Genomic DNA, 144,179 nt, shown 5'->3' with positions numbered 1-144,179 from the left:
CCCCAACACATACCTCTGTCACCTGACCTATCTCATTCCCTAACAGGACATCCAACGCTGCCCCTTTTCTAGTTGGTACCTCGATGTACTGCTGCAAAAAACTATCTTGCACACATTTTACAAACTCCAATCCATCCAGCCCTTTTACAGAATGGGTTTCCCAGTCTATGTGTAGAAAATTAAAATCTCCTACAATCACAACCTTGTGCTTACTACAAATATCTGCTATCTCCTTACAAATTTGCTCCTCCAATTCTCTCTCCCCATTAGGTGGTCTATAATACACCCCTATAAGCGTTACAACACCTTTCCCATTTCTCAATTCCACCCAAATAGCCTCCCTAGACGAGTCCTCTAATCTATCCTGCCAGAGCACCGCTGTAATATTTTCTCTGAAAAACAATGCAACACCTCCCCCTCTTGCCCCTCCGATTCTATCACACCTGAAGCAACGAAATCCAGGAATATTTCGTTGTCAATCACACCCCTACTGCAACCATGTTTCACTAATAGCAACATTAAGAAGGAGATAATTCTCTTGGTGAAAAGTATTGTAAATATTTGCAATTCTAACGCTTATAGGGGTGTATTATAGAATAAACAGTCACTGGGTATGTGACAAACCGCTAAAGACACGTAGAGGGGATTATCCTGACTGATTGTCTCACAGCCTGGTACGGGAACACCAATGTCCATGATCAGAAAGGGTCAGAATTAGGTTTAATATCACCTGCACATTTCGTGAAATTTATTAACTTTGCAGCAGCAGTACAATGCAATACATGATAATACATGGGGGAAAACTGTGAAATACCATAAGTATATATATGTATATCGAATAGTTCAATTAAATAAGTAGTGCAAAAACAGAAACACAGAAGTAGTGATGTAGTGTTCATGGTTTCAATATCCATTCAGAAATTGGATGGCAGAGGGAAAGAAGCTGTTCCTGAATTGTTGAGTGTGTGCCTTTAGGCTTCTGTACCGCCTTCATAATGGTAACAATGAGAAGAGGGCATGTCCTGGGTGGTGGAGGTCCTTAATGATGGACACCACTTTTTTGAGGGACTGCTCCATGAATCAGAATCAGAATCCTTTATTATCGCCAAGTATGCGGACACTTACAGGGAATTTGATGCCGGTTTCCCTGAGCTCTCGCTGTACAGAATCAAAAAGCAAACAAACCAATAGTACAAATAATCATGAACTATATACAATGAGGTATACCTGTGTATGTACAGGTGGACTTGGTTTATAATAGACTAAAATTCAAGTGTTCATAAGACTGATGGCATATGGAAAGAAACTGTTCTTGTACCTATTTGTCCTGGCATACAGTGATCTAAAGCGCCTACCAGAAGGAAGGAGTTGGAACAGGTGATGTCCAGGGTGTGATGGGTCTACAATGATGCTGCTTGCTCGCTTCCTGACTCTAGATGCATATAAGTCCTGGATTGAGGGCAGCTTCACACCAATAATGCTTTCCGCAGCCCTGACGGTTCTTTGGAGTCTATTCTTGTCTTGTTTGGTAGCTGATCCAAACCAGATGGATGTCTTGGATACTACGGAAGCCAGTGTCCATGATGGAGATGACTAGTTTCACAACTCTCTGCAGCTTACTACACTACTATGCAGTAGCTCCCACCCCCACCCCCACCCTGCCGTACCAGATGGTGATGCAGTCAGTCAGAAAGCTCTCCACGGTACAATTGTAGAAATTTGCAAGTATTTTAGGTGACATTCTAAATCTCCTCAAACTCCTAAAGAGATATAGTCACTATCTTGCCTTCTTTATAGCTGCATCGATATGTTGGGACCAGGTTTGGTCCTCTGAGATATTAACACCGAGGAACTTGAAATTGTTCACTCTCTCCACTTCTGATCCTTAAGAATAGGTGTGTGTTCCCTCATCTTACCCTCTCTGAAGTCCACAATCAGCTCTTAAGTCTTACTGACCTTCATGCAAGGTTGTTGCTGCGATACCACTCAATTAGCTGGTATATCTATTTATTAGCAATCAATAAATAATGCTGAGAACATGAGTGATAGAGCCCTTAGAAGTGATCCATATGTTGGGGAATCCACTCAGAGTTGAGGTGAGTGATATTATCTACACTAATTCAGGGGCCTGATAGTTGAAGGTTAATAACTGTTCTTGAACTTGGTGGCAGGGGACCCAAGGCTCCTTTACCTCCTTCAAAATGGTAGCAGTGAGAAGAGAGCATGGCTTGAATGGTGGGGGTCTTTGATGATGGATGCTGCTTTCTTGTGGCTCCTTGTAGATGTGCTCAAAGGTGGGGAGGGCTTTGCCTGTGATGAACTGGACTGTATCCACCACTTTTTGTAGGAACTGCTGTTCATGCAACTGCCCCTCTGTTACTGGATCCATGACTTCCTGAGCAGAAGACCACAATCTGGTCGGATTGGTAATAACATTTTCACCTCGCTGACAATCAATACTGAGAGGTGTGCTTAGCCTACTGTTCTACTCTGTCTATACTCATGACTGTGTGGCTAGACACAGCTCGAATGCCATCTGTAGATTTGCTGATTGTTGGTAGAATCTCAGATGGTGATGAGATGGTGTACAGGAGCGAGATATACCAGCTTTCTTTTGCACATTGATTGTTTTTTGGATTTTGTTTGTGAAACACTCTGGTTCCACCGGCTACGTAAATCTAGGGAGGACAATCTCCAGCTCTGCCAATTGTGTGAGATTGAGGCGCGAGCCTACCTCAAAACTCCCCATTTGTGTGGATGCTGTGTGATTCGTTACCCTGTTACAAGTAAGCGCCATGGAATAACAGACAGTACACCACATACGATTAAAAGATTTAGCTTTATAACTCTTAATTTGACTAAAGGATTAGTAAAGAAAGAACAAAAAAAGAAAAGAGCCCATTTTAGTCAAATAGTCTAATGTACACAAGTTGGAACTCATGGTTTCCCCTTTGCCGATCCTCCTTCGATCTCACCCTGGGCTTCGTCAAATCATGGTCCCGCTCTGGGTCAAATCCTACAACCTCTTCTCTCCGGCGTCTTCTCTCTTCATACCCCCTCACAAAAGACCCAAGCCCAACCTTAGTGCCCCTCACCAGAGAAACCTCCCCTTAATCCGGCCATCCTCATTGGGTGGCACACAATTCTCCTATCTCTTATCTTCAACAGTGACCCAAACAAGCAGTTTGCAGAGAATCAAATACAGAACAGCATAACGGTAAAAAAATATGAACCAGGAACCAGGGCATTACATGTGTAATTATTCATTGATTCTGTTGTATTTCTTTGTTCTACTACAAATGCCTGCAAGAAAATGAATCTTGAGGCAGTTAATGGTGACATATATGTACTTTGATAATAAATTTATTTTGAACTTTTTGAAGTTTGTATTGAAGGCTGGGATCAATACATTTTCTGAAATATTAAGAATCTGATGATGCAGGAATCGGAGGCAATGTGGATGAGGCACTACACCAGCCATAATTTTACTGAACAGAGGAGCAGATTCAAGGAGCTACTGTGTCTTCTAGTTCCAATGTTGTACATCCAGTTCTTCGATCCTTATGTTTCTTTAAGAACATGGAGCTGAATTCATCTGCACATTATTTATCTGAGTCAGAGTTTAACCCTGTAGTGAAGATATGATACCATTAAATCTCTATCTACCTCCAGCATCTGTGGTGGGATGAATGAACACAATTATACTTGTTGGATATAACCCTTAGGGAAGTAAATTGACAAAAGATGGGCTCAAAGGAACGTTCTGCGAACTATGAGTAACAGTCTTTCCAGTTTAAGGGATCACCATCTGCCAGCCTGTTGGGGAGATATACTGTTTCTAATGCTTGAGGTTCAGCCTCCTCTACATGGTGAGACGCAACATAGATTAGGGGTCTGCTTGTCAAGCACCTTCACTCCATCCACTACAACAGGCGCCCAGAGGCCACCCATTTTAATTCTACTTCCTATTTCCACTCCTACATGTCGGTCCATGGCCTCCTCCACTGCCACAATGAGACCAGTCTCAGGCTGGAGGAGCCATGCCTCATATTCTGTCTGGATTGCCTCAAAGCTGATAGCGTAAATATCGATTTCTCTAACTTCCAGTAATTTCTCTCCCCTTCCCCTTCTCTCTTTTTCTGTTCCCTATTCTGACTCCCCTTTGACTCCTTCTCCTCACCTGCCCATCACCTCCCTCTAGTGACCCTGCTCCTTCCCTTCCTTACATGGTCCACTCTCCTCTCCTATCAGATTCCTTCTTCTTCAGCCCTTTACCTTTTCCACCTATCACCTTCCAGCTTCTCACTTCTTTCCCCACCCCCCCATCCCACCTACCCACCTATCCCCTCACCTGGATTCAATATTCACTTATCACCAGCTTGAGCTCCTTGCCGTCCTCCCTCACCTTCTGATTCTGCTTCTTCCCCCTTCCTTTCCCATGCTGATGAAAGTTCTCAACCTGAAATGTTGACTGTTTATTCCCCTCTATAGTTGCTGCCTGACCTGCTGAGTTCCTCCAGCATCTGCAGAATCTCTTGTGTTTATCTCATTCCGTTCCATTTTTTACCATCTCATCTTTTTTCCACAGTTGATCAACCTTTGCAGTAATATCCTTTTAATGCCTAATTAATTTCCACATCATCTCAAGGAAATTGAGAAATATAAAGGTCCTTGTCAAGACATAATCTCCAACATGCTGTGGTAAAGTTCAAAGACAATGTTGGTCAACATTTTATCATTTTTATTATAGACCTAATTTACCATTTTAAAGCAGTTTAATTTCAGAAAGGGTATTAACCCTGCTTCCTCCAATACCACAACTTCATTCTCACCCTTTCACTGGATCTCCTTATTGTATGCAAAATTTGCCTCTCTTTCCAAATTAAGAATTAGGAACAACGTCATCTCCTCAGCTTTCATTCAGTTTTTCAATCTGCATTGGAGGATTAAAGAAAAATGATTTTTTTTCATGTTGGAGAGGGACAGGCAAAAAGAGAGATCCAAATCTTAGAAAATATGGGCACAGAGAGTGAAGAGGCAGCACAAAAGTCCTGTTCAAATTAGCTGACCCATCAACAATTTGGCATTGTATTCTCCAGTCGACGTTGTTCCCATAGCAACGTTTAAACCACTTGTACTAAGTTCCTCTGTGCTTCTGCTTTGAATAAATGGGTTAACACCTATGCTAAAATTGCATGCAGATGAACTTAATATGAGAGCCTTAAGCATTCGTGTTGAAACAGAGCCAGCTAGAAAATGGACAGATGGTAAAATTGTTCTGGTGATTTTGTGGGGGTAATACTTTTTTCCTAATTATAACTGGACCTTCACTAGATGGTGTTCTCTAAATCTATACAGCCTGAAACCAGGTTGTGTTTGTTTCTGTAAGTTTAAAACCTATTATTTATCTTTAAATGTTATCATTCTTTACAAATTAACTATCCTTATTGTTTTGTGCTTCTTTGAAAGTACCAAGAGTCAAAAGAAAGCTTGTATAGCTCCTCTACTGTAAAGATGAAGCCACACTCAGGTTGGAGTAACAACACCTTATATTCCGTCTGGATAGCCTCCAACCTGATGGCATGCTCCTCTACTGTAAAGATGAAGCCACACTCAGGTTGGAGGAACAACACCTTATATTCCGTCTGGGTAGCCTCCAACCTGATGGCATGAACATCGACTTCTCTAACTTCCGCTAATGCCCCACCTCCCCCTCATACCCCATCTGTTACTTATCTTTATACACACATTCTTTCTCTCACTCTCCTTTTTCTCCCTCTGTCCCTCTGAATATACCCCTTGCCCATCCTCTGGGTCCCCCCCCCCCGCCTTGTCTTTCTTCCCAGACCTCCTGTCCCATGATCCTCTTGTATCCCCTTTGCCAATCACCTGTCCAGCTCTTGGCTCCATCCCTCCCCCTCCTGTCTTCTCCTATCATTTTGGATCTCCCCCTCCCCCTCCAACTTTCAAATCCCTTACTCACTCTTCCTTCAGTTAGTCCTGACGAAGGGTCTCGGCCTGAAACCTCGACTGTACCTCTTCCTAGAGATGCTGCCTGGCCTGCTGCGTTCACCAGCAACTTTGATGTGTGTTGCTTGAATTTCCAGCATCTGCAGAATTCCTGTTGTTTTTGTTCTTGTATAGTTTTCATAGTCACAGTTTTTAAGACTGGATGCTGGTAGAAGCAACAAATGTAGATATAACAAATAGTGCATGCTACTAAGTGTTATGGGAATAGAAAAAAGTAAAACAGAAATAGCATTTTAAAATATTAAATATGAAATGAGTTAAGTTAGGACACCTCTGGTGCTCCTCCCCTTTCTTTTCTCGCACAGTCCACTCTCCACTCCTGTCAGATTCCTTCTTCTTCAGCCCTTTACATTTTCCACCTATCATCTCCCAGTTTCTCACTTCATCCCACCTCCCCTGCCACAACCCGACCACCTTCTCCCCCCTATCTGGCTTCACCTATCACCTTGTACTTCTTCACCTCTCTCACCATCTTATTTTGGCTTCGTTCCCCTTCCTTTCCAGTCCTGATGAAGGGTCTCAGCCTGAAAGGCCGACTCTTTATTCCTCTCCACGGAAGCTGCCTGACCTGAATGAGTTCCTCCAACACTTTAAAGTTCAAGTTCAAGCTTAATTATCATTCAACCATACACGAATACTCATGGAAACAGCCAAATGAACCAGTGCTCCTCTGGGGCCAAAGTGCAAAACACAGTACCAACACAGTACACAGCCCAAGGCACATATAGCACATATAAGTAAACATATATAGCCCATCCATGAGTGACATGTCCTGTAAATGTGTGCATGAGTGTTATCGGCAAAGACATGCAGTTCTTGGCAGTCCGCAGATAAACATACGCACGCATGCATGCAATCCATCTTCTCTTCCACCAGTCGAGCACCTATGGAAGGGGCCAGCCCCCAACACAGCATGGGTGCCGCATCTCCTCTCCTGGACTGCTGCAACAGGCAAGCTTGTGGTATGAGCCCTGTTCCTCACTACAACTGAGGCCTCACAGCTCCTCTGCAACTGTCTTGCCAACAAGCAAGGGAAACAGACTTGCAGTATTTTACATTACCAGCATCCAACAGATCTTGCAATTGAAAGAGAAACAGCCAAGACGATCACTTGCTGTTAGACTAGACACTGCCTTCGTGCACTGACTCCGATGCCTTTCTGTAGTGGGCAGTAATTTGGTCCGCACCAGGTCCAGCCCCTCCGCCAATAAGCAGCTCGCTGATGGGGTAGACCCACAGTACTGGAAGTTCTTAATGTCCAGCATTGTCTTGCAATCATGGAAAAGATGTTTAAAAAAGACAAAAACACCATCATCTTACTGGAAAGATACACTAACATTTTGTGTGTGTTACTCTGTATTCCAGCAGCTGCAGAATCTCTTGGACTTGGGAGAGGATAGGTAATTTATGGTTATTTTTCAGAAATTTTACAAGAACTTACATTTATATGGCACATTTAGACCTACTTAATGCATCCAATTTTTTTTCACAAAAGTTTAAATATATGGAACAAACTTCAGCTGAGATGAAACCCTTCCTGAAATTACATAACATTTGTAGTAAGCAACAGGTCATTCACCCCAACAATCTGTGCTAGTACGCCTCTACTTCCAAGAAGCTGTAATTTTTATGAATCAAGAGAAAGGGCTGATGCTGGAAATCTGAAATCAAAAAACAAACCTTCAACGTGCTACATGCCAATTCTACTTTCTTTTCCACGGATGCTGCCTGATAATTAAGTATTTTCACCTTTTCCTGCTTTAGCCATGACTGTGCCTCTACTTTCTTAAAAGTTGTGTAGATTCGGCATGTCATCTAAAACTTTGACAGACTTGTGTAGATGTGCAGTGGGGAATATCCTGGCTGGTTGTATCACAGCATGGTATGGAAACACCAATGCCCAGGAATGGAAAAATCTGCAAGAAGTTGGGGATACAGCCCAATCCACCATAGGAAAAGCCCTCCCCACTATTGAGCACATCAACATGGAGCACTGCTACAAAAAACAGCATCCATCATCAAGGACCCCATCATCTAAGCTATGTTGGCTTCTTGCGATTGCCATCAGGCAGGAGGTACAGGAGCCTTAGGTCCCACACCACCTAGTTCAGAAACGGTTATTACCTTTCAACCATCAGGCTTCTGAACCAGCGTGGATAACTTCACTCATAGAACTGACTCCACAACTCATAGATTCACTTTCAAAAACTCTACAGCTCATGTTCTCAATATTATTTATTTACTTTTTTATTATTTGCATGATTTGTCTTCTTTTGCCCACTGGTTGGTTGTCAGTCTTTATTTATGTATAGTTTTTCATGAATTCTTTTGTATTTCCTTAGTTTCCTGTAAATGGCTGCAAGAAAATTAATCTGTGTACTATATGTTGACATAGATATTTTGCTACACTCTGTCCGCCAGAGAAAGCAGGATCTCCCAGTGGCCACACATTTTAATTCTACGTCCCATTCCCATTCTGATATGTCTATTCACGGCCTCCTCTGCTGTCAAGATGAAGCCCCACTCAGGTTGGCAGAACAACACCTTATATTCCGTCTGGGTAGCCTCCACCTGATGGCATGAACATTGACTTCTGTAACTTCTGTTACTGCCTCTCCTCCCCTTCTTACCCCCATCTGTTATTTCTTTATTTGCCCCTTTTTTTCTTTCTTTTTTTTTCTCCCTCTGTCCCTCTCACTGTAACTCCCTGCCTGCTCTCCACCTTCCTCTGGGCTCCCCTCCCCCTTTCTTTCTCCCTAGGCTTCCCATCCCATGATCCTCTCTCTTCTCCAGCCTCATATCCCTTTTGCCAATCAACTTTCCAGCTCTTAGCTCCATCCCTCCCCCTCCTGTCTTCTCCCATCATTTCGGATCTCCCCCTCCCCCTCCCACTTTCAAATCTCTTACTATCTCTTCTTTCAGTTAGTCCTGACGAAGGGTCTCAGCCCGAAACATCAACTGTACCTCTTCCTATAGATGCTGCCTGGCCTGCTGCGTTCACCAGCATTTTGTGTGTGCTGGCTGAATTTCCAGCATCTGCAGGTGTTTGTGTATTTTGCTAATAAATTTACTTTGACTTTGAATGCTACAGTTTAGTGATTTCTAGAATTCTATTGGATGGATACATTTTGATGTACCAAATAGTTTTCTTCACGTATTAAAATCTTGTGACTTTCCAAATATCTATCCTATGCTCCAGTTAAGACAAAGGTATATGGGGAATTAAAGCCATTGTCAAATCTCTGTTCAATAAAGTATATGAAGGAAATGTAGCCAATTTAAAAATGATATGATTAGAACAAACATATGACTATTAGAAGGTGAGCAATTCATCTAAAGAGGGTTTTGGAAAACCTGTAAAATCACTGGCCCTGATATATTGGCAGTAGAATGGAGGCTATCAGTGATCTCCATTATTGAGAGGTAAGTCAGACTTCTGTGATACACACTTCACAGTTAAATGTAGTTAAATGTAGAAATTCCCAATCTGAATCGTCTTAGTCCTCTAAATGTCCCTTGTTCCAGTATCATGTTGCAATGAAATATAGTTTGAAGTTGCAATAACTTACATGCTCTATGGCCACTAAACTTATCGGGAAATGTCAGAATTTGTCCATTCTAGAGAACATTAATTTTTAATCCTTCCTTCTCACGAACTGAAAATTAGCTTTCAGAACTCAAACATTTTCTGTCTATTTTACATTACTTTCTTAATCTCTTCTCTCACTTTTCATATATATATATATATATATACTAAATATTCTAATTGATTCTCCTTGGCTTCTCTGCTTACTTCAGCAAAGTGTCTAAGCTTGATTGGTTACAAAGGTACCACTTTCTTTAAAAACGGCTCTACGCCAAGATACTATTCCAGTAAAAGTTGGTGTGATCTGTGCAAAAGTGTATTATGTACAGACACTTATGTAATGCTTTTCTGAATGCCATGCTTCAACACCTGCCAGTTATATAGCTGGGGCCAGCTGGTTGTCCAGGCCTTAGCTGAGAGCCCATTTGCAATCCTATTCATAAGGATTCGATGCTTATAAATGTTGAGGAAAGGGGTAAAGTTCTTACTCTTTGGCATCACGGACACAAGGGACTAGAGTGTCTATTTCCATCATTCTGGAAGCCATTACTGAAACTGCCTCAAAAGCCCTCAGTGTCAAACTTTGGCTGTTGACGTTGAAGCATTCAGATACGAAAAGGATGTCCACAGGCCTTAGAGCTACCTCAACATTCTACTTTCATCCAGATCACGGAGGGCCCAATTAAACTTCCCAACATAAGGGAAATTTGCATTGGCACCATCAAAGTAGTTGGTGATAAGATCTGGTAACTTACATCACAAAGGCTTTCCGCAATTTTGCTTCTTAAAGATCCCAAGTTTTTCAGTAAAAAAACAGAAAAGCTGAAAATACACAACGGGTGAGGCTGCATCTGTGAGAAAGGAAACTGAGTTAATATTTCATGTTGGAGATGCTTCATCAGAATAAAGGTTCTTCATCTTGGAAAGTTGGCTTTGTTATCTCCCACAGATGCAGCCTGACTTGCTAAGTATTTCCAGCATTTTCTGATTTTAGCATAGAACATTACAGCACAGTACAGGCTCTTCAGCCCACAATGTTGTGCTGACCTTTCAACCTGCTCTAAGAGCAATCTAACCCTTCTGTCCTACATAGAACTCCATTTTTCGATCATCCACGTGTTTATCTAAGAGTTTCTTAAATGCCCCTAATGCATTTTCCTCTCCCACCACCCCTGATAGAGCATTCCAAGCACCCACACTCTCTGTGTAAAGAACTTACCTCTGACATCCCCCCATGCCTTCTTCCAATCACCTTAAAATTATAAACAAAAGAGATTCTGCAGATGCTGAAAATCCAAAATGATGGCTGCATCTATGGAAAAATGTGGAATTGACATTTCAAGCTGAGACCCTTCTTCAGGACTAGAAAGGAAGAGGGAAGACACCAGAGTGAAAAGGTGGGTTGAGGGGAAGGAGGACTAGCTAGGATATGATAGGTGAAGCCAGGTGAGTGGGAAAGGTAAAGGGCTGGAGAAGAAGGAATCTGATAGGAGAGGAAAGTGAATCATGAGAGAAATGGAAGAAGAAGCCCTGCATTTTATGTGCATTACCTTAAAATGATCCCCCCTTGTATTAGCCACTTCTGTCCGGAGAAAATGACTCTGACTATCCACTCTATTTATGCCTCATCATCTTGTACACCTCTATCAAGTCACCTCTCAGCCTCCTTCACTCCAAAGAGAAAAGCTCTAGCTCACTCAACTTACATTCATAAGATATGCTCTCTAGTCTAGGCAGCCTGCTGGGAAATCTCCTCTGCATCATCTCTAAAGCTTCCACATCCTTCCTATAATGAGGTGACCAGAACTGAACACAATATTCCAAGCATGATCTAACCAGGATTTTATAGAGCTGCAACATTACCTCATGGCTCTTGAACTCATCCCCTGATTAATGGAGGCCAATGTGTCTCCTTAACAATAATATCAATTTACATGGCAACTTTGAGGGGCCTATTTACGTATAACGCAGGATTTCTCTGTTCCTCCACACTGCCTAGAACCCTTTCATTAAACCTACATTCTGCCTTCAAATTCATCCTTCCAGAATGAGTCACTTCACACTTTTCAGTGTTGAACTCCATCTGCCACTTCTCAGTCTAGTTCTGCAGCCTGCCAATGTCCCATTGCAACCTGCAACAACACTCCACACTATCCACAATTTCACCAACCTTTGTGTCATGTGCAAACTCGCTAACCCAACCGTCTACTTCTTCATCCAAGTCATTTATAAAAATCTCAAATAGCTAGGGTCCCAGAACAGGTCCCTGTGGAATACCACTGGTCACCAACCTCCATCTACAACCACTTTCTGTGACCACACAGCCAAGATTCCCCGGATCCCATGTCTCCTGACTTTCTGTATGAGCCTACCATGGAGAAGGAATCCTCAATGACTGGTGCTGCTGAAAGTGATTTGATTTGAAGGTGACATCATGGGAGAAGATTGCAGCTCTACCCTATCTAAGGAGCTAATATCCTCCAGCAGGGAATGGCCATGATGTGCCGCCAACTAACAGCTACTCCCCGAAATGGAGCTCAGATTCCATTCTTCCAGAAGCATAGTGAGCATGAGTCAAACAACACCTCCATGGAAGAATCAGGGTATAGCACTAGTGATTATCTATAGCCATTTTAGACCTTGTCAAAGCTGTTCACTTCAACAGTCTGGAGAGATTGAATCACCTTCATCAAATTCAGTATTCCACAGAACTCAGCCATTTTACACTTACTCCATGGCTGCATACAAGCCATGATATTATCCAAAGGACCTACAACAGAACTATTGCCATTGAAGACCTGAATCACACAAGGCTGCATCATTTCCACAATATGTTCTTCGATCTTTTTTGGTGCAATGTTGGAACTCACTTCTGACAAGTTCTCCATGAAAGTGGAACTAATCTTCCATCTAGCTGCTCACCATGGCAACTAGGTTCCTTAAGGTTGTCATAGCTGGGGGAGGTAGTGAGGATAAGCTCCCAGTATCTATTAAATGCTCCCAATGGTTTGCGCCTTAAATAGCCTCTGACAACCAAATCCATCTCTTGGCCTTCACATGTGGCTTAGCTATTAAACCTGGTAGAATCATTTCTATTGACAGGATGGAGGGGCAGAGGTGGGTTACTGGTGCCTTAAAACCAATTGCATCAGGCAGATGGGGCTCATCAGTTTTAGTTGGCAGCTCATCTAGGAGAAGGAAAACTGATCTCAAAACTCCACTGAATTGCGGCTATATCCACTCATAGGGAAGGCTTCGGGAGTAAACCCAGAGGAAAAATTCAGACCTGGAATCCCTAAGGCAGTCCTACGTTGAGTTCAATACTGACTGGCAGCTCCTGTGACCCAACTGGTGCCAAACTGCATCAGTCTCTGCCACTCTTTTGGATTCATCAGCTCCATGGAGAGGGGGAGCTTGCTGCATAGGCAACATCTAGATCTCTATATCATGCTGCCCTGGCTTGTATATCACATAGACAGCTAGGACACAATATCCTTGGTTGACCTTGACCAACAGAAGGTCTCAATATGGCAACTATATCCCAGATCTAAGATTACTCAAACTTCAGTGATTGATGTGCAGTGTGCAGATGACACACACACACTTAGAACCCTGGATAACACATTACGGGTCCTTTGGCCCTCAATGTTTAGCTGACCTTTTAATTTCCTCCATGATCAATCTAACCCTTCCTTCCTACATAGCCTATGACCTCCATTTTCCCTACATCAATGTGCCTATCTAAGATTCTTTTAAATGTCCCTGTCGTATCAGCCACCCTTGGCAGAGCATTTCAGGCACCCACCACTCTCATAATCTTATAAACCTCCATCAAGTCGCCTCTCATCCTCGGAAACTCCAAAGAGTTAATTGCAAATGGCGCAACTCACTGTATGTTTCGATGTACCTGTGATAGGTAAATCTGAGTTTGAGTCCAGTAAAATAAAACTCAGTCATGTTCAGAATGCTCTCCACGTACACGTGTAGAAATTGCTGGAGTCTTTGGTGATATGCCATATCTTCTCAAACTCCTCATGAAGTATCGTTGAGGGCCTGCCTTCTTCACGACTGCATCAATGTTTTGGCAATTTATTGGTCATATTAAAGAGCTTTAAGCATGAAACTTATGTGTATCCTTCACCTTGTTAAATGAGTATTTGTTAATCACACAACACACTACCAGTTTTCCAGTGATATCTAATTTAGCCATTACCTTTCCAAAAATTTGCTCCAACAACTATCTCCAGCAATGAGTTACACCTAAGTTGCTATACTAGAAAAAAAAATCATTTATTTAAATCTATGCTTTAAAGCTTCAAGGAGACTGAGTCCTCGAAGCCACTGGGAAATTTGGAACATGTATAATCAATCAAAGCATTGACAATAGTGCCGAGTTTTCCCCTGGAAATTTTCAAAGTGGAACTTATGCATTCAATGTCAATGTTGCTAAGATACTAGAGCCTTAATACAATCAGTGCTTTGATCATGCTGCTAATGCTATTTAAAAGAATCATATTTTAATTTACACCCTGTTAACAATGTACTATAAGAAGAGGACGTGGATTAATGTAGCACAGGTAACAACATCAATGCAATTTATTGTGTTTTGTTTAACACTTCTATCAGTATGGCTGACAATGTCACCTTGAAAGATCAGTGCAGAGATGACATTGTGGCTCAGTCATTTGGGAAAGATTTTCATGGATTTTTTTTCCCTTGGCTCTTCTGTGCTAACAACCATATGAACTGATAAATCTCTTTACAACCAAAGATATGATGCATGCCTTTGGAAAAGGACTAGTACACTTAGTACCCACTCTGTTAGGAACACCTGTACACTGGCTTATTAATGCAAGTATCTGAACAGCCAATAATGTGGCAACAACTCAATACATAAAAGCATGCAGACATGGTTAAGAGCGCTGTTCCCTCTAAGCCGCGCAGTCACGCTGTAACTGAAATGCTCCCATGCACATAGCCTTTATTGCCGCCCAGCTGCAAAAAAGACAGATGAGAAAAAGTCTTTGTTGTACTGTAATTCATTATACTCTTCAATTAATAAATAGAATCAGAAGTATGTGATTTTAAAATTTTCATTATAAATATTCATAGTATACATATTACAAAAAAATGTAAGTGACGTGTAGTTTTCAGGCCATTTAAAAACTTCCTGCTCAGACCAATGATTGGTCTGCAGAGCTAGGAAAAAAATGAGAGGGACTGTTAGTCAATAGGTTCAGTTGTTATTCAGACCAAACATCAGAATAGAAAGAAATATGATTTAGGTGACTTTGACAGTAGAATGATTGTTGCTGCCAGACAGGGTGGTTTGAGTATCTCAGAAACTGATGATCTCCTGGGATTTCCATGCGCACTCATCCCTAGAGTGAGAAAAAATTTTGAAAACAGCAACCGGTGAGCTGCAGTTCTGTGGGTGAAAAGGCCTCATTAATGAGAGAGTCGGAAGAGAATGGCCAGACTGGTTCAAGCTGACAGAAAAGTGACAGTAAGTCAAACGACCATGTGTTACAACAGTGGTGTACGAAAGAGCATCACTGAACACAGAGCACATCAAACCTTAAAGTGAGTGGGCTACAGCAGCAAAAGTCCACAGGAACTACTTAGTAAAGTGGTCACTGAGTATATGTTAGCTAATAATCTGTGGCAGAAGTGAGATCTTTGTGGGAAAGCATATTATGTACCTGACAAGAGTTGGATAAACTAAATGGAGGAACACTTGAATCTTATGAGAATTATTTTTAAAGCAAGATGGTAAAATAAAACTGAAATGGTCATGGATCGTGAGTTAACTCACACAGTGCAGATCTCACTGAGGCAGCTTTTGTTTCATTGTTGGATAGTGGAAATATTGAGACCGATATAAATGGTAGACAGATATTAAGATGTGAATACTTGGCAGCTCATTGAAAAGAAAGATACTGTAGATGCTATAAATCTGAGGCATAAAGTACTGGAAATGCTCAGGTAGCACCTTTGGAGAGAAGAAACAACTCCAATTTCCAAATGCATGTCCTGTACCAACTAGAGGGGAAGGACAGCAGAAGTGTGGGTGTACCATTGTCTGGAAGCTCCCTCTCAGTGAAACACAATCCTGACCTGGAAACATAATGCTATTCCTTCACCATTACCGGGCCAACATCTTGGAATTCTCTCCCTAACTGCACCAACACCTCAATGACTGCAGCAGTTCAAGAAGGCAGTTCCTACCACCTTCACATACACAACTCTGTATTGTATGACTATGATTCTCTCATAACTGTAAACCCCTTGAATGAATAAAACTGTTAACATTTCAGGCCAATGATCATTCAATCCTAGTATGTCTGGCACTTCTTGCTTTCACTTAATAGCCTACATTTGCCATGGTGTTGTCAGTAAAACTAAAGAGTCCCTCATCATTATTCCATGACAATGATAATTATTTCAGGACTTGCACACATATTGTCAGTACCTCCAGCTGAACTCTGTCTTTTTGTGTGTTTCCCCCTAGCTGTCAGTCTGTGGTTTTGTATTGCCATGTGCTCTTGACCCTGCTCCTGCTCTACTCTAGCCCCTGTATTACTGAGTACTCCATCTCTCACCTGTTTCTCATTATTACCTGTATTGCTGCCACTGTGTCTCATTGTGCTCCACCTATCATCTGCCTCTCTGTTTATTGCTCAGTGTGTTTCAGTCCTGTGTTTTCAGCTGTTTGTCGCCAGATTGTACCACTGAATTTTCCTGAGCCTTTCCAGCATTTGTATCTGTACTCTGTCTGTCTGAATATCGACTCTGCCTGTTTCCCGATTCTGGTTTTTGGAATTCTCCGGATGTTTTGATCTCTGCCTGAACTTTGATGCTGACTTTGTTTGCACCTCAGGATTTGTTACTCAATTAATATCACTGTGTGCACAGTACTGGTTGGATCCCTGCTCCAGCAACCTGACACATATATAATTTAATGTAGAAGTATCAGAATTGTCTCTGGTGATCGACAAAGTAGCAACAATGTGAAATATAAGCAAAATACTGTGGATTTTGAAAATCAAAAAGAAAGAAAAGTCACCTGAAAGAGTACAGTTCAGCAAAATTGGCAACACATTTGGAGAGAGGTGCGGAGTTAGCAGATCAAAACGATGATCTTTCAGCTGAATTTTTCTATTTACTTTGTGTTTTTTTCCATCATGTCTGCACAGCATCAGGGAGCAAGTTCCTGATGTGAACTGGCACCAGGAAAGGGTAACCTGTGCCACAGAGATCACGAGATTCTGAGCAACATACAAAAACTGCTGGAGGGAGTCAGCAGGTTAGCCAGCTTCTGTAGAGAGTAAGGAACGGTCAGCATTTCAGGCCTAGAGACCTTTCATCAGTCCTGATGAAGGGTCTTGGCTTAAATTGTCGACAGTTTATTCCCCTAGATGCTGCCTGACTTGCTGAGCTCCTCCAGCCGTTTGTGTGTGTTGCTTAAGGTTTCCAGTATCTGTAGACTGTCTTGTGTTGATCACTAGATCCTGATTGACGCCTGTTGGCAAAGACCATGATAAAACTGTCACTCATTGCAAAATCTAGGCCCATGTCTTCAGGTCATGTGCAATTCTGTTATTCATTTTTCTAACAAAGTACTAACCAAGATGCACAAAATGCTGAAGGTACTCAGCAGGTCAGGTAGAATCTATGGGAAGGAATAAACAGTCAACGTTTTGGGTCGAGACCCTTCTCCAGGACTGGAAAGGAAATGGGAAGTCACCAGAATAAAAAGGTGGGGGAAGGGGAAAGAGGCTAGCTAGAAGGTGATAGGTGAAGCCAGGTGGGTGGAAGGAATCTGATAGGAGAGAAGAGTGAACCATGGGAGAAAGTTAAGAAGAATGGGCATGAAAGGGAAGTGATAGGCAGGTGAAGAGGAGAGGTAAGAGGCCAGAGTGGGGAATAGAAGAAGGGATCACAAGACAAAGGAGCAGAAGTAGGCCATTCGGCCCATCGAGTCTGCTCCACCACTCCACCATGAGCTAAACTATTCTCCCATCTAGTTCCAATTTCCAGCTTTTTCCCCATATCCCTTGAAACCCTGACTAATTAGTTACCTATCAATCTCCTCCTTAAACACCCTCAGTGATCGGGCCTCCACAGCTGTATGTGGCAACGAATTCCATAAATCCATGTTCCTCTGGCTAAAAAAATTTCTCCTCATCTCTGTTTTAAATGGGTACCCTCTAATTCTAAGACAGTGGCCTCTTGTCCTGAACTCACCCACCAGGGGAAACAGCCTTTCCACATCTACTCTGTCCAACCCCTTCAACATTCAAAATGTTTTATGAGATCCCCTCTCATTCTTCTATACTCTAATGAATACAGTCCAAGAGCCGACAAACGCTCCCCATATGTTAGCGCCTGCATTCCAGGAATCGTAAATCTTCTCTGAACTCTCTCCAACATCAGAACATCCCTTCTAAGATAGGGGGCCCAAAGCGGGAAGGGGAAAAAAAATAACAAAGAGAAGTCAACGTTCATATCATCAGGTTGGTGGTTACCAGGACAGAATATGAGGTGTTGCTCCTCCATCCTGAAAGTGGCCTCATCATAACAAAAGAAGGTCATGAAACAAGATGTCAGAACGGGAATAGGAATAATAATTAAAATAGTTGGCCATCGGGAAATTCCGCTTTTGGCAGATGGAGCGGAGGTGCTCGTCAAAGCTGTGCCCTAAACTTAAGTCGGGTTTAATCAATGTAGAGGAGGCTACATCAGGAGCGCAGGGTACCCTAACAGATTCGTAGGTCAAGTGTTGTCTCACCTGGAAGGACTGTTTGGGCCCTGAATAGAAGCGAGAGAGGAGGTGAATGGGAAGGTGTAGGATTTCTGTTGCTCGCAGGGATATGTGCCAGGAGGGAGATTAGTGGGGAGGGGCAAATGGACAAGGGAACTTTGTGGAAAGCAGCTAGTGGAGGGTGAGGTAAAGATGTGTTTGGTGGTAGGATCCTGTTGAAGATGTTAGAAGTTTTGGAGAATGATGTGTTAGATGTGGAGGCTTATGGAGTGGTAGGTGAGGACAAGAGGAACTCTATCCCTGTAAAGGCAGCGGAAAGATGGAGGTGCCCAGATGTCCAGGAAATGGAGGAGATGCGGGTGAGGGCAGCATCAATGGTGGGGGAAGGAAAGCCCCATTCTTTGAAGAAGGATGATATCATTAATGTCCTGGTAATGGAAATCTTCATCCTGGGAAGAGTTGCAGTGGAGATGAAGGAACTGAGAAAAGAGGATAGCATTTTTACAGGGGACAGGGTGGGAAGAGGCATAGTCAACATAGCCATGAGAATTGGTAGGTTTATAAAATATGTCAGTCGACAGTTTGTCTCCAGAGATGGAGAGATTGAGAAAGGTGTTAGATATGGACCAAGTGAATTTAAGGGCAGTGTGGAAGTTAGAGGCAAAGTCGATGAAACTGAAGAGCTCAGAATGGGTGCATGAAGCAGCACCAATACAGTTGTTAATGTAGTGCAGGAGGAGTTGTGGAGCATTACAGGGGAAGGCTTGGAACACAGACTGTTCTACAAAGCCATTGAAAAGGCCGGCATAGCTGTGGCTCATGCAGGTGCCCATGGCTATCCCTTGTGGGAGAAGCTGAAGGAGAAATTGTTGACGGTGAGGCGGGGGGGGGTGGGGGAGATTGGTAAGGCTGCTATGAGTTTGCTGGCAGTGGATGGGAGTTCTCCAGAGTTGATGCAGTCAGAGACAATTTTCTGATGGTCCAGAGTGTTGAAGGAAATGCTAATATTCACGCAGTTTAACTTCTGGGACGACATCACAAGTGTAACTGTTTTCAGATTTGCTTATCTGGTATATAATTATAAATCATTTTCTTTACAGTTCAACTTTCTCCATTCTTTTGCATGGTGAATTTTCACCAGCTGAGAGAAATAATAAATGGCCAATGCCTGTTTTGAAGACTTTCTCATCTCTAGCTGGGGTACAGTAGCTATTATTGGATGAATCAGTTACCATTTTAGTGACAAATAAGTTGCTAGCTGTTGCAGACCCTGTTCTGTCTTGAAGCTTGGCACTGTAAATTAATTACTTGTGTATTTCAATGGAGATGACTCAATTTGCAAATTTTTCTTCTTCTTGCTTTACCAAGCTGCACCACCCACAAAACTCCACCTCACCTAAATTCCATTGTTCATATCCATAGTCATAGTCATAGTCATACTTTATTGATCCCAGGGGGAAATTGGTTTTCGTTACAGTTGCACCATAAATAATAATAGTAATAGAACCATAAATAGTTAAATAGTACTATGTAAATTATGCCAGTAAATTATGAAATGTCCAGGACCAGCTTATTGGCACGGGGTGTCTGACCCTCCAAGGGAGGAGTTGTAAAGTTTGATGGCCACAGGCAAGAATGACTTCCTATAACGCTCTGTGCTACATCTTAGAGGAATGAGTCTCTGGCTGAATGTACTCCTGTGCCCACCCAGTACATTATGTAGTGGATGGGAGACATTGACTAAGATGGCATGCAACTTCGACAGCATCCTCTTTTCAGCCACCACTGTCAGAGAGTCCAGTTCCATCCCCACGACATCACTGGCCTTACGAATAAGTTTGTTGATTCTGTTGGTGTCTGCTACCCTCAGCCTGCTGCCCCAGCACACAACAGCAAACATGATAGCACTGGCCACCACAGACTTGTAGAACATCCTCAGCATCGTCCGGCAGATGTTAAAGGACCTCAGTCTCCTCAGGAAATAGAGACGGCTCTGACCCTTCTTGTAGACAGCCTCAGTGTTCTTTGACCAGTCCAGTTTATTGTCAATACGTATCCCCAGGTATTTGTAATCCTCCACCATGTCCACACTGACTCCCTGGATGGAAACAGGGGTCACCGGTACCTTAGCTCTCCTCAGGTCTACCACCAGCTCCTTAGTCTTTTTCACATTAAGCTGCAGATAATTCTGCTCACACCATGTGACAGAGTTTCCTAGAGTAGCCCTGTACTCGACCTCATCTCCCTTCCTGTCCTGAATGCAACCTTGCTCACTTTTACATTAGTACTCAAATATTCCTCATATGCCCTGTCAAAATACCCAGCCCTCAAAAACAAATGATCATCATACTCTTTCTCTCTCCTTCACATCCTTCCTCTACTCTTTCTCACACCTGATCATGCTAACCTCTTCAAAGATCTCTCTTCTGCAACTGTATGTGGCTGCCCTTGCTTGCTTTCACCTTTACCCGTCCAACTTTTGTCAAGGGCTTCTCTCTCTCTGCTTCTGCATCTTTGATGTGCCTCATGAATTTACCTTTGGCCGCTTTAGAATTCTAGTCCACTTGTTCAATTAAATAACTTAAAGACCTGGAGTGAAACTCCATGTTTGTGACTCAGAACTGCTAGTATCATCTTGTTTGTTCTGCATACAGTCTTGGATAAGAATGTAGAACATAGATCATAGAACAGAAATTTACAGCACATTACAGGCTCTTCGGCCCACAATGTTGTGCTGACCATGTAACCTACTTTGGAGTCTTCTACAATACCCTGGCACAAATTCTATCTTTGCCCATAATTTGAATCTGCATCGATGACAAGTGTCCTATTTGACATAATATAAGTATTCAATTCATCTAACTGAATTGGCTTCAGTAATCAAGACCTACAGCATTAAAACCTAGAGGAACCTTCACAAACTCTCACAACCCCTGATGATCCTGTGATCTCAGCCTCTGAGGCTGACATGAGGGCATCCGGCCCTGAACCAGTACCCGGCTGAGAACGAGAGGCCTATGCTGATCAACTGGCTGGAATGTTCACTGATATCTTTAACCTCTCACTTCGGCAGTCTGATATACCCACCTGCTTCACCAGGTTTCAATTATACCGGTGCCTAGGAAAGATGTGGTAACCTGCCTCAATGACTATCATCCAGTAGCACTTACATCCTCAGTGATGAAGTGCTTTGAGAGGTTGGTGATGAAACATATCATCTCCTGCCTAAGAAGTAACTTACACCCACTCCTAATTGCCTAAAATGACAACAGATCCATAGCAGATGCCATTTCATTGGCTCCTCACTCAATCATGGAACATCTGGACAGCAAAGATGCGTACATCAGGATGCTTTTCATTGACTACAGCTTGGCATTCAATACTGTTATCACCTCAAAACTAATCAACAAACTTCAAGATCTAGGCCTCAATAACTCCTTGTGCAATTGGATCTTCAATATCCTCACAGACGCCAGTCAGTTTGGATTGACAACGATATCTCCTCCACAATCTTCCTCAGCACAGGTGCACCACAAAGCTGTGTTCTTAGCCCCCTGATCTACTCGCTTATACTCGCTTTAGTGAAACTAAGCATAGCTCCAATGCCATATTTAAGTTTGTTGACAACCCCACTGTCATTGGTCAAACCAAAGATGGTGATGAATCAGCATATAGGAGGCTGAAAATCTGGCTGAGTGGTGTCACAACAACATCTTCTCACTCAATGTCAGCAAGACCAAAAGAGCGGATTATTGAGTTCAGGTGGAAGAAAGTAGAGATCCATGAGTCAGTCTTCGTTGAGGGATCAGAGGTGGAGAGGGTCAGCAATTTTAAATTCTTCAGAGATATCACTCTTCACTTAAGTGCAATTACGAAGAAAACATGGTATTGCCTTGCTCAGGAGTTTGCAAAGATTTAGCGTGACATCTAAAACTTTGATAAACTTCTTTAGGTATGGAGGGGAGACTATATTGATTGGTTGCATCATGGCCTGGTATGGAAGCACCAGTGGCCTTGAACAGAAAATCCTACAAAATGTGGATATGGCCCAGTCCGTCACGTGTAAAGCCCTCCCCATCACTGAGCATATCTACATAGAGTGCTGACACAAGAAGCAACATCCATCATCAGAGACTCCTGCCACCCAGCCCAGGCTTTCTTCTCACTGCTGCCTTCAGGGAAATGGTACAGAAACCTTAGGACTCACACCATCAGGTTCAAGAACAGTTATTACCCCTCAATCATCAGGCTCGAACTAGAGAGGATAACTTCACTCTACTTCACTCACACCGTCACTGATCTGACCCCACAACCTATTGATTCACTTTCAAGGACTCTTCATCTCTTATTCTTGATATGTGTTGTTTATTTATTTATTAGTATCATTTTTTGTATTTGTGCAGTTTGTTGTCTTTTGCACACTGGTTGTTTGTCTGTCCTTTTGGTTACAGCCTTCCATTGATTCATTTGTGTTTCTTGGATTTACTGTTGATACTTGCAAGAAAACGAATCTCAGGGTTGTATACGGTGACATACAGTCTATGTACTTTGATAATAAATTAACTTTGAACTTTGAAGACTGGAGAAATTGTCAGCCTATTACTTTTTCAGTAAATAAATTTTGCTTTGCTCCCTACTGATTATCTAGTGCAGGACATGTTAGTGCCGGCAGGTAAGAAACATTTGAGGCAAAATGTGCGTCCATCATTTAAGACTGCAGCTCCCAAGATACATGTCACAAGTGTATGCAAGGACACTGTCAAAACATGTCCAGTGAAGGAAGTTTTTGGAGTACAACACTCTGTGTCAAAAAATCAGAATCTTCATGCTTCACCCAATTAAGAATAGTTATGTAACCCTAGCTTAGTCTAGTGGTATGATCGAGGGGTGATATCCCCTGCCCAGCCAAACCTCGTTTGGGTGAATGCTGTGCGATATGCCCCGTTTCAAATCAGTACCCCGTAATGACAAGCTGTACACAGGATGCGATTAAATAATTAAGATTTTATAACTCTTACTTGAACTATGGGGTTAATAGAGAACCAAAGTATAAAATAAAAAGGCGCCATTATATCTTTATTCAGTCTGTGCACAAGTAATTAGTTGGAGCTCACGCAATATCCACTTTCCACCATCCGATCTCCTCTGAACTCTGCCGGGTCCCGAGCCCCCGCTCGGGGTCCGCTCCGCTAGCCAGCTCACAGCATCTCTTCGTGTGCGTCTTCTCTCTTCATCCCCATGGCGTGTTCTGGCCAAATCCTGTGCAAACAACAGCTTTCGGATACACAAGAAAGAATAACATCTGTCCCAAGTGGTTAGTAAATGAATACTAGTCCCGTTGTCAGTAATTATAACCAAAACATGCTGCTACAGGGAACCCCTTACCTCAGCAGCTAACATTACAGAGAAGCCATTTTATTAGCCTTAGCAAGTAACATGAAAGAAGAATCCCTTACAGTTAAATGCCTCTATTGTTGCGATCACAGTCTCTGGTGTGAAATACTTTGGGGTTGACACACAGTAATAACAGGAGCTGGAGTGCCTGTAAGGAGTTTGTACGTTCTCCCAATGACCGCATGGGTTTCCTCTGGGTGCCCTGGTTTCTTCTCAAAGGCCAAAGATGTACTGGTTGGTAGGCTAATGAGTCAATGTATATTGTCCTGTGATTAGGCTAAGATTAAACTGGGAGATTGCTGGGCGGCGCGGGTCAGAGGGCCAGAAGGGCCTATTGCATGCTGAATCTCAATAAATTCTATCAATGTGCTTTTAAACTGTCTACCTTTCTTATACATAATAGTTGAAATTTATTAGAAAGTGCCTGGATGCGAATGGTGTGTTTTAGAAATTAAAAACTAATTTTAACCTATTTTTTTAAATTAATTCTTTTCAATTTATAATGTCTAAATTAATAATTGATTGCTTGTATTTGAAGGCAGCTCTAGGTGATTGCTTGTCTGGGGAGCCTGGCAACGAATAACAAAGAAATGCATACTTTGTTTTGTGTGGAGCGGCAGAAACAGAACTTGTTTCTGAATAACGTATGTTCGTGTGTGTGTGTGTGTGTGTGTGTGTGTGTGTGTGTGTGTGTGTGTGTGTGAGAGAGATTGCAAAACATCCTCCACCTGTTTTCTAGAAGCTTCTTGCCTTCAGTAGCTGGATCAACCAGTGACGATAAATCCTAATCCGGTCATTGGGATCAGGATTAAGAGAAGAGGCCGTCTTTCTCTGAGGTGTCGAGTGTAAATTGTTCCAGTGTAAGTGTGCGGAGTAAGATAAATTCAGTGGCAAACCAGGCGAGAAACAAGGAAGTTGTCCCGGATCCCGCTGGGTGAGCATCCCTTCTTTTGGATGACCGAAGATGGCCCTGGTGAAGAGTGGCCAGTTGTGGAGACAAAGTCAGTGCTTTTAACTCATTTCTGCATTTTCAAAAGGGAAGCCTTAAAAGAAGTTAAAATGGTTGTACTTATATTTCATTACATATCTATAACAAGTATTTAAATCAATTATGTTTCTAATTACTTTCATAGCTTTTAATTTTGAAAGAATTGTGAGGAAACCCCTATACGATATGAAACTGCCCCCTTTTTGACTTTTAAGAGGCAGGAGCTTTCTTTATTTGTCTTATTTGAAGCTTTATTTTAATTGAACTGTTTTAAAGTTCAATAGTAAACAAGGCCAGCTGATGAATATATGTTATGTGTGTCTGTAGGCTCAGTTCTTCGACGATGGAAGAGGAACTGGTTTGATTTATGGCTGGATGGTAGCCTTTATTATTATCAAGATGAAAATCGCAATCAACTGGAAGACAGAATCCATCTAAAAATAAATTGCTTAAGTGTAAAGGTGGGATATGAATGCACAGGTAAATATTTCCTGTCACTTTGTAAGTTTAATAACGATTTGTTTCAATCCCTGGCGAACAGCTTTCTGAACAAATTAGATCATTTTTCTCTTGAGAAAGAGAGGTTGTTGGAGGCGGCTGACCTAATGGAACTTTCTTTAATATTACAAGAAGTTTCAATAGAGTGGCTTAGAAAGAGAACATTGCTACTGAGGTGATCAGTATCAGGTTGTCACCAAGAAATTCTAGTAGGGAATTCTGAAGAAAGTTCTGGACTGAAAGACTGGTGAGAATATGGAATATGCTTCAACAGAGAATGGTGCAAATGACACATTCAAGCATAGACTGGACAAGCATGTAGAGCATAGAACGTAGAACATAGAATAGTATAGCACAGTACAGGCCCTTCAGCCCACAATGTTGTGCCGACCCTCAAACCCTGCCTCCCATATAAGCCCCCACCTTAAATCCCTCCATATACCTGTCTAGTAGTCACTTAAACTTCACGAGTGTATCTGCTTCCACCACCTCCACCACTGACTCAGGCAGTGCATTCCACGCACCAACCACTCTCTGAGTAAAAAACCTTACTCTAATATCCCCCTTGAACTTCCCACCCCTTACCTTAAAGCCATGTCCTCTTGTCTTGAGCAGTGGTACCCTGAGGAAGAGGCGCTGGCTATCCACTCTATCTATTCCTCTTATTATCTTGTACACCTCTATCATGTCTCCTCTCATCCTCCTTCTCTCCAAAGATTAAAGCCCTAGCTCCCTTAATCTCTGATCATAATGCATACTTTCTAAACCAGGCAGCATCCTGGTAAGTCTCCTCTGTACCCTTTCCAATGCTTCCACATCCAAAGTTATATAGAACTGGATAGAACTTTGCACTAATAGATAGAGAAAGACAAAAAGCTTGAAAATTGGATAAATGCTTAGATTGAGTGACCAGTTTCCAATCCATATGTCCCATGTGATCTTATATGACCCTGTAGTAGTTGATGGCATTGAGACATTGATTTGAATCCATTTCATACTGTTGGTAGGACATCTTGTTTATAATGGACCAAGGATCAACTTTATTTGCTATATACTTTTACATGCATTAGGAAATTGCCGTGGTGTGTTAGCGCTACATGCAACAAAAACTGACAACCTTCAATAATTATGCAGAATAAGGACATATATACAAATAAAGTTAGAAGTACAGACATGGAGTAAAATGTACATAAGTACAATGTAAACAGCATTATAAAAGTGATTTAAAGTGTTTACTGTGAAGTGCAGTGGAGGAGGCAATAGAAAGAGGGGAGTTTGGGGCTTTCCAAATTCATGTTGGGGTACAACACAAGGAACCATAATTCAACACAATTTGGCTATCTTGGGTTACGAGGATGGATGGCATGAGAAATGGTTCCGTAATGGTGGATTCTAAAGAAAGATTCCAGTAGACTGACACAGGTTCAGAATTTTCATTTGTATTTGGAAGGCTCGCCTTGCTTTTTTTTTGAGATGATGGCTCAGGAAGTTCATTGGAACTGAGTAGAACAGTAAAAGTGACCTATTTAAAAATTAGTTGATGTAATATTTCCTGAGGCCCCTCCCCCCACCCCACAATTGTTGCCTTCTTTTTTCCTTCACATGGTTGCATCTTGGCAACATAATACAGAAGCCAGAAGTCAGGAGAGCTAGAATGGAAAAGGCATGCTGTATGTTATGTTTTGTAACTCCAAACATAAAACTACTTGGAAGGAAAACATGGAGAGTTCAGACTACGAGTCCAACTTTGTTTTTTACTTTAAGGGAGGTGTAAACATATCACATGGTAGCATCACAATGTATGCAATTCACGTATTTTTACAAATAACCATAATGAATTATGTAAACAAATAAAGAATGCTTACTCAATCAATATATTTACAATTTTATTCAAATATTACTGAAATATTAAATACACAACACTCCTCCCTGTTAGCCATAAATGCCAACTCAATATAGAATGCATCTCAAGTCAAGTCAAGTTTATTGTCATTTCGACCATAAACTGCTGGTACAGTACACAGTAAAAATGAAACAACTTTCCTCCAGGACCCTGGTGCTACCTGAAACAACACAAAATTACACTAGACTATGTGAAACAACATAAAAACTGCACTAGACTACAGACCTACATGAAGTGCACAAAACAGTGCAGGGCAGTACATTAATTAATAAGACAATAGGCACAGTAGAGGACAAATTACAATATAATAATAAATGATGTAGATGTCAGTCTAGACTCTGAGTATTGAGGAGTCTGATGGCTTGGGGGAAGAAACTATTGCACAGTCTGGTCGTGAGAGCCTGAATGCTTCGGTACCTTTTGCCAGATGGCAGGAGGGAGAAGAGTTTGTGTGATAATATATACACAGTATATGATATAATAAAACAGCTACATAGACAACCAGCGCACAGTAAATTTTAAATTGTCCCATTCAGGTCTAAAGATTTAATTGTTGTGGAAGATTTCTTACTCTTGTGGGATAACGTCATTCCTGACAAGGGAGGTTGCGCTGCTCGGCAGGTGAGAACCGTGGCTGTAAAAATAATCTTAGATTCTGGGCCTCCTCCCTCTGAGACTGCAGGAAGTGGGTCTGGACAACTTGCTTCTCCTTTTCTCAGCTTGTCTCTCTGGATCTACTTCGATTCTTGCTTCTCTCCTGGTCTCGGTTTCTTTTTCTCTCTTTATCCTGCTCTTTTTCTTTTTTTTCCTTTCTAGAATGTACATCTTGATCTTATGAAGGTGCATTTAGTTCGCTGGAGTATTCTCTTATTAACCCTTTTTATTGCTCCCTTTATGATCTGCTCTCTCCTCTTACTTTCCTCATCCACAACATCATCTGACAAATCCTGTTTTTGTATCTCCATTGACACCTTTTTTTTGGCCTTCCATTCATCCAGCTGGGCTTTGGTCTTTCCATCTACTTTTACAAACAGCTTTTTGTCTCCCACTTGAAGTTCATGCAATAACATTAATGCATGCAAAGTAGATTCTTTGTACTCACAAAAACTGAATTCTTGCAACTTTCCTGAAATTCCTTGAGCTCTCTTCCAGTTTAAAACCAAGCCACATTTTGCAAGTAACTGCCTGATTAACATATCAGTAGCTTTCTCAGATACGTTGCCGACAAAAACTGTTGTATTCGGATGACTGCTTTCTGCATTTTCAAATTCCTTTGAGCAGCATGGTACTTCTTTGGTCCAATATGTTTTCTAACCAGAGGCACAGAGGTTGACACCAATACCTGTTTGCCCTCTGCCGGCCGCTGGTTCATGGTGTACAACATGGAGACAGATGCATGCAAATGGTGGATGGATCTTCAATCAAGTTCTAGATGTCACAGCCGATCACACTCCCATAATGCTGGCCCTCCAGTTTTTACCGCATAAAAGCCTGATGTGGCTTGTTGCTTGTTGTATGTCAGTGATACACATCTCATGCACACTGGAGTTATCTTCTCTCCAATATAAGTTGTTAGTTGGTTAACTGCAGGCTTCCGTTTAGTACCTTTGAAATGCCGATCAAACTCACTTTGTGGAATGACTGAAACAGCTGAGCCAGTGTCCAATTCCATTTTAATTCATTTGCTGTTCACTTCTGGTGTAAGTCATATTGCCTGTCTATTGTAAGTTTCCACTTTGTTAATCTCAAGGCAACACAGTCCTGCGTCACTTCCACCATTATCAGATATTTTCATCAACAGCATGAGATTAGCACTTTACTTGAAACTGCCACTTACCTTTTACGTTTTTCTCTTCCCTGTGCAGTCCATTTATTTTTAACTGCGTGACATGCTTTTTGTATGTGTCCTGCTTTGTTGCATTTTCTGCACATTTTGCCTTTAAATCTGCATTGGCCTGATATACGTGAGCCCCAGCTACAATGATAACACAATTTGTTTGGTCAGGCTGGTTTCTGTTTAAACGTTGTAATTTTGTTCATACTCACTTTCATTCCTGACTGTAACACAATTGCATTTCTGTCAGTGGTTTCCATTGAAATAGCGATTTCAAGTGCTCTGAACAATATATATTCTCTAGACGCTGGAAAAATGAGAGTGATCTTGTAGGTTTACGCAAATAACACGACTTGAAGCATTTTAAGTTTAAGAAAACTGTAACAATGCATTTATTGAACTCCAAAACTTGAACAAAAAAATGCGCAAAAAGTTCTTTACATAATATACACATTCTTTCTCTCACTCTCCTTTTTCTCCCTCTGTCCCTCTGACTATACCCCTTGCCCATCCTCTGGGTTTTCCCCCCCTCCCCCTCTTCCTTCTCCCTAGGCCTCCTGTCCCATGATCCTCTCATACTCCTTTTGCCAATCACCTGTCCAGCTCTTGGCTCCATCCCTCCCTCTCCTGTCTTCTCCTATCATTTTGGATCTCCCCCTCCCCCTCCCACTTTCAAATCTCTTACTAGCTCTTCCTTCAGTTAGTCCTGACAAAGGGTCTTGGCCCGAAACGTTGACTGTACCTCTTCCTAGAGATGCTGCCTGGCCCGCTGTGTTCACCAGCAACTTTGATATGTGTTGCTTGAATTTCCAGCATCTGCGGAATTCCTCGTGTTTACATAATTACCTCATTGTGTTAGACCAGCCTCTATTGGTGGTTGACGGTTATAAATTCAGTATGTTTCCACCAATTACATTCCCCTACACAGGCCTCCCCAGAATTCATTAAAACTGGCATTGTGAGCCTGTTCAGAGCACAGATGAGCTGCCCGGCTCAGGTCGTATGTTCCATGGGTGAACGAGTTCTCTGACTCATCCAGTGAGAGTTGGCACACTCATGGTCGTGTTGTGATGCCAGGGGCATGATTGTGGAATCCTCCAAATTCTGGTGGGCTGGTTTAAGGCGGTCTATTGAAACACATTCAGGCTTACCCCTCTTATCTGTGATAAAAATCTTTTCACTCCATTCAAAAATGCAGAATGGGCCATTGTAAGGGGGCCTAAGGGAATGCTGGTGTACATCATGGCAGACGAAAACAAACGGGGCAGAAAATAGGTCAACAGGAACCTAAGGGTGTTGTATGACATGATGGTTGGTAGGAATAGGTGAAAAGAGAATTGAATTTACTGAGGAAGGTGGAGTGCTGTTGAAAAGCCAACTAGGTCCTCTTTGGAGTCCCAACAGGACCCATGGAAGACAATCATGCCAGCACTCGGGGGGGCTCTCAGAGCAGCCTTTAAGGAGTGGTGAAACCACTTGCATGGGCCATTGGACTACGGGTGATACAGTTATGGAGTAATGTAGCTGGGCCATTGCAGCCTGGAGGTCTGATATGGATTGGGGACCATGGTTAGAGGAAATATCAGATATGTTGTCAAACTGAGCGACCCAGGTGCTGATGAACACCCAAGCCACATCTATGGCTGTCTTTGCTGCTAGAGGGACAACTTCTGACCACCTGGTGTTATGCTCTGTCATGATAATGTGCTTGAAACTGCAGGAGGGGGAAACAGGACCAACAAGGTCCACATTGACAACGTTAAACTGCTGCTCAGGGACCTCAAGAGTTGCCAATTATGCCTGGACATGGCAGTTAATTTTTGCCTGCTGGCACTCCACATAGGCTTCAGTCAAATCACACACGTCCTTTCTAAGGCTGTGCCACACAAACTTTAGTGCAACCAGTTTCTGTGAGGCCTTCTGACTCAGATGCAAGAGGCCATGCATGGAGTCAAAAACAGTCCACCGCATGTTTGCAGGCAATTTGGGATGAGGGTGACCAGTTGAGACATTGTACAGGAGAGAAACCCCAGCTTCTCTGAACTTAATATCAGCCAATTGCAGGCTGTCTGGTAAACCTGGACCTTTGGGTCAGTAGCTTGGCTGGCTGACATGCCAGTATAGTCAACCCCTATGTGTATGGCCTCAATGGCTGGCCGTGAGAGGCAATCAGCCATGACATTAATTTCCCCTTAATATGTTGTATATCAGTTGTGAACAAGTGCCATATAGGCAGCAACCAACATCGGACTTAGGGACCATATGGAGGGGCAAAGCCCAGAGGCTATTCAACTGGCGTACAACGCCAAGTTTTCCAAGTTTTCCAAGTTGGCAAACTCAGCCTTCATGGTCGCCAGGTTTTCTGGATCCGGTCTATACACACAGCCATGGACATAGGCCAGTTGTAAAAATGTGGTGCTCAACCCTGTGTTTTGTGGCTATTGAATGTGGGCTTGGTGCAGTCTGGAAATTTGCCCAGCAATCGAGTAAACTCACATGCAATGGTGCACGCGATTAACAGAGTCGTGGGGAATTTACTGGGAGAACAGGGTAACAACCCAAAGTCCTTGAAATCCACAAGCCGGCAGTTCTTAAGGTTAACTAATAGTCCTTGGGCACGCAGGAAATCTGTACTGAGCAGAGGTCTAGCCACTTTAGCCAGAATTAAGTCTCATGTGCAACATCGCCCAGTGAAGCAGAGTGTCACTTGTTGTGTCCCATAGGTCTGAATCCTGCTGAGGCTTCATCACTCGTTGCCTTCTCATCAATAGGCGATGCTGGCAGCACGGTAACTTGAGCACCGTTACCACACAGGAAGCATCGCCCTGAAAGAGTGTCCGCAATGAATAGTAGACATCTCTGGCAGCTGGAACCTACAGTGTTCACAGAGCTCTGATGTTCTGATGCACTGGCACTGTCGAAAATGCAAGGTGGTCAGCACTTCCTAGCGTTTGTACCAAAGTGAGCGTGGTAAAAACAGGCCTGACATCATCTGTTTCGCAGGCGCGGGTGTGCTTATGTTGGGGTCCTTACTGACCGGGCTTACTGAGGTAGAGAAAGGAGGAGAAATGATGCACTGCTGCCTAGCTGTGTGTAGACTATCAGCCATTTTAGCAAGCTCTCTGTAGTCATCACGGGTATACTTGTGAGGCCTGTGTGAACAACCAGGCATTTGCTGCATGAAGAGTTCTTTAAAAATAAAGCAAGGATGGTGATTTCCCAGGAGAAACAGCATGTGATTCATTATCTCCGAAGGCTTAGCATCACCGACGCCGGGCAAGGAGAGCAACTGTAAGGATAGCTCAGACTTCGATGGTCCAAAAGTCTGTAAAAGGTAAATTTTCAGCAATCGGTATTTATGGTGCTCAGGCGGGTGTTCCAGTAACTCACCAGACTCGCAGCTGTGGAGTTTCCGAGTGACGCTACCGCATAGTAGAACTCAGTGTCACTGGCTGTGATTTCTCACAGCACAAATAGGGCCTCAGCTTATACAAACCAAGCGACGGCATCTTGCTCCCAAAATTCCAGCAGTTTCAAAGCAACTTGGATTTGTCCAAGAGCATGGGGGTCACCAGTGTAGGTTTTCACAGATAACACAACGTGAGGCATTTTAAGTTTAAGAAAACTGTAATAAGACGTTTCTTGAACTCCAAAACCTGAACTCAAAATACGGTAAAAATCCTTTACGTAATTACCTCAACACGTCAGACCAGCCTCTTAAAGTGAACCCCAACCCAATGTCAGTGGTTGGAAATCTGTACGTTTCCACCAATTACATTATCTTACAATCTCATTAAATGAATGGTAAGAATGTAATGTTAGCATACATTTTGAAAGAATTAAAATAAAACAGCAAGGATGTAATGCTGAGGCTTTATAAGACTTTGGTCAGAACACACTTGGAGTATTTTGAGCAGATCTGGGCCCTTTACCTAAGAAAGGATGTGCTGGCATTGGAGAGGGTCCAGATGATGTTCACAAGAATTGCCCTGGAATTGAAAGGGATAATATATGAGGAGCATTTGATGGCTTTGGGCCTGTACTGGAGTAAGAAGAATGAAGAGGGATCTCATTGAAGCCTATAGAATATTGAAAAGCCTAGACAGAGTGGATGTTTCCTATAGTGAGGGAGTCTATGACTGGAAGGCACAGACACAGAATAGAAGGATGTCCCCTTAGAACAGTGATGAGGAGGAATTTCTTTAGCCAGAGAGTGGCGAATCTGTGGAATTCAGTGCCATAAGGGACTGTGGAGGCCAAGTCATTGGTTATACTTAAATCAGAGGTTGATAGGTTCTTGATTAACAAGAGTGTCAAAGGTTACGGGGAGAAGGCAGGAAAATGTTGAGAGGGACTGTAAATCAGCCATGATGGAACGGCAGAGCAGACATGGCAGGCTAATGGCCTAGTTCTGCTTCTATGTCTGATGGTCTTATTAAAAAAGTAATCCCCTTAAGTATTAAAATGATATCAGAATAAGAACTGCATGAACAATAAAACGAAAACTGTATGCCCGTTTGCAGAACGACAGGAAAAATACCTTTGCTCATGTGATGAGCTATGGAGGTGTTGCTGCCTGGAATTTCCCTAAATCTTGACTGTTAGAAGCTTCCTTCATTTTCATTGTTCATTATGACACAGGGAAATTACCAACAGAAATAAAGAACAAATACAAGTTATAACAGGTAACATTGGAATGATGTAAAATGACATTGTTCAAATCATTGTGAATTCCCTTGATTTGCAGATGGCAACTAATTTTAAGCAAACACTATCTCCAAACAACTTGCACTAAAAAGCACCAACACTGACTCTGCATAAGACAGCAGTTTATGATTACTGCTGGGGATTATATAAAAATTGTAATTTACATTGTCTTTTCTTTCCTTAATGTCATATTTCTTTCTCTTGCTTAATGTAGATAATTTTACATAGATTTACCTACTCTATCAGATGCCTCCAGGTTTGAGACTTAGAAATTCTTCATTCTGATGGGTTCCTATCACTTAGTAATCCAATATATTAGCCCAAAAGAAGGCTATAAGCACATGTAGGAAATGATAGCTGTTACTGTTTGTTCACCTCTCCCTGCTCAGTCAGGATTACTGTACAAACAAGATGTTGTGCTGTTGAATCCAATATGGCACCAAACAGTGTTGGGTAGATATTATAGTGAAGTCCTTGCCACTGTAACAGAACTGTGACATTTCACATTTTCCAAACTTTACGTTCTTGTGGACCATATTAGTGGTTGACAATTTGGAGATTTTTAAATTTTATTGAGAATATATTGAATCAGCAGCAGACTTTTGCTCTGAATTTTGCTAAACTGGTCCTATACCAGAATCCTCACCGTTTTTCTTTCTCTAAACTGTACTCATCCATAAGCTGACATTTGCTGATTCGGAGAGATTTGCACCTACGTGATCGGGTTGGTGTAGATGTGATAAATAACACAGTACTTCAGATTCTGTGATAGGCCAAGTTCAGTGCTGCCTGCTCCTTATAATGGTCTCATCCGAATCAGAATCAGGTTTAATATCACTGGCATATGTCGTGAAATTTGTTTTTTAATGTGGCTGGCACTAACTACTTGTATACATTAAATGCACCATTTTGTGAGTGCTTCGCAGCAGTTAAATCTGGTCCCACTTTCTAAAGTGGGAAATGCATTTTTTGCTGTGGCTGGTATTGTCAGATGAAATAGAAGCTAAAGTGTAGTATTCCACTAACATTCTCTTGAAGGAGCTAAGCAATCAATGTTCATGACCCTGCTGACCTTGACATCCTCTTGCAAAGCAATGAAAAAGGATCCAGTGCTTTCCTGGCATATATGATGAATAAACTTTCTCAAGCTTCCAGGTTATAATCGATACCTGCAGCCAGCTGGAAGCCCGAGGAGAGTTTATTTGTAATGATTGTCATTTTCTGAGAATGCAGCTGACGCTTCGGAGTAGGTGTTTCCACCACCACGGATCCATATACCCTTTCTCCCATTGATAGCCACTCTTCTCATCTTTCCATTCCTTTCATTCCCATTCATCTCTCCCCTCTCTCTACCTCCACCTCTCCCCTCGAAGCAGTTGGTTGTAAACTGTGATCTTTCCTGTCTTGCAATTTCCCAAGGAAAAATAAAACAAGGTCTTTCAACATCTTGCACTACAGGGGTCCGTGTAACCCCTGCAGACTTCAGCAACATTAAAGAATCTCAGAAAGAGCCAAACCTTTGTAGAAGTAGTGCAGCTGACTTGATGTTCCTGTTGAACAGTCTGGTGGTGAATCGATGGGGTTAAGGGTGGAAGGTGTTGGTGGGAAAGGTGAGGGATAGAGCTCAGACAGGTGCTGGCTGATTCTGGATGCCTGGTCTGTTATGAAATGTTGATGGTGAGCAATAGCTAGAGTGGAACTCCCGGTTTCCTGCTCACTAATGTTAGGGTTTTACATAACTTCCATTGTGTCACCAGAATCAGAATCACAATCAGGTTTATTATCGCTGACATATATTGTGAAATTTGTTGGTTTTTGTGGCAGCTGTACAGTGCAATACATTTAAAAAAGTACTTATCATCATCATCATCATTATGTGCCATATCATATTGACATGGGCAATCTTGGTCTTAACCATGACCATGATTGTTCTTGGCAAACTTTCCTACGGTAGTGGGTTACCATTGCCTTCTTCTGGGCAATTATCTTTACAAGACAGGTGACACCAGCCATTATCAATATTCTTCAGAAATTGTCTGCCTGGTGTCAGTGGTCGCATAACCAGGACTTGTGTTATGTACCAGCTGCTCATAGGACCATCCACCACCAGCTCCCATGGCTTCACGTGACCCTGATCGAGGTGGGGGGGGGGGGGGGTCTGAGCAGGCTAGCGGAGGGAAGGAGAGCCTTACACCTGCTTCAGTAGAGACATATCTCCACTCTGCCACCCGTATAGAAATCTATAAGTCACAATAAGAAGTATAACAAAAGAATTAGTACAAAAAGAGAACAAAATATTGACATCGTCTTCGTGGGTTCATGGACTGTTCAGAAATCTGATGGCAGAGGGGATAAAGCAGTTTCTAAAATGTTGAGCTTATGTCCTCACCAAATAATGACTAGCATTGTGGATAATTGTCCTTTTGGATTAATTTAATGTGTTTATTGTTGTCGCCTATACCAAGGTACAATGAAAAGCTTATCTTGCAGACAGTTCATACAGATCAATCATTACACAGTGCATTGAGGTTGGTTGGTTGGCATCCATCTGTATTGAAGGGCAATGGGTGATGATCATCATCATCACAAGCCTGGGTGGAAGGTATGAAGATCCTGAGACGCCCCGTTGTTAGGATTGCCCTCTTGGCCTCACCAGTATAATCCAAAGGAAAGCTTATGAAGCAATATGTTTGGCACCAGCTTGGCTGCAGGAGCTACCAGAAGGATGTTCAATGAGCTTAGGGGCTCCACTCCGGATTTGCTGTCTGGGTTTACTCCCGTAGCCTTCATCTCTCCCATGGCTGCCCACAGGGCAGTGAGGCTATTTACCCATAGCTGGGGATATGGTTCACGAGCCTCAGGGTGTGTCCACACACCGGTGAGCCTGCGTGCTGCGTGTGCAGGGGCCAGACCTCCTCCCCATTGAGATAGTACAAGCTAAAGCAGTAACAGAATGCAGAATGAAGTGTAACAGCTCCAGTAAAAGTGCTTTGCAGGTAGACAATAAGGAGCAAGATCATAACAAGGTAGATTGTGAGGTGAAGAGTCCATTTCGTCGCATTGGGGAACCATTCAATAATCTTATAACAGTGGTGGAGAAGGTGTCCTTGAGCTGGTGGTACGTGCTTTCCGGCTTTTGTATCTTCTGCCCAATGAGAGGGGAAGAAGAGAAAATTTCTGGGCTGGGTAGGGTCTTCCATTAAGTTGACCGTTAAGGATAGGCAGCCACCACCATTATTATTTTCAGCGTTGGTGCTCCTCAAGGTTGAGCCCTCAGCCTTCACTCTACTCCCTGTACGCTCGTGACTGCGTGGTCATATTCATCACATTCATTTCCCTCCTCCCCTTTTTTTGTGATTTATTTTTTATTGAAGTTCATCATCAAACAAACATTTCCATAAGATGTATTTCAGATATTGTACATATATATCATATAGTCATATATGCCACAAATCTCCACATAATAGTTATCTGAGGTATACACCTATAGAAAAGAGAGGAAAGAAAGAACAAGCAAAAGGAGAAAACTATGTACAAGTAGGGAGTGATTTTTTTTTACAACGTATTCAATTGATTTGTGAGAATAAAATCAGGCCTATGAGGTGTTATGTAGTTAAACCATTTTTCCCAGTATGAATCAAATTGTTCCAACTTCTCCATTTTGTAAATGTCCATTGTAATTTCCATCCATGCATTTAAAGTTGGGCTCTCCTGTGATAACCATTTCCTGGTAAGAGTCTTTTTACCAGCCGCCAGCAGTATATTCATTAAACATTTATCTCTTTTCAACCATTCTTGAGGTATATACCCAAAATATATGTTCTTACTTTCTAAGGGTATTTCACATTTAAAGATGCCTTGTAGGGTATTGTGTATCCCACTCCAATAGTCTTTTGATAACGGGGCATTCCCAGAAAATATGATAGTGGTTTGCATTTTGATTTCCACAATTTCTCCAGCAAACAGGGAGGTTACTATCATAATGGAATTTCTGAGAAGGTGTAATAAAATATCTTATCAAGTTTTTCCATCTGAACTCCCTCCGTTTCTGTAAACTAGTACACTTCCATTGATACCTCCATATTATTGTCCATTCTTCCTCAGATATAATTATCCCTCCTTCCTTCTCCCATTTTGTTTTAATGTATGAAGTCGAATGTGTTATAAGATTCCTCCCCTTTTATTATGCATATGCACTATCTTAAGTCAATGATCAGCCTTTTGAATGGCCAACATTGAGGGGAAGGTTTTGTCATGACACCATGTTATTAAGCTCCTTTTCTCCTTCCTGTACTCTAAATCATCATTACTTGTGATGCGACTCACAACGGTGGTGTCATCTGCAAACTCGTAGATGGAGTTGGATCAGAAATATGAACAGTGTACAGAGAGTAGAGTGGGATCTGAGGATGCAACCTTGTGGAGCACCAGTGTTGAGAATAATTGTGGTGGTCCTATTTCTGATTATCCTTACTGATTACTGCTTGTTGGTTAGGAAGCCAAGGATCTAGCTGCAGAGGGAGGTATTGACTCCCTGGACTTGGAGTTTGGTAATGAGTTTCCCTGGAATTACGGTGTTGAAGGTGGAGCTGTAGTCAACAACAGTCTAACTCAGGTGTCCTTACTGTCAGATATTTCAGAGATGATTGTAGGGTCAGGGAGATGGCATTTGCCATAGACCTGTTTTGGCACTAGGTCAGGTTTATATGGAAAGCTGGAGTTGATGTGTGTCATAACCAGCCTCTCAAAACACTTCTTGATGGTAGATATCAGGCTGCAGTCAATAAGACACATTACCTTATTTTTCCTAGGTACCAGGATGATACTGGTCTTCTTAAAGCTTCTTAATGGCCTTATGCTTTTAATTCTTGCATTTCCGTTGATCTGTATGATGTCATGGGGAATTTGAAGGATTATAATTGTAGAATTCTTCTGAGACTCCCATTAGAAATACAGTTTTCAGATTTCACTCTAGAAATAAGTCAAACCATTTTTTCTCTTCCTCAGAAGTTACCCCTGTTTTCTAACAGATTAAGTTTAAGGGTTGTATCTCAAGACTGCGATGAGAACTTGGGAGTGGAGGTGTTGTCTGGAGACTATATACTTAAGTTGCTCGTTTGTCAACATGTGTTGATTTTATATGTAATTTCATGATATGGCATGATGAACATAGAATGCAAAAACATTTATTATCTCCAAATTACTGAAATAATGCTAGATCTGAACAGTATTTTTGCAATGCCAGATTTATTTGACACGTGTACATTAAAACATACAGTTACTGTTCTCTATAGAAACAGCTGAAGGGAAACAAAGGCTCTTTCATTAACCCATTTTTTCCTCTAAATTAATTTTACTTTCTTTACTGCTGCAGGCGGATTGCCACCCGAAGAAACCAGTAGGGAATGTATGCTGATGATTCACCTAAAAGACGGGTCAAAACTGACACTTAGTGCTGACAGCGCTGATGATGCACTGTAAGTCTTATCAATCCTGCTTCCTTTCTCATGTATCTGATCTAATGAAATCATTTACCACTGAGTGTGGCTCATCTACTAAGCAGGGACCTAGGGAAACCAAGGAAACAGTGTTGTTTTATGCATACAGTATTGTGTAAAGGTTTTATGCACATAAGTAGTGCTAGGGTGCCTAAGACTTTTGTATAGTTCTGTAGTAATTTTATGTATTCCATTGTACTGCCGACATATTAAACAAAAACAAAGTTCATGACATAGTTGAGTGATGACAAACCTGATTCTGATATGGGTCTCTATTGTGGACTGAGGCAGGGCGAAGGCGATCAAGGTTGGAAAAAAGGGAAGGGAGAGTATAGGGAGCATGAAACACCAGAAAGACATTCTGTAATGATCAATAGACCGATGGTTTTGAATCAAATGACCTTGCTTGGTGTCTCAGGGCTGGGTATGTCTGCACATGAGCCACCCCCTGCCCCTGGCACTCCTTCTCTGCCACCTGTCCTTCACCCTACTGTGGTGCTCCACCCCCACCATTCCCGACGTCCTCTGCTCCTGTCAGATTTGCAAACTTGCCATCCACGCCACATTGACAAATACAGTCCTAGGCACCCTAGCTGTATATATGTGTTTAAGACTTTTGCACTGTACTGTAGATGACAAAATTGTTTCAAGATACAACACATGAACATTTTGAGATCTGTTCAAAATGCAAAGTAAATTTATTATCCAAGTACATATATGTTACCTTATACTACCTTACGATTCATTTTCTTGAAAGAGAAAAAAAAGAAATACAATAGAATTTTACAAAAAGCCCTACATCACAGACAAAGGCTGACAAAGACCAATGTACAAAAGAAAGCAATCTGTGCAAACAAAGAATGAAACTGGGAACATGAATTATAAAGAATCCTTGAAAGTGAGTCTATAGACCGTAGAATCAGTTCGGAGTAGTGGTGAATGAGGTTATCCACATCAGTTCAGGAGGCTGATGTTTGTAGAGTTGTAACTGTTTCTGATCCTGCTGGTGTGGGACCTAAGGCTTCTGTACCTCTATTGAATCAGTACTTTTCTGTACTTGATGGTATTCGCGAGAAGAGGGCATGGAGGGGGTGGTCCTTGACAATGAATGCTCCTTTCTTGTGACCGCACTCCATGTACTCGGTGATGGGAGGGCTTTGCCCCGAATGGACTGGGCTGTATCCACTATTTTCTGTGGCTTTTTCTATTTCTGGGCATTGGTATTTCCATACCAGACTGTAATGCTACCTGGTGGTTTACTGTGCATTTATAGAAGTTGTTAAAAGCTTTTAGTGACGTGCTGAATCTACGCAAACCACTAAGGAAGTAGAGGTGCTGTTGCACCTTCTTTGTGTGACACTTATATGCTGTTCCCTTGAATTGACGCCAAGGAATTTAAATCTACTGATCTCCTCCACCTCCATTCCCCTACTGGCTCATGGGCTTCTTCCTATAGTTGATAATCAGCTCTTTGGTTTTGTTGACAGTGAGTGAGAGGTTGTTGCTGAGACAGACACCACTCAACCAAAATTTCAGTCTCCCTCCTATATGCCAATTTATCACCACCTTTGATTAGACTAACAAAAGTGGTGTCATTAGTAAACTTAGGTATGGCATTGATACAGTACTTAGCCACACACTTATAAGGCCATAAGACATAGGAGCAGAATTAGACTACTTGGCTCATTGAGCCTTCTCCACTGATCCATCATGGCTAATTTATTATCCCTTGCAACCCAATTCTCCTACCTTCTCCCTATAACCTTTGATGCTCTGGCTAACAAGAACCTATTAACCTCTGCTTTAACTATACCCAATGACTTGGCCTCCACAGTCATCCATGGCAATGGATTCCACAGATTCACCACCCTTTATTCCTTCTCATCCCTGTTCTAAATGGAATCCCTCTAGTCTGAGGCTGAGCCCTCTGATCCTAGACTCAGCCACTACAGGAAACATCCTCTTCACATCCACTCTGTTTAGGCCTTTGAATATGTGATAGACTCCATTGAAATCCCCCTCATTTTTCTAAACTCTAGCGAGTACAGGCCTAGAGCCATCAAACGCTCTTCGTGCATTAACCCTTTCATTCCCGAAATCATTCCTATGATCCTCCTCTGGACCCTATTTAATGTCAGCACACCCTTTCTTAGATAAGAGTCCCAAAACTAATCACAATACTCTAAATGTGATCTGACCAATGCCTTATAAGACCTCAGCATCATATCCTTGCTCTTATATTCTAGTTCTCTTGACAAATCATGACATATAATGTGAAAAGAAGAGGTCTTAATGCTCAGTCCTGTGGAACACCACTTGTCTCCAGCAGCCAATGAGAAAAGGCCCCCTTAATTCTGTCTGTTTGCCTCCTGCCAATCAAGCAATCTTCTATCCATGCTAGTATCTTTTCTGTAATACCATGGGTTCTTATCTTGTTAAGCAGCCTCATGTGTGGCACCTTGTCATATTCCTAACTACTGAAGTCAAGCTAACTGGCCTATTAATTTCCTTTCTTCTGCCTCCCTCACTTCAGAGTGGAGTGACATTTGCAATTTTCTAATCCTCCAGAACTACTCCAGAATTCAGTGATTCTTGAAAGATCATTCCTGATGCCTCCACAATCTCTTCAGCTATCTCTTTCAGAACCCTGGGGTATATTCCATCTGATCCAGGTGACTTATCTACGTTAAGACCTTTCAGCTTCCCAAGTACCTTCTCCTTAGTAACTTCATTCACTTCTGCCCCCTGACACTCTTGAATTTATTGCATACTGCTAGTTTTAGTGTATTTAATATTTCAATATTATTTGAGTAATAGTGTAAATATATTGTTTGATTAAGCATTCTTTGTTTGTTTACATAATTCATTATGGGTTATACGTATGTTATTTACACGTGAATAGCATACATCATAATGCGACCCCGTCATAAATGCACGCCTCACTAAAAGTAAAACTAAGAGCAGACAGACATCTTCCTGCCTCCTGTGCTTTTCTTTCGATTAATTTCTGGAGTTACAGAACATAACAGTGGTGCCTTCCATACTGAAGGCTGATGGAAAATACTTATTAAGTTCATCCGACATTTCCTTGTCCCCCATTAGTACCACTCCAGCATCATTTTCCAGCAGTCCAATATCTACCCTTACCTCTCTTTTACTCTTTATATTTCAGAAAAGAACTTTTGGTTTGGCTAGTTTATTTCATCATTTCTCTCCTTATATTTTTTAATTGCCTTCTGTTGGTTTTTAAAAGCTTTCCAATCCTCTAATTTCCCACTAATTTTTGCTATATTATGTGCCCTCTCTTGCTTTTATGCTTTGACTTCCCTTGTTACTTATAATTGCTTCATCCTCCCTTTAGAATACTTATCCATCTTTGGGATATACCTATCCTGTGCTTTCCAATTTATCCTTGGAAACTCCAGCCATTGCTGTTCTGTCATCATTCCTGCTATTGTCCCCTTCCAATCAGCTTTGGCCAGCTCTTCTTTCATGCCTCTATAATTTCCTTTACTCCACTATAATATTGATACACCTGACTTTAGCTTCTCCCTCTCAAACTGCAGGGTGAATTCTATCATATTATGATTACCACCTCCCACTGGTTCCTTTACCTTTTAGATTTAGATTTAGATTATGAGAACACTCAGTCCTCTTTTATTGTCATTTAGAAATGCATACATGCATTAAGAAATGATACAATGTTTTTCCAGAGTGATATCACAGAAAACAAGACAGACCAAAGACTAACACTGACAGAACCACACAATCATAACATATAGTTACAGCAGTGCAAAGCAATACTATAATTTGATAAAGAACAGACCATGGGCACAGTAAAAAAAAGTCTCAAAGTCCCGAGTCGATCGACACCCGAGTCCCCGATAGCAAGCGGCAAAAGGGAGAAACTCCCTGCCATAAACTTCCAAGCACCATCAACTTGCTGATACCTTGGAAGCAGCCGACCCCAGCCGACACTGAGTCCATCCACCTGAAAACTCCGAGCTTCCAACCAGCCTCTCCAATACAGCCTCCCAAGCGCCATCCTCTGCTGAGCGCCTTCGACCTCTCCCCGACTGCTGAAACACGCAAAGCCAAGGATTTCGGGGCCTTCAGCTCCGGAGATTCCGGTTACCACACAGTAGCAGCGGCAGCAAAGCAGGCATTTCAGAAGCTTTCCAGATGTTCTGCTGTGCTCTCACATCTGTCTCCATCAAATCAGAATTGTACACGGTCCCCTACTTGACAGATAACAGATAATCATCACCGAAGTGGCCGCGTGCGCTGTTGGCGCGCCGCCATCTTCTCCCCCCCTCCCGGGAGATGCTTAAGCTCCCTAATCAAACCTGGTTCATTACATAGCACCTAATCCAGAATTGCCTGTCCTCTACTGGACTCAGCTACAAGCTGCTGTAAAAAGCCATTTTGTAGACTTTCTACAAACTCCCCTCTTGGGATCCAGCACCAATCCGATTTTCCCAATCTACCTGTATATTGAAGTACTCCATCACTATTGTCACCTTATTACATCTCTTCCCTGTTTCCTGTTGAAATTCATATCACACATTCTGGCTACTGTTTGGGAGCCTGTATATATCTCCCATCAGGGTCTTCTTACCCTTGCAATTTCTTAGCTCTAACCACAAGGATTCCATATCTTCTGATCCTATCTCACTTCTTTCTAAGGATCTGATTTTGTTTTTTACCAACAGAGCCACCCCACCTCTTCTGCCTACCTACCTGTCCTCTTGATCCTTGGTTATTTAGCTCCCATCTATGATCTTCTTTCAGCCACATCTCAGTGATGGCCCACAACGGCATACCAGCCAACTTCTAAACTGTGGTACAAGATCATCGACCTTATTCCATATACTGCGTTCATTTAAATATAACAACTTCAGTCATGTATTCATCACCCTTTGCAATTTCACCCCATGTTACATTTTACCTCAACACACTGACTGCAATCTTGTCCTATCATCTGTTTGTTGTACCTCATGGACTCGATACACACTGCATCAACTTGTATATCAACTACCCCATCCTCAGTTCTATCATTCTGGTTCCCATCCCCCTGCCAACTTAGTTTAAACCATCCCCAATAGCTCTGGCAAACCTGCCCGCAAGGAGGTGGGTATTCATACCCCTCAGGTTCAGTGTAACCCTTCCTTTTTGTACATGTCATACCTTCCCCAGAAGAGATCCCAATGATTCAGAAATCTGAAACCATCTGTACTATCATCCTATTCCTGCACTGACTAGCTTGTGGCACTGGGAGCAATCCAAAGATTACTACCTTGGATGTTCTGTTCTTCAGCCTTTTCCCTAACTCCCTATACTCACTGTGCAGGATCTCTTCCCCTTTTGTACCTATGTCTTTGGTGCCAAAGTGCACCATGACCTCTGGCTGCTCACCCTCCCTCTTGAAAACCTTCTGCAGCTGCACTGAGACATCCTGAACACTAGCACCAGGGAGGCAACACACCATCCTGGATTCTCTTTCATGGCTAATGAATCTCTTATCCCTTCACCTAACTATCGAGTCATTACCACTACCTCTCTGCCTGACTTTACCCTTCTATGCTGAGCCAAAGTGCCACTTACATGGCTGCTGCTGCTGTGCCTTGATAGGTCAACTCCCACAGAAGGGGTATTCTTGTTGCTGAGGGGAATGGCCACAGGAGAACCTTGCACTGACTGCTTATTCCCCTTACTTCTGATGGTCACTGATCTACTATCTGAAGCCTGCACTCTTGGTGTGACCACCTCAGTAAAGACCATCTATGAAGTTTTCAGCTTCCCAGATGTTCCTGAGTGCATCCAGCTCCAGTTCCTTGATCTTGTCAGTCAGGAGCTGAAGTTGGGTGCACTTCCTGCTAGCTGTAGTCATCAGGGAGACCATTAGGTACCCTGAAATCCCACATCTCTCAGAAGAAGCATTCTGCTGTCTGAACTATCACCCTGCCTATACTTGTTATGCCTCTAACTTCTCCAAGTTAAGTTCTAGCCTGCACCACTCTTGACCAAGCCTGTGTGAGCTAAAGTCTGACCACTCTAACACTGCCCACTCACACAATGGCCACTCTGCTCAAATCCTGCTTCTGTTTATTGACTCTTGCTAATTAACTTTAATTAATATTAACCCAAGCAATCTCCTGCTCTGTAGAGAAGTATTGACAGTCCCCGCTTGCTTTTTAAAACTGCACATAAAGTCCACAAGCAACTATCTCCAACTCACTCTGCAATCTCCTGTTCCACAGCTAAGTCCCGATTAGTATAAAGTAAGTAAAGTAGGGGGCTAAGCACACAGCCTTGTGTGCACCTGTGAAGATGGTGACAGTGGAGGAGAAGTTGGCCTGTGAGGAAATGGAGGATCCATTTACACAGGCGGGTACCAATATGTTCACATAGTTTAGAGCAACAGGTGACTTTGTAGTTATGGTTTCCATTACTGTGCATTTCCTCACCTAACACTTGTTTTGAGATATGTTGATGTATTTTTGAGGAACATGTGACTTTGTATTTATGACTTCCACGATGATGGGTATTCCACACCTAACACCTGGATCAGTTATAAATTTAGCTGATAGAGATTGATGTGATTGATCCTCAGCTCCCATTACTATCCTTTCAGGCAACAATTGCACTTGTAGTTGGACTGAAGTTCATTGAATGGATACCAATGAGCTGGCTATTATGTTTTTCTCTTGGATTAAAGTAGGTGAAATATGTAAACGAGCAGGACATTCCTTGTTCTGAAGTCTGATGATAATGAAAAATTACAATCAGTGGATAATAGGTGTGCTTTCACCATTGGCTCAGTCCTTTTAGATTACTCTCTAAGGTTTTAGCTAAACAGCTGATGGACATGGTTGTCCTTAATTGTCATCAGAATGGATTCATCCCAGCTGTAGTGAGAGAGGAGGCCAAGAGGAACCATAAAGATCTATATGGCTGTCATTTTTATCAACATATCTAAGGCATGTATCTCTGTTAGCTATAGACTTATTATTAAAGCTTTGCCAGATAGGAATTGATGCCCATTTCATGAGCCTCATTTCAGGCATGTAGAGTAGATGGCTCCTGCAACCTTATTGAGAATGGTAAGGCCAAGACTGGGCCAATCCATACTTTAAGAAGGCTAAACTTTATGCATCTAACATCCTCCATATTAATCATCATCAGGTAATCTTATCTTGAGCAAGAGCAGAAAAAGCAAGGAGCAAAGTGACATAGAGTTGTACAGTACAGAAACAGATCAAATAGGCCACCATCTCTGTGCTAGCTACTAAAAACCTAAGTACACTAATCACTTCATGGTAGTTGCTCATAGCCTTTCAGACATCCTTGAACCTTTCTACATAATCGTCAAAGACCATCAAGATCCAGACGAGGTTCACAAGAATTATTCCGGGGATCAAAGGGTTGATCAATGACAAGCGTTTGATGGCTCTGGGTCTATACTCGCTGGAGTTTAGAAGAATGGGGGGGTTCTGTCATTAAAATCTATCAAATATTGAAAGGCCTAAATAGAGTGGACATGGAGTGGCTGTTTCCTACAGTGAGGGAGTCTTGGACTAGACGGCACAGCCTCAGAGATCAAGGATATCCCTACAGAACAGAAATGAGGAGGAATATCTTTAGCCAGAGGTGTGAATCTGTGGAATTCATTGCAACAGTCGGCTTTGGTGGCCAAGTCATTGGGTATAATTAAAGTGGAGGCTGATAGGTTCTAAATTAGTAAGGGTGCCAAAGGTCACAGGGAGAAGACAGGAGAATGGGTTTGAAAGGGATAATAAATCAGCCATGATGGAATGCGGAGCAGATTCGATGGGCTAAGTGGCCTAATTATGCTCCTACGTGTTATGGTCTTATGTAAAGACGCCTACCGAGCCATTCCTCCCCCTGCCCACACTTCTGTAAATCAGACCGCCAGGCTGCGGTCCTTCTCCCTGCATAAAAGCAGTAGCGGAAATGTGAGAATGGGAAGTCATACAGTTTTGGTCTGAGGAAACAGATGAGCTTCTAAGTGACTGCTTTGAGTCAGTTGACTTGTCCAAGTTCAATGTCTCAGCAGGCCCGCCAGGTGAGTATGTCACTGCTGTAAATGAATTTATCAGCAAGTATGTAGAGGACACTCTGCCAAAGGGGTCAATACAGTGTTCCCAAATTGGAAATGATGGACGAAAATGGGAGATTCACTCCCTATTGCAGTCTTGGACTATAAGACCATAAGATGTAGGAGCAGATTTAGGCCATTTGGTCTTCTGAATCTGCCATTTGATCATGGCTGATTTATTTTTCCCTCGTCAAGCCTATTCTCTTGCCTTATTCATATCTTTACGAATCAGGAGTCATCACCCTGTGCTTTAGCTATATTCCATGGCCTCCACAGTTGTCAGTGGCAATGAATTCCACAGATTCAACACTCTCTGGCTAAAGAAACTGCTCCTCATCTCTGTTCTAAAGGGACATTCTTTTATTCAGAGGTGTATCCTCTTGTCCTAGACGCATCGACTGTAGGAAATGTTCTCTCCACAGCTACTCTATGCAGGCATTTCTTTATTTGGTAGATATCAATAAGATTCTACTCCCACCCCCCGTTCCCATTCCAATTCTTCTCAAGCCAGCAAATACAGGCCCAAAACCATCAAACACTCCTTTTATGTTATCCGTTTCATTCCGGGATCATTCTCGTAAACCTCTTCTGGACTTTCTCCAATGCCAGCATATCTATTCATTGGTATGGGGTTCAAAACTGCTCACAATACTCCAAATGTAATATGACTAATACCTTATAAAGTCTTATTTTTACATCCTTACTTCTATATTCCAGTCCTCTGGAGGTGAATGCTAACATTGCATTTGCTTTCCTTATTACCAACTCAACCGGCAGATTAACCTTTAGGGAATCCTGCACCTGGGCTCCCAAGTCCTTTGCAGCTCCAATTACTGAATTCTTTCCCTATTTAGAAAATAACCCTCTATTCCTTCTAAAAATATGCATGATCATAAGTTTTCCTATGTTGTATTTCATCTGCCACTTCTTAGCCCATTTTCTCAACCTATCCAAGTCTATCTGCAGGCTCTCTGTTTCCTCAACATTACCTGCCCCTCCACCATTTCTTTGTTTCCAGTTACAACTTCTCCAGTATAATTTTCCAGCAGTCCGATGCACACTCTTGTTTCTCTTTTACTCTTTGTCCCCACACAAGCGCAATCGACAGCCCCACTTATGTTTAGTTGCCAGCACTCTAATCCCAGCATGCTTCAGATACAGCCTATCCCACCAAAGCTTTCTGAATTCTGTGCCAATGTCCACAAATTCAAACCCACTTTTTCCACACCAATCCTCTGTTTAAATCAGGTAAGTGTGGCCTTTTCAAGAAATTGACATTTGATCTCTGTAAAGCTATCAAGGATGCCAAAGGTCAACAGCAGTCCAAAATCTAATGGTCACTTGTGGCAGTGCTATAATGAGTTACGAAGTCATGCAGCATTGCCAACAACAATGCAACCTTTTGCACTAATCAGTGCATTCTATGCATGTTTTGAATAGAAAAGGGATTGGAATATCACCATATATCCGAATGACCTCCATGTACCTGTACCCAGATTCACCACTGCGGACTTAATACCAGTCTTCCGGAGAGTGAACCCATGGAAAGCATCTGGCTTGGATGGTTCTGAAACGTATCCTTAGATCCTGTGCTGATCTGCTGGGCAGGGGTGTTTGCAGAGATTTTTAACCTCTCCCTGATTCAATCTGAGGTTTCCAGCTGCTTTAAGAATACCACTATCATCCTGGTAACTTAAGAAAAACAAGGTAACATGCCTTAATGAAAACTGCCCACTGGCTCTGACATTGCCATCATGAAGTGCTTAGGGAGCCTGGTCATAGCACACATTAACTCAAGCCTCCCAGACATCCTCAACCCACTGCAATTCGTCTACCGCTGTAACAGTTCTATGACAGGCTCCATCTCCTTGGCCTTTCCTTATCTCTAGAGCATCTTGACAGTAAAGACTCCTATGTCAGCCTATTGTTTATCGACTACAGCCCTGCCTTCAGTACTATATTTACAAACTCCCAATTTAACCTCCAAACTCCTAGACTCCTTTGCAACTAGATCCTTGACTTCCTGACCAATAGAGCACAAGTAGTAAGGATATACAGCAACCTCTCTACAACAATTATTCTCAATACTGGTGTCCACACAGCTGTGTCCTCTCTATACACTCTCTATACATGCACAACTATGTGTATTCTGCTTTAATTCCATCTGCAAGTTTGCAAAAGATAGGAAGGGGAGCAGTGCACATGCTCCTGTTTCCATCAGTGGTGGTGAGGTTGAGAAGGTTGAGAGCTTCAAGTTGCTAGGAGTGAACAGCGCCAATAGTCTGTCCTAGTCCAAGTGCATTAATGCCATGGCCAAGAAATCCCCAACAGCACCTCTACCTTCTCAGGAGGATGAACAAATTTGGCATATTCCCTTTCACCTTCAGTAATCTTTATTGATGCACCAGAGCATGGACCCCACCATCCAGGCCATGTTCTCTTCTTGTTGCTGCCATCAGGAAGAAGATACAGGAGCCTTGGGACCCACACCACCAGGTTCAAGAACAGCTATTACCCCTCACCCGGCAGGCTCTTGAACCAGAAGGGAAGTTCGGTCAACTTCACTCTCCGCAACACTGAGCTCTTCCCACAACCTATTCTTTCACTTTCAAGCACTCTTCATCTCATGTTTTCGATATTTATTTCTTATTTATTAATTATTACTATTTTGGTTTTTTTGTATTTGCTGAGTCTGTTGTATTTTGCACATTGGCTGTTAGTTGTATGCAGATTTTCATTGAACCTACTGTGTGTCTTTGTATTTACTGAGAATGCCCAGAAGAAAATGAATCTCATGGATGTATATGGAGACATATATGTACTTTGATAATAAATTTACTTTCAATTTTGAAAGAAAGCATCCTGTCTGGATGGATACTGTAAAGGCTTGGTATGGAAACTGTTCTGGCAGTAATTACAGGTACTGGTGAACAATGGGTTAAATGTCTCCTTTAGCTGAGGACAAGGAACATTAACAACTGGAGATTTTGTTTTAGTTTTATAAAAAAGCATGATTTTTGAAACCTGGGGTTTAATTTAATTCTCTACTTTCTATGACTGGTGTAAGGTTCCATACTTTTCCTGATTGGTTATGAATGTCAAACATGAGGGCATCATCATGGCCTGATTCTATACTTAGCTGATACACGTCCATGCATGTTGCAAAAGGAGTCATCGCTTAGCTATTCCTTTCATTGACCCAGGGGCACTGATGTTACCAACAGAATCCCTGCTGAGTTCAGTTAACCCCTGAAGTAAGGAACCTGTACTGTCACTGGTTTAGATAGCTGAAACATCAGAGCTGTTGCTTTATTTCCTTAACAATATTTTCAGATGAATGACTTAATCAGATAAGTAACAACTGAATATTTTGGACAAATTAGTTCGGCGGTGTTCTGATGTTCTGGTTTATTAGATCTGTAATGGCTGCAAGAATTTTGAGCCTCTACACTCACTGCACAAGGCTTATCAAGGTTACACATTCTGTTCAAGTTATTAGAGCTCTTGATTAATGCAGCTGGATTATCTGAAAATTGCCTCAATCACTCACTGCCTGTTTCACGTGAATGCTTCAAAGGAGGGCTATAAAAATAATTTTATTTCCTCCTTCACCCAACCCCCCGCCTTTGCCTTCCCACCTCCACATTCCATTAGATGATCCCGCCATTGATACAGGGCTGCCCTTCATTGCTATATAACCTTTTGCTTAACTGCCAGAGGCTAACTGATGGATGCAATGGTTCTCTCCTGAAGCGCTTTTCTCTTTTAAAAAAATATTTCAATGTCAAGGGCAGCCAACAGCCCTTCGAAAGCTGCTGGTGCCCGAGACTACAATTCCGGACCCCCACCCTGGAACTTCCACTTTCAAAGCGCTAGAGGGACAATCTATGCGGTAACATCAGTGTCACCTACATCCTAAGAACAATGAAGCAAAAAGACACAGAACCTTGTGGGATTATCTGTTGATTTGCACACATTAATTCCTGCTACGCACTGCCAGAATAGAACAATCCACGCTAGATGTTCAAATTCATTAAGTCTGTTTTACTATTTAACTATGCAATATCTGATTCTCTGACTATACAACCAGAGTGCCTTTTGTATTCTCAGAGGGCTTCGATGAACAATAACCTCAACAAGCGAAAGAATAAAGAAGTGTCTGAAGGTTTGGGTTCTAGGATGCTCTTGTATTGTTCAAATAAAAATGTCAGTATATGATTAAGGAATCAGCATAATATTCTGTTTAAGCATCGGCTGTTTGACAATTTAAAAGTCTTTGTCCCATTGCAATATCCTGACTGGGTGATGACTGCAAGCTTTAGAAAAATCTATGAGAGAACTGAGTATAATTGCAATGAATGATGTAAATCAGCTGATATTATCTTAATTGAAAGATAACTTTCTGAACAGTAAGGGGATTATGAAAAAAGTGTGCTTCGCTTTCAGCAGTGTAAATACAAATTACACTGAATTTATTTCCATCCCTAACAATATTCTTGGATACCAGGTCAGATGCCTGGTTACTTACAGGTCACTTTCAAGATTCAAGATTCCTTAATCATATACTGACATTTTTATTTGAACAATACAAGAGCATCCTAGAGATTGTTTAAGATTGTCAAGATTGTTTAATGTAATTTCCAGTACACAAGTGTAAAGGAGAATGAATTAATTGTTACTCTGAATCCAATGCAGCACAAAAAAATGATAAAGAACACAATAAATATAAATACATAAGATAACTTATATACATAGACTGATTGTATGTCCATAAGGTGATGCTAGGCACAGGAGTGTCTGTACATAAGGTGACTGACAGGAAATGATAAAGCAGTGGTGGAGGTGTTGATCAGGCTTACAGCTTGGGGAAAGTAACTATTTTTGAGCCTGGTGGTTCTGGCGTGGATGCTACATAACCTCTTCCCTGATAGGAGTGGGACAAACAGTCCATGAGCGGGGTGTGTGGCCCTTCATGATGTCACTGGACTTTTTCTAGCATCTTTCCGTGTATACCTCCTTGATAGCAGGTAGGCTGGTGCCAGTGATGCATTGGACAGTTTTGACCACATGTTGTAGAGATTTCCTGTCCACTGCAGTGTAGTTTCTGACCCATGCCATGATGCAGCTTGCTAGGATGCTCTCTACTGCTCATCTGTAGAATGACATGAGTATACATAGATGAGCATAGTCCAACTCACATCAGCCTCTTCAGAAAGCAGAGGCATTGCTGAGCTTTCCGGATTGTGCGGAATGTGTTCTGGGATCATGAGAGGTTGTGTGAGATGTGCACTCTCAGGAGTTACTGCTATGGCATCTGTCATAGAGCAGTTCTGTTGGTAAGCATATCGGTGAATGTCCACTGTGACCGGAATGGACTTTTTGATATGCGCCATTACCAACCGTCAAAGGCACTTTGTAACAATTGGCATCAATCTACTGGGCGGTTTTTGAAGTTGTAGAGTTCTTTGGCACAGGGATGATGGTGGCTAATATGAGCATGTGGGGCAACAACCTGGATGATTGAAGCGTTGAAGATATCCATGAATATGTCAGTGAGCTGGTGTGCACACTCCCTGAGTACTCAGCCTGGGGTGTTGTCTGATCCATCTGCTTTATGGAGATGAACTCTCAGCAGAGTCCTTCTCATGTCTGCTGCTGTTTGCTCATCTGGAAAGGGGGTAGCTTTCGTGGCTGGTGTTGTTTTCCAAGCCTTGAAGAGTGCAGAGAAGTTGCTTAGAGCATCAAGAAGGAGACATCACCTGTAGAGTCGATGCTGTCTTGCCTTGCGTGGTCAGTAATACCCATGATGCCCACAAACAAGAGAAAATCTGCAGATGCTGGAAATCCAAAGCAACACACACAAAATGCTGGAGGAACTCAACAGGCCAGGCAGCATCAATGCAAAAGATGAAGGGTCTTGGCCCAAAACGTCAATTGTTTACTCTTTTTCATAGATACTGCCTGGCCTGCTGAGTTCCTCCAGCACTCTGTGTGTGTTCTCATGATGCCCAAGCACCACTGGGGTTTGCTTTTAGACAGGTATTCCTGAATCTTTTGTGCATAGCCAGTGTTTTCCCTCTTGATGCCCAAGATAAGATTTCACTGTATACACGCACAGTAGATTCTGATTAATTAGGACACATTGGGACCAGTGCATTTGGGCCCAATTAGGCAAAGTTTCATGGAAATATTTAAAAGGGTGCAGAAATCGACAAACTACCTTTTAACTGAGTAACAAATGATGCGCTTAGATAAAGTACGGAACAAATTAGAACACTACCAATACTACTACAGCACTATAAAATTGTGAACAAGTTCCTAATAGTTATCAATGGAGGAACTCGTCCAGTGTATGCTGTGTTCTTTAATTAACCGTAAATGAACAAAATCAGCACAGACACCTAGTGCAGCTATTGAACTGCATTTTGTGGCTGCCTGTCAGGAGATGAATCTCAAGGTTGTATAATGTATACATACTTTGATAATAAATGTACTTTGATTGCCTTTGTACAATGCTTTTTGACGATTGCATCCTCCAAGTCTTCATTTTCATTGTAACGTTCAACATGATTGTCTGTTCCTTCAAATTTTTTTGTAAGTCATAACTCATTTTCACTCCTGGCTGTTTCTGGTAGCTCTAAGCCTGAATGCTTGAAACCACAGTGAGCAACACTATTCTGAATTGTCTTGCTGCTTATTTCTTGCCAATTATCAGTGATAAAAATCACTGCTTTTTGAACACAAATACACGCAACTGATGCAATTTAAAAACTGTTTGCTCTCAGCACGGTGTAGTGTCTAACAGCCACCCAAGCGTACATGACTGACGCTAGTTAGAACCTGTCGGCAACACTCTCCTGTCCCAGTTAAGCGGTGCAGTGAGCCAAGTAAACGAAGGGAATCCCGGCTATTTTTTGATTAGTTTTTGTTCTTTAAGAGTTGTCCCAAATAAGCAGCTGCCCTGATTTACCAATGGCCCAATTAACCAGAATTCACTGTGTGTGTGTGTGTGTGTGTGTGTGTGTTTATGTGTGTGTGTACACATATACAGTATACATATATATTTTTATTTGCACAATTTGTCTTCTTTTACACATTGATTGGCAGTCTTTATTTATGCATAGTTTTTCAAAAATTCTATTGTATTTCTTTATTTTCCTGCAAATGCCTGCAAGAAAATTTATCTCAAGGTAATATATGGTGATATATATGTCCTTTGATAATAAGTTTACCTTGTCTTTGAACTTTTTGTATCCATATAACTAAACTACAATGCCATTGTATCTTTGTCCCTTTAGAGTGTGCACTGACTTTATTTACACGGATGAATCAGTCTCCTAATATTTTATTCTATATTGAAGTATACATTTTATTAGACTGGAGTAATAGGATCCTTTTCCTATGCATTATACTAGAAAGATGATTCTTATTTTCAGATGCATGTTAAAACTGCTGATTGGTTTGACATTGACATTCAGCATACCTTGGAACTCACCTTGCAAAAATTGCAACCTATTATTACAGGAGTATTTTTAAATTCTCACAGCTTGTGGAAGTGATATATCTCTGTTGAATTCCCTGCAGCTTGAGTGTTAAGTGTGGTTCAGTAACAAAACATGAAGCAGTTATTTTAAAAAATTAACAGATCACTGCCATTAGGTCAAAAGATTGAACCTTAAGAATCCGATGACAGAACAAAATATATTTTTTGCACTGACATCTTCATGTGAGGAGAGTCACAGTGTTTTATCTCCACCCTTTAATTCTTTTCTGTTGGAGATTTGTTTTATTATTCTTGTAATTAGCTTAGTGTTATATTGTGCGAAATATGCGTTGCACTGTGTGTGCTTTAGAGATGATGAGGTCCCTAGTCATGTGAAAACTCACCAAGGAATTGCAGTGCTCATTTAAGTTCCTGTTACATGTAGCTGTATCATTCTGTGCTGCAGGTACTGGCTGTGTTTCAAGAATTACCAAACATGAAATGACAGATATTTATATCCTTATAACACAACTCAAAACTCTAGGTGGGGTAATAAGATTGTCATGATTGCACTGAGCCCTCAGCAGCCACTTTATTAGGCACACCTGCACTCCAACTTATTAATGCAAATATTTAATCAGCCAATCACGTGGCAGAGACTCCATGCATAAAAGCATGCAGACATGGTCAAGAGGTTCAGTTGTTGTTTAGAACAAACATCAAAATGGAGAAAAATATGATCTAAGTGACTTTGGCCGTGAAATGATTGCTGGTGCCAGAATGGTGTGAAAAACAAAAAAAATCCAATGAGCAGCAGTTTGTGGGTGAAAATGCTTTGTTTAATGAGGGAGGTCAGAGGAGAATAGACGGACTGGTTCAGGCTGGCAGGAAGGCGACTAACTCAATTAACCATGCGTTACAACAGTATTGTGCAGAAGAGCGTCTTTGAACACACAACACATCAAACCTCGAAGTGGATGGGCTACAGCAACAGAAGACCACAAACATGGTCACTTTAGCAGGTACAGAATCTTTTCCGCGTATTTGTTAAAAAATATGATGAAACGATTCAGATACTCTGAAGTTAATTAGATTTGTCTCCATGTTCTTGGCTCATGACATAAAAGGAGGCCATTCTGCCCATTGAGTCTATGCAGCTCTCAGAGCATCTCCATCGGTCCTGTTGCCCATTTACTTCCCTCTAATCCAATTTCTCTAACATGTTATCATTGACTTCCCATATTCTCCTGCAAACATGTGCATGAGAATTAACCTGCAGTCGTCAATTATCCCACCAATTAGCACATTTTTTGGGACCTTAGTAGAAACCCAGAGCATTCAGGGCAACTCCAGGAGGTCAAAGGGAGAACATGCAAACTCCACATAGACAGCTCCCTCTGTCAGGATTGAACTCAAATCACTGAAGCGTTGCAGCAGCAGCAATAATTGTTGGGCCATTCTTCCCTCCTGCTGTTTGCTGGCATTGAATCAAAACGATGTCAGTACCACAGGGATATCTTGGAGGAAGTTCTGAGCTTCTTATACTTCACCTGTTTCTTAAAACAGGATTATAATCTTTAAATGAGGGAAGGGGGAGAATCTTGTTGAAACCTAATTGGATATTGAAAGGACTAGATAGAGTGGACATGGAGAGAATGTTTCCAACAGTGAGGGAGTTTGGGACCAGAGGGCACAGCCTTACAATACAAGGACCTCCCTTTAGAACAGAAATAAGGAGGAATTTCATTAGCAAGAGGATGGTGAATCTGTGGAATTCATTGCTAAAGACAGCTGTGGAGGCTAATTCATTGGTATATTAAAAATGGAGGTTGATAGGTTCTTGTTTAGTAAGGGTGTCAAAGGCTCCAGGAAGAAGGCAGGAGAATGGGGTTTGAAAGAGAAAATAAATCAGCCAAAATTGAATGGCAGAGCAGACTCAATGGACCAAATGACCTACAGTAATTCAGCTCTGATGTCTTATGGGCTTATGGTCTCTGTTGATGCTTGACAATAACGTGGTTCAGAGACATGTAAGAAGGATCCAGCACATGGCTCTTGCATTTGATGGCTCAGCATCTGTTCTTCCACTGTCATTCCCAATTTACTCAGAAGGGCCCATGTAGTAAGAATTCTGAGAAGAAGCCAGGTTCAGTTTTGTTCTCTGGACAATAATATCAATAGGAAATTGAAGAAATAATTCATGGGGGAGGGGGAATTAAGGCCATATTTGCAACCTCCTGGAGTCATGCTGTACAGAAACAGACCCTTCAGCCTACTGTGTCAGTGTATCAAGCACCCATTGATACCAACTCCATTTCATTCACTCCACATTCCCATTAATCCTCCCAGATCATATTAGTCCTAATTCACACTGTGCAATTAACCAATGAGCCAACTTAACAGACCACTGCTGTCTGATCAAAAAAAATTGAACCAAATTAAATAAACTTGAGAGATTCCACACAAGAACAAAATATTTTTCTTCCTGAAACTGTCATGTGAGAAAGTCCATAGTGTTTTCCCCCTCCCTTCAATTCTTTTCCTTTTGAGATTTCTGTTAGAGAACCCCTCAAGGAATTTGGGCTTTATATTTGGAGTAGCTTTAATTTTAGGAAGAAAAGAAAAAGAATGTCATTTTCTTCCTAAACTTAGATGATATAATGCTACTCCTTATATAAAGCCCAAATTCTACATGAGATTATGCCACACCTTCACCAGTAACAACCCAAACCATTCTGACTGGGTATTTCTGACCTACCTTAAAGAGATCAAGATTGTGAGTCTGGTAATGTAGCAACTTATCTACTTGCCCTTCAAACACAAGAAGAATAAAAGCTGGTTAACTGTATCTTGACAAGTGTAAACATTTGTAAAACTGTTAAACCCTGTGATCACTTTACAGCGTCTGCATCTAGAAATAGTTAAATTTGGTGAGCTTCCAGCAGCTGATCTGTCTCTACTGGCAGGGGCCACTTGTCTCATTGGCTTTGATCCAAAGCTATGTCCTTTGAGGACTGAAGCAAGGCAAGCTCTCTTGCTCCCCTGGACCCTGTAGCAATTGGTGTTTAAATGTACTGAGGAGCCATGAGCAAAATAGACTCGGGCCAGATTGTGGCTGTTGATTAGAAGTTACATCTCCTCAGAATATGAAACTCCAATACATTCTCACACCAGCAACTATTCAACTTCTCATCCCCATGGTGACCAGCTATGTCTGCGCCTTGTGTGAGACCAGGGTTGTTTGCCACTTACTCACTGTAGCCTTTCAATAATAAGAAAAAGGAAATCTGCTGCATTGTATCTTCACAAGTATAAACATGTGTCAAAGTGTGCAGCTCTGTCCATTACTAATTCTGTAAACATTGCAGTGAAACCTTGGGTTTTTCAAGTTCAAAGTCTGAAGTAAATTTATTATCAAAGTACATATACTACCCTGAGGTTCATTCTCTTGTTGGAATTAACAGTAGACACAAAGAAATTCAATAGAATCATTGAAAACTGCTCAAAAATGATGGACAATCAATGTGCAAAAGAAGACAAACTATGTAAATACAAAAAAAATTCCAGGGTTCCAGGGTAAAGCAATAGCTACTTATTCAGTTACTCGTTGACTTCCCTCCAGTCTAACGCCTGATGTTCTGTACATTCCTTTTGATTATCCTTCAGTGAAATTCCTTTCACAAAGCTAATTTTAACTCATTGCAGATTTTTTTTTGCTTCTTTAAATTTGAAGATCCATCAGAAGTTTCTAGGAGCTGGAGGTAGTAAGGGAGCATAGGCCTGTAATCTATATTCAGATTAGGACTAATTTTCACACTTTGCCCTTTCATTACAAGGTCCCAGGTTTCCCTGGCTTTCAATAACAAACAGATCAGGATGCTCAGCATCTAGGATAGCTTCAAGGAGTGATGCCTCAAAAAGGCAGCATCCATCATTAAGGAACCCCACCACCCATGACATGCCCTCTTCTCATTGCTACGATCAGGAAAGACAGACAGGAGCCTGAATGCACACATTCAATGATTCAGGAATAGCTTCTTCTCCTCTGCCATCAGATTCCTGAATGGCACTGAGCACATGAACACTACTTTACTACTGTTTTTCGATTTTTGCACTATATATTTAACTTAACTTTTAAATATGTATATAGTTACTGCAATTACAGCATTTATTTATGGATTGCAATGTACTGCCGCTGCATAAAAACAAATTACATTATATATACCAGTGATATTAAACCTGATTCTGAGGTCAAATATTAAAGTGAGATGCAAAGTGTGTACTTCCTATCAGAAACAGGGATTACCTACTTTCACTGTGGATTAAGGAGTGTGAAGATGACATGTAGAAAGAGGTGGCGTAGGATCAGAAGATGTAGAACCCTTGTGGATAGAGTTAAGAAACTGCAAGTGTAAAAAGACCCCGATGGGAGTTATATACAGGCCTCTGAACAGTAGCCAGGATGTGGGCTACAAATTACAACGGGAGATAGAAAAGGCTTGTCAAAAGAGCTATGTTAGATGGGGGATTTCAATCCACAGAAAGATTGGGAAATCAGGTTGTGGCTGGATCCCAAAAGAGAAAACTTGTAGACTGCCTACAAAATTGCTTTTTAGAGCAGCCTGTGGTTAAGCCCACCAGAGTATCAGCTATTCTAGATTGGATGCTGTGTAATGAACTGGATTTGATTAGGGAGCTTAAAGTAAAGGAACCCTTAGGAGGCAGTGATCATAATATGTTAGAATTCACTGTGCAATTTGAGAGGGAGAAGCAAAAGTCAGATGTGTCAGTATTACAGTGGTATAAAGGGAAATGCAGAGACATGAGAGAGGATCTGGTCTAAATTGTTTGGAAGGGGACACTAGAAAGGATGACAGCAGAGCAGCAATGGCTGGAGTTTCTGAAAGCAACTCGGAAGACACAGGATAGATACATCCCGAAGAAGAAGTATTCTGAAGGCTAGATGACACAACCATGGCTGACCAGAGAAGTCAAAGCCAACATAAAAGCAAAAGAGAGGGAATATAATACAGCGAAAGTTAGTGGGTAGTTAAAGGATTGGAAAACTATTTAAAAAAACAACAGAAGGCAACTCAAAAAGCCATAATGGGGGAAGATGAAATATGAAGGAAAGCTAGCCAACAATATCAAAGAGGATACCAAAAGTTTTTTCAGATATATAAACAGTAAAATAGAGGTGAGACTAGATATTGGACTATTGGAAAATGACATTGGAGAGTTAATAATGGAGGATAAGGAAATAGTGGATGAACTGAATAAGTATTTTGCATCAGTCTTCACTGTGGAAGACACTAGAAGTATGCCAGACATTCAAAAATGTCAGGGGACAGAAGTGAGTGTAGTTGCTAATACTAGGGAGGAGGTGCATGGGAAACTGAAAGGTCTGAAGGCAGATAAGTCACATGGACCAGATGGACAACACCCCAGGGCTCTGACAGAGATAGCTAAAGAGACGGTGGAGGCAGTAGTAATGATCTTTCAAGAGTCACTAGGTTCTGGAATGGTACTGGAGGACTGAAAAATTGCAAAGTCACTCCACTCTTCAAGAAGGCAGAAGAAAAGAAATTATAAGACAGTTAGCCTGACCTCAGTGGCTCAGAAGATGTTGGAGTCAATTGTTAAGAATATGGCTTCAGAGTATTAGGAGGCGCATGGTTATACAGGCTAAAATCAGCATGGTTTCTTTAAGGGAAAACCTTGCCTGACATATCTGTTAGATTTCTTTGAGGAAATAACAAGCAGGGTGGACAAAGGAGAATCAGTGGATGTTGTGTACTTGGATTTTCAGAAGGTCTTTGACAAGGTACTGCACATAAGGCTAATCAACAAGATAAGAGCCCATGGTATTGCAGGGAAGATACTAGCATGGATAAGGCATTGGCTGATTGGGAAGAGGCAAAGAGTAGGAATAATGGGAGCCTTTTCTGATTAGTTGTGGATGATTGGTGGTGTTCTCCAGGGTTCAGTGTTGGGTCCTGTTCTTTTCATGTTGTATGTTAGTGATTTGGATGACAGCATTTGTGGCCAAGTTTGCGGACAATATAAAGATAGGTGGAGGCTCAGGTAGTGTTCAGGAAGCAGGGTGGCTGCAGAAGGACTTGCTCAGATTAGGGGAATGTGCCAAGAAGTGGGAAATGGAATAGTGTCGGGAAGCATATGGTGATGCATAGACTATTTTTTAATTGGGGAGAAAATTGAAAAACCTGTGGTGCAAAGGATTTGTGAGCCATCATGCAGGATTCCCTAAAGGTTAATTTGCAAGTTGAGTCTGTGGTGAGGAAGGCAAGTACAATGTTTGCATTCATTTTGAAAGGACTAGAATATAAAAACAAGGATGAAAGGCTTATCGTATGAGGAGCAATTGATGGGTCTGGGCCTTTACTCACCGGAATTTAGAAGAATGAAGAGTGGATCTCATTATAATCTATTGAACGTTGAAAGGCCTAGATAGAGTGAATGTGGAGAGGATGTTTCCTGTGGGGACGGGGGTCGGGGAGTCTAAGACCAGGTGACACAGTCTGAGAATAGAGGGATATCTATTTAGAATGGAGATGAGGAGGAATTTCTTTAGCTAGAGCATGGAGAATCTGTGGAATTCGTTGTCACAGGCGGCTGTGGAGGCCAAATCTTTGGGTGCATTTAAGGCAGAAGTTGGTAGGTTCTTGATGAGTCAGGGTATGAAAGGTTATGGGGGGAAGGCACTAGAATGGGGTTGAGAGAGAAATGGATCAGCCGTGATGAAGTGACGGAGCAGACTTGATGGGCTGAATGGCCGAATTCTGCTCCCGTGTCTTATGATCTTATGATCTACATGTGACATGATACAGAACACAGAGCCAATTTTTGGGACTGTCGCAGGCTACTTGGATTTCTGAGTTCCAAATGAACTACACCAGTGAGTTCCACAATTTGCATCATCGGTTGTAAAGCTAACTTAGAAATAAATCTACTTTCTATTCATTTATATGGTGTTCCTGTTAGCATTATGGATTATTTTTCTATTGAGAGTCTTTTTATTTGGCAACATGAAAGCAACAATGAATCACAATTCTGTTCAATATCCACTCTGTTGCCTTTGACTTTACAAATGCCAGGGAAGATCGTACTAAGAAATGCTTCAGATTATTTTGTTATTTATAGATATAGCCTAGTAATGGGACCTTCCAGCCCAACAGGCCTGCACCACCCAATTCCATCCACGTGACCATTAACCTACTAACCCATATGTCTTTGGAATGTGGGAGTAAACAGGAATGTCCAGTGGAAACCCACCCGGGGAGAACATACAGACCGCGGCGGGAATCGAACCAGGGTCGCTGGCGCTGTAATAGTGTCACACTAACCACTATGCTTCTGTGCCCTCACCCACCCCGCCTCCCCGCTGCCTAAATCTTCGTGCTCTAAGATCTGAATAGACCTGTTATATTTCGGCAGTTTGAAATGTTGCATGTGCGATGCAGGATAACAGATTCTGCGTGATCTCTCCAAAAGTGCCGCTAATGTTCACAGTTTGCAAGATGAAGTCGCAGCCGGTCGTCAGCGTGCCTCAGCGTATTGGTTCTCAGAAATTCACCTGTAATTTGATGTTCAGTCAGCTGGAAGATCAGAACAGTCAAAACACCTCCACTTGCATTGGTATTTATTGCACAGCTGATATAGAGTATCATGCCACAGAAGGAGATAGTTTGGCCCATCAGGTCCATGCTAACTCCCAGCATTGAAATCCCATTCTCCTTATTCCTCTCTACCACTACATCTTATTCTCCCTCACTTGTCTGACAATTCCCCTTTCCTTGGTTTGCAATTTACTAAGAGATAAATTAGATTCCTGAATTAACCTGCAAGCACATCTCTGGAATTGTAGATGGAAACTGGCAAATCCCATGCATTAATGTACAGCACTTGAACCTGAGTGCTTGGGACTGTGAGGTGTCAGCATTAGCTGCTGCATTAACAACAAAATCTACTGTATGGTCATCTTTACCCCTTGAGATCTCTTCTGCATTTCCCTTCTACTATTAATTGTGCATCCTATTATTTTAACATCAAAAGCAATACCTTGATCATGCCTTCTGAAGATGGTAAAGTAACATGGAGATAGATCCTGCTGAGCTGCTAGAGTGTTTCTGTCTGCTTGCCTTTTGTCCAGAATCTGACCCTGAGCCAAAATTGGTAAATGGGTCCAGTAACACAGTCAGGTAAAAAAGCATCTGCCATCTCCATGTCTATTCTTCACTAGATGAGAAAGAGACAGTCCCAAACTAAACTTCAGATTGCTTGTAAATGGACTGAAATTTGATACATTAACAAGAATATCAAGTGAGATCATTTATGTAATCAATCTAACTCAACTATCTTGCAGTTCAGAAATTGAACTTATTTTTCCCCTAATAATCATTGGATGGATATAAGGTTTCTGTGAATTTTCTTGACATTGTATAGAAAAAATTCTAAATCCAAGTCATTGAACTATCTGTTTTATTTTGTGTGTGGCAGGGCATGGAAACTGGCTTTTCTGGAAGCAAAATCCAATGTGGTAAGGGCATGTTTCAAATAGTTTCTACTTTATAACACTTTATCTCATTTGATTTTTTTAGATTTCTCTAAGCGTTATTTAATACACAGATGACAATGAATGAAAATGTACAATATTTAAATAAAACCAAATTTGGATCAGTGAGGTTAAATCATAGGGCCAAATTCAGGGTAGATTAAAAATATCATGTATTTTCGCTCTGTGTTGTTATGGGATTGTGACTTAAGTTAAATTTTTCTATAACATGGGGTACATGATTGTTAGACCTGAATTATTCCAAAAATTTCTCACCATTATGATTTGAATTGAAGTTATGAATAAAAAGGAGCTTTTAATTTCATGCCTGAATATGTGCACCTTGCTCTGCTCAATGTGGTTAATCTCATTCCACACACAAGAAGCAGGAGGAATTCAGTGAGCCAGGCAGCGTCAGTGGAGAAAAATGGTCAGCCTGCATTTTGGGATGAAAAGTCTTCTCCATTTCACTACACAGATGCTGTCTGGCACAATGAGTTCCTCCAGTGCCATGTGTACAGCTCCACATTCCAGCATTGATAGTCTCTTGTGTCTCTGCCAACCTCTCGTTGTTTACCCTAAGATTCAAAATGCATATTTGTTATTCAGATTCTGTTAAATGTACACCTTGTACTTCATGACACTTATGATGGTGGCCTCTAAAACATTGAACAGTACAGCACAGCACAGGGACAAGCCTGGTAGCCCACAATGTTGTGCCAAACTGATTGACTATAAATTAAACTCAACTAAACTAATCCCTGTACAGCTCTATATCTTCCATTCTCTTCATACCCACGAACCTATCGAAGAGCCTCTTAAATGCCTGTATCGTACTTTGCTTCTAGTACCATCCCTGGCAGAGCATTCCAGGCACACGCCATTCTCTGTGTAAAACAACCTGTCCATACATCTCCTTTGAACTTATACTCGCTAACATTAAATGCATGCCACACACACAAAATGCTGGTGGAACGCAGCAGGCCAGGCAACATCTATAGGAAGAAGTACAGTTGACATTTCGGGTCAAGACTCTTCATCAGGACTAGGGTTTTAGACATTTTGACCCTAGGGAGAAAGATACCAGCTGTCTATACTCTATGCTTCTCATAATCTTATAAAATTATATTAGGTCCCCTCTCACCCTCTGTTACTCCAAAGAAGACAACCCAAGTTTGTCCAACATCTCCTCATAGTGCTTGCCCTCCAGTCCAGGCAGCATGCTGATAAACCTCTTCTGCATCCTCTCCAAAGCCTCCACATCCTTTTCAGAATGTGGTGACCAGAACTGAGTACAATATTCTAGACAGAGGTGAATAAGAGTTTTATAAATATGCAAAATAACTTCCTAGCCAAGACCCTTCATCTGTCCCAAGGAAGGGTCTTGGTCTGTAAAGTTGATTCTTTATTCCTTTCCATAGATGCTGCCTGACCTGCTGAGTTCCACCAGCATTTTGTGTGTGTTACTCTGTGTTGTGTCTGTGCACAACTACATATCAATTAAATAAAAGCACGCACGCATGAGGTGCTTTTAACTGGTGTATTCACATTACAGCAAGAGAGAGAGCAATGTGCATGCGTAGACAACAGACCAATACGTTGTGCCAAGGGGGAGGTCATTGCTCTAAAAGAAATAGATCCATACATTACACTTCTCCCCCTTTAGATTAATGCAACTTAAAACTGTGTATGAACAAAACATTCAGTTTCTCTTTCATAGACCCATATTCCAAATAAACATGTTTTCACAATAACAATCCATAACTAACTTCACAGTTCTAAAGATTCAGTCTATTGGGTGGCACTCTGTTCCTTTCAGGATAGAGCCTCTGGACCTGTGGAGTGGCATCAGGTTTGGCAGGTGTCTTGTCTAAGACACATTCTTGGTTTCTGTGTCACATTGCTGTCAGTGACATGGTCATCACCGAGAGGCAGGTCTGGTGACTGCAATGTGTCCACCCTGTTGGATTCAATCAACTCAGGTGTGACTGCAATGTGTCCGCCCTGTTGGATTCAATCAACTCAGGTGTGTTCTTGGGTTGAGCATCCAGTATCTGGTCCACATGATGTCTCCATGTCTGGTCTCCAACATCCACTGTGTACACCAGTGGTCCAGTTCTTGTAACTATCCTACCAGGTATCCACTTGTCTTCTCAGCAATCATGCTCTAGAACCTCCTGTCTCGAAGTTCCTTGCTGCTTCATTTGGCAACTGGCTGAACTGTTTATTCTCTACTTCCCTCCAGAGGTCTGGTTTCAGGAGGTCTATGCAAGATCTCAGATTCCTGTTCATGAACAACATTGCAGGTGTTTGATTTGTTGTCGCATGAACGGAGTTCTGATACACTAAAAGGAAGTGGTCCACCTTGTGCTGTAGAAAAATGTTCTCCCTGTCCATCATTTTAATAGACTTCTTGAAGGTTTGGATAAACCTTTTAGTTAACCCATTCATTGCTGGGTGGTGAGGAGCTGACTTGAAATATCTGATGCCATTTTTCTTCATGAACGGTCGGAATTCTTCTGACATGTAGTGTGGTCGGTTGTCAGTCACAATTTATTCAGGTAAGTTGTTTCTGTGAAGATAGTCTTCAGAGCATAGACAATTTTTGCTGGTGTGGTTGACTTCATTAGGATAACCTCCGGTCACTTCAAATGAGCATCCACAACGATCAGAAACATGGAGTCCATGAATGGCCCAGCAAAATCAACATGTACTCTTTGCCACGGTGATAACAGCCACTCCCCCAGATGTAATGGTGCCTGTGGAGGTGCATTTTGAACTTTTTGGCATCCCGAACAGCTTTTGGCCAAGTTTTCAATCCGTTTATCTATTCCCGGCCACCACATGTAGCTCCGGGAGAGACTCTTCATCTTGACTGAACCTAGGTGTCTTTCAACCACTCTGGTGTTCAGTTTAGAGGGAATCACAACATGAGAAGCGCACATCAGCGTTCTTTGGCATACCGACAGTTGGTCTCATCTCGCTAAGAACTCTGGAAACATGGGGTTACCATGAGTTGGCCATTCTTGCATGGTGATGTCATAGACTTTTGGCAATGTCAGATCATTCCTTGTTCCCCTTTGTATTTCGGAATTTGTTGCCGGCAACTGGTTCACCGATGCGGTGTGGAACACTTCTGCTGGGTCACAGTATGAAGACTTTTCTTCTTCAGTTGCCAATAGTGGAAGACGTGACAAGTCATCAGTGTTGCTTGCTATCCTTAAACTCTATGTCATAAGAGCGGGCTCCTAGGAACAGTGCCAATGTTGTAACCAGGTCGCAGTCATCACTGGAATTCCCTTCCTGGGATTGAAAATGGACACACGGGGCTGGTGATCTGTCACTAGTGTGAATTTTTGTCTCTAAAGGAAATGGCAGAATTTCTTTATTCCTCATACTAGACCAAGGGCCTCTCAATCGATCTGTGCATAGTAGCGATCTGCGCTCCTCAGTGATCTTAAAGCAAAGGCAATCAGATCTATCTTTAAGAATATGTGACAAAACAGCTCCACTGCCATAAGGGGACACATCGCACACCAGTCTGATGGGTCATAGTAGGTGAGCAGTTCGTTGGATATTATTAGTCTCTTTGTTTTCTTGAATGCTTTTTCATATCTTTCAGGCCATTCCCACTTTGCTCCTGTCTGTAGCAGTGCATTCAATGGATGCAGCACTGTAGCAATATTTGGGAGAAATCAGTGGTAATAGTTTACAAGGCCCAAGTATGACCAGAGTTGCGACACATTTTCCGGTTTGGGTGCCTGTAGCACTGCTTCATTCTTCTCTTGTGACTTAGGTAAGCCATGCTTGTCAGTGATATGTCCACAATATGAGATTTCATTCTTTAAAAAAATCACATTTCCCTCTCTCTTTGCACACAGACCACACTCACTCAGCCTGGTAAGCACTTTATAATGTTCTGGAGGCGCTCTTCATCTTTTTTGCCAGTCACAATGATGTCATCAAGATAACATTGTGGTTACAAGATTCCTGGTGTATCCTGGAGCACTTGATTGATTGCCCTTTGCCAAATTGCTGGAGCTGATGTGATGCCGAAGACGAGACGATTATACTGGAACAGTCCCTTGTGAGTGTTGTTTGTGAGGAACTTCCTGCTTGACTCCTCAATCTCCATTTTCAGATAGGCTTGTGACAAGTCAATCTTTGAAAATCTCAAAGATGCAAAAATGTCTTCTGTTCGTGGCTGGGGACACTGCGCAGTATGCAGCACAGGGTTTATGCTCACTTTGAAATACCCACAAATGTGAACAGCTTCAGCCTTCCCTTCCTCGATCACTGGGACAAATGGCATGGCCCAATCACCCCACTCAACCTTGGAGAGAGTTCCAGATGCCTCCAAGCTCTGCAGTTCAGCACCCACTTTAGGATGTAGTGTGTAAGGCACTGAATCCACTTTATGGAATCTTGGTGTTGCTGTTTCATCCAGTTCAATTCTGGCCTTCATCCCTTTGAGTTTACCAATTCCCTTCTCAAACACCTTCTCGTTAGCATTAAGTAGCTTTTCCAGTCTCTGGTTAGTGCTACCACTTGGGCTGCCATTTCGTGTTGATGCCTCACTGAGAGCTTTGATTGAGTGCCAGTACAGTTGGATTTTTCTCAACCACTCATGTCTGAAAAGTGCTGGCCCTCCACTTTTCAATGCATAAAGCTCTAACTGTTGTGTTTGGCCTCCACACATCACATTTACTTTCAGTTTTCCTTTGGAAGGCACTTTTTCATCTGCGTAAGTCTTTAGCATCACTGAGGTCTTCTCTAATTGGATCTTAGAAAACAGTCTGTTGTAGTCAGCATCTGGAATTCATAACAAAGCTGACACTGTATTCATCTCCATTTCCAGTTTTACACCGGACACGTCTATTGTGATCCAGATGACTTTATGACCTGCTTCAGTTATACACAACAGTTCTAGGCATGACAGTTCATCTTTGTCAGACTCTATGTTGTCTGATTCTGTTTTACATTTGGTAACTTTATGCATTTGCTTAGTTTTGTGTTAGAGACTTTTCACATGGTTGTGCTTTTTGTCTGCCTTGCACTCTCTCTCTATATCAGGGGTAGGCAACCTTAAGCACAAACGATTTTCCAGCATGCATTATTCATTAATTTGAGGAAAAATATAACTAGGTGTATCTAAATGGATAATTCCCATATTTCAAGTTTTTTATGGTATTTAGCTGGCCCACCATCTGCTCATTAATATGCAATCTGGCCCACAGAGACGAGAAGGTTGCCGACTCCTGTTCTATTTAATTTTGCGGCATCCTTTGCTGCAATCTCTAACAATATTGCAATGGTCAATGCTCATACTAAGTTTAGGACTCTTTCGGATAGTAGCCTCTTTTGAGTGCTTTAACTATGCATACCACATGGCTGTCCCTTAATGTCCATCTCTAAAGTCACAGTATTCGTAAAGTTTGCGCAGTTCTGCAATGTATTCAGAAATGCTTTCATCATTTGACTGATTCGTTTTGTAAAATCTAAGTATCTCAGCTATTACCAGTGGTTTAGAGTTCAAGAGATTTTATAAAATTGTAACAATTTCATCGAACGTCTTATTTGCTGTCTTTTCTGGGGTTAATAGGTTGTGTAAGAGACTGTACGTTCTTGCACCCATTAAGCCAAGAAGTGTAGAAACATTGTTTTGTTCCTCCATGTTGTTTGAGTTACGATACAGTTCCACACTCTCGATATTTGACTTCCCAGCCTTAATTAGTTTTTTCAAATTTGTCAACTTTCCCGGGTGAAGCCCTCTCCACTTTATTTTCACTTTAAATTCAGCATGTCTTTCAGTGTGTACTATGCATTGTACTCACGCCTTTGTTAGTGTCCGTGATGGCTTTCTTGGTACAGTTTAAATCTCGTTGTTTTGTCCTGTAGCTGCCAGTGTAGTTTGTGATATTTTCTGACATTTAGGTTTGTACTTTTCACCAATTTGTTGTGTCTGTGCACAACTTCATATTGATTAAATGAAAGCGCGAGAGATGGCTTAACTGGTGTATTCACTTTGCACCGAGAGAGAAAAAAACAGTCAGCATGCATAGACAACAACACATGTGCGGGCAACAGATCAATATGTAGTACTAAGGGGTGGAGGGGGGTTCATTGCTCTAAAAGAAATAGATCCATACATTACACTCTGAATTTTCTAGCATCTCTAGCGTCTCTTGCATTTATGAACATAACTTCCTGACTCTTGAACTCAATAGCTCAACTAAAACAGGCACGCATGTCGCAAGCCTTCTTTACTGCCCTATCAACATGTGCAGTCACCTTCAGGGAGCTATGGACTTGGACCCCAAGGTCACACTGCACATCAATACTGTTATGAGTTTCTTGTGGTCACGTGCACAGCAGTTGCCATACCAAGCCATCATTCATCCAGAAACACCATTAGCAAGGCATGATGCTGCCTGACCTGCTGTTTCCAACCTGATCCTGGTACAGGTGGTTTTACTTCAGATTCCAGCATCAGCAGCAGCTTGTATCTCCAGTGTTGTAGACAATTATTAATTGAGTCAATGTTGAGGATTAGCTAATTTATTTATTGTTAGTAGTACAGTTTTTTTTTGTATTTGCTCAGTTTGTCTTCTTTTCCACATTGCTTATTTGTCAGTCTTTGTGAGTAGTTTTTCATTGATTCTCTTGTACTTCTTTGTTCTATTGGGAATGCCTGCAAGAAAATAAACTTCAGGGTGGTATATGGTGACATATACGCACTTTGATAATATATTTTACTTTACTATATTGTCGCCAAACAATTGATACTAGAGCATACAATCATCACAGCGATATTTGATTCTACACTTAGCAGTCCCTGGAGTACAAGTCGATAGCAAATAGTAAAAATTTAAATTATAAATCATAAATAGAAAATAGAAAAGGGAAAGTAAGGTAGTGCAAAAAAACTGAGAGGCAGATCCAGATATTTATGATTATGAAGACACGCAGTCCTCTTTTATTGTCGTTTAGTAATGCATGCATTAAGAAATGATAAAATATTTCCTCCGGTGTGATATCATAAAACACAGGACAAACCAAGACTGAAAAAGCTGACAAAACCACATAATTATAACATAGAGTTACAAACAGTGTAACAATACCATAACTTGATGAAGAAGTCCATGAGCACGGTAAAGTTCAAAGTTCCTCAAATGTCCCACATCTCATGCAGACGGGAGAAGGAAGAAAAAATTCTCCCTGCCATGCCGACCACAATCTGACTCTGAGTCATCCGAAAACTTAGAGCTCTGATCAGCTCTCCGACACCGAGTACTGAGCGCCATCTCTGTCCAAACGATTTGACCTCCTTCTTGGTCGCCAAAAGCAGGCAAGGCCGGGGATTTTGAGGCCTACCCTCCGAAAGTTCCCGACCACACAGTAACAACACCAGCGAACGGGCGTTTCAGAAATTTCTCCAGATGTTCCTCTGAGCTTTCACGTCCATTCTCCATCAAATCAAAATTGTCCACGGCCCCACTTAACAGATACAATATCATTTTTCACCGGAGAGCTGCGCACACGCAGGCGCACTGCCATCTTCTCCTCCTGAGGGTACGGCCCAGATCCAGGTCAGGATCCATTCAGCAGTCTTATCACAATTGGAAAGAAGCTGTTCCCAAATCTGGCCGTATGAGTCTTCAAGCTCCTGAGCCTTCTCCCAGAGGAAAGAGGGACGAAAAGTGTGTTGGCTGGGTGGGTCGTGTTCTTGATTATCCTGGCAGCACTGCTCCGACAGTGTGCGGTGTAAAGTGAGTCCAAGGACGGAAGATTGGTTTGTGTGATGTGCTGAGCTGTGTTCACAATCTTCTGCAGCTTCTTCCGGTCTTGGACAGGACAACTTCCATACCAGGTTGCGATGCACCCTAGAAGAATGCTTTCTACGGTGCATCTATAAAAATTAGTGAGGGTTTTAGGGGACAGGCCAAATTTCTTTAGCTTTCTCAGGAAGTAAAGGCGCTGGTGGGCCTTCTTGGCAGTGGACTCTACTTGGTTGGACCAAGTCAGGTCACTTGTGATATTGACCCCAAAGAACTTAAAGTTTTTGACCTGTTCCACTTGCACACCACCTATGTAAATGGGGTCATGCAGTCCGCTACTCCTTCTGAAGTCAACAACCAATTCCTTCGTCTTGCTGACGTTGAGGGATAGGTTATTATCTTCGCACCATGCCACCAGGTTCTTAATTTCCTCTCTGTACTCAAACTCATCATTACCTGAGATACAACTTTGGTAATTGGTAATGGGATTATTACAGCTGCAATCTGCAAATTAAATTTGCTGACAATACTACATTGATTGGCCTTATCTCAAATAATAACGAGGCAGCCTAGAGAGAAGAAGTCATCAGCCTGACACAGTGGTGTCAAGAAAACAACCTCTCCCTCAATGTCACAAAAACAAAGGAGCTGGTTGTGTACCACAGGAGGAATGGACACAGGCTACCCCTTATTGGCTTCAGTGGATCTGGGGTTGAGAGGATGAACACCTTTAAGTTCCTTGGCGTACACATCACTGAGGATCTCACGTGGCCTATACATACCGGCTGTGTGGTGAAAAAAAGCACAACAGCGCCTCTTTCACCTCAGATGGTTGAAGAAGTTTGGAATGGGCCCCTAATTCTAAGGACTTTCTATAGGGGCACAATTAACAGCATCCTGATTGGCTGCATCACTGCCTGGTATGGGAACTGTACTTCCCTCAATCGCAGGACTCTGCAAAGAGTGGTGCGGACAGCCCAGTTTATCTGTAGATGTGAACGTACTCACTATTGAGGACATTAACAGTGACAGGTGCATAAAAAGGGCCTGAAGGATCATTGGGGACCTGAGTCACCCAAACCACAAACTGTTCTTCCTGCTACCATCTGGGAAACAGTACCTCAGCATTAAAGCCAGGACCAATGGGCTCTGGGACAGCTTCTTCCACCAGGCCATCGGACTGATTAATTCATGCTGATACAATTGTATTTCTATGGTATATTGACTGTCCTGTTGTACATACTATTTATTTAAGAATTTAAGAATTTTAGAACAGTTTAAGAATTAGGGGTAGGCCATTTAGAATGGAATTGAGGAAAAACTTTTTCACCCAGAGAGTGGTGGATATATGGAATGCTCTGCCCCAGAAGGCTGTGGAGGCCAAGTCTCTGGATGCTTTCAAAAAAGAGATGGATAGAGCTCTTAAAGATAGCGGAATCAAAGGTTATGGGGATAAGGCAGGAACTGGATACTGATTGTGGATGATCAGCCATGATCACAGTGAATGGCGGTGCTGGCTCGAAGGGCCGAATGGCCTACTCCTGCATCTGTTGTCTATTGCCTATTACAAATTACTATAAAATTGCACATAGCACATTTACATAAAGATTTTTACTCCTCGTGTATGTGAAAGATGTAAGAAATAAAGTCAATTCAATTCAATACAGAATTTCGGACAATAACAAAGAAATCTTTATAGAGCCAGGTGGGCTTGGTGTGTCTTTGGTATGTCTGAATATGGTCCCCTGATCAATTCAAAGTCTTGGCCTCTATCCATTTATATACTTTTCTGTTTCATTGTGTTTTTGTTACATCTGAGTTGCTTGCTAAATCACATCAGTGCTGCAGGTCTGGAGTCACATATAAGCTGACTGGATAATGACTGCAGACTTATTTCCCTTGTGCATCAGATGCATTTTTTATGATCATCCAATAATCTTGTCATTACTAACGCTATCTTTTTAATTCCAGTTTTTAAAATTTAAACCCACTAGCTTCCCTGGTGGGGTTTGAAGACAGGTCTCCAGATCATTAGTGTAGGCCTCTGGAAAACCAGTCCCATAACATAACCTCATAGTCATTGTACAATTGTACATCTTTAAATGAAGGAATATGAAGAACTACTTATACTAATTGAATCTGCCTTTGTATGTGTGGGCAAATTAGTCTGAGCTTTCATAAACATTTAGTCTTATATGTCTGATATGTCTTAATTGCATGGAGTGGTATTAAGAATTTGCTAATACATGGAGATAATTGGATGATAAAAATACTGATGTTATGATATCTGACTATAATATTCTGCCAATAGTAAAATTATTTGTGTTAGGATTTAATTTATTTTCTAAGCATTTTCTTAGCACAAGTATAATTTTATTGAGAGATGTGACCACTAAATCTTCAGTGCAGCACTGAGAGCATGCTGTGATGCCAGAGGTACTAGCTTTCACATCTCTCTCCAAAAGGTCCCATTTCCTCTCATGTCTTGTTTTCTTGGCCATGGTGATAAATACCCTTGTCCGAATCAACATCATTACCACAGATAATCTGGTTATAATCTTGTTGTCAATTGTAGGTCATTGCTGCCAGTAAATTGATACCCCGTATCTTACATTACAATAGTGATGACTCTTTAGAAACACATTATGGGCTGCAAAGCATTTTGCGTAGCCTGGGTGATGTAAGCAAAAATTTAAACATAAAAACTGCAAATGAAGAATTTCTAAAATAAAAACAGAAAATACTGGAAATAGTCCAAGACCATAAGACTATAAAATATAGGAGCAGAATTAGGCCATTTGGGCCATCAAGGTTGATTTATTGTCCCTCTCACCGCCCCTCCCCCCATTCTCTTGCCTTCTCCCCGTAGCTCATGACACCCTGACTAATCAAGGACCAATCAACTTCTGCTTTAAATGGCCTCCACAGCTGTCTGTGGTAATGAATTCCACAGGTTCATCACCCTAAGGTGCAGACACATCTGAGGGAAGAGGAATTGAGTCAACGATTCAGGGTGAAGACCTTTTGTAAGAACTGGGCTGAAGATAAAACAAGTTTGTTCAGCTGCAGGACAGATGGGGGGGTGTTTGTTACTGAAAGGGTAAAACCGAGGTAAACTGTAAACAAGTTTATCCGGCAACAGGTGAATAGGGGCGATTAGAGAGTGAGAACATACAGTAAATTAAAGAATTAGTTCTAACATGCCTCTATTTTCAAGCTAACTTGAAGAAGTCTCTACCTAACTACTATCAACACATCACCTGCAATACCAGACAGTTTAACACTTCACCACTGCTGTACCACCATCAGGAATGCCTACTGTTCTATCCCTCGTCCACACTGGTAAATCCAGTTACCAAGATATATTTCTTCTCTCTAAGTAAAGACAAAGACTGAAGTACAGTCTTTGGAAAGCCACTGCAAGTGCAGGGAGGCAACTTCAGACTAAACTGGAATTATAAACGGACACCCGACAGCAGTGGCAGGGTTTGCACAATGTAACTTCCTACAAGGTGAGATCAGTTAACCTAAGTGAAAACAACCCATCGCTCCTGGACGAGTTCAACGCTTTTACGTACACTGAGACAGGGAGAACCATGACACACCTGCACAAGCCCCCACATCTCTAGGTGACCCCGTAAGTTCAATCTCTGCAGCTGACGTTTAGCCATCCTTTAAGAGGGTGAATCCACCAAAGGCACCTGGTCCAGATAGCGTACCTGGTCGAGTGCTAAAGATCAGTAAGTACTAACTGGCTGGAGTGTTTATGGATATATTCAACCTTTTGCTTCTGTGATCTGAGGTACCTACCTGCTTGAAAAAGGCACCTATTGTATCAGCAGCAAAAAGAGTGTGGTGACCTGTCTCAATGACGACTATCCTCTAGTGCTTACATAATGAAGTGCTTTTAGAGGTTGATTATGGCGTGAATCAACTCCTGCCTCAAAGATGACCTGGATCTGCTCCAGTTTGTCTACTGTCACAAGAGATCAACAGCAGATGTGATCTCTCTGGCCCTTCACTCTGCTCTGGATCATCTAGACAAAGACATCCGTTAGTCTTGCAAGACCATGGACCTGCGCCTGGAAAGTCTTCACTCTCCAGGGCGCAGGCCTGGGCAAGGTTGTATGGAAGACCAGCAGTTGCCCATGCTGCAAGTCTGCCCTCTCCACAACACCGATGTTGTCCAAGGGAAGGGCATTAGGATCCATACAGCTTGGCACCAGTGTTGCCGCAGAGCAATGTGTGATTAAGTGCCTTGCTCAAGGACACAACACGCTGCCTCAGCTGGGGCTCAAACTTACGACCTTCAGATCGCTAGTCGAATGCCTTAACCACTTGGCCACGTGCCCACTCATCATCTAGACAACAGACTCATAAGTCAGGCTGCTGTTCATCAACCACAGCTTGGCGTCCAACACAATCATCCCACCCAAACTCATCATCACGCTTCAAGACCTGGGCCTCTGTACTTCCTGCAACTGGATACTCGACTTCCTCATCGGTAGACCTCAATCACTGACATTTGGTAACAACATCTCCACCTCACTGACAGTCAACATTGGCACACCTCGAGGATGCACTACTCTACTCTCTCTGCACCCACGAATGTGTGACTAGGCATAGCTCAAATGCCACCTATAAATTTACCAATAACATAACTATTGTTGGCAGAATTTCAAATGGTGACGAGAAGACGTCCTGGCACTAACACAAATGCACCTTAACACTGCGTGCTCAGACCCTAGCTCTACGCTCATGACTGTGTGGTTAAGCACAGCTTCAATGCATCTTCAAATTCACCAAAGACATCACTGTTGTTGGATGAATCACAGGTGGCAGTGAGTCAAATTGTCAGAGTGAGACAGGACACCTGGTTGAGTGGTGCCATAATAACAACCTCTTGCTTAATATTAGCAAAAATAAAGAACAGATTTTTAAATCCAGGAAGGCGAAGAAGGAAGAACTTACACCAATTAACATTGGGGATCAGCAGTGGAGAGAGTCAGCAGCTTTAAATTCCTGGGTATTAAAATATTGAATAGACGTATGGACCCAACATGTAGATGCAATCATAAGGGAAGCATGCCAGCATATTTTTCAGGAGGTTAAGGCGGTCCCGTTTCTCACCAAACATGCTATCAAACTTCTATAGATGTTCTGCTGAAAGTATCCTGAATGATTGCGTCATTGTCTGTTTATGGCAATACAAGTGTGCGGAACATGGGAACATAAGAAGCTGCAGAGAGAAGTGGACTCAGCACAGTACATCACAGGTATATCCCTCCCCACACTTGATGGTATCTACAGGAGGTGCTACCTCACGAAGGCAACATTCACCATCAGAGATGCCCACCATCCGGGCCATGCCATCTTTTTGCAATTACCATCAGACAAGAGGTACAGAAGTCTGAAGTGTTACACCACCAGGTTCAAGAACAATTACGTTCCTTCAGCCATTCAGTTCTTAAACGAACCAACAAAACCCTGATCACTACAGTTTAGCATCACTGTGGTCACTTTGCATTAAAATGGATTTTTTTTTCAAATCAGTTCTTTCTTGTAAAATTTTATATATAATTTATTTATTTTGAATGCTGCTTATATGATTCTACAGGCCTAATATGTTGGTGCAAATAAGTTTTACATTGCACCTGTGCATATGATAATAAATTCGACTTTGACTTCTGTCTCTGCCATATTTGCTCTGAAGATGAGGCTTTCCATACAGCTGCCTCTGGAATGTTTTCCTTCCTGATTTTTTTCTACCACTGTAAACAAAAAGCACATCTAATCCATTCCCCATGCTTTTGCACTCAACTTTTTCTCCTCAGGGACAAAACAGGGATGGAGTTCCCCCAGTCCTCACTTTCTACCCCACCAGCTTTTGCACTCAACAGATCATTCTTTGCGTTTTCCACCTACTTCAGAGATTCCACCACCATCTTTCTCTCTTCTCCCCTTTCAACGTTTCACAAGGACTGTTCTCTTTGTGACTCAGTGGTTCTCCCTTCCATTCCCATCAACCTGTCCCTACTTAAGGCACTTTTCCCTTTCAACTGCAGGTGATGCAACATTTGTACTTTCACTTCATTCCTTTAAATGTACCAGAAACCCAAGCTGTTTGGGTGAAGCGGTGATTCACATACATGTCTTTGAATCTTATGTACTGCGTTCAGTGTTCACTGTATGATCTCCTCTGTATTGTAGAAACCAAACACAGATTGGATGACCCCCTTTATGGTGCAAAATATTCCACTGAAGAAACCTAGTGAACATCTTCTGTTGGGGGTAAGGGAGATCCGAGGTTTCAGGTTGAAACCCTACATCAGATTGACCTGCTGAATTCCTCCAGCAGTGTTTTTGCTCAAAGTTCCAGCTTCTTATATCTTCACTTTGTGGAGCACCGGTGCTTGCTCCATGGAGACAAACCTGACCTGAAGTCCCCATCCCACGTTCTGACCTTTCAGTCTGTGACCTCCGGTACTGTTACAATGAGGCCCAATGTAAGCTTAAGGACAGAACCTCTTTATCCAAGTGGTCACATTGCAGCCTTCTGGACTCAATATTAAAGTCTACGTATTCAGCTAACTGGACTTCTCTGCCTGTATCACTCGTCCTCTAAAAGTGAATCTAAATAAATCCATCCACGTTAGCTCAGCTTGTTTTTCTCCCCTTTCTTTTTCTCTGGGAGTTGAGGACATGCCAGACTGACCTGTATTCTGCAACACCTATCTGCTTTTGTCTATATTCTCATTCAACTGCTTCCATTCGCTCATGGACTAGATAACCTTGCTTACAGCTTTTCCCCAAAGTCACTCTGGTTTTAAACTACTGAAGCTTAATGAGCTTCTTTTCTCTCCTTTCCAGTGCTGATGAAAAGCTTTCGACGAGAAGTATTAACTCGATTTCTCTTCCCACAGATGCCAAGTATTTCCAGCATTTTCTGATTTTACTTTACACGATATAAATGTTTATTTTTTGGTTTGGGTGAAAGGTCTCTGACCTGAAACATCTATTCCTCTCCCCCACTGAGGCCACTCAACCTGCTAAGTGTGTCCGCCAATTGCTGCTTTTGTTTTGATTTTCCAGCAGCTTCATTTCTTACCCCAATTTATTCCAGCTTTATTGCACATTTCTTCTTCTAGAGCAAGGGTTCTCAATCTTTTTTATGCCAAGGACCCCTACCATTTTACCAAGGGGTCTATGAACCCCAGATTGGGAACCCCTGTTCTATAGGGAATGTTTTGCTAACAAGTTGTGCCCTAATTCTTAATTTAGTGTGTCTTTGTTGGTTGTATTGAAAAGGGCACAGATACAGCTGGCTTGTGACCTATAGGCTTGATAGTTGTGTTGTAATAGTTTTATGGTGTGGGGAGTATTACAGAGTCTCATTCTTCAGAAGTTTGTGTCAGAGAACACAATGATTAGTAAACGCTATTAATAGTTGTAAAGGAGACAAAAGAGGCAGCAGATATTGGAATTTTGAGTAACAGACAAAATGCTGGAGGAATTCAGTGAGTCGGGGAAATGATCAATTGATGTTTTGAGTCAAACCCTTCCAGGCAGATCTGGACAGATGAAGTGTCTCATGTCAAACTGTCAACTGTCCATTTTGCTGTCATTCCACAGATGCTGCATACCTGCTGAGTTCCTCCAGCATTTAGTCTGTTGCTCCTAATGGATATAGATATGTTTACATTTGAAATTGTGCTTCTTGAAGTGAGAGGGCTGAATGTAGAAGATGGACTTTGTGTTGGAAGGCTTTTATTTACCACTATTTTAAAAATATTTACTTTGTTATACTTTTAATATTAAACTTCAAGGTTAGCACTTTTCTTACACCTGAATGGGTTGAATCTTCTATTCATCAACCACAGTATATATAACCGGAATAATTGAATCTGTGGCTGTGATTAGTGGGTTGCTAAACTGGGACTGAAACACTGCTGAGGAAATAAAAACAGGTCAGGTCGGAAGAGAAAAAACTAGCTAAAGAAGTGCCAACAAGGAACTGGTCAGGGCATGTTAAATGAGATCATAATCTGTCAGCAAAGATTACTTCTAAAAAAGAAAACGGGTGCTGCATTTAGAGTGTCTTGTGTCTTTTCTACAACTATTAAAAGGTGTTTACTAATCATTGCATTCTCTTTCATATACTTCCAAAGGATGAACTTCTGTAATTCACCTCATGTTATAAAACTATTATAGCACAGGGAGTGGTGGGTGCCTGGAGGCAAATACGATAGAGGTGCTTAAGGCTATTAGATGATATAGATATAATGGACAGCCAGTGCCTTTTTCCCAAAGGAGAAATGGCTAATACGAAAGGACATAATTTTGAGTGATTGGAGGAAAGTATAGGGAGGTGGTATGTCAAAGATAAGTTTCTTTTTTACACCGGGAGTGCTGGGTGCGTGGAATGCCCTGACAGGGGTGGTGGCGGATACAGATACATCAGATACATTAGGGATATTTAAGAGACTCTTAGATTGGCACATGGATGAAAGAAAAATGGAGGGCTATGTGGGAGAGAAGGGTTAGATTGATGTTGGAGTAGGCTAAAAGGTCAGCACAACATCGTGGTCCGAAGGGCTTGCTGCATGCTTTATGTTCTAGATACGCACATGAATGCCCAGAGACTGGAGGGATATAGACATTGTGTAGGCAGAAGGGATTTGTGTAGTTAGGCTTTTAATTACTAGCATTGTGGAGTAAAGGGCCTGTTCCTTCACTGTACTGTTCTATGTTCTAAAATTGGTATAAAATTGGTATAAAATTGGTATAAATTAGAGCAAGAAGTGAAGATTTTGGAAATCCATAACAAAAACAAGTAAATGTTAGAAGCACTCAGTAGGCGAAGCAGCTTCAGTAGGCGAAGCAGTGAGGAGAGGAATTGTTATTTCATGTCAAAGACCTTCCATTAGAACTAGAAAAGAGAGAAAGCAAGAGAGTTTTAAGCTGCAGTGAAGGGAGAGAACAGGGAGAATGCTTGGATACAGCACAAGCCTATGTTGTCAAGGCAGCAATTACTTGAAAACTGCAGCTAGGGACAGAAAATTTTTAAAAAAGATAGACATTTCTGAAGAGGGACATCCACAGGTGCAGACAGAGTGGAAAATACACTCTGTGGCCACTTTATTAGGTACACCTGTACACCAGCTTGTTAATGCAAATATCTAATCAGTAAATCAAGTTGCAGCAACTCAATGCATAAAAGCATGCAGAAATGGTCAAGAGGTTCAGTTGTTCAGATCCAACATTAGAATGGGGAAGAAATGCAACCTAAGTGATATTGACCATGGAATGATTGTTGGTGCCAAATGGGGTGGTTTGAGTATCTCAGAAACTGCTGATCTCCTGGGATTTTGATGTATAACAGTCTCTAGAGTTTCCAGAGAATGGGGCGATAAGCAAATAATAGCCAGTGAGTGGCAGTTCTGCAGGCAAAAATTGCCTTGTTAATGAGAGGAGTCAGAGGACAATGGCCAAACTGGTTCAAGCTGACAGGAAGGCAACAGTAACTCAAATAACCATGCATTACAACAGTGGTGTGCTGAAGAGCATCTCTGAATGCACAACACGTTGAACCTTAAAGTGGATGAGCTACAGCAGCAGAAGACCATGAACATACACTCAGTGGCCACTTTATTAGGTACAGGTGGTACATAATAAAGTGCCACTGAATGTAAGGATAGTTATCTAAAATTGTTTAGTTCAAATTAAATCCCTAGAATGCAACTCATTCCGATAGAAATTGTCTTACTTTAGATGTCATTGGAACAAGTATTTGAAGATAGAAAGATGACAGTGAGAGTGGGGCAGGAAACTAGAAGCTTAGGGTGCCCTTGCAGATTAAATGGAGATGCTACACAATGTGGTCACCCAGTTTGCATTTGGCTTCTCTAGTGCAGTATACTAGATTTGAAAAAGTGTAAGTTTCACAAGGAAGAACTCTTTGTATCTCTGGAGGATAACAAAGGAAAGGTAAAGTGACAGGATTGATATTAACTGGTATAAATATTTACTTCTTTCCAGTGACCGCAAATAATTTTTTTAGCATCCTTTATATGATGGTGTGATCCTGTGCTCTCTCACTCACTCAGACACACACACACACACACACACACACACACACACACACACACAATTGCTGGTCCAATGTGCGATTCCTACACTAACTTAAAAGGCAATTTTTAAAATTAACTAGTTGTTCTTAAAAAACTTAACAAAGGAACTTCATGTGAAAGTTAAGCACGAGGGATTCTGCAGGTGCTAGAAATCTGCAGCAACACGCACAAAGTTCAGGAAGACTTCAGCGAATGAAACAGCATCTATGGAGGGAAATAAACATTCGATATTTCACGCCGAGGTCATCGGGACTCATGTTCATGCGAATGTGTTAATCTTTTACCTAGGTGGGCTAACAATTCAAAACTATAACTCTTTAAAAAGCTTGACTCTTTCCGCAGCCTGAACTGTATGGGCATAATGCATTGGTATAAGTGCTAAATTAAAGCTCCAGTAATCACAGCCATAAATTTGATAAATCCTATAATTTGTGGTTTGCCATTTTAGAAATGATCATGAAGGTTGCTAGATTGTTTTAAAACCTAATTATCCACAACAGTGTAAAGAACTCTGAAAATTTCAGCTTTTTCATACTCTCTTATTAAAAAGCATGCATTTGACAATCATAGTAGCAGATAACAATGCAAATTTGCAATCTTTTGCACAATAAATTAGTTGTCACATGCATCATATTAAAGCCATTTTACTCTTTGAAAAGACATGTAATTAATCCTGCACATAAATCACATTGTGTCTTTTTAGGATCTTATCCTTTCCCTGTATTTTCTAATAAATCTCTAGACTTACATTTTCAGTCAATTGAAATATATGCATGGCTAAACTTAAATGGCAGTGATAAATTTAGAAGAGATAATGTCCTAAATCACAGCTAATAGATAACAGAATGGGATAACTTGAAACTATCTCACATTTTCACTGTTTAATGGACACCTTTTCTAACTTATCAAGAGGAAATCAAATTAAATATCCAACATGAACGATGATGAAATGAAGAATAATTTCAATATGCCAATCTATCAGAAAAAAATTGGTGATTACTCTGAAAAGGATTTGCTTTATATGTATGAGAGTGGCTATTGGGAATATTTAATGTACCGTGTGTTGTGGTGTTCTCATTAAAAGGTGTTTAAATGAGCAGATTCATAAGAGTAAAACCTGCTGCTGTGAGTAAGTTACATAGAAGGTACTGTTGTTTAGCTAATACTTCAATAAAATTTGAGTAATCTTGTGTGTGTGTGTGTGTATATATATTTATATATATATATATATACACACACACACACACACACACACACACACACACACGGTGATTGATAAGTTCGTGGCCTAAGGTAGAAGGAGATGAGTTATTAACTTCAAACTTTCTGCATAATCACTCAAAGCATTGAACTGCACGTGCATGTAACGAGACCTGTATAACACATCTCCTTTTACCTTAGGCCACAAATTTATCAATCACCCCTGCTGTGGACACTTTCTGGAGGTCCAAGATCTGTATTTTTCATGACCGTTGGACTAAGTGTGTAAATGTAGGAGGGGACTATGTTGAAAAATAAATGTGCTAGGTTTTCTAAAATTGACTCCTTCTACCTTAGGCCACGAATTTATTAATCACCCCGTGTGTGTATGTGTATATATATATATATCTTAATTAAGCATTCTTATTAATTTAAATAATTCATTACAAGTTATATGTATAAATACATGAATTGCCTATGTCATCATGCTACCATGTGACACATGCTTCCCTTGCCTAAAGTAAACATGAAGTTAGACTCAAATTTTGGACTCCTGTGTCTTCCTTTGAATTAGCCTACTGTTTTAAAGTTACAATACATAACAAGTACAATGTAGAAAAAAGCCACTCAACCCAAACCATGCGAGCTAACACCTGGGCCCCCCTTGCGTCTTCTCCCACCTTCCCTGTAACGTTTTAACTGGGTAACCCTCTATCCCACGGGTGGCGAACCTATGACACCTGTGCCCAAGAAGGCACAAGCAAAAAAGATTGTTGATACATGTCATACACGGTGCTGCCCTTTTATTCTTTAAACCCCACCTATAATCAAAAGATATATAACGATTACCTTTACTGCCAAATGAAGAAGCAAATTATATTTTACAACCTGAGAGCAGTGAGATGTTCTCACAGGAAACATCTCACAATGGTTTGGTGCCAGCTAGATGGCTGTGAGAACATATGATGTTGGATAATGTGTTTTGAAATCCTCACAGACCTGGTGTACACATCAGTATTTAAATAGTAAACGGTTGCGTCAGTTGGCATTAGCTTTACTCTGCTCTAATTTTTCTTCCGTCATTTGTGAGTGAACACTGGATTTTTGGTTATAGTATTGGTGAACAATATATGTACTTTAGTGCTTCCATAAATATTTTTTCACAATCAACAGATTTTACTTATTTTAGTACAGTATGTTATTTAACTTGATTGATTTATCAAACTGCTCAATTTGTAAGCAAAAGCTGTTCAACTTAAGAGCTGAACTTGAAAAAGCAATCAGTTAGTGATTGGACCAAAGCATAAAAATCCAGACAATAAGCTTCTAAAACTCCAGGATTCCATTCCTGAAACTTTTAACTGTCTGAACTTTTTTGCAATGGAACTATTAACAGTACTTTTATTGACATTTTCATTGAGTTATTGTTTTCAGTTATGAACTTGGTCAAGTCTAATTATAGTAGACTGCTGAAATTAGCGCATAATTCTAAAAACATCTAGCTACAAGTTAGATGTAAAATATTCGTCATCGTTAGTGCAGCAACAGAAGTCGTACTGAGGGTAAAGTGTGTTTATTTTCCTTTCCTTGATCTTCGATGAATATGCTCCAAAGATTATAATTTCACATTCCCATTTCTTGTATTATGTATGAGGTACAATAACAATGCTATTTAGAAATTATTGTATTTTTCTGTTGGCTTTTTAAAAGATTAATACTGTATTAATAATTTTTTGAACATGTTTTCTGAAATGCTTCATGTAATTCAATCTGTCTCTGTTATACTTTTATTAATAGTAAAACAATGAAACTTAAATAACCCACTGTATGCCCTTGAGTTCTTGATTTCCCAACCTTGGGAAAAAGACTGTGCATTCACTATAACTATGTTCCTCATGATTTTATACTCCTCTATAAGGTCCAATTATACATTCCAATTAATAATGTGTTAGCCTGCTGAATCTTTTTCTGTAACCCAGTCCTTTGAATCCTGGTAGCATCCCAATAAATTTTCCTGCGTTTTTTCCAGCTTAATGCAGCTTTCCTATAGCATGGTAATCAAACCTGAGCACAATATTCCATCATGTCAGAATCAGAATCAGGTTTATTATCACCAGCATGTGACGTGAAATTTGTTAACTTAGCAGCAGCAGTTCAATGCAATACATAATCTAGCAGTGAGAGAGTAAAAATAATAAATAAAATAAAACATAATAAATAAACACATAAATCAATTACATGTATTGAATAGACTATTAAAAAATGTGCAAAAACAGAAATACTGTATATTAAAAAAAAGTGAGGTAGTGTCCAAAGCTTCAAAGTCCATTTAGGAATCCGATGGCAGAGGGGAAGAAGCTGTTCCTGAATTGCTGAGTGTGTGCCTTCATGTTTCTGTATCTCCTACCTGATGGTAACAGTGAGAAAAGTGCTTGCCTTGGGTGCTGGAGGTCTTTAATAATGGACGCTGTCTTTCTGAGACACTGCTTCCTAAAAATGTCCTGGGTACTTTGTAGGCTAGTACCCAAGGTGGAGCTGACTAGATTTACAACCTTCTGCAGCTTCTTTCAGTCCTGTGTAGTAGCCTCTCCATACCAGACAGTGATGCAGCCTGTCAGAATCCTTTCCATGATGCAACTATAGAAGTTTTTGAGTGTATTTGTTGACATGCCAAATCGCTTCAAACTCCTAATAAAGTATAGCCACTGTCTTGCCTTCTTTATGACTTCATCGATGTGTTGGGACCAGGTTAGATCCTCAGAGATTTTGACACCCAGGAACTTGAAGCTGCTTACTCTTTCTACTTCTGATCCCTCTATGAGGATTGGTATGTGTTCCTTAGTCTCACCCTTCCTGAAGTCCACTATCAGCTCTTTCGTCTTACTGACGTTGAGTGCCAGGTTGTTGCTGCGGCACCATTCCACTCGTTGGCATATCTCACTTCTGTACGCCCTCTCATCACCACCTGAGATTCTACCAACAATGGTTGTATCGTCAGCAAATTTGTAGATGGTGTTTGAGCTATGTCTAGCCACACAGTCATGTGTATACAGAGAGTAGAGGTGCACCAGTGTTGATCGTCAGCGAAGAGGATATATTATCACCAATCCGCACAGACTGTTGTCTTCCGGTTAGGAAGTCAAGGATCCAATTACAGAGGGAGGTACAGAGGCCCAGGTTCTGCAACTTCTTAATCAGGATTGTGGGAATGATGGTATTAAATGCTGAGCTATAGTCAATGAACAGCATCCTGACGTAGGTGTTTGTGTTGTCTAGGTGGTCTAAAGCCGTGTGAAGAGCCATGGAGAATGTGTCTGCTGTTGACCTATTGCACTGATAGGCAAATTGTAGTGGGTCCAGGTCCTTGCTGAGGCAGGAGTTCAGACTAGTCATAACCAACCTCTCAAAGCATTTCATCGCTGTCAATATGAGTGCTACCAGGCGATAGTCGTTAAGGCAGCCTACATTATTCTTCTTAGGCACTGGCATAATTGTTGCCTTTTTAAAGCATGTGGGAACTTCTGCCTGTAGCAGTGAGAGGTTGAAAATGTCCTTGAATACTCCCGCTAGTTGACTGGCACAGGTTTTCAGAGCCATACCAGGTACTCCATCGGGACCTTCTGCCTTGCAAGGGTTCACTCTCTTTAAAGACAGTCGAACATCGGCCTCTGAGACAGAGATCACAGGGTCATCAGGTGCAGCAGGAATCTTCACAGCTGTTGATGTGTTCTCCCTTTCAAAGTGTGCATAGAAGGCGTTGAGTTCTTCTGGTTGTGAAGCATCGCTGTCATTCATACTATTCACCAAGGTCTTATCCAATGGCAACATACTGTAACATCCCAGATTCCGTACTGTTGCAGACTGGCTTACAGTATACTATCCTTGCTCCTACTCCATCTTGTTCCTTAAGGTTGTTACAGCCAGGGCTGGTAATGGGGACAAGCTCTCACTACCTGTTAAATGCTCCCAATAGCATGCACCTCAAACAGCCTCTGGCAACCATGTCCAGTTCCTGGCCTTTACATGTGGCTTAGCTACTAAGCCCGGCTGAACCACTTCTACTGACAGCAGAAGGAGTGCCATAAAACCAATTACTGGTTTTACTGGTGCCATAAAATCGATCGCTTCTGGAATATAGGGCTCATCAGCCATGGTTGCAAGGTCAACTAGGAGAAGAAAAATTCTAATCTTAAACCCCTACTGCCTTGCGACTATACCCTCTCATGGGAAGGCTTTGGGAGTAAACCCTGAGGGAAAAATCCAGAGCTGGTGTCTCTAAGGCTGTCCTACGTTAAGTTCAACACTGACCGGCAACTCTTGCCACACCTCTGGTGTCAAACAGTATCAGTCTCTGCCACTCCTTTGGATTCATCAGATGTGCGGAAAGGATAAGTTTGCTACATGGGCGACAGCTTGCTCTCCATATTGTACTGCCCAGGCTTGCGTATCTAGACAGCTAGGAAACAACATCCATGGTTGACCCTGACCGGCGAAGGCCTCACTCACTCCGGCTTGTACCTCCACCTCAGATATATAATATGCTCATGAGAAGTGTGCACAGAATTTCTTATATGATCTAATCAAGATAGAAGCTTTTTATAACTTAATATTCCATTCTTTTATTCTCTTTAGTCAAAGGTATAATTTTATTTATTAGTTTATAGAATGTAGGCATTGCTGCCAAGGCCAAAATTTATTGTCCATCCTTAATCGTCCATGAGAAAATCGTAACTGAACTGTTGCGGTCCCTCTGGAGATGGTGAAAATAAACTGTAATCAACAATAGTATTTCCTCCTTGTGCAAATGTCAACAGTATTTCCCCATCAAAGAAATTGGTGAGTTGGTTTATTATCGTCACATGTACCAAGCTGCAGTATGGTGAAGAACTTTGTTTTTAGCAGGCCATCCAAAGCAGGTCATTTCAGCATATCAGTATATAACACCACCATGGTGGGCTGCATCTCAAATAGCAATGAATCTGAGTGCAGGAAGGAGATAGAGAGCCTAGTGACATGGTGTCGTGACAACAACCTTTCTCTCAATGTCAGCAAAACAGAAGAGCTGGTCATTGACTTCAGGAAGGGGGAGGAGGACAGTACACATGCTCCTACTGATATTGACGATGCTGAGGTCGAGACCATTGAGAGTTTCAGGTTCCTAGGTGTGGATATCACCAATAGCCCGTTCTGGTCCAACTATGTCCATGTCACGGCTAAGAAGCGTCGCTAGTCCCTCAGGAGGCAAAAGAAATCTGGTGTGTCTCCGTTTACCCTCATCAGTTTTTTATCGATTACCATAGAAAGCATCCTATCCAGATGTATCATGGCTTGCTATGGCAACTGCTCCGGCCATGATTGCGAGGAGAATCATGGACCCTGCCACCCCTCCATGGATTCTGTCTTCATTTCTGGCTGCCTTGGCAAAGTAGCCAGCCCATTCCAGACTTTTTCTCTTCTGCCCCCCTCCAACCCAGCAGAAGATACAAACACCTGAAAGCACGTGCCACTAGGTTAAAGGACAGCTTTGATAGTGCTGATACAAGACTATTGAATGTTTCCCTAGTAAGACACTCTCTTAACAGCACAATCTTTTTGTGACCTTTAATCTTACTATTCACCTACACTGTACCTACTCTGTACTGTTAACACTTCATTCTGTGCTCTGTTATTGCTTTATTTTGTACTTCCTCAATGCACTGTTGTAATCAGTTCATCTATGTGGATGGTATGCAAGACAAGTTTTTCACTGTACCTCAGTATGTGTGACAATAAGAAACCAATTTACATCATTAGTACAACAGAATGCAGAATAAAGTGTTACAGTTACAGAGAAAACGTCATGAAGTAGACAAGGTTCAGGGCTACGATATGAGGTCAAGGGTCCATCTTATCTCGGAACAGCGGAATACCTTGTATGATAAGACTCAAGGTTCGGACAATTTAAGCGCTGGGCCAGATTGAAAACATTTGGGTGTCGGGACTGGAGGCAAGGGATGGGCTGGTTCAGCTCGCTACTCCACGAAGTGTGCTCGTCTCTACACTGAATTTCAGCTCGCTACCCCACGAGGTTTTCTCATCTCTGCACTGAACTGAGGCTGTGGCCTGCAACTATCACAGTGTGGACTCACTTTTGTGAACTTTAGTTCTGAATGCTATTTGCTTACTTTTATTGTTTTATACAATTTGTTTATTTTTTCTCTCTGCGTATTAGGTGTGCAACGGTCTTCTTTTGTTTTAATGGGTTCTGTTGGGTTCCTTTGTTTTGTGGCAGCCTGTAAGGAGACCAATCTCCAAGTTGAATAAAGTATACACACTTTGACAATTAATGTACTTTGAACTTTGAACTCTTGACCTTCAGCCTGGTGATACGTGCTTTCAGATATATGGTTTGTTTTTCTGCTCTGAGCCTTGGGTATAGCTGTGGAGGCCAAGCCTCTATGTATACTTAAGGCAGATTTTGATAGATTCTTGATAGGTCAGGGCATGAAGGGGTACGGGGAGAAGGAAGGAGATTGGGGCTGAGAGGAAATGGTGGAGCAGACTTGATGGAGCAAATGCCCTAATTCTGCTCCTATAGCTTATGGTCTTATAGTGTAAATTTTGCAGTTAAAGGCAATGCACTTCATTGTTTCTTGTCAACAGTGTAAGTCATGAACACTGTTACGCTCTCATTTTAGGTCAGCGATCTTATGCAAGAGAACGAGAAAGAGTCGGAGATGTTCCAGATTTAAACAGTGACAGAAACCCAGGCAATTACTTATCAAGACAGCATCACCAGTGATTGCAAGGGGATTTCTAAGGATATCATGGGCATCTCTCAGTATAAAAGAGAAGGCTGTTCTATTCCCATTTGTTTAGTACAGCTGGATTAGACTTTCCTTCTGTAGTATCACACACAAGTTGCTAGAGGAACTCGGCAGGTCAGGCAGCATCTATGAAAAAGAGTGAACATTTGATCTTTCTGGCCAAGACCATTCTTCAGGACCGAGTGGGAAGAGGGGAGATAGATGTCATAGCGTGTTGATCCATGGCCTCCTCTTGTGCCAAGATAAGGCCACCCTCAGGGTGGAGGAAGAACACCCTATATTCTGTCTGGGTACGCTCCAACCTGATGGTATGAATATTGATTTCTCTTTCCAGTCCAGTGAACAAAATTTCCCCTCTCCTTTTCCTCTTTCCTCCACTCTGTTTTTTTCACTTCTTCTCACCTGCCCATTACTTCCCCCAGTTCCCCTCCTGCTTCCCTTTCTCCTATGATCCACTCTCGTCTCCTATCAGATTCTTTTTTCTCCAGTCCTTGAACTTTGCCACCCAACTGGCTTAACCTATCACCATCCAGCTAGCCTCTTTCCCCTCTCCCCACCTTTTTAATTCACACATCTTCCCTCTTCCCTCTCAATCCTGATGAAGGGTCTCGGCCCGAAACGTTGACTGTTTACTTTTTTCCACAGATGCTGCTTGGCCTGCTGAGTTCCTCCAGCATTTTGTGCGTATTGCTTTGGATTTCCAGCATCTGCAGATCTTCTCGCCCTTCTGTAGTATTAAGTGTTTCTGAAAAGCTCTCACATGTGACTATGGTGAATAGAGAAAGAACGTAGAACAATGTAGCACAGGAAAGGCTACTCAGCCCATCACATGGGCATCGATCATGATGCCAATCTAATCCCATCCCATCTGTCTACATGTGGTCAATATTCTTCTGTTCCTTGCTGTTCAAGTGTCTATCTGAATTCCTCTCAAACACTGCTATTGTATCTCCAAGCAACTGCCAAAAACTTGCCTCACAGATTTCCTTTCTTGTCCTCCCCTCCCCCCACCTTAAAACTATGCCCTCTACCATTTGGCACTTCCACTGTTTTGAAGATAGCTGACTGTCCACCCAATCTACGCCTTTCGTAATATTACACCAGGTCACCCCTTGTTCTCCGATGTTCCAGAGGAAATAATCCATGTTTGTCCATCCTCTCCTCACAAGTGATAGGCTCCAGTCCAGTACTGCATTTCGCCCGCTGCAGTTGGCTCATTCCAGAAGCCATGAAACATACAGAAAGGCGTTCTGCTTTTGATTTAACTTACCTGAAGATGATTCTGATATCAGTCTCAATAGAACATAAAACGTAGAATGTTACAACACCTACACGCCCTTCGGCCCACAATGTGGCAACAATTTAACTTCTCTAAGATCAAACTAACCCCTCCTTCCTACATAGCCTTTTATTTTTAGAACATAGAACATAGAGATCTACAACACATTACAGGCCCTTCGGCCCATAATGTTGTGCTGACCACGCAACCTACTCTAGAAACTGCCTAGAATTTCCCTACTGCACAGTCCTCTATTTTTCTGAGCTCCATGTACCTATCTCAGAGTCTCTTAAAAGACCCTATTGTATCCACTTCTAACACCTTCTCTGGCAGTGAATTCCATGCACCCACCACTATCTGTGTGAAAAGCTTAATTCTGACATTCCCCTTGTACCTACTTCCAAGCACCCTCATTTTAGGCATTTCAGACCTGGGAAAAAGCCTCCGGCTATCCACACGTTCAATGCCTCTCATTGTCTTATACACCTCTATCAGGTCACCTCTTATCCTCTGTCGCTCCAAGGAGGAAAAACCAAGTTCACTCAACCTATTCTCATAAGGCATGCTCTCCAATCCAGGCAACATCCTTGTAAATCTCCTCTGCGCTTTCTCTATAGTATCCATATCCTTCCCGTAGTGGGGTGACTAGAACGGAACACAATATTTCAAGTGGGGTCTAACTAAGGTCTTATATAGCTGTAACATTACCTCATGGCTCTTGAACTCAATCCCATGGATGATGAAAGCCAACACACCTTTATCATCATCAGGTGCCATGCCCAGTTTGAGCTTTGACTGCCATGGCCCACACACTCCTGTTCCGGGTCAAGTGGATCAATTCATTGGTATTCATTTCCAATTCTCTGGCTGCTGTCTCCATCATCATTTGTCTTTGTCTTCCTCTTGCTTTCTATTGCCTTCAATCTTTCCCATAATTACCGTGCATTCTAACTCCTCTTTTCTAATCACATGTCCAATGAAGTTACGTTGCCTTTGCATGATCTCATACATTATTTCTCTTTTTGTGTTTGCTCTGTTCATGACATCCTCGTTAGATAGTTGTTTCGTCCATGATATTCTTTGCATCCTCCTCAAAAACCACAACCCTGCTGCTACAATTCGTTTCCTCATGTTACTAGATATTGTCTAACATTCTGAGCCATATAACATAACTGGATAAACGTAACATTTCAGTACTCTGAGGTGTGTTGTCATGCCTAATTTAGTATTGGTCAGTATACTCTTCATTCTCGTACACTTCCTTAACAACACTGTCAACCTGCGCAGCAGCTCTGAGTGTCCTATGGACACAGACTCCAAGATCTCGCTGATCCTCCACACTGCCAAGAGTCTTACCATTAATATTCTGTCTTCAAATTTGACCTACCAAAATGAACCACTTAACATTTAACTGGGTTGTGCCACTTCTCAGCCCAGTTCCGCATCCTATCGATGTCCCGCTGTAACCGCTGACAGCCCTCCACACTATGCATAACACCCTCAACCCTTGTGTCATCCTTGTGCCTATCTAAGAGTTGCTTAAAAGCCTCCAATGTATCTGCCTCTACCACCATACCTGGCTGCGCATTTCATGCAACCAACATTCTATGATATACTTCTGATATCCTCTTATACTTTTCTCCAGTCACCTTAAAATTATACCCTCTCATATTTGCCATTTCTGCCCAGGGACGAGTGTCTGACTATTCACTTGATCTGTGTATCTTAGCAAGTCACCTGTCATCCTTCTCTCCAAAAAGAAAAACCCTAGGTCACTCAGCCTATCCTCATACCACATGCTTTCTAATCCAGGCATTATCCTGGTAAATATCCTCTGCACCTTCGCTAAAGCTTCTATAACCTTTCTATAATGATGCGACCAGAACTGAACACAATACTCCAAGTCTAACTAGGGTTTTGTAGAGCTGCAGTGTTCTCTTGTGATTAATAATAAACATGCAGCTGGAAGTATCATGCCATGCACGTTCTTCCACTTTCACTTCTTGTTCTTCTTATGCCCATCACTCCTCATGGGGCATTGGCTGCCAGCAGTAGCTCAGCAGAGTCCTCTGTCCTGGGCCGGTTTTTCAAGTTATCCCCAGATGTAGCCCATCTTCTTCCTGATCCTTCCTCTCCCAGGAATGAAGTCTTTGGAGCTTCTGTTGGCATTTCTGTAGCACTGGGTTTTTACAGGATGGGGTTGCTAGCCCCATGTCCAACCCCCCTCCTTTCGCAGCTGGGCTTGGGACCATCCATGGCAAAGGTGCCACTTCTAATTGCTCCTTCTGATAAGTTCTGCGCAACTAGTGCACTTTCTTCAAACATTCTTCATTGAGAAGTATTGTCAATCTCAGTGACAAGTTCTAAGGCACCTTCTTCTTCCATCTTCCTCACGTTATTAGGAGAGTACAGGAGTCAGGAATATGATTTAGAATGCAACTCCCACCATTAGCTTCAAAGACAGATTAATGAATTGAATATTCTACCTGAGATCTTCATTCAAGCAACACACATAAAAGTTACTGGTGAACGCAGCAGGCCAGGCAGCATCTCTAGGAAGAGGTACAGTCGACGTTTCAGGCGGAGACCCTTCGTCAGGACTAACTGAAGGAAGAGTGAGTAAGGGATTTGAAAGTTGGAGGGGGAGGGGGAGATCCAAAATGATAGGAGAAGACAGGAGAGGGAGGGATGGAGCCAAGAGCTGGACAGGTGATAGACAAAAGGGATACGAGAGGATCATGGGACAGGAGGTCCGGGAAGAAAGACAAGGGGGGGGGGGACCCAGAGGATGGGCAAGGGGTATATTCAGAGGGACAGAGGGAGAAAAAAGAGAGTGAGAGAAAGAATGTGTGTATATAAATAAATAACAGATGGGGTACGAGGGGGAGGTGGGGCATTAGCGGAAGTTGGAGAAGTCGATGTTCATGCCACCAGGTTGGAGGCTTCATTCAAGGTTGTTTAATGTCACAGGTGTAAGGAGGACAAAATAGTTGTTGCTCCAAATGCAATGCAGCACAAAAACACACAGAAAGCTAAAGAACACAATAATAATAACACACCCAATAAATACAAATATGAGCTAGCTTATGTATATAGATTGATTGTACATCCATGAAGTGTTGTTAGGCTTTACGTTAGATGACTGACAGGTGGTGGAAATTGTGGGTAGAGGTGTTGATCAGTCTTAGTGCTTGGGGAATGTAAGTGTTTATAAGTCCGGTGGCCCTGTTGTGGATACTACATCACCTCCTCCCTGATGTGAGTAGGACAAACAGTCCATGAGCAGGGTGGGTGGGATCCTTCATTTTCTGGCATGGGCACAGATGCATTGGACAGTTTTGACTACCTGTTGTAGAGCTTTGTCCACCACAGTGCAGTTTCCATACCAAGCGGTGTGCAATTTGTCAGGATGCTCTCTACTGTGCATCTGTAGAATGACATGAGTGTTCTACAGATGGCAAAGAATGACAAAGTCTAGCTCTCTTCAGCCTCCTTGGAAAACAAAGGTGTTGGTGAGTTTTCTTCACTCTATAGGATGTGTTCTGGGACCATTAGAGGTTGTGTCTGATGTGCACTCACAGGAGTTTAAAACTGCTTGCAGTCCATTACTGTGCCACTAATGTTAAACGGGATAGGTGTGAGTGAAACAAGTTCTCCCAAAGTTGATAACCATCCCCTTTGTCTTGTTGGCATCCAGATACAATGAACTTTCAAACGAGAACAGAAAAATGGAAGGCTATTTCCTCAGACTTTTTCTGTTAATTCAGGATGATTAGTCTTCTTTCTCTCAAAATAATATCAAGTACTTGAATTTTTTCTTTCCCCCAAAATAGCCACCTTCCAAATTAACAAATGGTTAGTTTTCCTGCTATTATCCCTTTACTGGTGAACTGTGAGATGACACAAGCAAGAAGTTACTGTCCAGTAATGCAGGAGCTTGTGTTTAAGGAAGGAGTTATGTAAATTTCTGTGCATTCATGTTTATATTTATACATTTTCCAGCAAGACCACCATTTATCGCCCTTATCAATATAGTGGTCAGTTACCTTCTTGAACCACTGCAGGTTATTTTCCCCATTGGTGCCATAATGTGCTCATCCCTTCAAGGAAAGGTTAAGTATTTATCAAAGTCAAAAGTAAATTTATTATCAAGGTATGTGTATGTTACCATATACAACCTTGAGGTTCATTTTCTTGCAGGCTTTTACAGGAAAATAAATTCAAGTTCAAAGTAAATTTATTATCAAAGTACATATATGTCACCATATACAACCCTGAGATTTGTTTTCTTGCAGGCATATTCAATAAATCCAAGAAAGTTAGCAGATTCAATGACAGACCATGCCCGACAGGTCGGACAAACAACCAATGTGCAAAAGACAACAAACTGTGCAAATACAAAAAAGAAAAATAAACAATAAATAAATAAGCAATAATTATCAAGAACATGAGCAGAAGAGTTCTTGAAAGTGAGTCCACAGGTTGTGGGGACTGATCAGTGATGGGCAAGTGAAGTCGTCCCAATGGTTGAGGGTTAATAACTGATCCTGAACCTGGTGGTGTGGCTCCTAGGGTCCCTGTACCTTTTTCCTGATGGCGACAGCAAGAAGAGAGCAAGGCCTGGGTGGTGGGAGTTCTTGATAATGGATGCTACTTTCCTGTGACGTGCTTTGCGCAGATGTGCTCAATGGTGGAAAGAGCTTTATCCATGATAGACTGGCTCGTATCCACTGCCTTTTATAGGATTTTCCATTCAAGGACATTCCTGCCTCTATACCAGGCCATGAAATAATAATTCAATATACTCTCCACCACACATCTATAGAAGTTTGTCAATGTTTTAGATGTCATGCCAAATCTTTGCAAACTTATAAGGAAGTAGAGGTGCTGCTCGTTTTTCTTCATAATTGCAGTTACATGCATGGCCCAGGACCAATCCTCTGAAATGAGAACACTGAGGAACTTATATTTACTGACCCTCTCCACCTCTGACCACCTATCAGAACTGGCTCATGAACCTATGGTTTCTTCCTCCTGAAGTCAATAATCAGCTCCTTGGTCTTGCCTACATTGAGTAAGAGGTTGTTGTGGCACCACTCAGTCAAATTTTCAATCTCTCTCCTATATGCTAATTCGTCACCATCTTTGATTTGGCCAATGGCAGTGGTGTAGTCAGAAAACATAAATATGGCATTGGAGCTATGCATAGCCTCACAGTCAGGTATAAAGCAAGTAGAGCAGAGAGCTAAGTACGCGGCCTTATGCTGCACCTGTGCTGATAGAGATTGTGGAGGAGATGTTGCTGCCAATCCAAACTGACTGGGATCTGTAAATGAGGAAATGGAGGATCCAATTGCACAAGGAGGTATTGTGGCCAAGGTCTTGAAGCTTATTGATTAGTTTTGACGGGATGGTAGTATTGAATGCGAAGCTATAGACGTTAAAGAGCATCCTGATGTATGCATCTTCACTGTCCAGGTGGTCCCATGGTTAAGTGAAGAGCGAATGAAAAGGCATCTGCTTTGGACCAGCAAATTGGAGTGGATCCCAGTCTCTCCTCAGGCAGGAGTTAATATGATAAAGAAATACAGTAGCATTTATGAAAAACTATGCATAAACAAAGACTGACAAACAACCAATGTGCAAAAGAAGAGAAGTTGCACAAATAAATACCAAGAACATGAGTTGTAGAGTCCCTGGAAGTGAAGTGGGTCAGTAGGTTGTTAAGTCAGTTCACAGTTGTGGTGAATGAAGCTATCCATGATGGTTGTAGGGTAACAACAGGTCCTAAACCTGGTGGTGTGGTATTTATACAAGTATGAACACATCTCTCGGCTATTCTAACACGAAGTTTCTTCATTCATTCCCAAGTGTGCTGACGCTGGGGATCTCCATTAATATAGTCTGCTGCTTACATACAGGATGTGTGAACAGACCTACTGACAGGTACCTGCTTAGTCACAGTGACTGAGATAATGCTCCCAGACTGCAACAAATGAGGGAACCTTAAAGACTGACCACATTGCATCATTGCTTCTGTCAGCCTCAAGTTTAATTACTTATCAAATTCTTTTCTGAAATGACATTCTATGAAATGTTTAGCCCCTTAAAGCACACATAGGGATTACGATACACAATTAATATGCTGAGTGGAATTTGGGCTTCATGCCAGCTTTATGCTGCTTTCTGCTTACTGTAATGATTTTTCTGAGCCGCAACTGCTTCAGACACTCTTCATTGGCTGCCTGCACAGTAGGGTTGGTCCAATACCTAGTTATTTGCACTTCTTAAAGCTAGCCTGCACCTTTTACATGGGAGGTACATTGTGAGCAGAATAATATTGGAGTTGTTATGTACCTACACATGGCCTTGAATGGTAGCATAGTGTTAGAACAAGGCTTTACAGTACCAGCGACCTGGGTTCAATACCTGCTTGAACATCCTCCCAGTGACTGAATGGGTTTCCTTTGAGTGCTCCAGCTTCCTCCCACAGTCCAAAGATATACTGGTTGGTAGTTAATTGGTCATTGTAAATTGTCCCATGATTAGGCTAGGGTTAAATCGGGGTTGCTGGGTGGCACGCCTCAAAGGGTTGGAAGGCCTTATTCTGTGATGTATCTCAATAAATAAATAAAATTCTTGCCCCATCCCTTTCCCTCACCTATTTAATATTGATCTTCTCCCCTCTATATGTCAGTTCAGATGACAGATCCCAACCTGAAATGCTGACTGTCCATTTTCCACCATACGTACCTGAACCGTTGAGTTCCTCCATCAGTTTGTTTTTTGACTATTTGGGTTGGTTGAATCATTTTCCAAATCATACACTAGCAAAACCCAGGACATCTCAGAGGTTTGCAATCTCTCACAATTTAGATTACATACTTTTATTTATTTTTCTTGTTAAAACTAAACATAACTTCCATCGTCAAGCACAAGAGGTTCTGCAGATGCTGAAAATCCAGAGCAGCACACACAAAATGCTGGAGGAACTCAGCAGGTCAGACAACATCTATGGAGAAGAATAAAGAGTCAACATTTTGGCCCAAAGCCTTTCCTCTGGCCCAAAATATTGACCCTTTATTCCTCTCCGTAGGTGCTGCCTGACCTGCTGAGTCCCTCCAGCATATTGTGCGCGTTCCATTGTCGGACTCCATTTGCCAAATCTTTGCCCACTCACTTCAGATATGTGATAAGCTGAGGCTACAGCACCGATCCATGTGGCACAATACTCCTGAAAAAGACACATTTATGCCCACACACTGTTTCCTGTTAGCCAGCCAATCTTCCTACCCAGCCAAAAAGTCACCTCCAAAATCAGGAGCTTTTACTTTCTACAAATGCTGGATTAGGTGTTTTTCATCTATCACCACATTCTCAAAAAAATCTGTTGTTTAATAAATAGAGCAATTTTATTTTATTATTTTTGTGCTAATTCTGATTTTAAAAAATCATATGAAAACTCAATTCAGTTAGCTTTCATTATGTGAAGTTCTGTACAAGAGTCATGCAAGTTTTAATTTACTCATCTTATTCAACTGTGGCAGGGTCTGTAATTAAATCATTGAAATGAATAATTTATAAATCGGTGCTTTTACTCCACTATAATTCCTGAAGGTAATAAAAAATATGAATTGTTCATTTTCTCACAGCTTCAATATTGATGATTATTTTATTGATTTTCCCCTTATATCTACATAATTTAAACGTTATCTGACATGAACTTGCCATTCAAATTCCTGAACTCTGACAGTTCACATAATAATTGTGCAAGAATCACTTTCAGTAGTCAGTCTCATTAAATCCTGCCGATAGGCACCACTGAAATAATGCCATCTAATGCAGTGAACTACGTTCCATCATAAAGAATATAATTAATTAAAAACCTTGTGACAGTGCACACCTCCTGTCAACACTCTTCACTAATCTGCATCCATGTTTATAATGATGCAACACATTCAGACCTGTCACAATATAATTATGTCCTCATCACGGCTGAAGAGATGTATAACTGTGGACATGGGAGTTTAGAATGAAATTACAATACAAGAAGAGAACGTATGACTTCAACTGAATTGTGTCTGTATGCTCTGACCAATCATTCCCAGGTCTCTCATCCTTCATTTCAAACCTAAGTGCTTCAGAGACTTGTTGAATTCCCTCAGCTGTTCTTGTCATGGTCCGGTCTGAAGTCCGCATTCCGGTTCACAGTCTGGTCTGCAGACTCCAGACTCCTCAGCTCCAGTCTCCTACCTTCTCCCCATGTACCGTCATGTCCTAACCAATCAAGAACTTAGTGGCCCATATCCCACTAAATCCCTCTTATCCATTAATTTAACCCAATGTTATTTTAAATGTCATTATGACCCCGGTCTCATTTACTTTCTTTGACAGATAATTCCATGTAGGCGCCTCCCTTTAGTTTTTATTCCCCCCTACACTAGGTAAAAGACTATGTGCATTTACCCTAGCTATACCACTCACGATTTTATACACCTCTATAAGGTCACCCTTCATTCTCCTACACTCCAGTGGAAAAAATCCCAACCTTTCTTCATAGCTCAGTCCTTCAGATGTTGTCAAGCATCCTTGTAAATTACTGCCTTCATTCCAGTTAATAATGTCTTTCCTATAACAGGGTGAACAAAACTGTACACGATACTCCAAATACAGTTTCATCAATGTCTGGTACAACTGCAATATAACACCCCAGATCCTAAAGCATGAAACTGCAGAGAGTTGTGGATGGAGCTAACCTCCCCTCTGTGGACTCAGTCTATACTTCTCACTTCCTCAGTAAAGCAAGTGGCATAATCGAAGACTCCAACCACCCCGACATCTTCCCTTCTCCCCTCTCGCAGTGGGCAGAAAATACAAAAGCTTGAAAGTGAGATTTCAAGAATAGTTTCTATCCCACTGTCGAGACTCTAGAATGGACCTCTTGTACAATAAAATGGATTCTTGGACTCACAGTTGTTACGCTTTGTATCTTCAAAACATTAAACTAATTCAAAGGAAGACTCAGGAGTCTGAAATATGAGTCTAGCTTTATGTTTACTCTAACAGAGGTGCGCCCATATCACATGGTAGTGTGAGGATGTATGCAATTGACATATTTTTACATATGACTCATAATGAATTATTTAAACAAATAAAGAATATTTAAACAACGTATGTACAATATTACTTAAGCATTACTGAAATATTAAATGCATAGCGACAATCTACCCCATTATGATTTTGCACTTTATCGTTTACCTGCACTGCAGTCTTTCAGTAGCTTTTGCACTTTATTCTGCATTGTTTAAGCTTATTCTATCTCAATGCACTGTGTAATGATTTGGTCAGTTTGCAAGACCAGCTTTCCTAGTACTATCTTGGTACATGAGTCAATCATAAACCAATACCAGTGCCTTGACTGATGAAGACCTGCCTACCGAATGCCTTCTTCATCACCCTGTCTATCTGATGAGGGCTTTTATAAACAGAATTTGAAATAAAGGCCTATAGTTTTAAAATGTCCTGGTTGAACGCCCAGGTTGGTCCAGCCTTTTATTGATTCCATTATGGTTATTACTTTATTGAGAATGCCCACAAGAAAATGAATCTCAGGGTTGTATATGGTGACATATATGTACTTTGATAATTAACTTACTTTGAGCTTCATCACCATTGTGCTTGGTAAACTGCATTGACACCCGGTCAAAAAACATCTTGCTTTTAAAGTTCTCATAAATCTTCATAAATCTTAAATCTTTTCATTGTATCAGCCCTCTCCATTTCTATAAGCTTCCCTATCCCAACTATTCTTAGAAGCCTAGTGCTCCACCAAATTCCTCTGGAGTGTGGAGGCCAGATGTTTATAAAATTCTAAAGGTTGACATTTAGGTTAGTCAGAATCTTCTTTTCCCAAGGTAGAAATGTCAAGTACTAGAAGACACACATTTTAGGTTGGGGGGCGGTAAATGGGAGATATTTGGGCCATGATAAGAGGCATAGACCAATTGAATAACCAGAGTATTTTCCTCAGGGCAGAAATCTAGTATGAGGGGGCAAAATCTTAAAATGATTGGAGGAAAGTATAGGGGAATGTCAGAGCGCAAACACGAGGAAATCTGCAGATGCTGGAATTTCAAGCAACACACATAAAAATTGCTGGTGAACACAGCAGGCCGGGCAGCATCTATAGGAAGAGGTACAGTCGACGTTTCAAAGGGTCTCGGCCCAAAACTTCAACAGTACCTCTTCCTATAGATGCTGCCTGTCCTGCTGCGTTCACCAGCAATTTTTATGTGGGGAATATCAGAGGTACATTTTCATACAAAGAGAACGGCAGGTGCATGGAACACTCTTTCAGGTATGGTGGTAGAGGTAGATACATTAGAAGCATTTAAGAAACTCATAGAATGTAGAAAAATTTATGGCTATGTAGGAGGGAAGGGATAGATTGATCTTAGAGTAGATTAAAAGGTCAACACAACATCTTGAGCTTAAAGGACTGTACTGTGATGTAATGTTCTGTGCTCTACTTGAGCAGCCAGTTGTCAGATTGTCTGAAAATATGTCCATACTTGGGTTATTTTTGTATTGACAAGCTGTAACTAGCGTACTGCCTCAGGGATGGATGCCGGAACTCTGCTGTTTATAATCTACATCAATGATTTGAAGGATTAGAATGTGACATACACGTGTTTGCTGAGGACGCGGAGCTAGCTGGGAAATTAGGTTGGGAGAGAGAGACACAAATATTCTGCTAGGATTTAAGAAGTGAAGGAGATAAAACAAGGAAATGGTGGATGGTGTATATGTTAGCAGAAAGAACAGAAAATGATGTGAACTTATTTCTTGTTGGTGTTCTGCAAACAATTTGGGTATTCCTGTACATGAAATACAGAAATTCGCCATGCAGGCATAGCAAGTAATTAAGAAAACACAAACAACAGGAATTCTGCAGATGCTGGAAATTCAAGCAACACACATCAAAGTTGCTGGTGAACGCAGCAGGCCAGGCAGCGTCTCTAGGAAGAGGTACAGTCGACGTTTCAGGCCGAGACCCTTCGTCAGGACTAACTGAAGGAAGAGTGAGTAAGGGATTTGAAAGTTGGAGGGGGAGGGGGAGATCCAAAATGATAGGAGAAGACAGGAGGGGGAGGGATAGAGCCAAGAGCTGGACAGGTGATAGGCAAAAGGGGATACAAGAGGATCATGGGACAAGAGGTCCAGGAAGAAAGACAAGTGGGGGGGGACCCAGAGGATGGGCAAGAGGTATATTCAGAGGGATAGAGGGAGAAAAAGGAGAGTGAGAGAAAGAATGTGTGCATAAAAATAAGTAACAGATGGGGTACGAGGGGGAGGTGGGGCCTTAGTGGAAGTTAGAGAAGTCGATGTTCATGCCATCAGGTTGGATGCTACCCAGACGGAATATAAGGTGTTGTTCCTCCAACCTGAGTGTGGCTTCATCTTTACAGTAGAGGAGGCCGTAGATAGACATGTCAGAATGGGAATGGGATGTGGAATTAAAATGTGTGGCCACTGGGAGATCCTGCTTTCTCTGGCGGACAGAGCGTAGATGTTCAGCAAAGCGGTCTCCCAGTCTGCGTCGGGTCTTGCCAATATATACAAGGCCACATCGGGAGCACCAGACGCAGTATATCACCCCAGCCGACTCACAGGTGAAGTGTTGCCTCACCTGGAAGGACTGTTTGGGGCTCTGAATGGTGGTAAGGGAGGAAGTGTAAGGGCATGTGTAGCACTTGTTCCGCTTACAAGGATAAGTGGATAATTAAGAAAACAAATGGTTTGTTGGCCATTGTTTTAGGGGAATGGGGTATTTGAAATGTGTAAAGAATGGAGGCATTTATGATTGCGCAGGAGTTATGTTCCTATAATTACATAAAATACTCAGCACATTCAGAAAGTTAATCTATACTGGTATTTGTGCTCCACTTGGGCCTCCTCTTATCTCGGTCACCTCTATTCCACTCTCCATCATATGTTCAACGTCTCTGCCAGTCATTTCAACCACACGCTACTTCCCCAACCCCTCATGGCAACAAGTTCCACATTATCACCACTCCAAGTAAAGGAGTTTCTCCTGAATTCTTTATTTTTTGTTGTTATTGTTTTATATTAATGGTCTCGAATTACACTCTTCCCAATAATTGGAAACTTTCCCCCTGTGTCTAGTCTATCCATGCAGCAATGAAAGTAGCGGGGAATGCCGGTGAGGGAAATCTGGTTGATGTGGTACATAAGGACCTCCAAAAGGTGCTGCATAAAAGGTGTGTGCTAGAGATTGAAGGCCATGCATTAAAAGGGTCTGTAGCAGTGTGAATAGAATAGAAAATGGGATCAATAACAGCGAACAGAATAGCAGTGGAAGGTTATTTTTGAGACCCGAGGGAAGTGCACTGCGGTGAACTCGCCCTATTGAAGAAGAGATCTATTTAATTTAAAGGAAGTGCAGTAAACATTCAGTAGATTGAAGCAAAAAAATAAATCTGCAGAGTCCAGAAATCTGAAATAAAAATAGAAATTATTGGAAATGCTCTTCAGGTCAGGCAGCATCTGCAGAGAAAGAAAAGAATGTTAACGCTTCATGTCAATGACCTTTGAATGGAAATGTGGCATCAATGCACCCTAGTAAAACTGAAGTCAACAGGCATAAAGGGAAAAGACTCCAGTGGAACCTCCCTCTGTGGGAGATCTTTGAAATTAATGCAGGTCAGTTGTCCAATCCCCAGAATATTACTAGAGGAGTTGCTCAGGGCAGGACCATAGGTCCAACCATCTTCAGCTGCTCCACCTATGAACTTCCTTCTGTCATGTGCCAGAAGTAGCTGTTTGTTAGTGAATGTGCAGTCCTCAATTCCATTTGCAACTCCTCAGCAAATGAAGCAACTCATGCATGTTTGGATCAAGATTATGGGGAAAATGCTTTCTGTGTGAACATTTTCACCACTTTGATTTTATCACTTACACTCTATTAACAATGTGTTTTATGAAGTTTATTCTGCAGTAATTAATGTTCTCCTTTAAGAGCAGCCCAGGTTCAACCCTGTCCTTCAGTGACGTCTGTGGGGAGTTTACAAGTTCTTCGTGTAACTCAGAGGGAAGGCCTGGTTAGAGTGAATAGGGAGAGCAGACATCCCACCTCCCCAGAAGTTCCGGGAGTCTCCTGCATATTAATAGTGGCTCCCTGATGCCTGCAAATTATATACGATATCACAGAAATCAATTTTTTTGAGAGCGAGCAAGAGAAAGCAAGAGAGAGCGCAAGGGCGACCACGAGAGAGAGCGCGAGAGAGAGCGAGAGCAAGACCAAGCAAGCAAGAGAGAGCGAGTGAGAGAGAAAGCAAGCGAGAGCGCGCGAGCAAGCGAGAGAGAGCGCGCCATGGCAGAGTGTTCCAAAAAATATATAAAACGTACGTCACCCCAGACTACACTAAAGTGTACCCCTGCCTAATAGGGGTCAAAATAATGACAGTGTTGCTCGCTGCACTGTTTGCAACAATGACTTTTCTATTGCCCATGGTGGGTTAAGATGTAAAAGACATGTTGAGGTGAGTTTAACAGGTGTCATTCGTTCATTAGCATAGCTAACGTTATTTAAACTAGCTGGCCAGCTGCTAAGGAGCTACTCTATTGCAGACATCCCAGCTCTCCTGGGAGTCTCCCACAAATTGATGGTGCTACCTCCCTGAAATGAGTTTTTGCAGGGTGGAATGTCTGGGAGAGGATGTTGAGAGTCCAGGATCTGAGGATGCAACCTCAGAGTCAAAGAATATTCTTTTAGGACTGAGGTGAGGAGGAATTTCTTCGATCAAAGTGTGGTGAATTTGTGTAATATGTTGCCACAGAGGAGCATGCAGGCTCAGTCATTTGGGTGTATGTAAGGCAGGGATCAGTAGTGGTTTTTTTGGGTAAAGGAGTTAAGAGTTACAGCCAGAAGGAGAGAATATGCTTGTAAAAATCTCAGCCATGATCGAATGACAGAATATACTCAATGGGTTGAAAGGCTCCTATATTTCACGTGTGCTCTGGTTTACCCCATTTTTCAAAGATGTGTTTCTTGGTAAATTGATTTGTGTAAATTGATTCTGGTATAGATGGATGGCATGCGTTGGAATAAGTTGCAGGAGAACCAGGGGAACTGGACTGATGGGATTGCCGTACTGGGACCTGGCAAAGGCCTGTGGGCTGAATCTCCTGCTCTGTCATAATAAATACAGAGATATGTGGTTTCTGCGCAGTGTGATGACTTTATATTGAGCCATAAAAGAGGTGTTTTGATGCAAACAACTTCATTGTATCTAAGTGTGTGGAAAACAAAGCTTTTCAGAGAGGTTTTCCACCAAGGCCCAGCCTTTCAAATGGAATTAAATAGTTTGTGTGTGGGTGTCTCTTGTCTCTAATCTTGACACTAGTGCTTAACACTTGAATAGAAAATCAGGTTTATGGTAACAGACACAGGTTTCATTTATCACAATATCCAAGAAATTTTCAAATTTGGAATAATATCATACTGCAGATAAAATTTAATTTAGCAGCTATCTTCCTGCACTATTTTGGCTGACTGCCAAAAAGCAGCATGCAGCTATCACCATGGTAACAAGTCTTTCTGAAGATCTCCCTGTTATTCTATTCATACTGGCTGCATTCTTTGCATTGCCTACAACTGGGCTTGAAGAATAAGTGTCATAAAGATTCCCAATTAATTGTTTTACCTTAAGATAATTATTTAAAAAACACTATTTCGTTTTAAACAATTGTAAAATTCCATTCTGTGAGTGTGGAGATGCTGTATAAGGGTGTAGTTACTGTATGGCTCCAGTCCCTGAGGTGGTAGTGTAAGGTCTCTCCTGAAACACAATGGTTCTACACTACTGACTGGCCTTCATAGTGGTTAAAGGAGAACCTTGTTAGTGAGAACCAATCACATAACAGGTTACTTTAGTAAATTAAGACAGGTTTCCTTCTGACAATGTCACAGTTTTAAAGGGAGTATGAAATTCATATACGTGTATCTTTAAAGGTGGCAGACAAGTTGAGGAGGCATTTTAAAAAGTGGCTTTGTCGCTAAAGTCTTGGGGGTGCATGGGATCAGATGCAGATGGGGAGGTGAAGGGGGAAGAATAGAGAACATAGAACAGTACAAGCAACACACATAAAAGTTGCTGGTGAACGCAGCAGGCCAGGCAGCATCTCTAGGAAAAGTCAATGTTTTGGGCCGAGACACTTCGTCAGGATTAACTGAAAGAAGAGCTAGTAAGAGATTTGAAAGTTGGAGGGGGAGGGGGAGATCCAAAATGATAGGAGAAGACAGGAGGGGGAGGGATGGAGCCAAGAGCTGGACAGGTGATTGGCAAAAGGGATATGAGAGGATCATGGAACAGGAGGCCCAGGGAGAAAGAAAAGGGGGGGAACCAGAGGATGGGCAAGGGGTATAGTGAGAGGGACAGAGGGAGAAAAAGGAAGAGAAAAAGAATGGGTGTATATATAAATAAATAACGGATGGGGTATGGGGGGGACAGAGGTGGGGCATTAGCAGAAGTTTGAGAAGTCAATATTCATGCCATCAGGTTGGAGGCTACCCAGATGGAATATAAGGTGTTGTTCCTCCAACCTGAGTGTGGCTTCATCTTTACAGTAGAGGAGGCCATAGATAGGCATATCAGAATGGGAATGGGACGTGGAATTAAAATGTGTGGCCACTGGAAGATCCTGCTTTCTCTGGCGGACAGAGCGTAGGTGTTCAGTGAAACAATCTCCCAGTCTGCGTCGGGTCCTTCGCTACATCGACGACTGTATTGGTGCTGCTTCCTGCAAGCATGCTGAACTTGTTGACTTCATTAACTTTGCTTCCAACTTTCACCCTGCCCTCAAGTTTACCTGGTCCATTTCCAACACCTCCCTCCCCTTTCTAGATCTTTCTGTCTATCCCTGGAGACAGCTTATCTACTGATGTCTACTATAAGCCTACTGACTCTCACAGCTATCTGGACTATTCCTCTTCTTACCCTGTCTCTTGCAAAAATGCCATCCCCTTCTCGCAATTCCTCCGTCTCTGTCGCATCTGCTCTCAGGATGAGGCTTTTCATTCCAGGACGAGGGAGATGTCCTTTTTTAAAGAAAGGGGCTTCCCTTCCTCCACCATCAACTCTGCTCTCAAACGCATCTCCCCCATTTCACGCACATCTGCTCTCACTCCATCCTCCCGCCACCCCACTAGGAATAGGGTTCCCCTTGTCCTCACCTACCACCCCACCAGCCTCCGGGTCCAACATATAATTCTCCGTAACTTCTGCCACCTCCAACGGGATCCCACCACAAAGCACATCTTTCCCTCCCCCCCCCCCCCCCCCCTGCTTTCTGCAGGGATCGCTCCCTAGGTGACTCCCTTGTCCATTCATCCCCCCCCATTCCTCCCCACTGATCTCCCTCCTGGCACTTATCCTTGTAAGCGGAACAAGTGCTACACATGCCCTTACACTTCCTCCCTTACCACCATTCAGGGCCCCAAACAGTCCTTCCAGGTGAGGCAACACTTCACCTGTGAGTCGGCTGGGGTGATATAGTGCGTCCGGTGCTCCCGATGTGGCCTTCTATGTATTGGTGAGACCCGACACAGACTGGGAGATCATTTCACTGAACACCTACGCTGTGTCCGCCAGAGAAAGCAGGATCTTCCAGTGGCCACACATTTTAATTCCACGTCCCATTCCCATTCTGATATGTCTATCCACAGCCTCCTCTACTGTAAAGATGAAGCCACACTCAGGTTGATTGGACAGTTGATTGGCAAAGGGGATATGAGAGGTTCATGGGACAGGAGGCCCAGGGAGAAAGAAAAGGGGGAGAGGGGGAAAACCAGAGGAGGAACAACACCTTATATTCCGTCTGGTTAGCCTCCAACCTGATGGCATGAACATTGATTTCTCTAACTTCTGTTAATGCCCCACCTCCCCGTTCCCCCGTACCCCATCCATTATTTATTTATATACACATTCTTTTTCTCTCTCTCTTTTTTCTCCCTCTGTCCCTCTCACTATACCCCTTGCCCATCCTCTGGTTTTCCCCCCCTCCCCCTTTTCTTTCTCCCTGGGCCTCCTGTCCCATGAACCTCTCATATCCCCTTTGCCAATCAACTGTCCAGCTCTTGGCTCCATCCCTCCCCCTCCTGTCTTCTCCCATTATTTTGGATTTCCCCCTCCCCCTCCCACTTTCAAATCTCTTACTAGCTCTTCTTTCAGTTAGTCCTGACAAAGGGTCTCAGCCCAAAATGTCAACTGTACCTCTTCCTAGAGATGCTGCCTGGCCTGCTGCGTTCACCAGCAACTTTTATATGTGTTGCTTGAAATTCCAGCATCTGCAGATTTCCTTGTGTTTGCATAGAACAGTACAATGCAGGAACAATGTTTTGCTGAACTGATTATCGTAATGATGCCTAATTAAACTAATTCTTTCTTCCTGTATGTGATCTATATCCCTCCATTTGCTGCATATTCACGTGCCTATCTAAGAGCCTCTTAAGTCTTTATTGTATCTCCCTACATCACTCAACAGCACACTCAATGCACCTACTACTCCCTACATTAAAAATACTTGCCCCACACATCTGCTTTGGACCCATCCCTTCTCACCTTTAATCAGAGGTTCCCCTTGGTTAATGGTGGGGGCCCATGGCATTAAAGGTTGGGAATGCCTGCCTTAAATGCATGCCCTTTAGTATTGGGCAACCCAACCCTGGGAATAAATGTGCTCTATCAAAACCTCACATGATTTTACAAACTTCATCAGGTCTCCCCTCATCTCTGTTGCTCCAGATAAAACAACCCTGGTTTATCCAACCTGTCCTTATAGCTAACACTCTCTAACCTAGGCAGCATTCAGTAAACATCTTCTATATCTTCTCCAAAGCCTCCATATTCTTCCTACACTGGGGAAACCAGTAATACCCCAGATGTGGCTAACCAGTTTTATAAAGCTGCGTAACTTCTCGACTGGTGAACTCAGTGCCTCAACTAATAATGGCCAGCAACACCCAGGAGATTGGGGAGAGTTAAATTGGGGTAGGTCTAGGCTGGGGATTCTTTGCGTTTCATGCATCTTATTTACTTGCGTGTATTAAGGAGGTGGGACACGTATTGGAGGGGTGGGTGCCACAGCCCACACAAGACATGGGTTGGGATACTGATTTGACTTTCAAGTGTTATTCTGGTCAAGTTCCCCGAGCGTCTGGAAATCTGGGGATTTAAGGCAGCTTCATCTTCAAGAAGAAGGTAGAGCAACAGAGATTCCCTCTGCCCAAAATTTCCCAAACTTCTGTGTTGTTCCGTGAATGGAATCACTGGAGAGAATTACTGGTAGATACAAAGCAGCTTCTTTATTTGACTAAGCAAGGTACAGCCGGCATCATATGGAGATGCTTTCGGTGGAAAGGTCTGCAGGCCCAGTGTGGGGCTCGATATTTATTTGCTAAACACAAAGGACAATTCCTTATTTACAAAGTATAGACAATGCTTCCTTTTGAAGCTACATACAAACTTCACAACTTCTGATTCGCATCCATCCCACAGATGCCAGCAGCGTCTGGACTGGGATCCACAGCTTTTAGGAATGCATTGTCCCAAAGTGAATCCACAATACATTATCAAGGAACAGAAGACTGGTAGCCAAAGCCATTTGCTAAATGTAATGATCTAAACCCAAAAATCACTCTAACATTCCGCACCCTGCTATTGAAAGCATAATGGATTGGGACCCTACCAGGCAACTGGATTAGGGTTGGGGGCTGGAATCGAGAACTACAGCTCTTCATCCTTTCTAAACCATGAATCGGACCAGCCTGCACTGAAATGGCTGACTGGAAGCTAAAACTCTCAGATACACCATCTGGAGCAGAGCTTAAAATTCCACGACCTCCAGACAGACTGCACTCTACTGCTGCTACAAAACAACAAATTTTACAGCATATTTCAGTGATAATAAATCTGATTCTGATAACTTGGTCTTTCAGACACCACACACTCTCCTGACCAGTGAAAGTCAGGCAATATAGTACAAAGGCATAGAAAAAAAGGAGAAACATTAAATACTGACTTTGGCAGTGACAGAAACAACCCCCATGAGAAAAATATAAAGCAACAAAGAAGCTGTTCTGGAACACTAGATTTAACCATGCTGAAACACTGAGGCCATTTTAAACAGTGTAGGAAAGATGTGTCCATAGGCTGAGTGCAGATAAGGTTCACTGGAATGGTATTAACTCTGAAAGATTTATATGGACACAGTGCAGAAGATGGAATTGTTCTCTTTCAAGCAGATATTATATTTTATGCAAAAAAAATATGGGCAAGAACAAAACCCAAATAACCGAAGGCCTAAGAGCAAAATCTAGGGGCAAAATCTGATTCTAATTCTGAAGAGAGATCCTGAAATGAACAGCCAGAAATATAGGTAGAAGTAGATTCAATAATAACTTTCTCCAAGGGCTTAGGTAAATAATTAAAGAGGGTTAAAAAAAGTCATTCAAAACTCTACCCAGCTTTTTGCTGAAATTCATTTTTAGAGAGAGAGGCATAGTTGGTTAACAGTGGTTACTTTAGTCCTCCGAACAAAGGAGAAACTGTTGCGTGTCTGTTATATTGTTCTTTGCCATTTATTGCAGCTTTAGGGCTCAACGTTAAGTTCTGGTCATTTTATTCAATGGGTTATGGAGCAAACTATGGGTCTTAACTCATGTGATAAGTTGCATTGGGAGCTTCTTTTCACTTTATTGGATTTGAGTAACATGGTCAGCGTTTAATGCAATAATTAATCCCAAACTGAATAAGTTACCATTTTGGAGGGCAGTTAAGTCAAAGTCGAGTTTATTGCTATCCGCACAAGAATCAGGTTTATTGTCACTAACATGTTGTGAAATTTATTGTATGCATGTACAGGTGCAACGAAAAACTTACTTGCAGCAGCATCACAGGCACGTAACATCAAATATGTTCTCAAGAAACTCAAATTTTTACAAAAAATAATACAATCAGAACAAAAAAAGTACTGCAAAGTGGTGAAAGTGGTCGTGGTGTTGCTTTACTGAGATAGTGATGAAGGTTGTGCAGGGTGGTTCAGGAGTCAGATGGCTGAAGGGAAGCAGCTGTTCTTGAACCTAGTGGTGTGGGCCTGCAGACTTAGAACATAGATTATTACAGCACAGTTCAAAGTAAACTTATTATTAAAGTACTGGCGTTGGCGCGTGGCCAAGTGGTTAAGGCGTTGGTCTAGTGATCTGAAGGTCGCTAGTTCGAGCCTCAGCTGAGGCAGCGTGTTGTGTCCTTGAGCAAGGCACTTAACCACACATTGCTCTGCGATGACACCGGTGCCAAGCTGTATCAGCCCTAGTGCCCTTCCCTTGGACAACATCGGTGTCGGGGAGAGGGGAGACTTGCAGCATGAGCAACTGCCAGCCTTCCATACAACCTTGCCCAGGCCTGCGCCCTGGAAACCTTCCAAGGTGCAAATCCATGGTCTCAAGAGACTAACGGATGCCTATAAAAGTACATATACGTCACCATATACAATGCTGAGATTCATTTTCTTGCGGGCATTCACAGTAAGTAAAAGAAACACAGTAGAATCAATGAAAGACTATACCCAACAGGACAAACAGAGCTCAAAGACAGACAGACAGACAGAAAGACCGAGCGCAAAGATACAGACAGATAGAGCGCAAAGACAGTGAGACAGAGCACAAAGACAAAGCAAATACAGACAGGCAGACAGAGCAAATAGAAACAGACAAATTGCACAGACAGACAGAGCAAATACAGACAGACTGTATCTGCTACCTTTTGCAGGATTTTCTGTTCGAGGGCATTGGCATTTCCATACCAAGCCATGATATAACTAGTCAATACTCTCCACCACACATATATAGTGTTACGTACCCCATAACTGGGTTGCCAAACCAGCAGAAATGGACCATTAGTTGGAGTCTGGATTTCTAGGAACTAATAAAGTTTTATTAAAGAAATAAGTAACACAGTACTCTAATCGTAAGGATATAAATGCAACAGGTTAGCAATGATAAAACACACATGTACACAGAACTGGGGTAATAGGAATCAACCAAGCTCTATCACAGTCTAGGAGTAAAATGATCGGTCTTAAGTGACGCAGAGTTCAGTTCAGCTTAGTGCAGTTCGCAGTAATTGCTGTTGTGCCATTGGGGAGATAGAGAGAGAGATGCAAATTTGTTTCAGGCAGACCTTTGATGTTCTTCGCAGTTGGTTTTAGGCGGACCCTTTTATGTCTTCTATCCCGCTGTGGTCACCGACTGTGACCCCTCTGTTCCAGATACGACCGTTCTTCCATGGTGAACCCGGCACCCGGGCAAGGGCGGGCACACATACCAGGTTCCCACTTATCGTACCTTTACACCCTGTCTATGGTCGGTTCCCGCGAACTCCCACCAACTTGTGGGGACACACCGCTCTTCCAGGGTCTCGTTATCTCGTGATCTCGTGGTGTCCTGTGCCTTAGCGAACCTGTTCTTTTTATCCCCCTGCTGGGGTATCACCTGTCCATCAAACTTCAAACAGTTCAGGTTCAAAACAACCGGTCTGTCAATATTCTGAATTGTGTTTCTTTTCCGTTATCTCTCTCTCCTCACTCACTAACATTTTGAATGTTTCTCCATTGTCTCCCTTATCTCTCATTAGCATCAATCGTCTGATAACTTGGTTTGTCATCACAATAGAAGTTTGTCAAAGTTTTAGATGACGTGGCGAATCTTCACAAACTTTTTGAGGAAGTAGAGGCACTGCTTAAAGGTATTGGTGAACACTCCAGCCAATCGATCTGCACAGGTCTTTAGTCCTTGGCCAGGTACCCCATCTGGGCTGGATGATTTCTGTGGGTTCACCCTCCTGAAGGATGCTCTCACGTCACCCTCAAAGAATGAAATCACAGGGTCATTGGGGGCTGTGCAAGTTCATGAAGCTGCCTCTACGTTTTGATGATCAATGCAAGCATAAAAGGCATTGAGCTCAACTGGGAGTGAAGCCTTGTTGTCACCTAGGTCACTTGGTTTCACTTTGTAGAAGGTAATAATAATAAACCCCCACAACAGCTGCCGAGCATCCTTCAGTGATTCAAGTTTGGTCTGGAATTGCCACTTCACAGGTGAGATGGCTTTCCGGAGATCATACCTAGACTTTAGACTTCTTGTATTTTACTTGGCCCATGATGTTGTGCTAAATGCTTAGCCTGCTCTAAGATCAATCTAACCCACCCTTCCTACATAGCTGTCCATTTTTCTATCATCCATGTGTCTATCTAAGAGTTTCTTAAATGTCCCTAATGCACCTGCCTCTAGCACCACTCATTTTGTACCTCCTATCCAAAGGTAGCTTGTGAGAAGATGGCATGGCCAGTGTGGTGGGATCTTTGATGTTTCAGGAATAAGTCGATCCAGGGAGCAAATTGCCCCAAAGGACACAAGTGAATCAGATGGCTTTTTACAATAGATGCATTATCATCATTATTTAAGCTCACAAATGCCTTTTGAGGAGGCTCAAGAGAGTTGGACTATGAACATCAATACTCACATTCTTCTACAGATACGCGGCAGAGACCATCCTGAAATGCTGCACCACTGCACGGTAAGGAAATTGCATTAAGGCTGACGGGAAGGCTCTAAAACAGGTAGTCAAAACTGCCCAACGCATCATGGGCACCAGCCTTCCCAACATCAAAGCCATATATACAGAAAGGTGCTGGGAAAAAGCCCACCATATTGTAAAGGATCCTACCCATCTTGTTCACGGATTGTTTGTCTCACTGCCATCAGGGAGGAGACTACATAGTTTCCACACCAGGACCATCAGATTCAAAACAGTTACTTTCCCCAAGCAGTAAGACTGATCATCACCTCCAGCCACTAAACCACCCACCACCAAACTTTATCATTTCCTGCCAGAGTCACCTTACATACAGGCACGCCTGTGCCTAGCATCACTTTATGGACATATGAGGGGTGATTGATAAGTTTGTGGCCTAAGGTAGAAGGAGATCAGTTATTAACTTCAAACTTTCTGCATAATCACTCAAGGAGTTGAACTGCACGTGCATGTAACGAGAGCTGTATAACTCATCCCCTTCTGCCCTAGGCCAAGAACTTATCAATCACCCCTGCTGTGGACCACTTTCTGGAGGTCCAAGGCACCGACTTCTACAGAGAAGGGATCTGTATGCTCCATGGCTGCTGGACTAACTGTGTCAATGTAGGAGGGGACTATGTTGAAAAATAAATGTGCTAGGTTTTCTAAAATTGACTCCTTCTACCTTAGGCCACGAACTCATCAATCACCCCCCCCATACAATCAATCTATGCATACATGCTTTCTCTATATTTATATTTATTTTGTTCTTTATCTTATCACATTCTTTATGCTGCAATGGATCCAGAGTAGCAATTATTTTGTTTTCCTTTATACTTGTGTACAGGAAATTACATTAAACAATCTTGATACAAGTTCACAAACTTAACCATTAAGTTACTTCCTCTGTTAGCTGTAGAGCTAACTGGAAGACAAGGTTGCACAGAGACTTCTTGTTACATTACTACTATTTTTTTCTATAGTATGCTCTTTCTTCTACTCTGCCATGGAGCTGCATCCTGAAATCCTCTTTTAGGATGAAGCCATGAAATGCATTTATTCTGATCAAAACCACATGGAGGAGTTTTGAAAACTATTTCCAATTAGTTCCGGTCCATGAAATTCTGCTTCAAGACACTAATTTTGATTTCAGCGTACAATTCAATTTCTGCATCTGTTGTTTCTCCTTGGAGGCATTGATTTCGCCCAACATGATTGTGTGGAAATGCAAATCTCATCTACAAAGCACAATGCACCCAATAAATGCTACCATGTAAAGACATATTGCCAACTCTGCTTCCCTGGAAGTTCCACACAAAATAATAAATTCAATTAAAAAAGAACTCTAGGCATTCAACACAGAAATTTTTCCCCTGAAGTATTTACCTCAAATATTTTTGCATCCATCATCTGGGAGTGTGAGGGAGTGTTCTACTTTTTACAGTGCTGATACCACCGTTGGTCAATGCACACAGATTACTTACTTACTGCCTGTTACGCCACTGGCGTTTAGGGGCACAGTAAAGATTCTCCATCTGTGGCGGTGTTCAGGGCTTCTTTCATCATCTCAGCAGCTTCCTCTCAGTTTTCACTATTCATTCATGCAAGTCCCGGGTGGAGGCTCAGGAATGCCATCACACTCAGATGCGGAAGGATTTTCTTCATTGCTGTTTCCCTGACAGTTTTGTTTTACCAGTCAGGGTTGTTAACCCTGAGCTGAATCCCCGAACCTGGAGGACTGGTGGACCTGTTAGTCTGTCCTCCACCCTTTGACCTATTTGGCATGGGTGACCCTACCAAGAGCCAAAGCATAAAGCCCTGACTCCAGCCAACATAGCTCCCTGAGTCATTGAGACACTCAAGGCTCCAAACCATGACAAGGTTGTGGTCCTCTTGGAGAAATGCACACAGATAGATAAGACAATACAAATTATGCAACAAAATACCTGACAAATCTGCAATATTTTTATTGAACAAAACAATATACTTTCTTGTTAATGCAGTCACTCAACACTCAGGCCTCCACACTCAAATAAACAGCTGCTTTCAGATTTTGTCACCAGCCTAACACAACATACCCTGCAAGCATTTTTCTTTGATCTCTGACCAGGCTTGAGAAGAGCTTTATTAAAGTGAAAACATGCTACGTGATTAGGTCCATTATATGTATAATTTGCAAACGCTTTTGAATGTCATTCAGTAATTAAAATTCAGTTGAATTTATTTTGAAGCTTCAACAAGTGGGATACTTGAAACTTTCAGAGAAAAATTAGGTTGGATTGCTATTACAACTTAAGACTAATTAACTACACACTGGCTAAATCCAATAACAGGCAAGTCTAAATATTTTGAACATAATTCCTTAATCATGGTATATCCACAGAAAATATAAAGACATTATGATTGCAAATTCTGTTCTGCTGCATTCTGTGGCTTCAGGGTAACACAGACAAAATGCTGGAGGATTAACACAGAAAGTCAGGCAGCTTCACTGGAAGGGAATAAACAGTATATGTTTCGATGATTCAAGACCCTTGGTTTCAGCGTATTTCATTGGAGTTGATCACAATCCCTGTGTCTCAGTAAGGTAAAGGAAGCACAGTGGTACAGCTGGTAGAGCTAGTCCCTCACATCTCCAGTGACCCAGATTCCTTCCTGATCTTGAGCGCTGTCTGGAATTTGTACGTTCGCCCTATGACCACATGCTTTTAAGCCAGATGTGCCTACAGTTACATGGACAAGAGATGTGACTCTTGTGATGGTGCTGCAGAGTCACAGCAATGTAATGCAGGCTGCTTACAAAACTTCTAAATATACTGCAGCGATATTAATAAATATGGCACCTTAAAGTGGATGAAGGCACATTACCACAGCCAAAAGAGAGGGATGAGAGTAGGACTTCAAGCCAGGCTGAAAGAATAAAACTCCCTCTACCCAGCATCTTGTTAGCAACTGTACAATTGCTGGAGAACAAGATTGAGGGCCTAAGGACAAGATTGCTGTATCAGAGGGAAATGAGGAATTGCTGCATTCTGTGTTTCATGGAGACATGGCTTAGTCTGGACACACTGGATACATCAGTAAGATCCGAAGGATTCTTGATAACCGGATGAACTGGACTGCTGATTTGGAGAAGGCAAAAGCTGGAGATCTGTAACATGATAAATTTTTTTGTGGTGTTCGGATACAGCAATTATCACACTCTTGTTCACGTGACCTGGAACATCTGATGATAAAATTCTAACTGTTCTACTTAACGGTAGAGTTCTCCATGAACCTGACCATAGTTTACATACTACTCCAAAGCAGATAATAAAAAAACACACAATGCATTGAATGTCATGATTAGCATACAAGAAACAGCCTACCTTGGTGACATTCAAATAAACTTCAGAGACTTCAGTCAGTCTTGTTTGAAGTAATCTCTGCCCAATTATCATCAACATATCACCTGCAGCACCAGGAGTGTCAACACACAACCACTTTACACTACGATTAGGAATGCCTACAGTTCCATATCTAGACCGCATTTCGGGAAATCTGATCATTTGACTGTCCTCCTCCTACCTGCATATAGGCAGAGACAAAGAGATTAAGCCCCCAGAGATTAAGACAACAAAAAGGTGGTTAGGGGAGGCTGAGGGCTGCCTATGGTGGGTAGACTGGGCTGTGTTCAAGGACCCATCAGAGGAGCTGAATGAGTACACCGTGGAGTCATAGACTTTATAACAACAGTGCCAGACAAGTATGACCCCACAAAATCATTCAGAGTCTTCCCTAACCTGAAGCCCTGGATGAGCCACATTCCACTGATCAGTGGTATTCAGGACTGGCAACCAAGTTAAGTACAAGAGGTCCAGATATGATCTTTGGAAAGCTATCTCACATGCAAAGTGGCAACTCCAGCCATATTTGAATTACTCGATGGCTATGGCAGGGCTTAAGTGCTATTACCTCTTACAAAGTGAAACCAAGCGACATAAGTGACAACAAGGCATCACTCCCAGATGAGCTCAATGCCTTCTATGCTCACTTTGATCATTAAAGTGTAGAGGAATTGTTGCAACGAACGAGGCAAACCCAAACGCAGGGCATAGGCACGGAGATTGAGCTGGGATACAGACGCGGGCGTGAGCGTTGGATGGCAAACAGGAGGGAGTGCAGGAAAGCAGGGGCAAGTAGAACTTATCTTGACACGGAGCGTAGAAAGGAAAGCAGCAGATAAAACTTTCCTTAGCAAGGAGAGACAGAGTTACACAGATAAATCTTGGTGCTGAAGTAAAACTTAGAATACTTATCTTGACACGGAGAGACTGAGTTTCACAGGTAAACCTCAGAACTGGAGCAGAACTTAGAACACAATCCTTAGCGGCCGGGAAACGTTACCACATTGGCAAAACCAATGATCTGGCAACTAGTGGGTGCAAAGCCAGGGTTCTTATGCTGCAGGTCTTGATGAAAACCAGGTGTGCTACCATCAAAGGAAATTAGGAGAATATGGGGAATTAACGGTCGGGACGGTGCAGTACCCCCCCCCCCCAACGGGAGTCTCCAGGAGAATCATCAGTTCTTGTCCAGATTGTGTCAATGGAAATTTCAGATGAGGGAAGGGTCCAAGATGAAGGAGCGGGGAATCCAGGTGCGCTCCTCAGGACCATATTCCTCCAAATCAACTAGGTACTGGAGACCCCTGTCTCGGTGGCGCACATCCAGTATTCACTGGATGGTGTAAGCTGGGTAGCCGTCAATGATCCAGGCAGGTGGAGGAGGGCACAAGTGGCTGACAGACACAGGTTTCAGTTGGAAGACGTGGAACGTGGGATGAATGTGCATGGATCTGGGCAGTTTGAGTTTGACCACTGAGGGGTGGTTGATGCTGTCAATTTCGAATGGTCGGAGGTAACAAGGGGTGAGTTTCTTGAGGGTTTTTTTTTGAAGAGAGCCAAACCTTCTGACCAGGCTGATAGCTGGGCGCAGGAATTCGATGGTGATCGGCAATCCTCTGGTTACGGTCGGCTGAGCGGCGCAGGGCCACACGTGCATCCTTCCAGATCTTGCGGCACTGGTGGAGATGGGCCTGAACTGAAGGCACAGCGATGTCGTCTTCATGGGCAGGAAACAGAAGGGTTTGATAACCGAGGAAGCATTCGAAGGGAGACATTCCAGTGGCGGTGCTGACCAGGGAGTTGTGGGTGTAGTTGACCCAAGTGAGATGGGTGCTCCAGGATGACGGGTTGTTGGCAGTTATGCAGCGCAGTGCTGCTTCCAAATCCTGGTTTGCTCATTCCGTTTGACCATTAGTCTGTGGATGGAAACTGGAAGACAGGTTTACTGAGGCTTCAAGGGCTTGACAGAAGGATCTCCAGACTTGAGAGATGAATTGGGGGCCCCAGTCAGAAACAATGACAGAGGGAATTCCATGAAAGCGGAAGACATGATGGACAAGGAAGTCGGCTGTTTCACGGGCTGTAGGGAGTTTGGGAAGGGCTATGAAGTGCATGGCTTTGGAGAAGCGGTCCACCACGGTGAGTATAGCAGTGTTACCATGTGAAGGGTGTAGTCCAGTAACAAAATCCAGAGCAATGTGGGACCAAGGGCAGCTAGGGACAGGTAGGGGATGGAGCAGCCCAGCAGGTGGTTGATGGGAGGCTTTTCCGTGGGCACACACGGTACAGGCAGAGACGAAGGAGCGAGTGTCAGCATCCATGGTGGGCCACCAGAAATGTCTCTTCAGAAGGGACAGGGTTCGATCGATTCCGGGATGGCAGGCGAAATGATTAGTGTGCCCCCACTGGAGAACCTGAGACCGAACAGAGCCTGGCACGAAGAGGCGATGGGGGGGGGGGGGTCCATCACATGGGTCAGGTTGAGTCTGTTGGGCCTCTTTAACTATGGATTCGATCTCCTAGGTGAGGGCAGCCACAAATCGGGATGGTGGAAGGATGGTCTCGGGGTTGGGAAGGCCCTCCTCGGAGACGTATTGACGAGGGAGAGCATCCTGCTTCCCGTTCTTGGAACCAGGAGGATAGGTGAGGGTGAATTTGAAACGGCCAAAAAATAATGCCCAACTAGCTTGACGGGAATTAAGGCATTTAGCGGTTTGGATGAATACCAGGTTCTTATGGTCCGTCCAGACGATAAATGGATGTTCCGTTCCCTCCAGCCAGTGCCTCCACTCCTCCAAGGCGACTTTGGCAGCCAGTAACTCCCGGTTCCCTACGTCGTAGTTCCGTTCGGTGGGGGATAGACAGTGAGAGAAGAAGGCACAGGGATGGAGCTTTTGGTCTGGAACGGAGCATTGGGAGAGGACCGCTCCCACCTCAGAGTCGGAGGCGTCGACTTCCACAATGAATTGGCGAGAGGGGTCAGGTTGGACCAGGATGGGAGTGGAGGTGAAACGCCTCTTCAGCTCCGAGAAGGCTGAGTCTGCTTCGGGGTTCCAGTGAAAAGGGGTCGCAGGAGAGATGAGTTGAGTAAGGGGTGCTGCCACCCGGCTGTAATCCCTGATGAAGCGACGAAAGAAGTTTGCAAACCCCAGAAATCTCTGGAGTTGCTTGAGTGTCATGGGTATTGGCCACTCTGCCACCGCCCGGATCTTTTCGGGATCCACCCTCACTTGCCCGTTCTCAATGATGTACCCTAGGAAACTGACAGAACGGGCATGGAACTCGCATTTCTCTCCCTTAATGAATAGCTTGTTCTCCAAAAGCCTCTGAAGAACCTGATGGACACGGTGGGTGTGTTCCTGAAGATTACGGGAGAAGATTAGGATGTAGTCCAAATAAACAAAAATGAAAAGGTTAATAAGGTCCCGAAGGAGGTCGTTTACCAGGGCTTGGAAAACAATGGGGGCATTGGTGAGACTGACTGGCATGACCAGATATTCAAAATGACTGAGGGGGGTGTTAAAAGCTGTTTTCCATTCATCTCCCTCCCTTATCCTGACCAGGTGATAGGCATTCCGCAGGTCCAACTTATAGAAAATTGTGGCTCCGTGAAGGGGCTTGAAAGTAGAGTTGATAAGGGGCAAGGGATACTTATTCTTTATGGCAATGCTGTTCAGGCCACGGTAGTCAATGCAGGGGCTCAGTGAGCTGTCTTTCTTCCCCATAAAGAAGAAACCTGTGCCTACAGGGGAAGATGAGGGTCAGATAATGCCAGCCGCGAGAGAGTCATTTAGGTAAGCCTCCATTACTTCCCTTTCTGGCCAGGACAGGTTGTACAGCCGACTGGTGGGTAGAGCGGCTCTGGGGAGAAGGTCAATTGTGCAATCATAAGGGCGATGTGGAGGCAGGGAAAGAGCCCATTGCTTGCTAAACACTTCTCCCAGATCCTGATACTCTACTGGAACCTTGGATAAGTCGGAGGGTTCAGAGGTGGACGAGGTCACAGTGACCTCCACCAGGGAAAGGGCTGATTGTATTCAAGTGGAATGGCAGAATGAGCTCCAGTTGACTATCTTCCCAGTGGACCAGTCGATGTGGGGTTATGACGGCTTAACCAGGGATAACCAAGAACTATAGGGGCTTGAGGAGAGGAAATTAGGTTAAATCGTACCTGTTCCCGATGGTTTCCGGAGAGAAGGAGAGGCAGGGGTTCTGTGCAGTGTGTGACTCGGGCCGGTAGTCTACCGTCCAGTGCCCGGGCTTCCAGGGGAGTACTCAATGGCTCACGAGGAATTCCGCCTTGGAAGGCTAAGTTCTCATCCAAAAAGTTTCCCTCAGTGCCAGAGTCCACTAGAGCTGACAGAGGCAGGGACTGTTGGTTGTAACACAAAGTGGCTTGAAGCTGCATTCGGGGTTGGGGGACGAAAGGGAATGTTGTCTGGCTCACAAGGGTCCTCCTTTCTACTGATGAGCCTTCCCTTTCGGCCAAAGGGGACAGGTAGCAAGGAAGTGGCTGGACAGGTCGCAATAGAGACATTCCCCGACTCTCAATCTCCAGCGTCGTTCTATGGGAGAAAGGCGGTTCCGACCCAGCTGCATGGGTTCCTCTCCCAGGGCGATGGAAACAGCAGGGCTGGGAGCTATTCTAGGAGCAGGAGGAGGAGAGAGGCTTGTTTTGGCAGGAGGCAGTAATGAGTGCCGAGGAGTGGCCAAAGGTGGTGGACGACCAGTACTTTATGGCGTTCTTGGAGGCGATTGTCCAACCTGGTGGCTAGAGAGATCAGGGAATCCAGGCTGTCGGTGTCGTCTCTTGCCACCAACTTGTCTTTCACTATATCGCTGAGACCATTCCGAAACACCCCTTGGAGTGCCTCATTGTTCCACCCCGAGTCGACCGCTAATGTCTGGAAGTCCGCAGAATATTCAGCAACACTGTGTGAGCCCTGGCAGAGAGTGAGTAGACGCTTGGCTGCGTCTTTACCATGGACGGGGTGGTCAAAGATCTTTCTCATTTCCGCGATAAAGGTGGGAAAAGAAGAGCAGATATCCGGTTGATATTTCCCAAACAGCTGTGGCCCACACTAATGCACTTCCCCGCAACAACCCCATGATATAAGCAATCTTTGACTTATCCATGGAGTACGTGGACGACTGCTGTTCGAACACCAAGGAGCACTGAAGAAGGAAGGCCTGGTACTTCCCCAAACCTCCAGCGTAGTGTTCTGGTTCAGGTATGTGCGGCTCTCTTGGCGGGGGTGTTGTTGGCACGTAGGGGGTTGCCACTATAGGGTGTCTGGGCTGGTTAGACAGGGTTCCAAGAGTGGGTTAAGTAAAATGAGTGGATACACGGTCCACCTGGTCACCGATCTGCGTGATGTGAGCAGACAGGGAATGGAGGTTTTCCATGACCTCCCGGAGGAGTTGGTCGTGCTGTCCCAGTGGGGCACCCTGGCTGGCGAGGGCTTGTTGAAGGGTATTCATGTCCGCTGGGTCCATGGTGGCCAGGTCGGTCTGTTGCAACGAACGAGGCAAACCCAAACACAGGACACAGGCACGGAGATTGAGTTGCAGACACGGGCAAACAGGAGGGAGTGCAGGAAAGCAGGGGCAGGTAGAACTTACCTTGACACAGAGCGTAGAAAGGAAAGCGGCAGACAAAACTCATCTTAGCACAGAGAAACGGAGTTACACAGATAAACCTCGGTGCTGAAGTAAAACTTAGAATACTTATCGTGACACAGAGAGACTGAGTTTCACAGATAAATCTCGGTACTGAAGCAAAATTTAGAACACACAATCCTAAGCAGCCAGGAAGCGTTAATTACCACACTGGCAAAACCAACGCTCTGGCAACTAGTGGGTGCAAAGCCAAGGTTCTTATGCTGCAGGTCTTGATGAAAACCAGGTGTGCCACCATCAAAAGAAATTAGGAGAAAATGAGGAATTAACGGTCAGAACCATGGCACAATCAAAGGGAATTAGGAGAAAATGGGGAATTAACGGTCGGGACAGTGACAGGAATCTTCACAAACTCCCGCAGCCTCTGATGGTCCTGTGATTTCAGTCTCTGAGGCTGACGTGAGAGCATCCTTCAGGAGGGTGGACCAGCGGAATGTACATGGCCAGGTACCTAAGACCTGTACCGATCAACTCTCCGGAGTGTTCACCGATACCTTTAACTTCTCACTTCAGCAGTCTGAGCTATCCACCTGCTTCATCAGGTTTCAATCATACCAATGTCTGAGAAAAATGTGGTAACCTGCCTCAATGACTATCGTCCAGTAGCACTTACACTCACTGTGATGAAGTGCTTTGAGAGATTGGTGATGAAACACATCATCTCCTGCCTAAGAAGTGACTTGGATCCACTCCAGTTTGCCTACTGGCACAGCGGGTCAACAACAGATGCCATTTCATTGGTTCTTGACTTATTCCAGGAATATCAAGACAGTGAAGATGCATATGTTAGGGCGCTCTTCACAGCCTACAGCTCGGTATTCAATACTATCATCCCCTCTAAACTCATCAATAAGCTTCTAGTCCTAGGCCTCAATACCTCCTTGTGCAATTGGATCCTCAATTTCCTCACTTGCAGACCCCGGTCAGTTCAAATTGGCAACAACATCTCCACCACAATCTCCATCTGCAGAAATCAAGGGTGGTGACAGATCAGCATATAGGAGGGAGATTGAAAATCTGGCTGAGTGATGCCACAACAACAACATCTCACTCAATGTCAAAAAGACCAAGGAGATGATTATTAACTTCAGGAGGAGGAAACGAGATCTACGACCCAATCGTCATCGAGATATCAGAGATGGAGAATTTCTCAGTATCATCATTTCAGAGGTTCTGTCCTGGGCCCAGCACGTAAGTGCCATTAAAAGAAAGCACAGCAGCACGTCTACTTTCTCAGAGGTTTATGAATATTCAGCATGACATCTGAAACTTTGAAAAACTTCTTTAGATGTGTGGTGGAGAGTATATTATCTGGTTGTATCACTGCCTGGAATGGAAACATGAATGCCCTAAATGGAAAGTCCTACAAAAAGTAGTAGACGTGGCCCAGTTCATCATGGGTAAAGTCTTCCCTACACCATTGAACACAACTACATGGAGCACTGTCACAGGAGAGCACCATCCATTATCAAGAACCCCCACTGCCCTAGCCATGCTCTCTTCACACTACTGCATCAAGAAGAAGGTATAAGAGGCTCAGGACTCACACCATCAGGACCTGCTGAAAGGTCTTGGCCCAAAACTGTACTCTTTTCCATAGAGGCTGCCTGGCCTGCTGAGTTCCAACAGCATTTTGTGTGTGTTGCAAGGACATTTAAGAGACTCACCTGGATGATAGAAAAATGAAAGGCTATGTAGGAGGGAAGGGTAGATTTGAGAGTAGGTTAAATGGTCAGCACATCATAATGGACTGAAGGGCCTGCACTGTTCTGTAATGTTCCATGTTTACCTTCTTTCTAAAGTTCTAATTATTAAGACGCTTTATTTTCAGCAAGGGACATGAACCTACATCCATTTTTCTGCTCCCCCAACTTATTAATGTGAATAAGTTAGTGAAGTTGACATTGGAACATTTTATTTATTTATTTATTGAGATACAGTGCGGAATACTGCCTCCGAACCATGTCGCCCAGCAATCCCCGATTTAATCCTACCCTAATGACGGCATAATTCACAATGACCAATTAACCTACCAACCGGTTTTTGATTTTTGGTGGACTCCCTTTCCCATGTTGTCAAAGTCAACTGATGCCCAATAGTTGAACAGTATATTGAATTACTGTATACACAAATTTTATAAGAAAAGATCAAAAAAAAAATCAAAGTCTATTTTAGCGCAAAGTGATCATAGTTTTGCTAAATTATAGTGATTCATGTTGTGCAGGTTGGCTCAATAACCAACTGGCTGAAGAGAAGTAGCTGCTCTTCAACCTGATGTGTGACTTGCAATTCACCCTGGATCCCATGCACCTTAATCAAGCCACCATGAGGTACCTTATCAAGTGCCTTACTAAAGTCCATGTAGGTAACATCAACTGCCTTGTCCCCAGCAAGCTCTTTTGTCGCCTTCTCAAAAACACGATCAAATTTGTAAGGCATGCACAAGGCCATACTGACTTTCTCTAAGCAAGCCAAGCCTTTTCAAATGCACAAAGATCCTATCCTTCGGTGTCCTCTCCAAAAGCTTCCCTGTCACTGACATGAAGTTCAATGGCCTTTTGTTTCATGGATTATCCCTATTTTCTTGCTGGAACAAAGGCACAACATTTACTACTCTCCAGCTGTCTGGGTCCTTGTCTGCTGCTAGTGAGGACACAAAGGCCTTTGTCAAAGCTTCAGTCATCTTCTCACTTGCTTCTTTCAAGATTCTGGGATATATGCTGATGCCGTTGGCCAAAAAGAACTACAATCTACAAATCAGCGAGCAGGAATGAGGCAAGGGTAGTGGAAACAAACAAAGGGAAAGTCTTTGTTCTTGCCATATGGTCTCAGGAACGGAGGTGGCCATTTTGTGAGTCTGTTCTTGCAGCCGGCATTCTGTGAACTGTTTGATGAACCTGTTCTTGCTCAGGGATAACTTAATCAGAGGGAATGAACGTGGGCACAATGAGTTTTTTTGCTGATGATCTGTTAAGTTTGAGATCATTTTCAGATACTGGTTTGAACCAGTCTGAGTTGGAAGTAACAAAAGACATTACCTAGGGCACAAGTCTGGGTGAAAGAGCCATAAGGTAATACTGCTTGTAGCCTTGGACAAGATCCAATGAGAAGCTGAGACAGTCAAATGAGCTTGAACTAATGAGATTGAAACATCACAGATTGATCTGATAAGGAATAGGATAGCAATGGAGGATTTTGGCAGCACAGACAGCGACAACTCTGTGGAGACAATCATCGCAGAAGTGGATAACCCTACTTCGGAAACATGGAGACTACTTTGGGATCAAGAAGAATGCCTGCCCAGCATAGACTTCTTTTCCTTAGTGTTACTTTTTTATTCTTTGACTGTTCATGGAGAGCTGGGGAAACCTAGTGGGTGTACACACAGGTAAATAGGGTGTAAATTTATGTGCCAATAAGCGTACTTATCAGCAAATACAGATATTCTCTGTGCCTAACTGATCTTTATCATTGAAGGCTAATACTTACAACAATGCCATCAGACCTTGGGAAATGATCCACGTTAATGCTTTTCAGAACACCTAGCACTACCTCCTACTTAACCCCAAAATGTTACAGCACATTAGTGTGCCCATTTTGCCTTCACTATCCTACAAACCCTTCTCAGTAAAACTGATGTTATTTAATTGAATTGACTTTATTTCTTACATCCTTCACATACATGAGGAGTAAAAATCTTTACCTTTTGTCTCCATCTAAATGTGCAATGTGCAAATTACAGTAACCTGTAATAAATAGTATGTACAACAGGACGGTCAATATAGCATAGAAATACAATTGTATCAGCATGAATTAATCAGTCTGATGGCCTGGTGGAAGAAGCTGTCCCGGAGCCTGTTGGTCCTGGCTTTCATGCTGCGGTTCTGTTTCCCGGATGGTAGCAGCTGGAACAGTTTGTGGTTGGGGTGACTTGGGTCCCCAATGATCCTTTGGGCTCTTTCACTATTTCAGCCATTTGCTCTGACTCCAAGGATAAATTCCCCCCTTTTAGCCTCTCTCTAGTGCAGGGCTTACACAGACCCCTTGCTTAATTGGTATTGGACCGTGGCATAAAAAATGGTTGGGAGCCCCTTCCCTAGTGGGAGATCATCATTGGTGCCACAAAATTACCAGACAATATTACGCAAGCAGTAAAATGAATCTCAAGGTAGTATATGGTAATGTATACGTACTTTGACAATAACATTACTTGGAACTTTGAGTATCCTGACTGCTTGCAGCATAGTCAAGTGTGGCAAATTCAAATGCGCAGGAGGCTAAGAAGCTGCAGAGAGTTATAAACTCAGCTCAATATATCACAGCTACGTGCCTCCCCACTATCAGGAATATATACATGAGGCACTGCCTCAACAGTGCAACATCTATCATCAAATAATCCCCATTATCTGGGCCATACTGTCTTCTTGAAACTACTGTGGGGCAGGAGGTACTGAAACATCAACCATTCATCTCTTGAATCAACCTCCACAACTCTAAACATTACCTCACTATACCAACACAATGAGCACTTTGCACTGCAAAGAACTCTGTTTATTCTTGTAAAAAATATGTATAATTTATGTTTTTCTTCTGAATGATGTGCATCTGATGCTATTTGCCTGTGATGTTGCTGCAAGTATGTTCTTCACTGCACCTGTGCACGCATGTACTTGTGTTCATGATAATAGAAACATACATAGAAAATAGGTGCAGGAGTAGGCCATTCGGCCCTTCGAGCCTGCACCGCCATTTATTATGATCATGGCTGATCATCCAACTCAGAACACCGCCCCAGCCTTCCCTCCATACCCCCTGACCCCCGTAGCCACAAGGGCCATATCTAACTCCCTCTTAAATATAGCCAATGAACTGGCCTCAACTGTTTCCTGTGGCAGAGAATTCCACAGATTCACCACTCTCTGTGTGAAGAAGTTTTTCCTAATCTCGGTCCTAAAAGGCTTCCCCTCTATCCTCAAACTGTGACCCCTCGTTCTGGACTTCCCCAACATCGGGAACAATCTTCCTGCATCTAGCCTGTCCAATCCCTTTAGGATCTTATACGTTTCAATCAGATCCCCCCTCAATCTTCTAAATTCCAACAAGTACAAGCCCAGTTCATCCAGTCTTTCTTCGTATGAAAGTCCTGCCATCCCAGGAATCAATCTGGTGAACCTTCTTTGTACTCCCTCTATGGCAAGGATGTCTTTCCTCAGATTAGGGGACCAAAACTGCACACAATACTCTAGGTGTGGTCTCACCAAGGCCTTGTACAACTACAGTAGTACCTCCCTGCTCCTGTACTCGAATCCTCTCGCTATAAATGCCAGCATACCATTCGCCTTTTTCACCGTCTGCTGTACCTGCATGCCCACTTTCAATGATTGGTGTATAATGACACCCAGGTCTCGTTGCACCTCCCCTTTTCCTAATCGGCCACCATTCAGATAATAATCTGTTTTCCTATTTTTGCCACCAAAGTGGATAACTTCACATTTATCCACATTAATTTGCATCTGCCATGAATTTGCCCACTCACCCAACCTATCCAAGTCACCCTGCATCCTCTTAGCATCCTCCTCACAGCTAACACTGCCACCCAGCTTCGTGTCATCCACAAACTTGGAGATGCTGCATTTAATTCCCTCATCCAAGTCATTAATATATATTGTAAACAACTGGGGTCCCAGCACTGAGCCTTGCGGTACCCCACTAGTCACCGCCTGCCATTCTGAAAAGGTCCCGTTTATTCCCACTCTTTGCTTCCTGTCTGCTAACCAACTCTCCACCCACACCAATACCTTACCCCCAATACCGTGTGCTTTAAGTTTGCACACTAATCTCCTGTGTGGGACCTTGTCAAAAGCCTTCTGAAAATTCAAATATACCACATCCACTGGTTCTCCCCTATCCACTCTACTAGTTACATCCTCAAAAAATTCTATGAGATTCGTCAGACATGATTTTCCTTTCACAAATCCATGCTGACTTTGCCCGATCATTTCACTGCTTTCCAAACGTGCTGTTATCACATCCTTGATAACTGACTCCAGCAGTTTCCCCACCACCGACGTTAGGCTAACCGGTCTATAATTCCCCGGTTTCTCTCTCCCTCCTTTTTTAAAAAGTGGAGTTACATTAGCCACCCTCCAATCCTCAGGAACTAGTCCAGAATCTAACGAGTTTTGAAAAATTATCACTAATGCATCCACTATTTCTTGGGCTACTTCCTTAAGCACCCTGGGATGCAGACCACCTGGCCCTGGGGATTTATCTGCCTTCAATCCCTTCAATTTACCTAACACCACTTCCCTACTAACATGTATTTCGCTCAGTTCCTCCATCTCACTGGACCCTCTGTCCCCTACTATTTCTGGAAGATTATTTATGTCCTCCTTAGTGAAGACACAACCAAAGTAATTATTCAATTGGTCTGTCATGTCCTTGCTCCCCATAATCAATTCACCTGTTTCTGTCTGCAGGGGACCTACATTTGTCTTTACCAGTCTTTTCCTTTTTACATATCTATAAAAGCTTTTACAGTCCGTTTTTATGTTTCCTGCCAGTTTTCTCTCATAATCTTTTTTCCCCTTCCTAATTAAGCCCTTTGTCCTCCTCTGCTGAACTCTGAATTTCTCCCAGTCCTCAGGTGAGCCACTTTCTCTGGCTAATTTGTATGCTTCTTCTTTGGAATTGATACTATCCTTAATTTCTCTTGTCAGCCACGGGTGCACTACCTTCCTTGATTTATTCTTTTGCCAAACTGGGATGAACATTTGTTGCAGTTCATCCATGCAACCTTTAAATGCTTGCCATTGCATATCCACCGTCAATCCTTTAAGTGTCATTTGCCAGTCTATCTTAGCTAATTCACGTCTCATACCTTCAAAGTTACCCCTCTTTAAGTTCAGAACCTTTGTTTCTGAATTAACTATGTCACTCTCCATCTTAATGAAGAATTCCACCATATTATGGTCACTCTTACCCAAGGGGCCTCTCACGACAAGATCGCTAATTAACCCTTCCTCATTGCTCAAAACCCAGTCCAGAATAGCCTGCTCTCTAGTTGGTTCCTCGACATGTTGGTTCAAAAAACCATCCCGCATACATTCCAAGAAATCCTCTTCCTCAGCACCTTTACCAATTTGGTTCACCCAATCTACATGTAGATTGAAGTCACCCATTATAACTGCTGTTCCTTTATTGCACGCATTTCTAATTTCCTGTTTAATACCATCTCCGACCTCACTACTACTGTTAGGTGGCCTGTACACAACTCCCACCAGCGTCTTCTGCCCCTTAGTGTTACGCAGCTCTACCCATATCGATTCCACATCTTCCCGGCTTATGTCCTTCCTTTCTACTGCATTAATCTCTTCTTTAACCAGCAACGCCACCCCACCTCCCCTTCCTTCATGTCTATCCCTCCTGAATATTGAATATCCCTGAACGTTGAGCTCCCATCCCTGGTCACCCTGGAGCCATGTCTCTGTGATCCCAATTATATCATAATCATTAATAACAATCTGCACTTTCAATTCATCCACCTTATTAATAAACTTGTCTTTGTACTAATCTGCTTTATTTGCTGATGCGTTACAAATAGAATTCAACATTGTGAAATCATCAACTGAACATGTCCACTTCGGTCCTTGAGAAAGAAGGTCATTGATGAACTGATCAACACGGTTGGGTTGAGGATGTCCAGGGATTGGGATACTTGGCCTCTATCAATCATTTTCCTTCATGTCAAGAGCCTCTCCAAATATCAGAATGTTTTCCCTCGGATGCCCATTGCATTCAGTATTACCAGGGCACTTTGATGCCACATTCAGCCAAATGTTATCCTAATGTCAATGGCAATCACTCTCCTCTCACTTCTGGAACTCAGCTTTTGGAGCAGGGCTGTGGTCTGGGAAGGAGTGGCCTTAGCAAAGGGGAAGCTGTGCTCTATTGTTTCTTTTTTTGACACTTGACAACACCTTCCATCACTTTACAGTTACATTTTTGTAATCGAATTGAAACTACTAGGCTAGAGTTGCAACTAGTCCTGGAACACTGTTTTTTCAGATCCACAACTGGGATGTTGTCCAGTCCCATTGCCTTTGCTCCATCCAGTGCTTTCAGCTGTTTCTTGGTATCATGTGGAGTGAATTGTACTGATGCTAACTGGCTCCTGAGATAGGCAGAAGCTGAAGTGGACCTTTGACCCAATATGGCCATGAATATTTCTCTCTAGTCCTTAGTCCTCACAAGCTAGGCCCAGATATCCTTGAGTTTTTGGAATCCCTTGCTTAACTGTCCACCATTGTACACTTCTAAATTTGGCAATATCGCAGAACTTCGATCTGATCTGTTGGCTGTGAGATTGCTTAGAGCTATCCATTACGTGCTGGTTTTAATGTATAGCGTGTACATAGCTCTGTGCTATACTTCACTAGGTTGGTTCTCAGTTTTAGGTTATCCGGGTGCTGCTCCCAGCAATCCCTTCTGCTCTTCCCTGTGAACCAGGGCTCAATCATCTTCCCTTGACCACTTTTAGTTTGAGATGGCAGGGGCTGGAGATACTGTCATCAGTAACTTCAGGGGATGACATGCTTTGATAATAATGGTGGTGTGAAGGAGATGTGGGCTAGAAGGTCACAAATTATGGTAATGTCCATGTCCATTGATGTTCCAGAGCCCTTCATGAGGGTATGTTTTGTTTTATGTTACCAAATTGAGTATTCTAAATGAGAAGGACTCCAACCCATAGTATCACATAACACAGTAGATGTGCCCTCAGTGTGAAGACAGGACTTTGTCTCCACAAAGCATGTGCCATGGTCACTCCTATTGTTGCTATCATTGATAGACCTATCTGGCACAGATAGGGAGAAGACCTTCTTGTGTATTATGTTAACTGTTCCTGGTGGCTAATCTGGAATGCTGCCCAAACCTTGCAGTTCAATGTGTTTGGCATTGAGTTGCTTGGTACAGGATATTCAGCTTTGTTCCTCCTGGTGATGAAATGGTAGCACCAATGAAACTTTAGAAAAAGGTTTTCTATTTACTTTCTTGGGTGTCCCAACTCACCTTAGAATTCATCGTCATCATACCCATCATGTGCCATGTCGTATGATGTGGGCGATCAATGTCTATTGACCATGATTGTTCTTGGCAAATTCTGCAGAAATGGTTTGCCATTGCCTTCTTCTGGACAGTGTCTTTACAAGATGTGTGACCACAACCATTATCAATACTCTTCGGAGATTGTCTGCCTGGTATCAGTGGTCACATAAACCAAGACTTGTGATATACACCAGCTGCTCATACGACCATCCACCACCTGCTCCCATGGCTTCACATGACCCTGATCATGGAGCTAAGCAGGTAATACCAAGGGTGACCTGCAGGTTTGCGGAGGGAAGAAGCAGCTTACACCTCCTTTGGTAAAGACCTATCTCCACCCTGACACCCAACCTTAGAGTTGTAGCCACAAAAATACTTAAGCCATAAGGATTGAAAAGTAAACAAATGGAAGGCAAGACAAAAGTAAAATCTACGTAATAATAAAGGACCTTGAACTGAAAAATTGCATTTACAGCCAGTCAGAGCATATATTGCTATCTTCCTCCAGAAATATTCACAAGTTCTGCTACTTGTATTAGAAGCATCTTCATCATCATCATCAGGTGCCGTGCCCAGTTTGAGCTTTGACTGCCATGGCCCACACACTCCTGTTTCGGGTCAAGTGGATCAATTCATTGGTATTCATTTCCAATTCTCTGGCTGTTGTCTCCATCATCATTTGTCTTTGTCTTCCTCTTGCTTTCTTCCCTTCAATTTTTCCCATAATTACCGTGCATTCTAACTCTTCTTTCCTAATCACATGTCCAATGAAGTTATGTTGCCTTTTCATGACCTCATACATTATTTCTCATTTTGTGTTTGCTCTGTTCATGACATCCTCGTTAGATATTCGTTTCATCCATGATATTCTTTGCATCCTCCTCAAAAACCACATTTCTGCTGCTACAATTCGTTTCCTCATGTTACTAGATATCGTCCAACATTCTGAGCCATATAACATAACTGGATAAACGTAACATTTCAGTACTCTGAGGCAGGTTGTCATGCCTAGTTTAGTATTGGTCAGTATACTCTTCATTCTCGTAAAGGTGTCTTTTGCCATCCCTATTCTTCTTTTGATGGCCAAGTCACACCTGCCATCTGATGTCACCCAGCTTCCTAAGTAGCAAAAATTCTTTACTTGTTTTATGTCTTCCCCATTTATTCTCAGCCTGCAGATAGGATTCTCCTTCTTTTTGGATATCACTATACATTCTGTCTTTTTGCAATTGATAGATAGACCCATTTTTGCACTTTCTTCAACAATTATATCAATTAAGTTTTGTAGTTCTTCCTCCGTACTTGCAATTAACACAGTGTCATCTGCATATCTGAAATTATTGATGTTTCACTGCCAACTTTGATTCCCAAGATGTCTCTTATTTTTTGTAATATTGTTTCACTGTACACATTAAATAAATCAGGGAAGAAAACACACTCTTGTCTAACGCCTCTCTTGATTTTCGTAAACTGACTCACTTCTCCATCTATTCTTACAGCGACAGTTTGTTCCCAGTACAGATTTCTGATGAGGTGGAGGTCTTTCGAATCTAGACCTAGAGTTTTCTGTAATATTTCAAATAACTTATTGTGCTTCACTTTATCAAATGCTTTTGTGTAGTTGATAAAACAAACAAACAAATCTTTTTGCACTTGAATAGCTCGTTCTGATAGTATCCTTAACATCAATATTGCGTTTCTTGTACCTTTGTCTTTCACAAAACCACATTGTTCTTTGCCTATTTCAGCTTGTATCTTCCTTTTAGCTCTTGTCATCAAAATTCTTAGAAGTATCTTGGTGATATGACTCATTAAACTTATGGTCCTATGTAATTCACATTCTATTGCTCCAGCTTTCTTAGGAAGACTGATAAATACTGATTTTTTTCATCTTCTAGTATTATATCCAGTCTCATAAATGTCATTGGTTAAATCAGTACGTTTTTCAATTCCATAATCTTCAAGGGCAATTATTAGATAGCTGCCTTTCCTTTCTTCATCTTATTTATTGCCTTACGAACTTCAGATTTTAAAATGCTTGGACCTTCAATGTTTTTTCTTAATTTCTGGTTTTTCTCCTCAATCATCTTCAAACAATTCCTGAATATACTCAGTCCATCTGTTCATAATCTCATCTTTTTCCGTGATAATGGTACTGTCCTTTGCTTTCAAACATCCACCTGAAGAACAGAGGAGCTTTTTACCAGAGATATTCTTGATTTGTTGATGTAACCTTTTTGGATCAGTAATAGGGATTCTTTCTATTCGCTCACATTCCTGGTTTGACCATTTTTCTTTGGCTTTTTGACATAAGCTTTTAACTTTTTTATCTAAGGACTTATATTCTATTGGATTCGCTTTCTTCTGTCTCCTTTCTTCCATTAGATTTTTGATTTCATCTGTCATCCATTTTTTCTTTGTGCTTTTTTCTTTTTTAGGAATCACTGACTTTGCTGATTCTACCAAGGCATCCTTTAGAGAGTTAAATTTCATTTCTACATGATTGCTGTCATCTTCAACAGATTCTATTTCTAGACTTTGAAATCTATTCCTTACTTCAATTGTAAATTTTTGTCATAAGTTTTCTTCTTTAATTAATTGCAAGTAGTCAAGGGATTGTTCAGGTATTTGCTTCCTTAGTCTTTTAAGTTTTACTTTTACATGACATATTACTGGGTTAAGGTCACTATTACAGTCTGCACCTGGATATGTTTTGCATTGAGTCACTGAGTTTCTAAATCTTTGGTTCATAGTAATAAAGTCAATTTGATTTCTAGTGTTATCATCTGGACCTTTCCAGGTCCACAAGCGACTTGGATGGTTTTTAAAGTAGGTATTCATAATGACCTGATTATTTATCTTGCACTATTCTACCCATTAGAAACAGGTAAGTTAAAAAGACAGTAATTTGCACCTTGTCTTTTAAGCTCCATAACTCAATCAATACATTTAACTACTGCTTAGTATCAGCAGGTAATCATTTTGACCCTGTATGTAATAACTGCATGTAGTCTCTGAAAATAAAATGTCTCTTGGTCTTTTTGCATTGTAAAGCTCAATAATGTTTAATAAATTATTCTGTTTACAAGGTATCTGTGTATGATCCTGCTGATGATCATTATCAAACCATTGCTCCAAATGCGTTTAACACCATCTACATCAATCCAAGGAACCGTGCCTATCAGTATCCAGGTACAGCATTTAAAGTCCTGTTACGCAACTTGACATAATTTGTTGTCAAACATCAGTCAATTGATTTAAGTTTTCAAGTACTTATAGTATTTAATCATTTTGATAACTTGATGTTCTCCTGCTTCGAGCAGACTCAATGGTCTGAATGGCCTGGCTCTGCTCTTATGTCATATAGTCTTTTTCTAATAAGCAGGCATAACCTTGTGATGTTATCTGCATCTTTACTGCTTGCTGATATTGATTTCACATAAAATGGCAAAATTAGTGTAAGTAGAGGTAGCCAATTTCAAGCAACTGCAACTCAGTCCTGGTATTGTGCTCTGTGGATGAGTCTAAGTATCTTTGCAGAATAAAAGCTACCACACTTATTTGCTTGACACATATCTTGAAAATGTTAATTTTCCATGACTACCTTTAACTTGAGGTGCCTGGATTAGAGACCTTGTAAATAGCATTTTAGGGTGTGAACCTATCTGTTAGCACTCAGTAACATGGGGAGTTCTACAGATGCTGGAAATCCAAAGCAACAGATACAAAAAAGCTGGAGGAGCTCAGCAGGTCAGGCAGCATCCATGGAAATAAATAAACAGTTAATGTTTCAGGCCAAGACACTTCTTCAGGGCTGGAAAGAAAAGGGGAAGATGCAGAATAAAAAGGTGGGGGAAGAGCGGGGAGGATAGCTGGAAGGTGATGGGTTGAAGCCAGGTGGTAGGAAAGGTAAAGGGCTGGAGAGGAAGAAATCTGATAGGAAAGGAGAGTGGACCACAGGAGAAAGGGAAGGAGGAAGGGAACCAGGGAAAGAGATAAGAGACCAGGGTGGGGAATAGAAAAAGAGAGGAGGATGGGGCATTTTTTTTACTGGAAGGAGAAATTGATTTTAATGCCATCAGGTTGGAGACTACCCAGACAGAATACAAGGTATTGCTCCTCCACCCTGGGGGCAACCTCATTTTGGCACAAGAGGAGGCCGTAGCCATGTCAGAATGGGAATGGGAATTGAAATTAGAATGTTTAGCCACTGGGAAGTTTCGCTTTAGATGGATAGAGCAGAGGTGCCCAACGAAACGGTCACCCAATTTATGACAAGTCTCACCATTGTAGAGGAGACTGCATCAGGAGCACTGGATACAATAGTCGACCCCAGAAGTTTTGCAGATCTCACCTGGAAGGACTGTTTGGGGCCCTGAGTGGAGGTGAGGGAGGAGGTGCATGGGCACGTGTAGCACTTAGGCTGCCTGCAGGGATAAGAGGCAGGAGGGAGATTAGTGGGGAGGGATGAATGAACAAGGGAATCACGGAGGGAGTGATCCCTGTGAAAAGTGGAGGGGTTAGTAAAGATGCTACTACTACTTCCACTACTAATAATAATAAGTACTTTATTGATCCCGAGTGGGAAATTCTTTTGTTACAGCAGCACATTTAAAAACACACTTAGCAGTGTGCAGACTTAACTAATAATAATGCACAGAATAATAATAATTTACCAATATGCAATAATAACGTACAAAATAATAAAGCGGAGACTATTGTTTTATGATGTGTGGTCTCCTGTCGCACAGAGACGAACCGTTGTATATGCTTATTGTATTTGGTAGGAAAGATTTTCTGTAACAATCCTTGTGACAGCAGAGCTGAATGAGCCTGTTTGAAAGAGTGCTTTGCTGCTTATTCAGTAGGTCATGGGGAGGATGTGGCAGATTGTTCCTAATGGATAACAGTTTGTTTAGTGATCTCCTCTCCATCACTAACTTAAAAGAGTCCGGGTTGTAGCCAAGGACGGATCCAGCCCTTTACTTACTTGATAGTAGAATCCCTCCGGAGATGGCGGAAGTTGTGGAGCCTGATGTCTTGGATGAAGAGGCCCATGGGGTGGTAGGCATGGACAAGAGGAACTCTATCACTGTTAGGGTGGTGGGAAGATGGGATGAGTATGGATGTTCAAGAAATGGAGGAGATCTGGGTGAGGACAGCATCAATGGCAGAGGAAGGGAAAGCCTGTTCTTTGAAGAAGGAAGACATTTCAGATGTCCTGCAAAGGAAAGCAGCATCCTGGGAAAAGATGCGGCAGAAACAAGGGAATTGAGAAAAGGGAATAGCATTTTTGTATGAGACAGAATTGGAAGAGGTATAGTCAAGATAACTGTGATTGTTTTGTTGCCAGATCTTTTCCATACAATGCCATGGATGTCAATTGAGCAATGAGGAAGAGTTAGTTAGCAATCTTGTCGTGCGAGGCCCCTTGGGTAAGAGTGACCATAATACGGTGGAATTCTTCATTAAGATGGAGAGTGATATAGTTAATTCAGAAACAAGGGTTCTGAATTTAAAGAAGGGTAACTTTGAAGGTATGAGACATGAATTAGCTAAGATAGACAGGCAAATGAAGGGTTGACGGTGGATATGCAATGGCAAGCATTTAAAGATCGCATGGATGAACTACAATTGTTCATCGTAGTTTGGCAAAAGAATAAACCAGGGAAGGTAGTGCACCCATGGCTGACAAGGGAAATCAGAGATAGTATCAATTCCAAAGAAGAAACATACAAATTAGCCAGAAAAAGCGGCACACCTGAGGACTGGGAGAAATTCAGAGTCCAGCAGAGGAGGACAAAGGCTTAATTAGGAAAGGGAAAAAAGATTATGAGAGAAAGCTGGCAGGGAACATAAAAACTGACTGTAAAAGCTTTTAGAGATATGTGAAAAGAAAAAGATTGGTTAAGACAAATGTAGGTCCCTTACAGTCAGAAACATGTGAATTGATCATGGGGAACAAGGACATAGCAGACCACTTGAATAACTACTTTGGTTCTGTCTTCACTAAGGAGGACATAAATAATCTTCCAGAAATAGTAGGGGACTGAGGGTCTAGTGAGATGGAGGAACTGAGGGAAATACATGTTAGTAGGGAAGTGGTGTTAGGTAAATTGAAGGGATTGAAGGCAGATAAATCCCTAGGGCCAGATGGTCTGCATCCCAGAGTGCTTAAGGAAGTAGCCCAAGAAATAGTGGACGCATTAGTGATAATTTTTCAAAATTCTTTAGATTCTGGATTAGTTCCTGAGGGTTGGAGGGTGGCTAATGTAACCCCGCTTCTTAAAAAAGGAGGGAGAGAGAAACCGCGGAATTATAGACCGGTAAGCCTGACATCGGTGGAGGGGAAAATGCTGGAGTCAATTATCAAAGATGTGATAACAGCACATTTGGAAAGCGGTGGAATCATCAGACAAAGTCAGCATGGATTTGTGAAAGGAAAATCATGTCTGACAAATCTCATAGAATTTTTTGAGGATGTAACTAGTAGAGTGGATGAGGGAGAACCAGTGGATGTGGTATATTTGGATTTTCAAAAGGCTTTTGACAAGGTCCCACACAGGAGATTAGTGTGCAAACTTAAAGCACACAGTATTGGGGGTATGGTATTGATGTGGATAGAGAATTGGTTGGCAGACAGGAAGCAAAGAGTGGGAATAAACGGGACCTTTTCAAAATGGCAGGCAGTGACTAGTGGAGTACCGCAAGGCTCAGTGCTGGGACCCCAGTTGTTTACAATATATATTAATGACTTGGATGAGGGAATTAAATGCAGCATCTCCAAGTTTGCCAATGACACGAAGCTGGGCAGCAGTGTTAGCTGTGAGGAGGATGCTAAGAGGATGCAGGGTGACTTGGATAGGTTAGGTGAGTGGGCAAATTCATGGCAGATGCAATTTAATGTGGATAAATGTGAGGTTATCCACTTTGGTGGCAAGAACAGGAAAACAGATTATTATCTGAATGGTGGCCGATTAGGAAAAGGGGAGGTGCAACGAGACCTGGGTGTCATTATACACCAGTCATTGAAAGTGGGCATGCAGGTACAGCAGGCGGTGAAAAAGGCGAATGGTATGCTGGCATTCATAGCAAGAGGATTTGAGTACAAGAGCAGGGAGGTACTACTGCAGTTGTACAAGGCCTTGGTGAGACCACGCCTAGAGCATTGTGTGCAGTTTTGGTCCCCTAATCTGAGGAAAGACATTCTTGCCATAGAGGGGGTACAAAGAAGGTTCACCAGATTGATTCCTGGGATGGCAGGACTTTCATATGATGAAAGACTGGATCGACTAGGCTTATACTCTCTGGAATTTAGAAGATTGAGGGGGGATCTGATTGAAACGTATAAAATTCTAAAGGGATTGGACAGGCTAGATGCAGGAAGATTGTTCCCGATGTTGGGGAAGTCCAGAACAAGGGGTCACAGTTTGAGGATAAAGGGGAAGCCTTTTAGGACCGAGATGAGGAAAAACTTCTTCACACAGAGAGTGGTGAATTCGTGGAATTCTCTGCTACAGGAAACAGTTGAGGCCAGTTCATTGGCTATATTTAAGAGGGAGTTGGATATGGCCATTGTGGTTAAAGGGATCAGGGGGTATGGAGAGAAGACAGGTATACGGTTCTGAGTTGGATGATCAGCCATGATCGTACTGAATGGCGGTGCAGGCTCGAAGGGTCGAATGGCCTTCTCCTGAACCTATTTTCTATGTTTCTATGTAATGTAAATCTTAAAACTGTATTTCTAATATGCATCTAATATTATTGTTAATTGGCATTCATTGGCAGAAGAATACAAATGAAGAGAATTATGCAGCAATTATATACAACACTAACCAAACAGATTCTGCAGAAACTGGAAATCTTGAGCAACATAGCAGGAACTCAGCAGGTCAGGCAGCATCTATGGAAGGGAATAAACAGTCGACATTTCAGGCTAAGACCCTTCATCGGGACTGGAAAGGAACTGGGAAGCAGCCAGAATAAGAAGGTGGGGTGGTAAGGGGAAGAAATACAAGCTGACAGGTGATGGATGAAGCAAGCTGAGGGGGAAGGTGGGTGGCTGGGGGAGGGGAGATGAGGTGAGAAGGTGGGAGGTGACAGGTGGAAAGGATAAAGGGCTGAAGACGAATTCTGATAGGAGAGGAGAGTGGCCTATGGGAGAAAGGGAAGAAGGAGGGGCAGGAGGGAAAGAAAGGGGGAAGGTGAGGAGAAGAGGGAAGCTAGAATGGGGAATGGAAAAAGAGAGAAGGGGGAAGAGGAGAAATCATTGCAAGTTAGAGAAATCGATGTTCATGCGATCAGGTTGGAGGCTACCCGGATGGATTATGAGGTGTTGCTCCTCCAACTTGAGTATGTCTCATTGTGGTATGTAGGGGGCCATGGAATGGAAATGGGAAGATGAATTAAAATGGATTTCCTGGTTACTGTATCCAGTGCCCCCAGTCCTGCCTCCTCTACATCAGCAAAAGCCAACGGAAATTGGGGGACCATTTCGCCAAGCACCTTTGCTTCACCTTTCACAGCAGGCAGGATTTCCCTGTGCCCACCCACTGGGTTGGGGGGGGTAGGAAGGGGTTAATTTTGCTGTTTGTTGTTTATGTCTTGTTGTATGTTGGCTGCATGTTGCCCTGCAGAACATTGTAGTCATGCTATGTTGGCACTGGGCTTACACTTGTGGGCAGCCACCATTGTATCCTTAGACTGTTAACACAAACAAAGCACTTCAATGTGTATTTCACTGTACATTTAACTAATAAATGGAAACCGGGGTCCATGAGCCAGTCCTCACTGAGGGATCAGAAATGGAAAAGGTCAGCAACTTTAAATTCTTCTGTGTTATCGTTTCCAAGGCCCTGTCCCAGGCCCAGCACTTGGGTCCAATTACGAAGAAAGCACAGCAGTGCTTCTGTTTCCTTCGGAGTTTGCAAAGATTGGGCATGTCATCAGAAACTTTGACAAACTTCTATAGATGTGCGGTGGAGAGTATATTGACTGGCAGCACCACGGACTGGCATGGAAACACCGATGTCCTTGAAAGGAAAATCCTGCAAGAAGTGGATGCAGGCCAGTCCATCACAGGTAAAGCCCGCCCCACATATGGAGCGCTGTCGCAGAAAAGCCCCACCACCCTGACCACGCTCTCTTCTCGCTGCTGCCATCAGGAAGAAGGTACCAGAGCCTCAGGACCAACACCACCAGGTTCAGGAACAGTTATTACCCCTCAACCATCAGGCTCTTGAACCAGTTGGGATAACTCCACTCAGCCCACAACGCATGGAGTCACTTCTAAGGACTCATCATCTCACGTTCTCAATATTTATTGTTTATTTACTATTTTTTTCCTTTTTGTATCTGCACAGTTTGTTGTATTTTGCACATTGGTTGCTTGTCCTTACTGTTGGATGCGGTCATTCGTTAATTCCATTGTGTTTCTTAGATTTTCTGAGTATGCCCACAAGAAAACAAATCTCAGGGTTGTGTATGGTGATGTATATGCACTTTAGTAATAGATTTACTTTGAACTTTTGAATCTTGCAGTGCCAGGAGAACACAAACTGGTTCATGTCAATATTCAAACAAGGCATCTACTTGATGAAGCAAGGCCAATGGTTATCTAATCTATTGGAAAATAGTGAGAGGCAGAAGCCATGTTATAATTATGCATTAACAATCCGTGTCTCCTTTTTTTTAGGAACAAGGATGACAGGTGTGTGTTTTCATCCGGATCCCTGTGGCACCACAGGAGGACAGATTGCACTGGGGATGCTTGCTGGGGTTATCACAGGCACCGTGCTGAGATCACTTATGTGGGCACCGTGTTGGTTCTGAAGTGATGTTGCTGTTAAAGCAATAACGTGCAATGCCGGGCAAGTTTAAAGGGCTTTAGTTACACAAGTTCAGTACCTTGGGCATAATTAGAAATTAAATAATTAGTCGGCACTTTGGTTCCAAATCAAAATAAAAAAACTAAATTCTGAACGTAGAATAGGAAAAATTAAGTTTTGTGTACAATTTTGTGTAGTGCATTCAACACATGTTGCAAATAAAGCATATCCTTAGCTTCACTTTCTTTGGTTAAACTATGAGTAGCCACTTTTTTTTGAGCTATTTGATATTCTAAGACAATGTCACATTACCAATTTAATTCGAACTCCTCCTCCCACCACCAAGTGCTGTGGTCCAACCTTGACTAAGAAGGTTGATGGCTTCTTAAAGCACTTGAGCCTGGCCTCAGGAGGAGGCTTGGGCCACACACACAAAATGCAGGAGGGATTCAGCAGGAGGGAAATGAACAGTTGACGTTTCAGGCCAAAACCATTCATCAGGTCTTCTCTTCTGACTAAGGGGGACCTTGGGTTTTTCCACTGGACGTCCCTGAGCATGTGATTTACATTCAGCATTAAGAGATACCACTACTATAAATATAGGATCCATCAATCCAGAAAATACTCATCCAAAGTTACAGCATTCTACTTACTGAACTCCAGTTGGAAGATTTCTTCACCTGTGTTTGAAGATACAACTTGGTTTTGCTCTAAGAGCCAAATTGCAATGATTTTGGGCTTAAAGAAGGTGTCCACCAGTGTAACCATGGATCCAGTAAAACAAATTGGTCATTCTAGCATATCTGAAATTACTTGAATTTGTCCCTATACGACCTTTGTCTTAGCTGAGTTCGTTCCTTGAAATAAAGCATTATCACCAAAAAAAATCTTCCGGGCTAATAATTCTCTGTGCATGCAAAACTGTCTTCCATTTTCAAGTTTCCCTTACCCATCACATTAGGCCATTTTGTCTCAACCTGTCAGAGAAATTCCCTTTGTTCTACCCATCTCCTACCCCTCCCCCCACCTCCACACACACTTTCTCTGCTGCCCATATTAACTTGTTTCTCTCTTCTCCCACCATTCTGATGAAGGTTTCACAGACCTCAGACCTTCACTGTTTCTTTTCCTGACCCGTTGTGTGCTTCCAGCAATTTAGCTTCATATTTCAGGTTTCCAGCATCTGCATTTTCTGTTGTGGATTTTTGTACATTTCCTGCATCCTATTAGAGGGGGCATATCAGAAAGGCCAATGGACCTGAGATAGGGGAACAAGAACACCACTAATGGTGCCAGTTTTCCTCCTGGTTGATGCAGGAGGAATGCCTGCCATATGGCTATAATATCTTTGGCTTGCTTCCCGATTCTCACTCTCCAGTAGCCACTTTGCAGCTGTCAACACCAGATATCTAGAGCCGCACTTCTCACTGGTGCCCAACACCCCTGATGGAATAAACTGGAAGCAAGTATACACATGATTTCCCTTTTGGGTCAAAGAAATACTGCTTCATCTGTGCAGCATCATAGATGAATTCATTGCCGCAGACAGCTGTGGAGGCATAGTCATTGGTTATATTTAAAGTGGAGGTTGATATGTCCTTGATTAGTAAAGGTGTCAAAGGTTATGGGAAGAGAGCAGGAGAAGGGGGTTGAGAGAGATAATAAATCAGCCATGATGAAATGACAGAGCAGACTCGATGGGCCAAATGGCCTAATTCTGCTCCTATGCCTTATGGTCTACCACTCAAGGAAAGATTGAAGAGATATGAATTAACAAGTTTCTACCTCCTTTTACCCAATATCCAAGGAGTTTTCCAGGCAAAATAAAGAAGGTAACCTATCCTAATTATTCTAGAAGAAGATAATACTGTATGAGGTGATCCATCCACAAAGGTACAGTTCTTTCTTCTGATGATTTGCAGGCAAGAGAAAAGAAAATTAATTTTCACCACGAATGTCCAGTCCCCCCATCAAGAAGGCCTTAGAGCTCACTGCTTTTTTTCTCGACAATAGACCCAACCAATTTTGCCTCCACCACCACCCTCCTCTGTCTGACTGAACTGGTCCTCACATTCAACAATTTCTCTTTCAGCTCTTCTCACTTACTTCAAATCCATAGGCTCGAGCTAAACCTGCCTTGTCATTGTCTATGTTCCACGCCTTCTCTGGTAACACTCGCCAACTCTTTCTGCACTACTTTGATGACTACATTGGTACTACCTCCTGCACCCATGCTGATTTCAATAATTTCATCAACTTTGTATCCAACCCCAACCCTGCCCTTAAATTCACTTGGTCTATTTTTGACACCTCTCTCCCCTTTCTTTATCTCTGTCTCCATCTTTTGGGACAAACGATCTACTGATATCTTTTATAAACCTGCCAACTCTCACAGCTATCTTGACTATATTTCTTCCCACCCTGTCAACTGTAAATATGCCGTCCCCTTTTCTCCGTTTCTTCATCTCCACTGCATCTGTTCCCAGGATGAGGCTTTCCTTTCCAGAACATCAGAGATGTCCTCCTTCTTCGAAGAAAAGGGGTTCCTTCCTCCACCATTGATGCTGCTCTCATCCACATCTCCTCCACTTCCAAGACATCAGCACTCACCTCAACTTCCAACCATCTTAACAAGGATAGAGTTCCTCTTGTTCTCACCTGCCACCCCACGAGCCTCCACATCAAACACATCATTTTCTGCAACTTGCGCTATCTTCATTGGGATTCTACCTCCAAATACATCTTTACCACGCCCCGCCCCCCCCCCCCACATGCACACACACCACTTTCTGCAGAGATCGCTTTCTCCATGGTTTCCTTGTCCATTCAACCCTCTCCACTAATCTCCTTCCCGGCACTTATCCCTGCAAGAGGAAGAAGTGCTATACCTGCCCATCACCTGCTTCCTTACCTCCACTTACGGCCCAAGTAGTCCTTCCAGGTGAGGCAACACTTCAC

At 42.4% G+C, this 144,179-nt stretch overlaps 1 protein-coding gene across 1 annotated transcript; it reads left to right on the top strand.

Moving 5' to 3' along the window:
• Positions 1–24,738: 24,738 nt before the first annotated feature.
• Positions 24,739–141,329, top strand: plekhb1 (pleckstrin homology domain containing B1). The gene is made up of 6 exons (XM_072262809.1): positions 24,739–24,775; positions 25,090–25,242; positions 39,079–39,181; positions 63,322–63,361; positions 134,484–134,586; positions 141,089–141,329. The coding sequence occupies exons 1-6, from the start codon at positions 24,739–24,741 to the stop codon at positions 141,223–141,225; spliced, it is 573 nt and encodes a 190-aa protein (XP_072118910.1). The 3' UTR covers positions 141,226–141,329.
• The last annotated feature ends 2,850 nt before the right edge of the window (positions 141,330–144,179 follow it).

This window comes from Mobula birostris, chromosome 7 (assembly GCF_030028105.1).
Source record: "Mobula birostris isolate sMobBir1 chromosome 7, sMobBir1.hap1, whole genome shotgun sequence".
Taxonomy (NCBI): Eukaryota; Metazoa; Chordata; class Chondrichthyes; order Myliobatiformes; family Myliobatidae; genus Mobula; species Mobula birostris.
This window is presented reverse-complemented; position numbering and strand designations above follow the sequence as displayed.

What these genes read in the sequence shown, in the direction of transcription:
- plekhb1 (XM_072262809.1), top strand. Translation starts at nt 24,739, where the DNA reads ATGGCCCTGGTGAAGAGTGGCCAGTTGTGGAGACAAA. An exon ending in TGGCCAGTTGTGGAGACAAA is followed by an intron (nt 24,776 to 25,089) that starts GTCAGTGCTTTT and finishes GTGTGTCTGTAG; the next exon opens with GCTCAGTTCTTCGACGATGG. An exon ending in GGTGGGATATGAATGCACAG is followed by an intron (nt 25,243 to 39,078) that starts GTAAATATTTCC and finishes TTACTGCTGCAG; the next exon opens with GCGGATTGCCACCCGAAGAA.